Genomic DNA, 122432 nt, shown 5'->3' on the forward strand with positions numbered 1-122432 from the left:
TGGGGCAAAGACAGATCTGCTGCATCCCACAACTGTGGGAGATTTTGGGCATTGGCCCCAAAGCTTACATCTTCTATGTGAGCCAGTGCATTTGCCTAAGCTTCTAGGGGCTAACAGCAGAAGCAACCCATAAAAAAAATCTGAGCCCACCCTGGGAGATCTGGGTAATGACCCCACTATACCCTGCAGCACCAGTACTGTAACAATTCATTCTAAATTTCACTGGACTCTACCAGGGGACATAGGGAAAAACCTGCATGTATTCCACTTCTCTGGACTCATACCCTTCACAGAAAAATCTCCTGTCTACCTTGTAGTCACCCTGTGGACTAGAAGAGGTTTCAGTTCACATCCTCTAATCTTAGGTCTAGGGTTGTTGGTATTATAAGCCACAGTACCAGTTGTGCTATCCTGGCAGGACCTGAGGAAGGATCAATAGTCCTATAGTTACAGCCATTAGTGTCACAAGCCCCAGTATCAGCGGGTTTGTTAGTAGGACAAGGGGGCAGCCACCCTTTTCTCCCTCAGCACCAAGAACAAGCAAGCCCTTGGCTGTCACAGTTGCCAGGAAGACTGACACTGAACTCTCTGTGGGTCAGAGAAAACCCAAGAAAACCCTTATTCATCTCAAAGCCACACTTTTATCCCTATGAACTGCAGTAGATTAGAACACTGTGTCACTTATAGACACAGCTGACATTGATTAACCCAAAAGAAGTCACTCAGAGATTATACTCCTGGGCTCTCTTACAACCAAAGCCAAAATAACAAGCCAAGTGACATCCTGCATTCCAACTAAACCATAAACTCTTTTCCAATAAAACCTACTCCATAAAAAAGGGCAAATAAACCAAATGAGCAGAAGTCAACCTAGAGACATGGGGTATAAAGAAGCAAGGCAGCATGGCACCTCCAAAAAAACTCAATTATCCTCCAGAATTAGAACCTGAATTGAAGGAAATCTATGAAATGACAGATATAGAATTCAAAATAATGATTTTAAGGAAACTCAATGAGATGCAAGACAATACAGATAGACAGATTAAAGAAATGAGGCAGGGCCAGCGCCGTGGCTCACTTGGTTAATCCTCCACCTGTGGCGCCGGCATCCCATATGGGTACCAGGTTCTAGTCCCAGTTGCTCTTCTTCCAGTCCAGCTCTCTACTGTGGCCCAGGAAGGCAGTGGAGGATGGCCCAAGTGCTTGGGCCCCTGCACCCGCATGGGAGACCAGGAAGAAGCACCTGGCTCCTGGCTTCGGATCAGCGTAGCACCAGCTATAGCAGCCATTTGGAATTGGCAGCTATAGCAGCCATTGGAACCAATGGAAGGAACACCTTTCTCTCTCTCTCTCTCTCTCTCTCTCTCACTGTCTATAACTCTACCTGTCAAATAAATTTAAAAAAAATAGAAATGAGGCAATCAATGAGTAACATGAATGAAAATATTGCTAAGGAGATATAATTCATTAAAAAAACTAAATAGAAATATCAGAGATGAATTCTTCAATCAGTGAAATAAAAATATGATTGAGCACTTTAACAGCAAACTAGACCAAGTGGAAGAAAGAATTTCCAACTTTGAGGACAAGAATTTTGAAATAACCCCATCAGGCAAACATAAGAAGAAAAGAATTAAAAAGAATGAAGAAAGTCTATGAGAAATATGGGATACTATTTTCTTCCTGAAGGAGAAAAAAGAAAGAAAAAGATGTTGAGAATCTGCTAAATGAAATAATAGTTGATAATTTCCCAGGTCTTGAAGCATTCATGGATGTCAGGTACAAGAAGTTCAAAGGACTCCAAGAAGACCCAACTAAAAATGGTACTTCCCAAGGCATGTTGTCAAATTGTCAAAAGTTAAAGACAAGGAGAGAATCCTAAAGACAGAGGAAAGTACCAAGTTACATACAAAGGAAAATCAATTAGATAAACATCAGACTTCTCAGCAGGAACCCTAGAGGCCAGAAGACTCTGTGGAATGATATATTTAAGGTCTTAAAAGAGAAAAACTTCCAACCAAGAATGATATATCCAGTGAAGCTATTCTTTAAAAGTAAGGGAGAAATAAAGCATTTCCAGATAAGAAAAAACTGAGAGAGTTCACCAACACCAGAGCAGCCTTACAAGAAATTCTGAAGGGAGTCCTGCATTAGAAGTAAACATGAAACACATGTCGCCACCAAATTCACTGACTAAGCAGATACAGTCATTATCCAATCAACAAAATGATGGGTTTTAGTGTATATCTATCCATGTGAAAAAGATTGAAATCATACGTATGTTCTCAGACCATAAAGGAATAAAACTAGAAATCAACAACAAGAAGAACAGTACAACACTCATAAATACTTGGAAACTAAACAACATACTACTGAATGATCAATGGGTCATTGAATAAATTAAAAAGGAAATAAAAGATTTCTTGAAATTAATGAAATGAAAACACAACATATCAAAGCCTATGGGATACAGCAAAAGCAGTATTAAAATTGACTTTTATAGCATTAAATGCTTAAATTAAAAAAGAAATATGTCTGAAATTAAAGATCAAATTATGCATTTTGAACACTTAAAAATTAAGAACAAACCAAATCCAAAATCAGCAGGAGACAACAAATAATAGGGATCAGAGCAGAAATAAATGAAATTGATACTAAAATACACATACACAAGATCAACAAAACAAAAAGTTGGTTTTTTGAGAAAATGAACAAAATGATAAACCTCTAGCCAGACTAACAAAGAAAAAAAGAGAAAAACTCAAATAAATAAAACTAGAGATGAAAAAGGAGACATTAAAACCAACACAATTAAAATACAAAGGATGATAAGAAACTACTTTGAGGCACTATATGCTAATAAACTGGAAAACCTCAAAGAAATTGATAAATTCCTGGATTTATATAACCCACGAAGATTAATTCAAGAAGATATAGACAAACTAAAGAGAACAATAACAAGTAATGAAATTGAAGCAGTAATCAAGTCTTCCATCAAGGTAAGTCCAGGACTACTGAACGCTACAAAACATTCAAAGAAGTAACTGCAATTTGTGTTTCTGTGTGGGTACAAACTGATGAGGTCTTCACTAATTATATACTGAATTGATCTTCTATATATAAAGAGAATTGGAAATGAAAAAAAACAACCTGGTGTTAAATTGGAAATGGCATAGAAAATTAATTAATTTTTTTAAAAAACTAATATGTTGCATCTCTGTCTTTAATGTGCTGTACATTGTTATTTAATGCTATAATTAGTACTCCAATGGTAGTTTTTTCACTTTATGTTGCTATATGGGCAAACTCTTGAAATCTTTACCTAATATGTACTAAACTGATCTTCTGTATATAAAGAGAATTGAAAATGAATCTTGATGTGAATGGAAGGGGAAAGGGAGCGGGAAAGGGGAGGGTTGCGGGTGGGAGGGAAGTTATGGGAGGGGGGAAGCCATTGTAACCCATAAGCTGTACTTTGGAAATTTATATTCATTAAATAAAAGTTTAAAAAAATAAATAAATAAAATATTCCAACTTATTGAACAGGATGGAGCTCTGCCAAACTTTTTTTGTGAGGCCAATATTACCTTGATACCAAAACCAAAGACATGATACGAAAAGAAAACTGCACACCTACATCCTTAATGAACATAGATGTAAAGGTTCTCCACAAATTATTAGCAAATTGTATCCAAAACCACATATAAAAGATCATACATTGCAATAAAGTGGGATTTATCTCAGTAATTCAAGGGTGGTTCAACATTCTCAAATCAATAAACATCATATATCATATCAACAGAATAAAGAAACAAAAAGCATATGGTCAGGGCTGGTGCTGTTGGCATAGTGGGTTAAGCCACTGCCTGCATTGCCAACATCCCGTATGGGCACCAGTTCAAAGTCCTGATTTCTCCATTTCCAATCCAGATCTCTACTAATGCACCTGGAAAGGCAATGGAGGATGGCCCAAGTGCTTGGGCCCCTGCATCCTCATGAGAGACCTGGAGAAGACTCCTGGATCCTGGCTTCAGCCTAGTTCTGGTATAAAAACCAATACAGAGACCAATGGAGCAGAATAGAGAGCCCAGAAATTAATCGTATACATACAGCCAATCAATTTTTGATAAAAGTGCTTAGACCATTTAGTGGCATAAGGATAGTCTCTTCAACAAATGGTGCTGACAAAATTGTATGTATTTATGAAAAAGATGAAATTAGATCCATATCTCTCACCATATTCAAAAATCAACTAAAGATGGATGAGACTATGAAGTTGCTGGAAGAAAACATAGGGGAAACAGTCCCAGATATTGGTGTAAGTGTCAACTTCTTGGAAAGACCCCCAGAGTACAGGAAACAAAAGAAAAACTAAACAAGTGAGACTATATTAAACTCAGAAGTTTCTGCACAGCAAAGGAAATAATCGATAGAGTGATGAGACAGCCAACAGAATGGAAAAAAATATTGCAAACCACCAGTCTGACAAAAGATTAATATCCTGAATATATCAACAACTTTAAAAACTCAACAACCCCAAACCAACCAATCCAGTTGAGAAATGGGCAAAGGATATCAACAGACAGTTCTCAAAAGAAAAAATAAAAATGGTCAACAAATATATGAAAATCAGGGAAATGTAAATCAGAATGCAAAATCAGGGAAATGCAAAATAAGAATGAGGTATTACCTCACTCCTGTCAGACTGGCTAAAATCCAAAACACAGAGCTTCAAATGCTGGTGAGATATGAAGAAAGGGGAACATTTATATACTGGTGGTGGGCATGTAAATTAGTGCAGCCACTGTGGAAAACAGTGTGGAGATTTCTTAAAAATTAGAAATAGACTTGCCATATGATTCAACAATTGCATTACTGGGTATATACCCCCAAAATCAGAACTCAGTATATCAAAGAGACACCTGCACCACATATGCTCCCAGCAGCACTGTTCACAAGAGGCAAAATTTGGAATCAACCAAGGTGTCTATCATCTAATGAGTGGATAAATAAAATGTGGTACATATATACAATAGAATATTATTCAGCTATTGAGCGGCAAGATAGCGGAATAGGCAGGGAGCACACTATTAGTCTGGGGGAGAGACAGTTTAATATAAGTGGAGATACTGCAGGGTCAAGGAAGAGTAGGGGAAGAAACAGCAGAGGAAACTCTTCCGGAACTAGTGATTCACAGTGGACCTGCATGGAGAGCGTGGGAGCCCAAGTTCGGGACACCAGCGGCAGACTCAACACACCAGCGCTGGAACGCGAGGTGAGCCGAACCTCAATAGCCCGAGACACCAGCGGGCAAGCGGAAAGAGGAGGCTAGAGGGAACGAGGCTTGAAACTCCATGGGGAAAAGTTCACCAGGCTAACTAGAAGAGAGAGAGGAAAAAAATTAAAAAAAAGTGACCGATACGGACACAAGTTTCTCTCTCTCCGCTCACCTCTCAAAGGCAAGCAAGACAGAGCAGGCGCCATTTTGGACATACGTCATAAGCAGGGCGACCTCAGGTCTGCACCAGCCCTGAGCCTAGTAGAAAAACCTGACTCTGGGGGGAGGGGTGAAATAACAGGAGATTAGCATCTAACTTGGCAACCCAGTGGGAGACTGCAGGAGAATTGGAGCCCACACTGAGGGAAGCAGAGATTCCCTGTGTGGTCCTTGGGAAAGAGCTTCCAATCTCTGGCTCCTGTGGGTATATCATTTGCCTGCTAACTACCTCCAATTACATTCAGCTGTGCAGAATTACTTCCCTTTTGAATCAAAAAAAGAAAGACAGATTTACCACACCTAACCTGGGAGTGGCATCTTTGACACACCCTCAACCCTGAGGAACCAAACACAGCACTCAGTCCACACTCATCTCAAGCCTCTAAGGCTCCACCGAAAGCAGACAGTCCACTTAATATAGAGCCATAGTATAACAAGAAAAAACACCACAGTGAAGAAACCAAATATCTCCAACATGCCAAACAACAAACACAAAAACCGAGGTAACAAGAACAAGGAAGACACTATGACGCTCCCAAATGAAAAAGACACCCCAATTCAAGATTATGAAGATGATGAGATCGAAGCAATGCAAGAAGCGGACCTCAAAAAATTGATAAGAACATTAAGAAGTTCTCAAAAACAAATTCTTGAACTACAGAAATCCTTAATGGACAAGATAGAAAATCTCTCTCGTGAAAATGAAATATTAAGGAGGAATCAAAATGAAATGAAACAACTAGTGGAACAAGAAACTCTGATAGTGACGAGAAATCATGAAATGAAGAATTCAATAGATCAAATGACAAACACATTAGAGAGCCTTAAAAACAGAATGGGCAAAGCAGAAGAGAGAATATCAGACTTAGAAGACAGAGAACAGGAAAGGAAACAGGCAAACCAAAGAAAAAAAGAAGAAATTAGAAATCTAAAAAATATTGTCGGGAATCTACAGGATACTATTAAAAAACCCAACATTCGGGTTCTAGGAGTTCCTGAAGGCATGGAGAGGGAGAAAGGATTAGAAGGCCTTTTTAGTGGCATACTAGCAGAAAATTTCCCAGGTCTGGAGAAGGACAGAGGCATCTTAGTACAGGAAGCTCATAGAACCCCTAATAAACATGACCAAAAGAGATCCTCACCACGACACATTGTAATCAAACTCACCACAGTGAAACACAAAGAAAAGATCCTAAAATGTGCAAGAGAGAAACGCCAGATTACTCTCAGAGGATCTCCAATTAGACTCACAGCAGACTTCTCATCAGAAACCCTACAAGCTAGAAGGGAATGGCGAGACATAGCCCAGGTACTAAGAGAGAAAAACTGCCAGCCCAGAATACTATATCCTGCAAAGCTCTCATTTGTGAATGAAGGTGAAATTAAGACTTTTCATAGCAAACAGAAACTGAAAGAATTTGTTGCCACTCGTCCTGCCCTGCAAAAGATGCTTAAAGATGTGTTACACACAGAAACACAGAAACATGGTCACCAATATGAAAGAAGGTAAAGGAAGGAAACCTCACAGCAAAAGATCACAGGAAGCTCAATTTCTCTTTGACATAGAATTTAACTCTGATGCTCTGTTAAAGCAATGTGTTAAAGTAATCTATTATGTTCTCTTGATGTCTGTTAACTTCTAATTGTTCAAAAACAGCTGAATTTTTATTAAGAGCTAAGGGTTATTTAAATATGTGCTTATTTTCATGTTACCATTCTTAACAGCATACAATTTGTTCAGAATATTGTCATATAACCACCTAGGGCTGAGGGCAAAGCTGCCACTCAGATGGGCTTGAGGACAGAACAGAGAGCGCATCCAGCCCAAGATGATTTTGAAGCCTTAAAATCTAACAGAATTTGAGGCTGGCACTGTGGTGTGATATTTTGCTCCTCCACCTGTAGTGACAGCATCCCATATGGGCACCCGGTCGAGTCCCAACTGCCCCACTTACAATCCAGCTCTCTGCTAATGGCCAAAGAAGGCAGCAGAAGATGGCCCAGGTGCTTGGGTCCCTGCACCCACATGGAAGACTCAGAAGAAGCTCCTGGCTCCTGGCTTCAGATCAGCTCAGCTCCAGCTGTTGCGGCATTTGGTGAGTGAACCAGCAAATGGGAGACCTCTGTCTCTGTTTCCCCCTCTCTCTATCTGTAGCTCTGCCTCTCAAATAAATAAATAAATCATTTTAAAAATCTAATGAATTTATTCAACAAGGCTTGTGACTTATTTGGAACCTGTGACCCCTTTCTTCTTCCCGGTTCTCCTTTTCGGAATGAAAATATCTACCCCCACACCTGCCCCACCATTGTCCTCTGGAAGCAGGTAACTTATTATCTGATTTCACATGTTCATAGCTGAGTAGGAATTTTGTCCTGGGAAGGATCAAATTCCCAGCTCCTTCCATATATCCTTAGATGATATTTTGGATTTTGAGTTGATCTTGGAACGGGTTTAGATCTTGAGAGATGCTGGAATGGAGTGAATACATGAATACATTTTGCACGTGTTTTGGGGGCCAGGCTATGCGTTAAACTGGATTACTCCGAAATCCATGTGCTAAAGTTAACCCGGAGCGCTTCAGGATGTGATATTATTTAGAATATGGTCTTTATAGAGACAGGCAAGTAAAAATGAGGTCAGTAAAGTGACTCCTAACCCATGTGAGTAGTGTCCTGAGAAAAGGGAGAAATCTGTCCAGAGATACACACAGAGGGAGGACAATGTGAAGACACACGGGAGAAGCCCCCATCGAAAATGTGAGGAAAGAGGCCTAGAACAGACCATTCCTTCACAGCCCTCAATAGGGTGCTACGATACCTTGATTTTGGACTTCCAACCTCTGAAACTGTGAGACATATATATCTGTTGTTTAATCCACCTAGTCTGTGGTACCTCGACAGAGCATGCCTAGAAAATTAACATAACACTTTTTAATATTAACAATTTAACATAAAAACATATTAATATTTTCTTGCTTTTCTAAAATTACATTAACAAACAAAAATTGTATATATTTAAGGTATACATACTAGTATTTTGATATATATGGACATTGGAAAATGATTAACAAAATCAAATGAATTAGCATATCCATCACATAACCCTGTATGTGTGTGTGTGTGTGTGTGTAGGTAGTGAGAACATTTAAGATCTATAAATATATGCTTAGGAAATTTCAAGTGTACAATAAATGATTATTAACTCAATTTGCCATATTATACATTAGTTCTCCAGAACTTGTTCATCCCACACAACCAATGCATTTGTGCCCTTCTACCATCGTCTTCCAAAAGCATGTTAATGTTTACAGCAAGACATTTATATGGTATTTAAACATCCATTCAATGGTCATTGATCATATTTTTCTATAAGATATATAACAGAAAATATATTTAATAAGAGTAGAATATCTTAATAATCATGTACTTCCTTCCCAGATTCTGCACTTCTTTTCTTGATCATAAAGGAAAAAATGATTTTTATTTTCTTATCAAATTGATTTACAAGTATTTCTATGTTTATAACCAAATATGCTTTCACAGCACACCTTGGGTATATGTAAGTATGTCATTCTCATTGTTCATTTTTAACTTACAAAGCAAAAAAAGACAGAAGTACAGAAACTGTGGTAGACATTTGCTGATCTGGTGCTGCTTGTCACATACGTACTCAAAAAACCCTTCCTGATCCAGTACAGCAGGATCTGTATTTTTTTACTTTTTGTTATTTGTTACAAGACTGACAGGATTATTTAACGACATAGGAAAATAATGTGCTTTGAAACAAGATAATCACAATAGGGAGAAAATGACTCCACTTTTGACCAAAAAAATATTAAAACCACGAACACACACACATAAAACTTCTGTTTAGTGATTAAATCTTCCCTTTGTTGGAAGGGCCAGTGCTGTGGCATAGTAGGTAAATCCTTTGCCTGCAGCACCAGCGTCCCATATGGGCGCCGGTTCAAGTCCTGCTGCTCCTCTTCCAATCCAGCTCTCTGCTATGGCCTCAGAAAGCAGTGGAAGATGGCCCAAGTCCTTGGGCCCCTGAACCCATGTGGGAGACCTGGAGGCAGCTCCTGGCTCCTGGCTTCGGATAGGCACAGCTCTGACCATTGCAGCCAACTGGGGAGTGAACCAGCAGATGGAAAACCTCTTTCTTTCTCTGCCTCTCCGTCTCTCTTGGTGTAATTCTGACTTTCAAGTAAATAAATAAATCTTAAAAAATAATCTTGTCTTTGTTTCTGTGCATTTTTTGAAACATGATTATTTATTAAACCAAAAAGAAAAACAAGGTCCTGTTGAAATAGTCAAGTGTCGGGAATTAAGAAAGCAGGCGTCCTGCAGCCAAAGTGTAAAATCCAGGGGAGGCTGGTGCCGTGGCTCACTAGGCTAATCCTCCGCCTACAGGGCCGGCACACCACCGGGTTCTAGTCCCAGTCGGGGCGCCAGATTCTGTCCCGGTTGCTCCTCTTCCAGGCCAGCTCTCTGCTGTGGCCCGGGAAGGCAGTGGAGGATGGCCCAAGTCCTTGGGCCCTGCACCCGCATGGGAGACCAGGAGAAGCACCTGGCTCCTGCCTTCGGATCAGCGAGATGCGCCGGCCGCGGCGGCCATTGGAGGGTGAACCAACGGCAAAAAGGAAGACCTTTATCTCTGTCTCTCTCTCTCTATCCACTCTGCCTGTCAAAAAAAAAAAAAATCCTCTCTGAAAAAAACAATGCTTTGAGAGCATTTACAAAGAAAAAAATAACCAAAAATTGATTGTAATTTTATCTAATTAACAGACCTACTAATAAGTAATTTTAAGAATTTAAGAGAGCTCTGAATTTTGGAGCTAAAATATGGCTGTAATATGCAACACATCAAATCTTAAAAGAAACAAAAACTGACTTATTTAAAATGCACAATTCCACATTAAATAAAACTTGAGGACAAATAGATAGGACTATACCAAAACCAGACTTCCTATTAACTCACTCAAATTATTTTAATAGAAACTCCAGATAGAGAACACAACAGTGTCATCTCATTCATTCTGAGATTAGATTCAACTAAGTTCTCCAAAAAACAATACCAATTAAACAGCATCGCATTTCATCACGAGAGCTTTCGTAGCTAAAATGTGAACCTACTCTACAGGAGATCTCTGCTTAAATAGGCATTGTAGCTAGCTAAACAATACATACACAGACCACAAAGTAGATTAGAGACACTTTCCAGCTTTTAGCTTTGAATACTGTTTTACATTTGTTCCCAGTGCTTTTTTTTTGGAAAAAAGTACCTTTTTTATATGTTGTATGATTTAAACTAAGATGATCAAGTATGCTGCAAAAAAAAAAAAAATAGTACTGAAGAATTCCCAAGGTCTTTTTTTCAACCAGGAATGAGAGAGCTTGAATCAGCTCTTTGTTGTTAGTGCAGAGCAGACAGAACCTTCTTCACCTGCGATCCAGATTTTCCTATGGACTCCTTGAAGCCCATTATTTTCCATGAGCAGCAACAGCCTCAACAGGAGCTCTGGGAGTCACAGCTCAGGCACTCAGCTGCCTAACAGTGGCTCTATATGGCCTGAGAGAGCTAGGGCATCTGCTGTCTTCCTGATGCCAATGGCATGCCAGAACAGCAGAAGAAATAGCGACTTCCCTCCTCCCTCTCCTTCCCTACACCACCCAGTTCCCAGATGCTCCGATGGCATCAAGGTATCTTGAAATGAAACTATCTCTATAAAGGAGAGTAAATAGGATGACTAGAAGTGGCTCATTGGGAAGATTTTACATATAGGGTATGTAGTAATTCCCATCAGGGATCTTGTCCTTGCTACCCTGGATAAGCCTACTCTTAACATCCTGTCATATGTAGAGGCACAGAGAACAGTGGTACCCATCCCAAAGGGCATAGAGAACCCAGTCCAGATTTTCACAAAGGAAGACATGACCCTGCATTCCTGACAAGTGACAAATGACTGACAATGGATACCATTTTAATATTTGGTTTTTGTTTAAACATACAACCTTTTGGAGCATGTTCTTTGATAGCTGAGACTCCATGGGTGGCCCAAGGCCAATAAAGTAAAGCCTTTGCATATTGATGTTAACCAAGATTTGCATGAAACCTGACAAGGTACTTGTCTTCCAATATTTAGGGTTTAAGACCTTTAGTGTCTTCAACTGATAGAAAAAAAAAATACATTCAGAAAAGATGAGAGTAAATCACAGGTCTTGGCTGTTAGCCTTAGAGGAGTGGGGACTGCTGGGTAGAGCATTACAGTTCATGAGACAGGAACCTCCATGGTGTGTTCTTGGTCACTTCTGAAAGCTGAGTATTGCTTTTCTAAAAATGAACTCTTCCTCTGCCAAAGCACGTGCAAAATCTTTGTTCTTGGGTTTGTTCTCATCTAGACAGAGATGGGGGTGTCACAGCTGAGATAAGAGACAGTTACAGTATTGTGTCTATATTTTGGTTTTCTGATCCTCTCCCTGCAGCATATATTTCTGCTCCTCTTCTTCCCCCTCAAATATCTAGGAGGAACTTTCTCCCCACTGTCTCCATTATTTTCATCTCCCACTTACTCTCTCTTTGGTACACTCTAGTCTGGTTGCCACCTTAGACACAATACACACCCATACAGCTCTTGCTAAGGTCTTCAGTAACCTCTACATGGTTACTGAATTCTCCTTTCTATGTCCTATTTAGTGCCATCTATTTTACATAATTAAGGGCACAGCCAATTATTTAGAGAGTGGGACTTGATGGAAAGTCTCCTTGGAGTGACAAGGGCATGAAAAGAGTCCATCCCAGGACTCACATTTACAGAGAGTGCTATAAATTCACAAGGTAAAATTTTTCCATTTGACTCCTGTAAATCTCAATTTCCATCTATAAGTATAATGCCTTATATTTATTGAGTGGTACTTAATGATAGGCTTGAAATAAAGCTCAGGTTTGAAGAATAAATTTAAAGTGATAAAAGACTGACATACGGGCCGGCGCCGCGGCTCACTAGGCTAATCCTCTGCCTGCGGCGCCGGCACACCGGGTTCTAGTCCCAGTCGGGGCACCGATCCTGTCCCGGTTGCCCCTCTTCCAGGCCAGCTCTCTGCTGTGGCCAGGGAGTGCAGTGGAGGATGGCCCAAGTCCTTGGGCCCTGCACCCGCATGGGAGACCAGGAGAAGCACCTGGCTCCTGCCATCGGATCAGCGCGGTGCGCCGGCCACAGCGCGCTACCGCAGCGGCCACTTGGGGGGTGAACCAACGGCAAAAGGAAGACCTTTCTCTCTGTCTCTCTCTTCCTGTCCACTCTGCCTGTCAAAAAAAAAAAAGACTGACATATGGATGTTAAATTGCTCTGTAGAAAGAACATTTTGATAATATAAATATTTGGATAGAAATCAGGTTTGTATTCTCTAAACAAAGCTTTTGCCAGACTCTAATGAAATGCATATCTTGAGGAAGGAAGGAAGAAGTTATCCTATGCTTCCACTGGTTTCTTCTGCCTGGCACAAGAAGTTTACAACATGTCAATTATTGATATTACTGTTTCTGGCAGTCTCTGTTATTCTTCTGTTCACTCAGCCAGTCAACAAGCATTCATTACACTTCTGCAAAGTGCTAGTCTCCAGTGTAAGAAGTAGGTATCAACAATGAGCATTGCACAGTCTGCTTTACAGCTTCAGGTCTGGTAAGAAAATAGACTTTGCTCCACTTGCTTATGAATGAATATGTAGTTACAGAGATTTAGTAATACGATTTGTGGATCATATGAAAAAGGCTTCCTGGCCGGCGCTGTGGCTTAACAGGCTAATCCTCCGCCTTGCGGCGCAGGCACACTGGGTTCTAGTCCCGGTCAGGGCGCCGGATTCTGTCCCGGTTGCCCCTCTCCCAGGCCAGCTCTCTGCTATGGCCCGGGAAGGCAATGGAGGATGGCCCAAGTCCTTGGGCCCTGCACCCGCATGGGAGACCAGGAGAAGCACCTGGCTCCTGGCTTCGGATCAGCGAGATGCGCCGGCCGCAGCGGCCATTGGAGGGTGAACCAACGGCAAAAAAGGAAGACCTTTCTCTCTGTATCTCTCTCTCACTCTCCACTCTGCCTGTCAAAAAAAAAAAAAGAAAAGAAAAGAAAAAGGCTTCCTGAAGAAATGGGGTTTAAATGGGGGTAAGAGGGAAACCAGCAGGGTGTGACAACAAGGGCAAAAATGATAGCTCATTATGGGATTTCACCATGTAGAGGTTACTGAAGACCTTAGCAAGAGCTGTGTGTGTGTGTCTAAGGTGGCAACCAGACTGCAGTATCCTAAGGAGAGAGTGAGTGGGAGATGAAAATAATGGAGGTAAATAGTGGGGAAAAATCTCTTCCTAGATATTTGATGAGGAAGAGGAGGAGCAGAAATATATGCTGAATGGAGAGGATCAGAAAACAAAACTATAAACACAATACTGTAACTGTCTCTTATCTCAGCTGTGACACCCCCATCTCTGTCTAGATAAGAAAGAACTCAAGAACAAGGTTGTTGCCCCAGAGTGAGTGGTACTTGGACAAGAATCAAAACTGTACTCATACAGGAATATTCTCATGCTAAAATTTATATATATGCAGACTAATAAAAGTTCTATTGTTAATAACTATCCTTAGAACAAGGCAGTGGCTTTATGAAATAAAATACCACTCTCATTTACACTGAAATTTTACATGTTCCAATTCTCACTATACTTTTACAATAATATTTTCCAACACACTGGAGTAGCATTGCATAATTAAGCTGACCATATATTGTTTTATATTTATTATCTCTTCAAATTCCATTATATGAGCAAGTGTGCAAATGAGGGTATGAGCTTTCTACTACATGAGCTTTCTACTACAGTGGGTGATACAGACCCACTGTGTCTCACTGGCTAATTAAATTTAATATTAAAAGAGAAGGTTAACTCTTGCAAGCACTTGCAGATTTTCCTTGCTCTGGGAACAGTCCCTAAGTGAATAAAACAGCCACCTGCAACACTGTAGAAATTGAAAAGAATAATTTGGGGATGACATTATACAGGTTTACATTCTCCTTGAAGCCATTTTTATCAACACGGTTTTGTCTGCATCCATTTTCACGGTTATCAACTCTCTCCTGTTCACACTGATTGCACAAGGAAACACATGAACTATTTTATTTATAGGAAAAGATGACTCTGCACTGTGGCCAAATGACTCCTCTAATGTCTCAAAAATGAATATGTATATACATATATATGTGTGTACATATATGTGTGTGTGTATATATATATAATGAAGCTAACCCTACACCAACAAGGGGAGTCATCCTCATCCGAAAGCCATGAAGAGCCTAAGTCTAAGTATGAAACAAACTGATTGGTAGAAATTCATCCAACTATCAGTGCATGCAAAGTATTGTCCCTGCTGCAGTTTCTCTTAACTTGCTTCCCTATGGCTACTCTGTGTTTTCCCAAAAGGAAAGTGATTCGGAAACAGCAAGTCTAATAAACTCACAGAGGGGTCGCTGTTGATCCAATACCAGAACCACATCCTAAGAAAATGGATTGAGGTCAATCTGTGCACCCGATTGTGCTAAGTGAGACCCGCGGACTGGAAACAGGACAGGAAAAAAAAAAATGCTAAAGTCCTTTTGGAAGCACCAAATTACAAGATTCAGAATCAGCTGCTTCATCCGACAGACCGCTAGAAAATCCTATTTGCAAAACAGCTCCCACCAGCTTCCTGTATGTCTGAAGTGAGACTCAATTTTGGCAAGAAAATGCACTCCTGCCAGCTGTAAGGAAAAGGAATGATATCTCTCTGTCTCTATCAGAAAGACGAACTCCTAGATGAACGGACGGCGTGAGCTCAGTGCCACCCGCGCACAGCCGGCCCTGGTACATCACCCTCTCCCAGCCTGAGGAACCGCCGGTTTGTGGCGCCCAAGGAGGAGAGTATCCACACCTGCTGACTAGAGGCAGGCAGCCCGGGGCGGCGCCGAGACCCACCGCCCCTGTGGGCGCCCAGGACAATTAGGTCGCCGTAGTGAAAGCCCCCAGGAGCAGAGGGGACGGCGCCTGCGTGGGGCGTTTCTGGGTGCCCCTAGTGCCAGCGACGGAGAGAGTTGGGACGGGATGGAGCAGGAGGTGGGCAGAGCCCCTTCCCCCACTGCTGTTACCTGCAGAGGCTGAAGTGCGGCCACGAGCTCCCGCTGGATCCGCGCGTCCGCTCGCGAACGGACGGCAACCACCACCTTCCCCGGCAGCTAAGGCGAGCCCCTCTTTGGTTAGGGCACCCTGCGGACATCCCAACGCCAGAGTCCCGCCCGTGGCGATGGCTGGGTCTTCTCGGAACTCCACCTGGACGCTCAAGCAGCTCGCTGCCTTGCTCCTCTGCCTGCGCGTGAGTTGCCCCGCGCTGCAGAAACAGGTACCCTCGCCTGAGACTGAGCCCCACCCGGCGCTCTACCTGCCCGCTAAGGGAGCGCTCGACAATAGCAGTGCCAATGGCCCCAGCGTCCTGATTGCCAACCCTGGGCTGCAGGTGCCCCTGGGCCGCTCGCTTTGGCTCGACCCGCTCCGGGACCTGGTGATTCAAGTGCAACCCGGGGACCGATGCGAGGTGACGGTGCTGGACGCCTGGCCCCCGCTCCAGGGTACGCTCTCCCCGCGCCGCTTCCCCTGCGCCTTTGGTCCTCGAAGGGTCCAATACACTCACTTCGGCTCGCACAACCCCGGCCGCGCCAGGGTGCAGCTGCAGCTGCGCTACGACGCCCCGACTTACCCGCTGGTGGTGCCCTTCGCGCTGGCTGTGGACGTGGTTTTCTCCCAGCTGGAGCTGGTGACGCGCAACAAGCCTGTAGCAGGGAGCCAGCTGCGGGGCTGGAGCCACGCCATCGACAAGAGAGTGCTGGGCTTCTCCTGCCCGCCGTCCCGAGCCGCAGCCGCCCCCAGACGCCGGCTCACCCCTCTTCCTCGCGAAGGCGAGCCACTGCCTAGGTACGGGCACTTGGTGAACGCCATGGGGGCCCCTCTCTCCAGAGGCAAGGGTGTAGACTGCGAAACTTTTCTCCGGGCTGGGGTGCGCTACCAGCACACTGCCGCCTTCACCTCGCCCAACCGGGACTACGTGCCCATGATGGTGGAGCTGCTGGGGGCAGAGGACTGGGGCCCTGGGTCAGGAGAGGTGCTGGCCCTACAGTACTTCCAGATGCTGGTGGAGATCCGAAGGGGAGCAAACAACACGGCGCCCCGGCCCAGCCTCGAGGCCTTGATGATGATGGAGGTTGACCAGTGCATGTTAACAGCCCTGACTCCCGATGTGCTGGCTGCGGAGGACATGGAGTCAGACCCTGACCACCTGGTCTTCAACATTCTCAATTCTCCCCCCGCCCCAAAAGGGTACTCTGGCCAGCAGGGCTATGTGGTCAGCACTGACGACCCCCTGGGCCTTCCAGTCTCCTTCTTCACCCAGAGGGAGCTGCGGGAGCTGAAAATTGCCTATCAGCCCCCTACAGAGAATTCCCATGGGGAGCGTCTCTTCCAGCTGGAACTGGAGGTGAGGGGTGAAGATGGTGCCACCTCAGACCCCTTTGTCTTCTTGGTGGTGGTAAAGCCAATGAACCCCCTGGCCCCAGTGGCTAGCTATTCCCAGGGGCTACTGCTTTTTAAAGGTCAGCCAAGGCCTCTGTCCAGCACCCAAAACCTTCAGATCAGTGATAAAGATAATCTGGAAGAGGTGAAAATGGCTGCAGTGAGGGGCTTGAGTTATGGGCAGTTGGTGGTGCTTGGAGCACCTCCAGAATACAAATATTTCACACCAGTGGGCCTGGCAGCTGGGCGAGTAGTGTACCAGCATGATGGCAGCAACACTTACAGTGACAACATCATCTTCCAGATACAGGATGGGCACCAGCAGGTGGAATTCCTCTTCCCTATCACAATTATACCTGTGGATGATGAACCACCAGTGGTCAGTGCCAACACAGGACTCTCAGTGACCCCAGGGGAGGTGGTTCAGGTCTTCCCCTTTGTCCTGAGTGCCACAGATACCGATTCTGAGGACTCAGCCATCCACTTTGTACTGGACGACCAGTCTCTGGAAGGGAAAGAAGGGGAGAGAGAGCAGGGTGTGGCTGCTGGTTCCTCCTACTCAAGCCAACACGTGGGGGAAATGCTGCTGAGGCAGCCTGAGCCACCTCCGTCCCCGCTAGATAAGGACTGGCACTATGTGGCAAAGGAAAGGCTTTATGAGAAAGTGGTAACTGAGTGGCTACAGAGAGATATAATGGAAGGGAGACTCTTCTACCGCCATCTTGGTCCACACAGCCCTCAATCTGTAACAGCCTAGCTGGCTTTCCATGTACAGGATGACCAAGACCCACCCAATCTATCTAGCCAGTACTCCTTCACCATCAAAGTCCAACCAGTGGATATGCAGGGTCCAGAACTATATCCAGGAACTACCCTAGAAATGACTGTGAAAAACTGTGAACTCACTTGCTTCCAGGAGAAAGTCCTCCAATACACTGACCAGGACTCAGATGCCCAGAACTTGTGGTACACTCTGTTGACACCCCCTACTGACACAGATGGCAACCACCAAGTCTGGACTGGAGAAGTTGTGCTCACTGATTCTCCAGACACACCCATTGCGCATTTCACTCAGGCCCAGGTAAATCAACACAAGGTTGCCTACCAGCCTCCAGTGAAGAAGATGGGTCTTATTCCACAGGTTGTGCAGTTCACCTACCAGGTGGAGGATGCTACAGGCAATAGTGTTTCAGACACATTCACGTTATTCCTGCAGCCAGAGGTCAGCCAGCCTCCCAAAGTCACCAACAGGGGCTTTACTGTCCTGGAGGGAGATAGCTTTATCCTCAGCAGTGATGAGCTGAATGTTACAGATCCTGACACAGACATTGATCAAATTGTCTTCACATTAGTCTGGGGTCCTCAACATGGACACTTGCAATACTTTAAGAAGTGTATGGTCCCAGGGGAGTCTTTCAGGCAAGCTGATATTATTAATGGGAGTGTGTCTTACCAGCATGGCAGAGACGGGACTATTAGTGACACCTTCTATCTGGAGGTAAGTGATGGGGTACATCAAATACCCATCGCTGTCCAAATTTCTATACCTCCAACTCCAGCTAACAAAAGTCCTCAGATATCTATCACAGATATTCCACTTTTGCATATTTCCATAGATGTACTAGAAAATAGCACTTCTGAGATTACCATGGGTGTTATTCATGACAAAAAGAACACAAGTGACTTGATGTTGTCTTTCATTGTTGAGGACAGCCCCAAATTGGGCACTATCCTGGTGAATGGTGTACTCACAGAATGCTTCACCCAAGAGGACCTCATCAGTGGGGCAGTTGCCTATGTCCACACTGGAGGTGAAGTTGGTTTCCAAAAACAGCGTGATGCTTTCAGTCTAGTCCTCTCAAAGGACTCTTATCAATGGATAATAGGGGATAGCATAGTGGAGAAGGTTCAAGTGCAAGTAACTGTGCTGCCTGTGAACAATATGGCCCCCAAAGTCTTGGTAGGAGAGTCCTTCATTGTCTATGAAGGTGGAAAGAGCCCCTTAACCTTACAACACCTTAACATTGAAGATGTGGACACTCCTCAAGATGAAATCTTTTGCACAGTGGCTGTTCAGCCAGCCTCTGGCTACCTGGAAAGCATTGCACCAGCTCCTGGTTCAGAAGTGTCACATGTTGGTAACCCCATCAGTGCGTTCTCCATCAAAGATGTCCGAGAGGGACATATCAATTATGTACAGAGTGTCCACAGAGGGCTAGAACCACAAGCAGATAATTTCACCATTTATTGCTCTGATGGCATCAACTTCTCTCCAAATATCTTCTTCCCTATCATCATCTTGCCCACCAATGATGAGCATCCTAAACTTTTTGTCCAGGAGTTTGTGGTGTTAGAGGGGATGAGCTTGGTCATTGACATCTTACTGCTCAATGGATCAGATGCTGACCTGCCACCAAATAAGCTCCACTTTCAACTCACAGCCCTTCCTCAACATGGACGGATCATACAACAGCTGGCCACAGGCAACCAGCCCATCCACAGCTTCACCTTAGAGGAGATCCAGGAGGCCTCCACCATTGTGTATGAACATGATGACTCAGAGACCTCAGAGGACAGTTTTGAGGTCTGGCTGAGTGACGGCAAACATACCACCCACAGGAAGGTACCTATTGTGGTGATATTGGTGGATGATGAAGCCCCTCAGCTGACCATCAATTATGGGCTGCAAGTAGAGATTGGACACTCTGAGATCATCACAAATAAGATCCTAAAGGCTACAGACCTTGATTCCGATGATAAAAATCTCAGTTTTGTCCTCCATTCTATGCCCAAGGAAGGAATTCTACAACGACTGAGAAAACCTGGAGGAGAACTGAGGGATAACCTCACTCTGGGAATGAACTTTACCCAGGATGAGATTGACAAAGGCCTCATCTGTTACACCCACACAGGCCAAGAAGGAGTTGTTGATCTCATCAAGTTTGATGTGACTGATGGGGTGAACCCTTTGATAGACTGTTATTTCTACGTGACCACTGGCAACTTAGACTGGGTCTTCCCTGAGATGGTCAGGAGAAGGATCACCTTAACAGAAGACAGCAGAGTGACCCTCACTACTGATCTTCTCAACACCAGTGACATCAACAGCCCTGATGAAAAACTTCACTTTAGCATCACACGGGCTCCTACCTTGGGCCACTTGGAAAGCTCTGACCACCCTGGGGAGCCCATTGCCTCTTTCACTCAACCTCAATTGTCTGACAACAAAATATCCTATGTCTGCACTTCAAATGATGAGACAAAGATAGACAGCTTTGAGTTTCAAATGACTGATGGACACAACCCTGTGTTAAGAACCTTCAGGATCTCCATCACAGATGTGGATAATAAGAGACCTGTCTTGACTATTCATGAACTAACTCTGCAGGAAGGAGACAGCAAACTGATCACTCCCTTTGAGTTGATGGCAGAAGACCAGGATACCCCAGATGATCTTATTCTCTTCACCATCACCCAGGTCCCCATCCATGGCAGGATTTTGTATAAGGGAAGCATTCCTGTGACCATGTTCACCCAGAAGGACCTGAATGAGCATCTGATTAGCTGCTGGCACAATGGCAGTGAGACTACCAATGACAGTTTCTCCTTGACTGTAACAGATGGCACTCACACTGATTTCTACGTCTTCCCAGACACTGCCGTGGAAACACATAAACCTCAGGTTATGAGAATCCAGAAAAGCTTCCTTGACAATAGGCTCCCCCAGATGGCCATTAACAGGGGTGCCTCTGCCTTGCAGTGCCTTCACACTGGACACATGGGCTTCCTGGTTACCAGCAAGTCTCTGAAAGCAGAAGATCAGGACAGTCCACACAGGCTCCTGAAGTATAGGGTGATGAGAGGACCACAGCATGGCTTCATTACCAACATTGGCCTTGGGAATGCAAGCACTCAAGTGTTTACACAAGGTTAGTGCACATCTTTCCTGATGCCACTGTCTCTCCCCTTCAGTGGGTCACATCAATCAGCTCTTGTAAAATTGTCCTGACCTCAGATCATTTGAATATTTGAATAATATTCTGCTTCTAATAAAACACAGTGGAATGCAAAATTATTCTGAAAACAAAAAAAGCCATAAAGTCCATTTTCAGCTATGAGAGAGAGAGAGAGAGGAAGAGAGAGAGAGATCCTACCTGCTAGGTCACTTCCCAAATGATCCACAATGGCCAGGAAAATGGGTTTGACCAAAGCTGGGATCTGGAAACACTGCCCAGGTCTCCCACACAGGTGACAGAAACCTAATTACCTGAGCTACCATCTATGCCTCCCAGTGTCTGCATTCACAGGAAGCTGGAGTTGGGAGCCAGATCTGAGTATCAAACCCAGGTACTCTGATGTGGGACACAAGGATCTTAACCAGTGTCATAGACACTAGGCGAAATGCCTGCCCAACATTGCACATTTTTATTGTGCTATTCAAAGGTAATTTCTACATCTCATAAAAACATAAAATTAAGTTTGCCTAAGCATGAGATCATTTTTCTCTTATATTTAGAGTAACTAGTAGTGAACTAAAGGTGAGTCCCTCTGCTTTCCCAGGTGATGTGATTTCTGGTGGTTTGAGAGCTTCTCTTTACATTGTCTTACACTTTCTTTAAGTAGCTCTGTGCCTTATATATGAAGAAATGCACAAAGTGTCCCACACACAATACATGTAAACTGAGATACAGTCTCTGAGTAGACCATTAGAAGGTGCTTAAAAGTTTGGTTGCATTTTCAGGATTGCTTCTAAAGCAAATGAAATCATGTGTTTCTGTAAGGGAACAGGCACTTAGTCTAGTGGTTAGGAAGCCTGGGTCCTGATTATAGCCTGGTCCAGCCCAGCTGCAACCATTGTAGGTATTTGGGGAATGAACCAGCATGTGGGAGCACTCCGTTTGTCTGTCTATTTCTGTCTCAAGACCTCTAAAATAAATTTAAAAAAAAAATTTATAGAATTGTTCTTATAAACAAATACTCTCAATATTAACAGTTGCCAATAGAAAACATAATTATAGGGGCTGGCACTGTGGCGCAGTGAGTTAAAGCCTTGGCCTGAAGCTCCGGCATCCCATATGGGCACCAGTTCTAGTCCCGGCTGCTCCTCTTCCGATCCAGCTCTTTGCTATGGCCTGGGAAATCAGCAGAAGATGGCCCAAGACCTTGGACCCCTGGATCCACTTGGGAGACCTGGAAGAAGCTCCTGGCTCCTGGCTTCGGATCCGCACAGCTCCGGTCATTGCGGCCATCTGTGGAGTGAACCATCAGATGGAAGACCTCTTTGTCTCTACCTCTCTCTATAACACTGTCTTTCAAATAATTAAAATAAATCTAAAAAAAAGAAAGAAAAACATAATTATAAATCCGAGGACCAAATTATTAAAGCTACAAAGGAATAAACAATAGGTAAATATCACATTTTATTCTCATTTTCTTTTCTCTTAGGATGAGGCAGTTACTCTTGCCTAAGTTCATTCTGGCAAATAGTTAGCGAGTATCCACCATTTTGTCAAGCCCTACACTGATGCAGGAGACTTAAAACCAAGTAGCCCTGGCTCTCTGTAGAGTAACAGGATATTATAAGGCATCCATAGCTAGGGTGTTATTTGGTTGGGTTCATGTTCCAGAGAACATGAACACATTCTAGTACAGTTAGCAACTTTAATTCTAAAGTCTTATTTTGCCACTGTAACTTTAAGAAACAGGTGGATCATGTTCACTCCATCACTATTTAAAATTTTAGTTATTGTGGTTTCCCTGCCCTATTAAAACATAGCCATTAACTTCATCATTTTTATTGATCATTATGACTTCGTATGATGCTTGCTTTTTTTCTAAGCTGACATTGATGAGAGGCGGATCTATTACATCTTAAACAAGGGCAGTCAGACAACAAAAAACATCTTCTACTTCTCTGTTGAAGACAGTGGTAAGTCAATAGTAAAACGTTAAAGAGGATTCATGTTTAATTAAAGTCTATGTGAAACAGAAAGAAAACTAAATTTATGTAAAATTAAATTATTTATAAATTAAACTTATATAGTAATCAGAATCTGTATTGTCATCTATGATACTAACAAATGAATTATTTTTGTTTTATTAGATCCTTTCCCAAATGATTCTTGACAAATCAATTTTTAGGAGGACAAAGAGATGAGAAATTTGATGCATGACTCTGAAAGTGTTTTATCTGACCTTAATTGTGTGGGCCTCCTTCAAGCTTAATCTTCAGATTCCAAGAATCAACCTAGTGGTTTCTAAAATCCTGCAATGGCCAGCGCCGTGGCTCAACAGGCTAATCTTCTGCCTACAGCGCCAGCACACCAGATTCTAGTCCCTGTCAGGGTGCCAGATCCTGTCCCGGTTGCTCCTCTTCCAGTCCAGCTCTCTGCTGTGGCCCGAGAGTGCAGTGGAGGATGGCCCAAGTCCTTGGACCCTGCACCTGCATGAGAGACAGGGAAAGGCACCTGGCTCCTGGCTTCAGATCAGTGAGGTGTGCCGGCCACAGTGCGCTGGCCGGAGCAGCTACTGGGGAGTGAACCAATGGAAAAAAGGAAGACCTTTCTCTCTGTCTCTCTCTCTCACTGTCCACTCTGCCCGTCAAAAAAAAAAAAAAAAAAAAAAAAAAGTCCTGCAACAAATTAGAAAATCTGCCTTTAGATTTTGTCAGAATTTCGAGCTGCAGAACTGAATCTTAGGGCTTTGTGACCTTAGAATTGTAATCTTCTTGCACGAGGTGGAAAATATATTTCCTAGCACAGAAGACTTTCTAAAAGCTGCCTGTTTAAGCTGTTCCTATGTCTGTCTGCTGTATCTTCAAGAAAACAGAATGGGCAGTAAATGGTTAATGGAGGGCATTTTCTTTACACAACTGAGAATATGATAATTATGTGGTCAAAAAAATCATTTTTCAGTATGACAGCATAATAGTAGAAATTATGTCCGTGTGCTGCTTGCCACTCAATAACCTCTCAGTATAAATCATTACTCATTTCCAGTAAGTAACACGTGTTTGCTCTCTGAATCCTGTGTCATCAGTCAAGGACCATATTTATTGGAAAGCAGTCCTATAAGAGAGGCCAATCGCCTACTGGGTTTGAATCCCAACTTTCCCCATGTGACCTTGCACAAGTTGCTTTGTCCTCCCACTCATTCCTCCATCTATAAAATATCCTTCATATCTATGCTAAGAAGACTAAGTAAGGTAATATATGTAAAGCACTTGGCACTAAGTAGGTGTTCACTGACAGTTACCCTCTGCCTTTCTGATAAGACTGACCACTGTACAGTGAAAACCACTGATCCCTCCTCCCAGTTTTTTCAAAGTTTAAAACCAAATATTTCCTCCGTTTCTCAAGTCTTAGTAACAAAATTATCTCAGAATTATGAGCTTATGCATTTTAAGCTGATTAATGTAAACATGTCACACAAATGGTTTATAGTGAATATTTCTCTTTCTGCTTGAGGGAGGACTAATAATGCTCATAAAACAATGTACCTCCGACTCCAACACTAGGTTTTGTGAGCAACATCAAAACAAGTTACTGTCACGTGGATTTTACATAGCTACATAGCTACCATGTTTAGTGAATTCTATGAGCTAGGTAGTGCTTATGTTCCTTACTGCTTTTGATCGTCACTACAAAGCAAAAAGGCAAATGTTAAGATGCCCATTTTAAAATGAAGACACTGGGGCCGGAGCCATGGCTCACTTGGTTAATCCTCTACCTGAGGCGCCAGCATCCCATATGGGTGCCAGGTTCTAGCCCCGGTTGCTCCTGTTCCAGTCCAGCTCTCTGCTGTGGCCCAGGAAGGCAGTGGAGGATGGCCCAAGTGCTTGGGCCCCTGAACCTGCATGGGTGACCAGGAGGAAGCACGGGCTCCTGGCTTCAGATAGGCGCAGTTCTGTCCATAGTGGTCATTTGGGGGGTGAACCAATGGAAGGAAGACCTTTCTCTCTGTTTCTCTCTCACTGTCTATAACTCTACCTGTCAAATAAATAAAAAGGAAAAAATGAAGACGCTGAGGTTGAATAATTTGCTGAATTTGTAGGGGTAATGAGCAAGTGACATGGAATATAATTCAGGTGTTGGCAATCACTCTACACATTATGCTCCTCTACCTCTGCTTCGGGAAGATGAAACCATGCAAAAGGTCAGAGAACAGGTCAGACGAAACTTCATAACCCAATAAAATAGCAACTTGTAAATTAAAGAGATGAGAATAATCAAGCACAGATCCCAGAGAATTTGAGGGCAAGTTCGTTCAGTGTTGGATATTAAAGCACATATTCACATCCATAAGCTAATCAAATACTTATGGATTCATTCAGTGGATTTTTAAATTTCCATTTAAGTGCAAGTAAAGAGCTGAGATCCATGAATTCTGGCATGACTGTTCTTTGGAACAGCTGATGAAGGAATCACTTTAAATACTTGTATATTTGACATTTTTAAATTTTATGAAAATATGAATTATTTGTATCTTTACAGTAAACAATTTACTTCATTTGAAATATAGCCATTTTTAAAAGGTTTCCCAAATGGGGTATTTATTGGAAATTATAATTTAATCAATTAATGATTTCCTTTCCTAACATCACATAGCCCTAACAGAGGATACTACAGTCATTTGAGTTATTTTGAATGGACACACTTCTAGAAATACATTTTCGCACTATTGGGATTAAATAGAATTTTTTGTTGTTCTTGTTGTTGTTTGTAGTACCATTTTCAAGCCATTTAAAACAAGATCAAGCCCTACCACCAGAAATGTGCATTAGGCATATGGCACAGGTGAGCTCAGTTGTCTTAAGGGTAGAAGTACTAACAAGGTGACCCCAGAGCTAAAATTTTGCTAAAACCATAAAAGTTTCCCTTTATAGCCTCTAAAAATCAGACTCCCTGCATTCAAATCCCAGATCCGCCCCTTAGTAGTTGTGTATCTCTGAGAACTGTCTGTGCTATGGTTGATTGGTCCTCTGTGAATAGCAGCATGCACCCTCCTAAGGTCATTATGGGTCCCTCAGTGGTTTTCCATCGCTGCTGTAATGAATTGACACAAGTTAAGACTTAAAACAACACAGATCTGTCACTTTACAGTTCTGGAATTCAGAAGTTCAAAATGGTTCTCACTGGAATAAAATCGAGGTTTGGGCAAGACTGCATTTGTCTGCAAAGACTTTAAGGGGAGAATCCATTTCTTACACTTTCCAGCTTCCAGAGGCTGCCCAACGCTTCTATCTTTAAAGTTGAAGCAGGCAATACTTTCTCCTGCTAATCCGCTCTCACACTCACTTTCCTGCACCCCTCTTTTGCTGACACAAACTCTTATGATTACATTGGGCCCACTTCAGTAATCCAGGATAATCACCCCAGCTCAAGATCCTTAATTTAATCCCATCTGCAAATGCCCTTTTACCATGTAATAACTAATTCACAGATTCCAGCAGTCAAGATGTAGACACCTTTAGGTGCCCATTTTCCTGCCTAGTAGACGTATCAAAGTAATCAACATACACAAAGCATTTAGAAGAGTGCTGGATATGTAGCAAACACTTAATAAATGTTGTCTTTGAAACTGTCAGTTAGGATGCCAAATTGTGCATTTTTCTTCTTCTAGATAAAAGGGGACTTTATAGCTCCTTCTTCAACTCTATCATTAGATTACTTGATTGTATAAGGTGAACTTTAAAACTGTTAGGATGAATTGTCTGGACACTCTCTGGAACCCGTGGTTTCACACCTTTTTCCTTACCTATTTACAAATTGATTTCATATGTATTAGAAGTTCACCAAGGAGGCAAAGAAAGAAGAGGAAACAGCCCCATCCGCTATTCTAGTCTTTGGCACAACCTACTGAGCTAATGCACAGTGAATATCTTTCTATCTACTTCATAGCTTTTGTATCAATTCTATTTTTTTCTTTTGCTTTGCTGTAGTTAAAAGAAGTAACATATACCAAAAATATAATGGAATGTCGACCATGCATTGACTCCCCAAATGTGATTTCTCTTTTCTTTTTCCTGTCACAGTTATGACCTTGACTATACTTGTGTGCAGAATTTAACTGGCAATTAAAAGGGAAAATTTGACAATGTAAATAATTTATATATTTCATCAGTTTATAAAGTTTTGAATAATCCATACTAAGGCTATTTCAATGTAAGTTCTCAGTCTTCTTTTTTACATTGAAGGTAAATTTTATTATGTTCAAGGTTATCATGAAAGCTAACTGGTAGAATAGGGAATACATTTTAGATTTCTAAGCTCCAAGCTGCACAATAAAGTTAAGCAAATTGTCAGGTTCATTAATTGTTTTCTCTTGAGGTCATCAGACTGATAGATTCCCAGATTTGTATAGAAATTTTGCATATGTCTACCATATATCACATTCAATGAAACTTCTCTACTTATAAAATAATACTACTTTAAACTCATTTAGCACTTAATATTTTATAACATTTTTACATGAGTTATTTCATTTGATCCTTACCACAACCTGTGAGATAGAAATTATCTCAAATTTTAAGATAAGGAAATTAGTTTAAGAAATTAAGATGACCCAAACGGAACCAAGGCAATTCTTTCTAATAGGCCATACTACATACCTATATATATGTGAAATGATTTTAATTTTTCAATATACTATGGAATGCAACTTTCGTCTTAATATTATAAATAGATTATTTAATTTCTCTTAAATTATTTAGTGCTTAAAGTCAGACTGATCAATGCTATGTGTCCTTTTTTAATAGTTCCAATGCTCCAATTTGCTCTTCCTTTTTTTTTTTTTAATTTTATTTGAAGTATACAAATTTCATGCATTTCATATATACAGATTTAGGAACATAGTGATTCTTCCCACCCTATCCTCCCTCTCACCCACACTCCCACCCTTCTTCCTCGTGTCTCTCCTATTTCTACTTTTAATTTTTACAAAGACCTATTTTCAGGTCACTTTATACTGATAAGATTTGAATATCACATGATATTTGTCTTATGGTCCATAACAAAACCAGTGTTCTGCTTAGGTGAACAGTCTTCTCTTTTTTTAGGTTTTTATTTATTTATTTGAAAGTCAGAGTTACTCAGAGAGGAGAGGCAAAGAGAGAGAGAGGTCTATCTGCTGGTTCACTCCCCAACTAGTCACAATGGCTGGAGTTGCACCCATCCAAAGCCAGGCACCAGGAGCTTCTTCCAGATCGCCCAGAGGCTCAAGGACTTGAGCCATCTTCTGTGCTTTCCCAGGCCATAGCAGAGAGTTGTATGGAAGTGGAGCAGTGAGGACTCGAACCAGTGCCCATATGGGATGCCAGCACTGCAGGTGGATTTACCTGCTGATCAAGTGCTCTCTCTTACGCTTTCCTCCTCTCTCGTACCCTATTCCCCCTCCCCCTCCCCCCTGCCCTTTGGGCTTCCCCCACCCAACAATAAACCTTCCCTCTAAAAAAATAAAAAAGGGAGGAGAGAACTTCCACTTTGACTATGACCCTATCAGAATAAGATCAAAGTCAGCGAACTCTAAAGGCTTCCATAGCCCTGGCAACTCATGACTAGAGCCTAGGGAGATTACTGACGCCATGAACAGGAGTGTCAAATTGTTAAATCAGCAACAGGAGTCACTGTGTACTTACACCCCATGTGGGATCTGTCTCTAATGTGTCGTCTAAAGCCAAGTGATGCTATAACTAGTACTGAAACAGTATTTTTATACTTTGCGTTTCTGTGTGGGCACAAACTGATGAGGTCTTTACTAATTATATACTGAAGTGATCTTCTGTATATAAAGAGAATTGGAAATGAAAAAAAAATGGTGTTAAAATGGAAATGGCATAGAAAATTAATTAATTTGAAAAAAAAAACTATGTAGGATCTCTGTCTTTAATGTGCTGTACATTGCTATTTAATGCTATAATTAGTAATCCAATGGTAGTTTTTTCACTTTATGTTGCTATATGGGCAAAATGTTGAAATCTTTACCTAATATATACTAAACTGATCTTCTGTATACAAAGAGAATTGAAAATGAATCTTTACATGAATGGAAGGGGAAAGGGAGCGGGAAAGGGGAGGGTTGCGGGTGGGAGGGAAGTTATGGGAGGGGGGAAGCCATTGTAACCCATAAGCTATACTTTGGAAATTTATATTCATTAAATAAAAGTTTAAAAAAAAAAGATAATGGTGCTTGTTTGAGAACAAAGACAGACTAATCATAAGTCCAGTGAGCTTACCAATGCAGTTAAAGCAATGTCACACTTATTTAGAACTCTACATTCTTCACAATGCATCTAAGAATTCAAAAGCAAGGCAGAAATGTCTTTGAGTAGTCAAATTATCAGATCCATGGTGCAACATTTTCACACTTAACTCAAAGATCTTACTTGGAGTTTCTTTACTCTTATTTCCTAAACAGTTCTAATTTTCTGTCAAATAATTCTTCATATAATTTTTATTCAGTGCTAGGTACCAAGCACTCTTCAAAGTGCCTTACATAGTTGTAGGGAAAATCATCTAAGTTGAAAGCAAAGAGAGGGATAACATGCAGAAGAAATAGATATAAAGGAGCAAATACAGAATTCCAGTTCATGAAAATCCAGGGGCGATGTGGTGGTGCAACAGATGCTCAATGTACCCCTTGTGATATAGGAGAAGGCATAACCATTCTAAACCACAAGACATCCTATAGGCCTTTGAAGATGACACTATAAAAAGTCTGTATTTGTTAATATGGAAGGGAGTTCATAATGTCATTAAAGAAAGAAAACCAGTTAGAAAACAGTGTATAAACACATCAAGGAGATTATAGGAAAATGCATACATGAAGGGTCTTCCAAAAGTTCATGGAAATCTCCTATTAGGAAAAAGTGATACACAAATTTCAATTTTTTAATTAAAATTTACCTTTTCATTTCATTTTCCCAGAATGTTTTGAGGTATCCTCACATACAGATTCTATACATATATGGATATACATACATGAAAATGGCTTGAGAGTATATAACAAGACAGTACCATTGGTTTAAAATGGCAATGGTGGATGACATTTACTTTCACATTTTCTGGTATAAATGTTTCACAATAACCACCCATCACTAGAAAAAAAAAAGCAATTTCCATTTAAGAAAAAAGCATGCTTGAATACATCACAACCAACTTGGTTCGATAATATTGATTAATCTGACTAACCACATTATTCTGGCTTGTACATACTACAAAAATGTCCCCCTTCATAATGCAATGGGTTAAACAAAGGAACAAGCCAAGGGTGAATTCTTCTCAGGGAGGAAACATTCAGCACTTAAACTCATTGTTGGCTCATTCCTTTGTGAGTTCTTTCTGTTTGGAACCTTAAAACCTTTAGACCTGGTGGCCCTTGGACATCCGACAAACCAGACAGATCCAGGGACAACACAGCAGACAGGGGCACTGAGGCTGCTCACAGTGTCCACCTTCAGCAGAGCCAACCTGTAGAAGAATTAATTCAAATCTGTGAGATATAGGAGACAGAGAATTCAAAAAGTTCATGGAAAATGAAATTAGGGCCCAGCATTGTGGCATAGTGGGTAAAACTGCTGCCTGCGATGCCAGCATCCCACATGGACACCAGTTCAAGTCCCAGCTGCTCCACTTCCAATCCAGCTCCCTGCTAATGGTCTGAGAAAGTAGCAGAAGAAGGCTCAAGTGTTTGGATCCCTGCTACCCACATGGGAGACAGAGGAAGCTCCTGGCTCCTGTCTTCAGCCTGGCCTAGCACTGGCTGTGTGAACCAGTGGGTGGAAGATTCTCTCTCTCTCTCTCTCTCTCTTTCTCTCTCTCTCTCTCTTTCTCCCTCTCTTTGTAACTCTTTCAAAACAAATAAATAAATCTTTTTTTTAAAAAAAAAGAGAAAATCAAATTTAAATTTATTTTGATGCAATTTTTTAAAAATCCACACAGTGTTTTTTGTGATATGGATTTTCCATAAACTTTTTAAAGGCCTCTTATATGCATGGATTTTAAACCTCTTGTGCACCAGAATAAACTTATCTCTTAATTCAGTTTTCCACAACCTTTTGTGAAGTATGCTTATAGCTTCAGGGGGTTGTATTTGTTGATTATGTACTAAGCAAAATATTACATCCTCTGTTCTACCTTATGAGATATGTTAATCTTCACTGAGTGTCATTAATGGTGACATAATTGATTCCTGTCAGAAAAAAATGGGAAAGGTATTTTCTGTTTACATTTTTAAGAGTTACTTATTTGTTTGAAAGGCAGAGTTGCAGAGAGGGAGAGGCAGAGACAGCAAGACCGTGAGAAAGAGAGAGAGCTTCCACCTCCTACTACACTCCCCCATTGGCTACAATAGCCAGGGCTGGGCCAGGTCAAAGCCAGGAGCTTCAACCAGTCTCCTACATGGGTGCAGTGGCCCAAGTACTTGAGCCATCTTCTGCTGCTTTCCTGTAAGTGGAGCAGTCTGGACTTTGAACCAGCATCCATATGGGATGCCAGCACAACAGGTGGTAGCTTTACCCGCTATGTCACAGTGTTAGCCCAATCCTGTTTACTTTTTGATCACATTACAAGTCATCCAGAGTCACCACAGCTATATTTTTGTTACAGAGATCAGGCTTGAGCTCAATTGTTGCCTGTAATTTTTTACTAGAAATTAATTTTTTATGAAAGACAACTTTTTTTTAACGCTATCCAATACTGTTTTACGAGAGGTTTCAATTCATGGGAGAATGGTTAGAAATAGTACTGGAAACCACCTTAATGGACATACAATTAAAAGCAAAGTTTTGCTTTTAGCTTTATTAATTACATTTCCAACTGAGAGCATTAATTCTAAAACTGTGCATCCAAATCCCTGAACTAGAGAAATTTAAAAAATCTCAAAAAGCTTAAATGATCTGTAATTCTATCATCAGATAACTGCTATCAATATTTTTTAAAATAAAGCAAGTACATGCATATGGTTTTTAAATAGCAATAATTAAGCTGTGCATTGACATTTAATCTCTTTTCCAAAAGTGGAATTATTCTTTGTGTTTTTTACAAGAAAGAAATTATTCACACAATAGGATGCATAAATATATCATTTTACCTCACAAAACAGATTATTTCTGTGCTTGACTCTAAACTTTGCTTGCCCTAACTTAAAATGTGTGTGTGTAGATATTAGCCCAAACAGACCTACATTATCTTCAAGATTAAGTACTAAATCTACACATGCATGTCCTAGTAAACAGATTATTTATAAATAAATACGTATGTGTGTATGAACATAGGTATATATTTTTAATATAGGAGGCATGTATTAACATACAGCTCTCTAAAAAGAGCAAAACATTTTGATTCTTTTACGGTGGTGAGTTAATAGGTATTTATCTTCTCCAGAATGAAGTAAATGACTTTTTTATTTTTTATTTTAATTTTTAATTAGGTTTTTAATTAGGTTTTAACAGATTCAATGTGATTTGTAGATACATTTCTAGGAACATAATGATATCCTCTTCCTCCCTCCCTCTCTCTCTCCCTCCTTCTCTCTTACTCCCACTCTCTTTCCTCCCTCCTTTCTTTATGTCTTTTTTTTCTTAGTTTTTGTGATAACATATTTAAAATTAAATTACAGTAGAAATGGTTAATACTTCATCAAATAAGAAGTTTAAGAAGTAAAAAGCAAAAAGACCCTAGGATAGTGGAAATATAGACAATGACTATAAACAATAATTGAATAAAAAATGACCATTTCACACATATACAGTAAATTTTAATGTAATCACAAATCATTCAAATTATAGTAGTATAACACTTTTAACCTTTGGTTTGACAAAGACATAAAACAACATTTGATAGAAGTATATTTGCAGCAATAGTGATACATACAGATATTTATTTTTCTTTATTTTTGTTTATTAAATTTTAGCTACTACATATGAGGGAGAATATGCGATATTTGTCTCTGAGTTCAGCTTATTTCACTCAACATGGTGTTCTCCAGTTGCATCCATTTTGTTGCAAATGGTAGAATTGCGTTATTTTTTAGAGTTTAATATTCCATTGTGTATATATACCACATTTTCTTTATTCATTGATCTGATGATGGACAACTTGGTTGATTCCAAATTTTATCTATTGTGAACAGTACTGCTATAAACGTGGTGGTGCAGGTATCTCTTTGATACACTGAGTTCAAGTCTTTTGGGTATAGATAGGTAGTGGGATTGCTGGATCATATGGCAAGTCTATTTGTAGTTTTTTAAGAAACCTCAGTGCTGTTTTCCACAGTGGCTGCACTAACTCACATTCCCACCAACAGTGTCCCCTCTGTCCCCATCCTCGCCAGCATTTGTTACTCTGCATTTTGGATTTTAGCCATTCTGACAGAGTGACAAGCTATCTCAGTGTGGCTTTGGCTTGCACTTCCCCGATGGCTAGTGATGAGGAGCATTTTTCACATATTTGTTAGCCATGTGTATTTCTTCTCTCGAGAACCATTGAAGTGCTTTGTCCGTTGGTTGTTTTTTTTTTGTTTGTTTTGTTTTTTGGTTGTTGAGTCTTTTAAGTTGCTGATACATTCAAGATATTAATCCTTTGTCAGACAAGTGATTTGAAAATGCTTTTCCCATTCTGTTGAATGTCTCTTCACTCTATTAAACTTTTCTTTTGCTGTGCAAAAGCTACTGAGTTTGATAAGAATCTCATTTGTTTAGTTTTGCTTTTGTTGCCTGTGCTTTGGGGGTCTTGGCGAAGAAGTCATCCCACACATCAATGTCTTGAAGTATTTCCCCTATATTTTCTCCCAGCAACTTCATAATCTCAAGTCTTAAATTTAGGTCTTTGATCCATCTTGAGTTGATTTTTGTATATGGTAAGATATATGGATCTAATTTCATTCATATATATATATATATATATATATATATATACATCCAGTTTTGCGAGCATCATTTGTTGAAGAGAATAATTCAGGCTTTTTAAAAGTAAATTACAGAAATTAGGAATGAATGTGCATATATCCATTTGCACACTTTGCCTCAGCTTGTATTTATGAGAAACTGGGAAGAAACTAAATACTTGTAAGAAACACAGAGTAAATATCAAATCCTACAGATATTAACAGATGACCATGTAATGAAATATGCCCAGACACCTTGTGCCTCACCTGGCTGGATTTCTAGAAGCCCATGCCCCAGCAAAAGTGGAAAACTGGCAAGTCAGAAGCAGTGTGGGGGCCTGAGCTATGGCACAGGGGGTTAAAGCCCTGCCTGCAGTACCAGCATCCCATATGGGCACTGGTTTGAGTCCCGGCTGCTCCCCTTCCCATCCAGCTCTCTGCTGTGGCCTGGGAAAGCAGTAGAAGATGGCCCAAGTTCTTTGGCCTTGTACTCGCATGGGAGACCCAGCAGAAGCTCCTGGCTCCTGGCTTTGGATCAGCTCAGCTTCGGCCGTTGCAGTCATCTGGGTAGTGAACCAACAGATGGAAGACCTTTCTCTCTGTCTCTACCTCTCTCTGTAACTCTGTCTTTCAAATAAATAAAATAAATCTTAAAAAGAGAATAGAGGCCGGCGCCGTGGCTTAACAGGCTAATCCTCTGCCTTGCGGCGCCGGCACACCAGGTTCTAGTCCTGGTTAGGGCGCCAGAGTCTATCCCGGTTGCCCCTCTTCCAGGCCAGCTCTCTGCTATGGCCCAGGAAGGCAGTGGAGGATGGCCCAGGTCCTTGGGCCCTGCACCCGCATGGGAGACCAGGAGAAGCACCTGGCTCCTGGCTTCGGATCAGCGAGATGCGCTGGCCACAGCGGCCATTGAGGGGTGAACCAACGGCAAAAAGGAAGACCTTTCTCTCTGTCTCTCTCTCTCTTACTATCCACTCTGCCTGTCAAAAAAAAAAAAAAGAGAGAGAGAATAGAAAAGAAGCAGTGTGATTTCAGCTTCTTGATGAAGTTTCAAGCCAATAATGAGGGTCAGGGATGGACCAATCACATGATCGAGAAGACAGTGCTGTGCCGATCGGGGTCCTTATTAGAAACACAGGATGCAAATAGAATTCTCTGCTTCTGTTTTGTTTTTGACAATTGCTTGAGAAAGTAAATGTGAGACTGTTCAGTCACAGGGTGTGGCAGAAGCAGGAGGAAGCCTCTGACCTCCAGGTCCTTGTCAGTGATGCTGTTTGCAGTCCCGTTCTCTTTCTGCCTTTGCTTCTCCACCTCCTGTGCTCACTTTCTTCTTCATTGACCTTTCCTTTCTTAGTCCCAGCCTGGAGAACTAGCTCTGGGTGCTCGTTAGACTCATCTGCTTCCAATTTCGGTCCTCTGTCCAGCCCTGCACTATCCTCCACCTGTGACTTGATTTGCATTACTTAATCCTATTTATCACTTATTTTCCATTCTAAGAAACAATTTCTAGAAAACATAAAACCCTTTAATGTACTTATTAAAAGGGTTTGCATTGAGGTAAAAATTCTATTAAAATACTCTGTACCTCGTATAATAAGCCGTTTTCATCATCTCTGAAGATGAAAAAGTCCTATCTGACAAATGTTTTGAGGAATGTGTTAACTCATTCCCGGCTGTGTTGCTTTATAAAGAAAAGAGCTTCGGGGCCGGCGCCATGGCTCACTTGTTTAATCCTCCGCCTGCGGCCCCGGCATCCCTTATGGATGCAGGGTTCTAGTCCCAGTTGCTCCTCTTCCAGTGCAGCTCTCTGCTGTGGCCCAGGAAGGCAGTGGAGGATGGCCCAAGTGCTTGGGGTCTGCACCCGCATGGGAGACCAGGAGAAGCACCTGGCTTCTGGCTTCGGATTCTGGTGTAGCTCCAGCCATGGCGGCCATTTGGGGGGTGAACCAACGGAAGGAAGACCTTTCTCTGACTCGCTCTCTCTCACTGTGTATAATTCTGTCAAAAAAAAAAAAAAAAAAAGAAAGAAAGAAAGAAAAAAGAGCTTTGTTTGGCTTCACCGATTGAGAGGCAAATTAGCGCCCACCTCTGCTGAAAGCCTCTGCTGCATCACAGCATGGTGGCTGACACCTGATGGTGGTTGTGCTGTGCGTGAGAGAGGGAGAGGGGAGGCAAGAGAGCGGGAGGGGCCAGGCTCACTTGTTTATAAACAACCCTCTCAGGACCTAATCCGGTCCCACCACACCCGCCTCATTCCCAGCAGACAGCATTAATCCATTCACGATCTGGAGTCCCCCTAACCTAATCACTCTCCGCAAGGCCTCGATGTTTAGAGGGTCCACTATTTCCACATGTACATCCTGAGGATCAGCTCCCAGGACATGTACATTTGGGGTACAAACCGTGTCCACACAATAGCAGGTGTGCAATGTGCTATTTTTAGAGACAGAACAATGTGTTACATTTTCTTTTTAAAAAGCTAACAACTTTAGAAAACTCTGCTTAGAAAATAACTGCTACAAAAAGGAGGGAAATTAAATTATCTCTGAGACAGGCTTTAAAAAATGCTCTATTCTCACAATGAGTTTCCAGAAGCCAGACACTGTCTGTTTAATTATCAGGGAAGGCACTAAACCCTACTCATACTCAGGGCAGGCACTTTGTAAGGCTGGCAGCGTTACAGCTGGAGGCAGTCCTGCTCAGGAGAGCCAACTCTTACTCAAATGAAAAAGCCATGACAGATTGAAAATGGCCCGTGGTTTCTTCTTCCTCTGATGAAAGATAGGGGAATAAGTGCCAGTTGGCAAGGAATTGGAATTCTAGATAAAACTGCTGGAGCTAAATGATTATTTGAGGGGAGACTTTTAATAGATTTCTATTCTCTTTTTTAAATGTAGTTTGATTTAATATGCAATGTTAAAATAATAAATACTGCCAAGTATTAGATTCTCAGTTGCCAGAACTATTTGTGTAATGAATTAAGGACAGCGAAAGCCAATTAATTTTTCTCCTAAGCAATTTCTATTCAGTGGAATAAATCTATAGGTGTCCAACATATCTATAGATACAGTTCAGGGAGTAGTTAAACTTGAACAAAACAAAATCTTTATTTTTACTAACGTCCATCTGAAATATAAGAATTCCTTCAACTATGTATAAGTGTTTATAACAAATATTATTTCTTGCAGTACCTGTGACTTTGCAACCAATAAAAATATAAAGTTTCAAGAATTGTAGATATGTCAGGGCCCATGCTGTGGTGGAACAAGATTAAGCCCCTGCCTGCAATGCCAGCATCCCATATGGGGCCAGTTCAAGTCCCGGCTGCTCCACTTCCAATCCCGCTGCCTGCTAATGTGCCTGGGAAAACAGTAGAAGATGGCCCAAGTAAGTGACCTGAAGCTTAGATGTGAATGAATAGGAATAGGCCAGGTGGTAGAGCAGTGGAAAGAACAGGGCAAAGCCTTAAAGGCAGAGTAAATTTGGAGATGTGCTCGCCTTCACTGAGACAGCAAAGACCAGAGTGCAGAGGGTTTGGCAGGAGCTGAAGTCGTGAGCAGGTCGCAGGTCATCAAGAGTGTTTGGAAGGATATCAGTGGACTTCATCCTGAGGACAGTGAAGAAACAGTGGGAGGGAGGTTTAGATAGAGCGGTGACATGTTCTCTGTCTCAGCCCATTCAGGCTGCTGGAGCAAATGCCACCAACTAGGTCACAGTTCACAGGAAGCACCAGATCATGCACCAGCAGATTCAGGGTCTGGTGAAGAGGTCTTCTTCCCGTTCATAGGCGATGATTTCTCACTGTATCCTCACATTCTGAAAGGGAGCGCTCTCTCTCTCTCTCTCTCTCTCGCTCTCGCTCTCGCTCTCTCTTTAAGTCTTTATTTATTTATTTGAGAGGTAGAGTTACAAACAGTGAGAGACAGAGAGAGAGAGAGAGAAAGGTCTTCCTTCTGTTGATTCACTCCCCAAATGGCCACAACTGACGGAGCTGCGCTAATCTGAAGCCAGGAGCCAGGTGCTTCCTCCCGGTCTCCCAGGTGGGTACAGGGGCCCAAACACTTGGGCCATCCTCCACTGCCCTCCCAGGCCACAGCAGAGAGCTGGACTGGAAGAGGAGCAATCAGGACAGAATCCAGCGCTCACATGGAATGCCAGGGCCGCAGGCGGAGAATTAACCAAGTGATTAAGTCCCGGTGAACTTGGACTGGACCTCATTTGCAAAATGAAGAGGTTGGTCAGCTCATCTCTGAGGGCTTTTCCAGCCCTTAAATTCTGAGAGTGCTACTGACCACCCTGTGGAATATTCAGTGTGATCCCCATAGGCCCAAGTGGATTATTCATATGAAAAATTTCTGTCACCATTAATCTACTCCATGGAGAAAAAGAGGCTTGGGATTTGGAGGAACCATTATTACACAAACAAGTACATATGCGATTAATATGTCACTTGATTAATGTGAATGTATTGCAGAAACAATGTAATTGGGTATGACTAAGGAAAAGTAAAATGTGACTCATTTGCTTCGATGAACAGTCAAGAAAGATATGAATTGATTGAAGCATTTCTTATTGGACTCACTTTGTGAATGTGAATTTATAAAGAAAGCCTTGTTTTTCCTTATGCCTTGAATGCAAAGAATAGAAAGTTTGTAAATCCCTAAATAATTCCCTTCAAGATTATTTTATGTTCATATTATTGAATATAAATAATCTGCCACTCCTAGGACTTCATTTTTCTCTTAGTTTTTATTTTGGTCTGTTTTTTACATCACTTATTTGTATGACATGTGCATTATATATTTTATGGTTAAAAAAAGAAAGTTTTTTGGTTTTTAAGAAATTATTGTATATAATAATTGTACATATTTATGGGGTACAATGTAATGATCAAATCAGAGTAATGAGCATGCATATCTCTGTAAATATTTATCATTTCTTTATAGTGAAAACATTTAAAATCCTGCCTTCTGGATATTTGAAATATACAATGCAGTCTTGTTAGTGGCAGTCACCCCTCTGTGCAATAGAGCATTAGATCTTATTCCTCATAACTAACATATTGTACCCATTGATCAACCCCTCCCCATCTCCCTATTCCCCCTATTCTCAGGCTTGACAACCACTATTCTTTCCTCTACTTCTATTAAATCCATTTTTTGGATTCCACCTATATGTAAGATCATATGGTAGGGTCCTTCTGTGTCTGGATTGTTTCACTTAACATAATGTCCTATAGGCTCACCTATGTTATTTCCAATGATAGGATTTATCCTTTTTATAACTGATTAGTATCCCAGTGCAAACAAGAAGGTGTCTAAACATTCATGGGAAATTTGAATTGTCTCTTTTAAATGATTATTTTGTTTTTATTTACTTGAAAGGCAGAGTGACAGAGAAAGAAAAAAGAGAGATCTTCTATCTGCTAGTTAACTTTCCCAATGTCCACAATGGCCAGGACTGAGCCAGGCCAAAGCCAAGAGTCCAGAACTCCATTCAGGTCTCCCACATGGGTAGCAGGCATCCAAGCACTGAAGCCATCACCCACTACCTTCCAGGATGCATTAACAAGGAACTGGATCAGAAACGAAGCAGGAGCACCAGTATTGTGGCATACATCAGCATCCCATATGCACCAGTTAGAGTCCTGGCTGCTCCACTTCCAATTTATCTCTCTGCTAATGGCCTTGGAAAGGCAGCAAAAGATGACCCAATTGTTTGGGCCCCTGCCACCCACATGGGAGACCTAGAGGAAGCTCCTGGCTCCTGGATTGGTCTCGCCCATTCCTAGCTATTGTGGCCATTTGGGGAATGAAGCAGTGGATGGAAGGTTCTCTCTCTCTCTCTCTCTCTCTTTATAACTCTTCCTTTCAAATCAATAAATCTTAAAAAAAAAAAAAAAAAGCTAAGTAGCCAGGACTCAAACCAGCACTCCAATATGGCATGCAGGTACAATGGTATAAGCTGCCCTGCCACAATGCCCACCCCTGAATTATCTTTTGCTTTTCCAAAAATGTTTTGAAACCCTCTTATGTATATAGTGCACTTTCCTTGTCCATTCATCTGTCAGTGAACTGCTAGATATGATTCCATACCTTGCTTTAGTGTGAATAGTGTTACAGTGAACAGGGGAGTGCCAGTGTATCTTTGACATGCTGAGTTCCTTTCCTTTGCATAGATATCCAGTAGGGGGATTGCTGAATCTCGTAGCAGTTCTACTTTTAGTTTTGAGGGATGTTTCCACACTGTTCTCCACAATGACTATACGAATTTACATTACAAGCATTAGTATATGAGTTTGCCTTTCTACATAGTCTTGCCAGAATTTTCTATTTTCATTTAAATGATAGTCATCCTGACTGGAGTGAGATGATATCTCATTGTGGCATTGGTTTGCATTTCTCTGATGGTTAGTGATGTTGAGTACTTTTCACATAGCTGTCAATCCTGTGTATGTCTACTCAGATGTTTCAACCATTTTTAATTGGACTATTTGATTATTTTGCTATTGAATTGTTGCTGTTCCTTTTAGATTCTGGTTACTAACTCCTTGTCAGATATATAATCTGCAAATAGCTTTTCCCATTCTGTAGGTTGTCTCCTCACTGTTTCAATTGTTTTCTTTGCTGTGTGAGATCTTTTTAATTTGATATAATACCATCTGTCCATTTTGCTTTTGTTGAATTCTTGTCTAAAATATTTTTGCCCAGGTTGATGGCATGTGTTTTTTTCCCTAGTTGCCTCATAATTTTAGGTCTTACATTTAAGTCTAATAGTAAATCATTTTGAGTTCATTTATTATTTTTTTAATTTATATAAACAAAACAAATTTTATGTGTTTCATATGTACAGTTTTAAAAGCATAATGATACTTTCCACCATGCCCTTCCTCCCTCATTCACTCCTACCCTCCCTTCACTTTTTTTCTTATTTTTTATTTTTATGATACTTCTTTTATAATCAGAAGCTTAACCTTCCACTAGATAGAGAATCTTATAAGTAGTAAGTAGCAAAACCACTGCTCCTCAAGAATATAGATAAGATCTATAAACAATCATAAAATCTCAAAATGTCAATTTCGCTCATATGCATTAATTTTTTTGTACTCTGTATATCAGTTACCACAAATCAGAGAAAACACATTGTATATGTCTCTTTGGACAGGCTTATTTCACTAAACATAATGGTCTCCAGTTGCATCCATTTTGTTGGAAAAGATAGGATTTCATTGTTTTTTACAGCTAAGTAGTATTCCTTTGTGTAAATATACCATAATTTCTTTATCCAGCCATCAGTTAATGGACATCTGGGTTGATTCAATATCTTAGATATTGTGATTTGGGGCTGATATTGTGGTATAGCAGAGAAAGCTGCTGCCTGTGACACCAGCATCCCATAAGGGAGCCGGTTCAAGATCTGGCTGCTCCATTTCTGATCCAGCTCCCTGCTAATGCAGTGCATAGGCACCTGCCCAAGTGCATAGGCACCTGCCATCCATGTGGAAGACCCAGAAGAAGCTTCAGACTCCTGGCTTTGGCCTGGCCCAGCCCCAGCTATTGCAATCATTGTTGGAGTAAACCAAAGGATGGAAGATCTCTCTGTCCCTCCCTCTCTCTCTAACTTTGTCATTCATCTAAAACAAGTAATTCATAAATGAAAAAGAAATTGTGAGTTGAGCTACTATAAACGTGGGGGTACAGATAGCTCTTTCATTTGCTGGTTTCATTACATTTGGGCAAATTCCCAGGAGTGGTGTGGCTGGGTCATTTGGTAGATCTATTTCACATTTCTGAGGAATTTCAGTTGATTTTTTACATGGTGAGATAGGGATCTAGTTTCATTTTTTTAATTGTGGCTATCCAGTTCTCCCAACACTGCTTATTAAATAGACTGTCTTTTCTTCATTGTGTGTTCTTGACAGCTTTGTTGCAAATCAATTGACTCTAAACATATGGATTTCTGGGCTCTCTATTCTGTTCCATTGGTCTTTGAATATGTTTGTATGCCATATGTGCTATTTTGGTTACTATAGCTTTATATTATATTTTGAAGTCAGGCAGTGTGATGCCTTCAGTTGTGGATTTTTTTGGTCAATATTGCTTTGGCTATTTAGGGTATTAGTGGTTCCATTCAAAACTTCAGATATTTTTCTGTTTCTGGGAAGAATGACAATGAAATTTTGATAAACATCATATTGAATTGACAGATTACTTTGGATAGTATGAACATTTTAACAGTGACAATTCCTCCAATTTTTAACATAGGACACACAAATGATACATCACACTAACAACAAAATTACATATTTTAATGGCTTTATTAAACTATCACTATTCAATTCATCGATTTAATACAATTTAGTGATTTTATTATAGTCACAGGATTATGCAACCATCACCAAAATCTATTTTTAAAACATTTCATCTCCCCAAAAGAGAAACCCCACATTCATTAGCAGTCATTCCCATTATCCTACTTCACTCTGCACTGTAGGTCTTATCAATCATTAATCTAATTTTTGTCTTTTTGTATTTGCATGTTCTGGATCTTTCTTATCAATGTAATCTTGCAATATGTATGTGATCTTTTGTTTCTGGCTTCTGTCATTTGACATAGTAGTTTCAACTTTTATCCATGGTATAGCATATTTCACAACTTCATTCCTCTTAATGGCCAAATAATATTCCAGTGTATTGAGATACCAGTTTTTATATTGATTCATCAGTTAAGGGACATTTGAATTGTTTACACATATTGACTGTTATGAATAATGCTGTTATAGACATTTATAAATATCTTCTGGTGAATATTTTTGCATTTTTGTGTGAAAATTTTGTGTAGCTATATTTATTTTGGATATACACTTTGGAATGGAAACATTCCCTCAGTTCCAACAACTCAACACTTAATATCTGTCTTCACCTCAGCCTTGGGTAACCCTTTGGTTCAGTAGGAAAAGAATGATAAGTGACATTCATAAAAAAGCCATTGAATTTCTTTTAAAAACACTTTTAGACCTGGATGTTTTCTAAATATCCATAAATCACTTGTTTTCAAGTGTATAATTATTATGGGATGAGCGATTTTCAGTGCAATGCATTAAGGAAGTTCAATAACCTTTCCTAAGAGACTTCATTATTTGTTTTTCATAACTTTCATTCTTTTTAAAGATTTATTTATTCATTTGAAAGTCACAGTTTCACCAAGAAAGGGAGAGACAGAGAGAGTGTCTATCCACCTGTTCAGTCCCTAGATGGCCATAATGGCCAGTGCTGGCCAGGTTGAAGCCAGAAGCCAGGAGCTTCTTCCAAATCTCCTACTAGGGTAGCAGTGGCCCAAGCTCTTGGGCCATCTCCCTCTGCTTTTAAGCCCAAGCCATTAGCAGGGCGCTGGATCAGAAGTGGAGCAGCCAGGAAATGAACTGGATCCCATTTCAGATGTCAGCATTGCAGGTGGTGGCTTTACCCACTATACCACAACCTCAGCCCCTATAACCCTTATTCTAAATAATATTGGTCATTTTATGCAGGTGTTGTGTCCATGAGCAAGAGGATATAGCAAGTCTCAGTAAATCCTGCACATATTTCCTGAGCAGAGTTTTAGTTTTGTATTAATACATGTGCTTATCCCATAAAACAGAATACAAAATTCACGGGAAATTTTGAAAATATCTCTGAGATGTCAAAGCTCAGAGCCTCCAGCTATGTCCCAGGTCTCTGGTCCTTTCCCACCTCAGGAAGGGTTCGCTCTCAGATGCCCTGAGGGATGTATTAATTGAGAGGTGCTGATGTCACAAATTTTTAAAATACAGTTTTGATCTGAATTTAAAATAACTTAAGCAGCATTTCCTTAATGATGTCCTATGGAACCAGCTGTTAAAAGGTGTTGCATTTAAAGAAAAAAAAAACCTTGTGTTTAAATAACTTTGAGGTGTAACAGGCCTGATAAATTTTTACTCTCTTTAATTTAAAACTTCGCTGTTGCCAGTGAGTTTCTCATCTCTTGCTGAAAATGAAAGATCTAGAGCTAACTCACCACAATCATCAAATTGTGCCCTCCCTTGTTGGCCCTAAATCCTGAGGAGTATTTTGGCTAATTTACATCCTTGTCCTTTTATTTCAAAAGTTACATTGTTAATTGACCTAGAAATCACCCCCAGTGTTAATTTTAGAGCACCGAGAAGAGATTGAGGAAGGGTGCTCTCTGGTTTATCACACACTAATTTTATCAACCACTGAATACAGTTTTGTTCAGCTGTGGTGTTTTCTTCTCTCATTTTCCCATGCATAGTTGGGTTGGACTCAGTCCATTGACCTGGTTTATTTTCTAATAAAAGGGCTTTCTGCTAGCAGATACATTTTCTGTGATTAACTAGGCATGAAAGGGTAATATTTGTCTACATAATTTCACTTTTCATGCTTCAAATTTATCCTCCTTTGCAGCAGCCACAATTTTTCTTTTCCATGAAATCATTTCACAGGAAGAAAATGAATCCTAAGTAGAACATCGGTGTATGGTATAGCAGTGACATTTGGAAGGGATCTCTGACAGATTGCCACACAGACTGCAGGTCCTTTCCATGCCTCTGTTCCCCCTCACCTAGCCCCCTCCCAACTCACCTGCTTGCTTGGACCACTTGGTGTGGAATGGAAGGAAGGGCTCTGCTGTGACTGTTCCCATCGGCCGTTTGCTCCTCTGTGTTACTCGGATTCCTTCACTTAACTCCTGAGTAGCTCCAACATGCACTCACATTACAGTTCTCCACAAAATAGCCCTGTGTCATAGGAAGAACACAGGTTTGGAAGCACAATTTAAGAGTCATTGCACAATAAGTACATGAGAGATGAGTATTCCCTCTCCTTCGGCAGGAATTTTAAATGCCAAAGAAAATGGAGCCTCCAGATTAGTGGATATCATTGCTTTATTCATTCTTGTTTAGGAAGAACCCAATAAATACGAGGTCTTCAGAAGCCAGTGCTATGGCACAGTGGGTTAGCTCTGGTCTGCAGTGCTGGCATCCCATATGGGCACAGATTTGAGTCTGGCTGCTTCACTTCCTATCCAGCTCCCTGCTAGGATGCCTGGGAAAGCAGCAGAGGATGGTCCAAGTCCTTGGGCCCCTGCATCCACATGAGAGATCCAGAAGAAGCTTCTGGCTCCTAGCTTCGGATAGGCTCAGCTCTGGCCGTTGTAGCCATTTGGGGAGTGAACTGGCAGATGGAAGACCTCCCTCTGTTTCTACCTCTTTTTGTTACTCTGTCTTTCAAATAAATAAATCTTTAAAAAAATATATGAGGCTTTCAAAATTTCATAAAAATACATATTATGGAAAAACTATGCATTCATTTCAAAAATTTTTACACTAAAATAAGCATCTTTAATTCCATTTTTCCATCAACTTTTCCAGAGAATCCTTGTACATTATATAGCAAGATGTATAAGCCACACTTACTACAAAGCAGGTACAGCCAGATTAGAAGGGATTGGTTTTGTCCCGTTTTATCTCTTCATTTTATTGTTACTAATGATCATGTTCCCGTGAGTGTTTAGTGAATCTTTTTTATCTACTTTTCTTTTTAGGATTGCTCTATTCTAAGTGTACTTTACTTGAAAATATTTTATTAGCAGGTACATTTCAATCACTTTAAATAACTCTTTTCATTACACTCCAAGTTATTAATGTTAATTTGCACCCAGAAAGATTCCTTAGGTTGTTGTGGTAAATCTGGATTTAGATCAACAGTGATCCTAATGATGTTAGTTCAATACTAGTTTTCTTATTCAAGAATTCTTCCTACATACACTCCCTACTGAAAAGAGGTTTTTTTTTTCTTTTCAATTTTTTGATGCTTGAGTCATTCTGGTAATCAAAAGAAAAGTCCTGTACTTCCAGAATTACTTATTAGGCACGAGTGATCCTTGTGACAGCCTTTGTTGTATAATTCAATTACCTGGGAAATTTTATATGCACCTAAGTTTGAGTCTAATCCTCCTGTTGCTCTGATTTCATTTGTGGAGGGTAAGCCCTTGGCATTTGTATTTTAACTAACTCTCCAGGTCATTCTAATTTGTAGATTGGTTGGAAACTGATGAGAAACATTCTCAAAGCTAAGTCCTATATCAGCTTCCTTATAAGGTTTGTTCCCTTAGTGTCGGTGGGACTTGTGACTTGCTTCTAATGAATAGGCTGTGTCAAGGTGGTGGGACAACACAACTGTGATTAGTTTTATGTGTGTGCGTACGTCTATGTGTACTCACCTTGCTATCACACGCTGAACAGGGTCCATATTGAAAGAGTCACATAGTAGGGAAATGCAGGAATCTCACAGAAGCTAAGGGCAATAGTCATTAGTCAATAGTCATTAAGAAGCTGTTGGATCCCCAACTATACAGCCATGAGAAATTCAACTCTGCCGCCAATCTGAATGAGCTCAGGAGCAAATGCTTCCTTAATCAAACTTCCACAAAAGAAGGTAACCCTCATCTCAGTCTTTCAGGACCCTGAGCTGGAGGTCTAACCAAGCCAAATTGTTTCTATGCCTGACCCAATACAGCTGTGAGTTAACACAAGTTATTCATAGAAAATGTGTATTATGAAAAAACCATGCTTGGATATGCATAGATTTTTTTTTAAATTGCACCAAAATGAACTTACCTTTTTTAATGATTTATTTTATATTTGAAAAGCAGAGTTACAGAGAGAGAGAGATCGTCCATCCATTCGTTCACACTCCAAATGGCCACAATGATCAGGGCTGGGACAGGCCAAACCAGGGGCCAGCAACTCCATCCAGTCTCCCACGTGGGTGTCAGGAGACCAAGTATTTGGACCGTCTTCCATTGCCTTATGAGACATGTTAGCAGGGAGCTACCCAGCAGCGCAGCTGGGACTCGAATGGTTATGCCAGTAAGGAATGCTGCCATTGTAAGCAGCAGCTTAATCCACCACACCACAATGATGGCCCAAAATGAAGTTATCTTTTAATTCCACTCCTCGTGAAACTTTGAAGTCCCCTTATAAATGTCAGGTTTTTTTTTTTTCCCAGCTAACTTGAAACTGTGAGATTAAGCTACTGAGGTTGTGATAATTTTACACAGCAATAGAAAACTGGTACAGAAATCACTCTGTAGTAATTTATCGGGCTATCTGTGTTTCAGTTTTGCTCCCTTCCACTCATATCATAATAAAGTTAAGCTCTACTATTGGCTGGATTCTAGAATCAGTTGTTCAGATTTTTTCTCCAAATTCAAGTCACCATTAAAATCAGCTAGGCAGTATACATAGTTTTCATCCCAATCTACCCAAAGGAACTTAATTTGATTTATTCTTCTATTCCGTTTTATTTTCAAGATTCACCTACTATTGTTCATTATGGCTTTCAAAGCTCCTTATGTGTTATACTTTTTCTTTAAAGGCAGGAAAAAACCCTTTTGAATGAGTAGTTCATTTTTAAAGTAGTTATTTTTAAAGTTATGCCTTTAGGGTACATCAGGAAAACCAAATGAACAGGGAAAAAGTTGGAAGCCTTTAATATTTTTTTTTTTTTAGAAATAGGAGTATATAATTAAATTTGTATCAAGACAAAGCATAGCACTTAAAAATTAATGTTTTGAATTTTGCATCAACCTGAAATAGCAAATGCAGCACTTTTATTCAGTACTTCCCACATACAACAATGTAAGTAAAAGTAATTTTTAAAACGCAGATACTGAAAAAGGAGAAGTAAAATCATCTTTATTTGTAGACAACCTCCTTCAGTAAACTACAGACCACCACTAGAATCAATAAATGTGTGTGGTAGGCAGAGTTTGAGAGAGCCCTGTAATTCATGCCTCCTGATGTGACTTGACCTAACCATAGATCATGGCACAGGTAATGAGATGCAGTCCCTCGATTGTATTAAATGATCTTACTGTGGTGTGGGATGCCATTTCCATGATAAATCATGTTACGGAGTTGTCTCCATCTTTCTAGCAGACTTCTTCTAGAATTTCTTTTCACTGCTGGATTTCTTTTTTTTTTTTATTAAACTTTTATTTAATGAATATAAATTTCCAAAGTATAGCTTATGGGTTACAATGGCTTCCCCCCTCCCATAACTTCCCTCCCGCCCGCAGCCCTCCCCTTTCCCGCTCCCTTTCCCCTTCCATTCATGTAAAGATTCATTTTCAATTCTCGTTGTATACAGAAGATCAGTTTAGTATATATTAGGTAAAGATTTCAACATTTTGCCCATATAGCAACATAAAGTGAAAAAACTACCATTGGATTACTAATTATAGGAAGCCTTTAATATTAAGCACAAAGTGGTGAGATGCCATACACAACTGGGGACTTGTGCAGAAACACAAAACAGAAATCTTCTGAACTGTATGTTCTTCAGAGATTACAAAAATGTCACTCTAAATGTTATGCCTGAGCTAGTGCAAACATACATTGATCAAATTTGATGATCCTTTATTGCCCATGGCAGAGAGGCTCACGCCCTAAAGAACTCTTGACCCCAAAGCTCAAAGCAACAGGGTTTATAAAAGCAAAAATCATAATCAGAGGAATAGGGAATACACGGTTGCTAGTGTCAAGCTGACCTAAAGCATATGTGAAACTACTATCAATTACAATTTTTTTTTTTTTTGACAGGCAGAGTGGATAGTGAGAGAGAGAGAGAGACGGAGAGAAAGGTCTTCCTTTGCCTTTGGTTCACCCTCCAACGGCCGCCGCGGCCAGCGTGCTGCGGCTGGCGCACCGCGCTGATCTGAAGCCAGGTGCTTCTCCTGGTCTCCCATGCAGGTGCAGGGCCCAAGCACTTGGTCCATCCTCCACTGCACTCCCAGGCCACAGCAGAGAGCTGGCCTGGAAGAGGGGCAACCGGGACAGAATCCGGTGCTCCTACCAGGACTAGAACCCGGTGTGCTGGTGCCGCAAGTCGGAGGATTAGCCTAGTGAGCCGCAGTGCCGGCCCAATTACAATCTTAACAGTAGTCCAGGTACTGACCTAAATTATAAGTGGGACATAGACAAATTACAATCTTAACATTAATCCATGTGCAGACTATCTGTTTTAAGCTTGAGCTAGGGGATTTCTATGTTTTGCCAAGCGGGATGTCATGTGCTGTTATTGCCTTAGTTTTAGACCATAGTTAGTCTAAGACGATAGTCTCATGATGGGGGGTGCTTTCTCAAAATGGAGTCTCCAGTGCTCTAAAATGGAGTCCCTACTGTCAAGGTGTTACTTCACAAGAGCAGGTTCATTGAAATGAAAATGATAATGTTGAATTGCAGTACATAATTTCATTCAGCACATAACTGATTCATTTGAAAATGACCTATGCCGGGCTGGCGCCGTGGCTCACTTGGTTAATTCTCCACCTGCGGCGCCAACATCCCATATGGGCACAGGGTTCGAGCCCTGGTCTCTCCTCTTCCAGTCTAGCTCTCTGCTTTGGCCTGGGAAGGCAGTGGAGCATGACCCAAGTGCTTGGGCGCCTGCACCTTCGTGGGAGACCAGGAAGAAGCACCTGGCTCCTGGCTTCGGATCGGCATAGTTCTGCCGTAGCGGCCATTTAGGGGGTGAACTAACGGAAGGAAGACCTTTCTCTCTGTCTCTCTCTCTCACTAACTCTGTCAAATAAATAAAAATTTTTAAAAATTTAAAAAAAAAAAAAAAAGAAAATGACCTATGCCACAGCCTAAGAACTAATCATGGGACTCCAAACCCATAAGAATCGGTGGTATAAACGCCATCTTCATTGTTAAAATGATCATATTAAATGTTAGAAGCAACAGATAGACTGGTCTAAGTTTAAAAGGGATGATATAAATAACATTAAGTACCTGGTAAAAATAATAGAATTAAAAAGGAAGGAAGGACCAACATGGGAAGCAGTCCACACAGCAGTAAATAACTGTTATTCACAGTAAATAACACTCTGACCTCAAAATCAACCCATAAGTCTTCCTGGACAGGCTGAAAGGCCTGCGAGAGGATCTCAGGCATGGAAAGACAATACTCTGTGACAAAAAATATGCTACACAGAGGATCTCTGTGGGACCTCAGAGGAAAGAAAGGGTCATCAAAGAAGGAGGCACTCTTCTCTGAAGAGAGAAGAGAACATCCATTTTGCTTATGACTGTGCCCAAATACCGACGGAGTCTATGGTCACAAAAGGCTTCCATAGCCTTGGCATCCCATGGCAAGAGCCTCAGATGATCACTGACATCATAAAAAAAAGAGTGTTAATTGTTAAAGGAACAACAGTAGTCACTGTGCACTTGCTCCCCAGGTAGGACCTCTGTCCTTATTGAATTGCAATATGAGAATTGACTGCAAATTCCCTCCCCAAACTGTACTGTTATGTGTAGGTGTGGGGGCAAATTGTTGAAGTCTATGATTAGGTTAGAATTGGTCCTTTGCATATAAAGTCATACTAAAAATGATCCATAATGAAGAAGGAGATGGGAGAGGGAATGGGAGGTGGGATGGGAGCCGAGGGGAGGAGTATAGGGGAAAGAACCACTATATTCCTAAAGTTTTATCTATGAAAAAATGCATTCATTAAGTAAAAATTTAAAAAGGAAAAAAAAAAGAAAATGACCTATGCCATCTTTATCTCTCTCTTCCCATACTGGTGATACAGAATCCATGTTTGTAGTAGAATCCACTTCAAACTTTACAGCAAAATTCAACAAATATGAATCACATTCTTATACATTTTTTGGCTAGTGACATTCTGTTTGCTTTATTATTTATATTAAAATATAAAATTAAGTGTATTTTGTAAAATGAAAACTAGTAACCCCCAGGATTTAAGTAAAAAACCTAATCCTTAGCTCCAGAAAATACATAAATACATATCCTAACATTTTAAGCAATGCTTGCCTATGGATCATTTTTGACAACTCAGATTTTCCTTGGGAGGATCTTTGACTATTCAATATGTGATATATATAATAAATATGCTACATGTAATATTTTATTTATATATAAACACACTTAAGATTTTGTGTAATATTCCTAATATTTACAGCAATTCTAGATGTTGGGTCAGTTTTATAAACATAAGATTTTTTATATATTTCCATTACATTTTCTCCCAAGAACAATCTGAATTTAAATCTTTAAGAAAACTATGCCAACTTGAAAGTATTGAAACAGCACATCTCTCTAGGGAAGAGGAAAATCTCCCTCTACAAAGGGTTCCTATTAAAAAGGCTACATGAAAATGTTTATTACTAGATAAAAACAAGCAAGCAAAGCATAAAGACAAAGTCCAAATACATAAATAATGATTTTAATTAACTAAGACACGAGATTTTTTTTTTTTTTTAAGGGACAGGGTTTATTGAGGAACACCCTACAGACCAGAGTGAAGGGGCAGCCAAGGAAAAAGAGAAGGAGACTGAGAGAGAGAGAGGAGGGAGAAGAGAGACGAGAGGAGGAGAGAAGCCAAGGGAGGCCAAGAGAGCACAGGAGAGAAGGATCAAGAGCAGGGAGCAGAGCCAAGAGAGAAGAGTCAAGAGCCAAGAGAGCACGTGTGCAGGAACAGGCCCTTTTAAAACTTTGCCTGAGGGCAGGCAGGGAAGCAGGAGCAGCGAATCCCATTAGGATGGGGGTGGAGCCTGGCTCAGGTAGCTGGGCCATGCTGCCACCTGGCTAAAACTGCACCAATTTCCTAACATTCCCCCCTTTTGTTTTTTATAAAGCAGGGTTTATATGGGGTTACATTAGTCCCAAAAGTCCAGGAGGGGTAGAGGGATGATGATCTGTCTTTAGAGCTACTTCCTGCTGACATGGGGCGATGAGGTACTCTCCACGGCATGGGCGATGTCTCAAGTCGCTGTCTCCTGGGTGGGAGCCGAGTAAATCCTTGTAGCAGCATTTGGTTGACCGCCTGGTTGTTGAAGGCCTTCATTTGTTCCATTATAACCTGCTGTAAACACTTAGACACTGTAGTATAAAAGACAGGGTGAGAATAGTAACCAATGATCCTAAGAGTAGCATTAACCAGGTAATGAGAGGATTTTATAGAGGAGAGGAAATGGAGGGGTCTCTGGACCCTTGTGGGGACAGTTTGATGGATGTGGCTTAAACTGATTCCAGACAAGACTGGGAAAAAAGCCACTTAACTTTTACAGGTAGTGGGGTTTGTCTGTAGAGAAATTTTGAGCAATCATACAATGTTAAGTGGGGAAGAGGACCATCAGCACACACAAGTTGGGAGTAGAGCCATTGGTGGTAGAGTAGATGTTATGATTACACAGGAATGAGGCCCAGGAGTGGGCTAAACAAGGTCTAGAACAAAGGACAGAGTCATTATTAGAGGAGCTAAGAAAGGTGCTGTCTAAGCTACAGTTAAGTTCTTTGATTGAGAGGCAAATAGAACCTGACAGAAGGGGCTTGATAATAATCAGGTGGGCATTAAAGCCTTGTAAATTAAGAGGCCCAGACTTATCTATCTCTTCATAGGGTATATCCTAAGGGAGGTATGAACCGCCTAGGGGAAGGCACTCTGTTGACTTCCATTACCTAGCTGGCCTGAGAGGAGAGTTGGCCAGGTAAAGGCAGGTGGCATCTCTAACAGGAAATTTACAGTTTTGCCTGCAATGTTACTGACCCTACTTGGCCATCCCCTCAGCTGCAGTAGTCACTTTGGAAGTTGGGCTGAGTGAAGGGCTTTTCAGCTTAGAGCCAATAAGATCTGTGGCTCTGACCTGAAGTCCTTCGACTCCAGGGCAGGTCCATTTCCAGTGATCCAACTCTTGGCTGGCAGAGCTACCAAGGCTCTCCACAGCTGACTTCTGCTGAAGCCCAGACTTGCCACATTGAAAGCCACTGCAGTGGGCTGGCCTGTTGGGTCTCCTTGAGGGCAGATCACTGTACAGATCAGCCATTAATAGGCCTGCCACCCATTGCTTCTGATGCCGAGCTTTCTTTTCCTCCTGGTTTTTGTTAAAGCAGACCAGAGGATGCAAGTCAAGGGGGTGCCCAAGTCCCATCTCTAATCTTTTGGCCTAAACTAGAAGCCTACAGTCACAGGTGTGTTCTGTAGTTTTTCTAAGGTAGACAATGCCCATGAGGAAAATTATATTCTCACTTTAAGACTTTCTCTCCCTTTGTTCTGAAAGGCAGGTCTTTCCTGCTTACTGTTTACCTCGCTGATGGCTATGAAATTATAATTTAAGCTCTTATTTTGGCTATGCTATTACAGAAAAATGTTAGCCATCTTTTATAAGATCTAAAATCAAATTTTGCATTTTGGAGATTTTTTCATAATAGAATTAGTTTCCTACCTTGAAGAGAACAGAGAAATGAAAGAATAAGTCGGGCTTAGAATAGAGAAAAGGGGGTGTCAGTCCCAGATCGCTTCCTAACAATAGCAATATCACATGAAAACTTAGCAAACAGTTTCAACCGTTAGATAACAACTTAAGAAAACATTTACCAGAAGGTCCAATGCCTTCCATAAATATTAAGAATACATATATTTGGAAACATCTCTTAAATATTTAACATGGTATAGCTTGTTTAACCAGCAAATTCAAGCACAAACATATAAAATGTTTTTAGTTTCTTTCTACCAACAAGTTTAAAATATATGATACAGAGATTCAGGACACATGAATTAAAATATATCTTTGAATAATTTTAGCTATTTAAATTTATGGACAATCTTTTATCTATAAGCCAATTAAAAATAAAACTCAATAAATTTTCCAATGTAGACATACAATATGTACACATATATAACATAATAGACCAATATAGCAGTTTTAATAACTTTTTTTAAAAAAAATCTAACTTCTGTTTGTAAATTACCAATTGATTTGAATTGCTTTTTGTTTTAGTAACCTCAGCTAACCATACTTTCTCACAGTTGGTACCTTTAGTATATTATTGGCTTCATCTGTTTACAGAGTCATCCCAAAGTACTGAATACAATACATGTGGCTGGAAAAAGTTCATCAGAACCCATAGGAAGACAGCTAAACACAGAACCAACAATGCTTTAGTTTTATGAGCAACAAATCTGATATACCAAACTGTGGATGACAAAAGACTTTAAGTTGCCACATTGAAAATTATAAACTCATTAACCAACAAGAGACATTTGCTTACTGCACACAGTATTTTTGAAAGCACCTGTAGGATTTTACAAAGCATTTAATCCTTTAGGCCTCTGGGGCTTTCTCGTTAAGATAACCATCAAGACATGAGCTCTTGTGAGAGGCTTGTATCTAGAAGAGATTAATGTGCCTAAGAAAAAGTGGGGGTGGGGGAGATATTACAGTGGCTATTAGGGTTCTCCAGTAAAAGAGAAATAGGATAGATGGATGGATAGATAGATGATAGATGATGATGATAGATAGATAGGTAGGTAGATAGATAGATAGATAGATAGATATTAGCTCATACAATTTTAGGGGTTGGTAAAACCCAAATTGGTAGAAATTATGGAGAGCCAGTCAGGAGCTGATGTTGCAGTCTTGAGTCTGGCATCTGCAGAGCAGGCCAGCAGTTAGGAAACTCTGGCAAGTTTTCTACATGGCAATCTTGTGCAGCAGAATTGCTTCCATTGAGGAAACGTTAAGCTCTTCAACAGATCAGACCCATATTAATGAAGATAATCTACTCTACTGAGTTAGCTGATTTAAAATCCACAAATATCTTCCCAGCAACTTCTAGACCAGTATTTGACCAAGCATCCGAGCACCATCACCCAGCCTCATTGACACATCAAATTAGCCATCCCAGGGACTGCTCTTGTCAAAAAATGTCACCATTCTTGGTGCAGGTTTTTGGCCTCACGGTTAAGACACCAGTAAAGATGCCCACAAACCACATGCGAATAGCTGAATAAGATTCCCAACTCCAGCTCCTAATGGAGCTTCAGCTCCTAACTGAGCTTCCTGCCAGTGCAGACACCGGGCAGCAGTGGTGATGGCTCAAGTAATTGGATCCCTGTCACCCACATGGGAGACCCAGATTGAGTTCCCAGTTCCAAGCCTCAACCTGGCCCTGGCCTGGCTATCAACTGTTGCAGGCATTTGATGGTGTGAACCAGCACATATAATGAATTTAAAAAAAATAAATCATCGGCCAGCGCCGTAGCTCACTTGGCTAATCCTCTGCCTGCAGCGCCAGCACCCCGGGGTTCTAGTCCCAGTTGGGGTGCCGGATTCTGTCCCGGTTGCTCCTCTTCCAGTCCAGCTCTCTGCTGTGGCCTGGGAGGGCGGAGAATGGCCCAAGTGCTTGGGCCCTGCACCCACATGGGAGACCAGGAGGAAGTACCTGGCTCCTGGCTCCGGATCGGCGCAGCGCGCAGGCCATAACGACCATTTAGGGGGTGAACCAACGGAAGGAAGACCTTTCTCTCTCTCTCTCTCTCACTGTCTAATTCTGTCTGCCAAAAAAACCCTCATTCTAGAGGAAAATAGAGGTAACCTGAATAAAAATACAACCACGGTACATCAAAGCCTCTTTCTTTAAGGCTTAAGTAGTAGGGGAAACTTGGAAGAGTCAAGAAGCTGTTCTGTAGACCACTAATGTCTCTCCTCCACCCTAGGGTAGCTCTCCTCTCTCACTGATCACCTGATCAACCTCCCAGAGCACTGAGCCTCAGCTCCTGAGACAGGCTGCAGCCCCACCATTGTCCCCGCTGCAGCTTCACGCATTCAAGGAGCTTCATGTCTCCACATAATTCTTCAGTGAATTTCTTGTTTAATATCTGTAAGTTCAATGCCCATAAATTTGCTATGGTGGTGGGGGAACTGCAGGCCATATAAGGCCCCTAAAATCATTTGGTCTAGCCCTACTGAGGAAACTACAGGCAGAACTTGAAATTCAATTAATCTATAGCAGGTTCATTTTTAAATTGATAATTTTGTATGATCTGCGAATGATGCTATCTATAAACATCCAGATGAAACTTGGCAGGAAAAAGGTCCCTCACCCCTGACTTAAGAAATATTTCTCCCCTTCCCTAGCGATACTCACCTCTCAGAGATCATGCCATTCCCATGCCTTTGTTCAATGAGACATGTGGAAATGAAGCACTGCTTTAAGATTTTATCACAACCTTCAGAGGGTCCTCCGGGACTGAGTACTGAGAAATGGTAAAGGCAAAGTGTGAATTCAGAAACCTCTCTGTGGATGCTACTTATGAAATAATATTCCTTTTTATTTTGAGAAGATAGTGTGTACAAATACTAACTACCAGGGACAAGCATTTGGTGCAACGGTTAAGCCGCTGCTTGGGATGACCATATCCCATATTAGAGTACCTAGGAGACAGCAGGTGATGGCTGAGGTAGTTGGGTCCCTGCCACCCATGTAGGAGATCCAGATTGAGATCTGGGCTCCTCGCTTCAGACTGGCTCAGTCTTGGCTGTTGTGGGCATTTAGAGAGTGAATAGGTAGATGGCAGATCTTGATCTCTCTGTCCCTGTTTCTCTCCCCGTCTCTTTGCCTTTGAAATAATATTTTTAAAACAAAATAAAACAAATTCTAACCAGTCTTCTAGAAACTTGAAAGCCCTCATGTGTCTAGAAATACATAGAATGATGTATAAAGAACACAGGTATATTGGGGTTAGTGGCCTGGGAAAGCAGTAGAAGATGGCTCCACTGCTTGGGCCCCTGCACTTGTGTGGGAGACCTGGAAGAAGCTCCTGCCTTCAGAAGGACCCAGCCCTGGCTATTGTGGCCATCTGGGGACTGAACCAGTGGATGGAAGACCTCTCTCTCTGTCTGTAACTCTACCTCTCAAATAAATAAATAAATAAATCCTAAAAAAAAAAAAAGGCAAAATACACAAGGGGTATATACACACACACACAATACACACACACACGGGACAAGGTGACAAAAACAGGGGAAGAGGTGGAGGGAGGTCCTGGCCCACAGTACAGTGGCCTCCTGTACTCCGACTGTGGTCATGCCTCCTTGTACCACAGAAGAGTGAGTGTGAAGGAAAGACACAGGCAAAAATTGGAGTCACTGTGCTGTGTGATTTCCCTCATCACATTTCTTCCCATGTTTTAATGCTAACAATTGTCAGATCATAGTATCCAACTCAAATTATTCAGCAGCGTAATTCATAAGGTAGCACATAAAAATTTTTCAAAACTCCTTTCATCTTAATAAAGTGTATTTTAAATTATTTTAATTCTCATTTCTATTAATCATTACTGCAGGCGGTATCCCAGTGTTCTGCCACTGAACAGAATTCAGCTCCCAATTATTCTTTCATTTGTTTTATTTTTTCCACTCTATAGCATCATTCAAAATGAAGCCTAACAGACTCACGTCCATCCTCTTCAAGGGTCTATGGATTTATGAATCTGACAGTAGATTACTTTAGTGGATCCCACTGGGACCATTTACAGCTTGGGCTATAAAAAAGGCATTTTTATTTCTAGAGAAATGAATATTTTACCCAAAAGTTTTTAAGTTGAGTGGAAGCTTTTCATTTATCTAACAATTGTTGATTTGTGGTCTGGCAGGAGGGAACTGCTGGCCAAAGGAATGCTTCCCCTGGAAAGCAGAGCCCAGTTTATGTTCTTAGCCTGATAAGCGCTTGCCAAGAACTAAGCTAATGACATCTGTTGAGTCTCTGTCTGGTTTGAACGTTTTTGAAAAGAGTGGACTAACAATGAGGATTGCTACTACAGAGCTGCTCTGTGGTTTGGCTTCCAACCTTCCCTCCATAATTATTGTTTTATCAAAGTTCAAAAAGAACTCTCAGGGTGGGCCTTTGGCGTAGTGGTTAAGGGTTCACTTGGGACACCCACATCCCATATTGGAGTACGTGAGTTCAAGTCTCAACTCCATTCTAGATTCCAGATTCCTGCTAATGCACACCCTGGGAGGCAGGAGCTGATGGCTCCAGTACTTGGACTGTGCCACCCACCTGGGAGACTTCAATTGGTTTCCCAGATCCTGGCCTGGTTACTGTTGCAGGAATTTGGAGAGTGGACCACCAGATGAGAAATCTCAATCTCTCTTTACCATCTTTTCTTTTCTTTTCTTTTCTTTCTTTCTTTTTTTTTTTTTTTGAAAGGCAGAGTTGGACAGTGAGAAGAGAGAGAGAGAGAGAAAGGTCTTCCTTCCATTGGTTCACCCCCCAAATGGCCGCTATGGCCAGCACACTGTGCAGATCCAAAGCCAGGAGCCAGGTGCTTCCTCCTGGTCTCCCATGCGGGTGCAGGGCCCAAGCACTTGGGCCATCCTCCACTGCCCTCCTGGGCCACAGCAGAGAGCTGGACTGGAAGAGGAGCAACAGGGCAGAATGCGACACCCCAACCGGGATTAGAACCTGGGGTGCCGGCACTGCAGGTGGAGGATTAGCCAAGTGATCCGTGGTGCTGGCCTCCCATTTTTTCAAATAAATAAGTAAAAACTAGTTTTTCCCCTTTTTTCATTTTTATATTAATTTTAATTAATTTTTTAACAGGTTAACATGATTTGTATTTACAGGTCTAAGAACATAATGATATTCCCTTCTTATCTACCTCCTTCCCCACCACCCTTCTTCCTTTTACCTTTATTTTTTAGTTTTTGAGATAGTGTTTTAAATTTACATTACAATAAAAAGGCTTAATACTTCACTGAGTAAGAAGCTTAATGAGTAAAAAGCGAAAAGACCTCAGTTTAGTGGGAATATAGACAATGGTTGTAAACTATAATTGAATGGAAAAATGATCATTTCATTCATATACAGTTTTTTGTCAGTTATTCATTCATACTTTCTTTAAATGAAATAGAACCAATGACAATGCAACATTTAAATATTTCCTTTGTGGTTACAAGATAACAATTAAGTTCATTTAGAATTTGAACTATTTCCTCTCGACAGTTTATGCACAGAAATAATTTATGCAAATAGCAATGCAAATAATTATACACTACTTTTTTTACATTTATTACTTACCACAGATCAGAGAAAACAGATGGTATTTGTCTTTTGGATACTGGCTTATTTCATTAAGTATAATGTTTTCCAGTTGCATCATTTTGTTGCCAAAGACAGGACTTCATTCACTTTTATGGCTGAATAATATTCCATTGTGCTTTATCCAGTCATCAGTTGATGGACATCTGGGTAGATTCTATATCTTAACTATAGTGAATTGAGCTGCAATAACCATGAGGGTACAGATAACTCTTTCATATGTTGATTTCATTTCATACGGGTAAATTCTCAGGAGTGGGATGGCTGGGTCATATGGTAGATCTATTTTCAGCTTTCTTTTATTAAAATCTTATTTAAGGTACACAAATTTTATGTATTTCTTATATACAGATTTAGGAACATAATGATACGTCCCATGCTTCTTCCTCCTCCCTCTCTTATTTCCACTCTTAATTTTTACAAAGATCTATTTTCAGCTTACATTATACTCATCAGATTAACCCTACACTAAGTAAAAAGTTCAACAAATAGCATGCATAAAAAAAATTGTTCCTCAACAGTAGAGACAAGGGTTGCAAACAGTAATCAAATCTCTGAATGTCTATTTCCTCTAATACATTACATTTCAGGTACTCTATTAGTTATCAGAGATCAGGGAAAGCACATGGTTTCTGTCTTTTGGGGATTGGCTTGTTTCACTTAAGTATAATGATTTCCAGTTGCATTCATTTTGTTGCAAAAGACAGGATTTCATTCTTTTTCATGGCTGAGTAGTACTCCATAGTGTATTTCTTTACCCAGTCATCAGTTGATGGACATCTGTTTGATTCCATATCTTAGCTATTGTGAATTGAGCTGCAATAAACGTGGAATACAGAAAACTCTTTTGTGTGCTAATTTCATTTTGTTTTGGTAAATTCCCAGAAATGTGATGGATGAGTCCAATGGTAGATCTATTTTCAGATTTCTGAGGAATCTTTATACTGTCTTCCACAATTGCCACACCAGTTTACATTCCCACCAACAGTGGATTAGGGAAGCTTTTTCCTTACATCCTTACCAGCATTTATTGTTTTTTTTAATTTCTGTTTGAAAGCCATTCTAACTGGAGTGAGGTGAAACCTCAGTGTGGTTTTGATTTGCATTTCCCTGACAGCTAGTGATCCTGAGAATTTTTTCACATGTCTGTTGGCCATGTGAATTTTATCTTTTGAAAAATGCCTATTCAAGTCCTTTGCCCATTTCTTAACTGGATTATTTGTCTTGTTGTTGAATTTCTTGAGTTCTTTATAGATGCTAGATATTAATCCTTTTTCAGTTGCATAGTTTTCAAATTCTTTGTCCCATTCTGTTGGCTGCCTTTTGACTTTGTTAAGTGTTTCCTTTGCCATGCACAGCTTCTCAGCTTGATATAGTCCCGTTTGTCAAATTTTGCTTTATTGCCTGTGCTTCTGGGGTCTTTTCCAGGAAGTCTTTGCCTAAGCCAATGTCTTGCAGAGTTTCTCCGATGTTCTTCTCTAGTAATTTGATGGTATCTGGTCATAGATTTAGATCCTTGCTCTATTTTGAGTTGATTTTTGTATAAGGTATAAGGTATAAGGTATAAGGTAGGGTTCTTGTTTATGAGGGAACTCTCAAGCAGAAGTCATCCCCTACTCATTTAATAGTTTCTTGGTTGATCGCAGTGTTTAGCCAACCTCACAATAATCATTGAGCACATTTAGTTCTAAAATCTGACTTGCGATAAGAAATTGACTTTTCTGCCATGTGGCTCCCCTTTCCCAACATTTGTAAATGTTTGGAATCACCTTATATCTTCTTTGAGCACACTGTGTACAGCAGCTGGGATGGAGATGTGACCAATATATCTTTATTCCTAGAAGAATAATGATTCTGGCTTTACACCCACCAATTCAGAGCTGTCAATAAGTACACTGGGCCATATCTGGTGCAGGATACTTATCAGCAAGTATAGGGGCTTGGTGAATTAAGGGACCAGGCAGGCCTTCCTAAGGTGTACAGTGTTTTATGGCTTTCAGAAAATATTCCTTTTCACGTATCATATTATCTCATTTCTAATGCCAATTAAGTACAACATAAATGACAAATGTGACATAATTGATTTATATAGAACATGATAATATGCTGGACTGTGAAAAAATGTCAAGCTTTATTTATGTCTTGTAAAAAAGATGACTTTTGACCGGCGCCATAGCTCACTAGGCTAATCCTACACCTGCGGTGTCAGCACTCTGGATTCTAGTCCCTGTTGAGGCACTGGTTCTGTCCTGGTTGCTCCTCTTCCAGTCCAGCTCTCTGCTGTGGCCCAAGAGGGCAGTGGAGGATGGCCCAAGTGCTTGGGCCCTGCACCCGCATGGGAGACCAGGAGGAAGCACCTGGCTCCTGGCTTCGGATTGGTGCAGCTCTGGCCATGGCGGCCATTTGGGGGGTGAACCAACGGAAGAAAGACCTTTCTCTCTGTCTCTCTCTCTCTCACTAACTCTGCCTGTCAAAAAAAAAAAAAGATGGTTTTATAACAAAACTTTAAAGTTGGGTTCACAGGGGCTGATGTTGTGATGCTATAGGCTCTAACAACAGGTGGATTCAGGATTCAGATCATGGAGGACTTTTCATATTTTTTCATGTACTTATTTCCATTGTATTTAAAAGGCAGACAGACAAAGAGACAGACAGAGAGAAATTTTCCATCCACTGGTTCACTCCCCAAATGCCTGCAATGACCAGGGCTAAACCAGGCCAAAGTCAGGAGAACAGAACTCTATCTAGGTCTTCTATATGGTTGAGATGGATTCGGGCACTTGAGCTGTCATCTGCTGCCTCCCAGGATGTGCATTAACCAAAAGCTAGATCATAAGCAGAGGAGTTGAGATTTGAGCAAGGTACTCTGATAAGCTATGCAGGTGTCCCAGATCTTCCCTGGTACACCAAACACTTACACTAGGCTTTACACACTTTAATATTTATTTTCTAACTCTGATGACATAAAAGGATGCAGTTATTGAACCCCAGGTACTTCATTTGCCAAATATCACGTTTTCTCTGATATGTGGTTGTTAATATAGAATACAAAAAATAGAGAAATGAAATGATTACTTTGGAATATGGTTGTCATTTTTAGCTTTCATTTATAACCCTGTGGAACTGTGATCTTCCTGCTTTTTACTTGTTGAATATTATGATTAGTTGTGCATTAATACTGTGAATATAGAGTGGATTAAAATTATGTCTTTACAAAAATTGATGAAGAGAGGGGAGGGAAGGAGGATGAGGGTTGAGGGGAACAGGGGAATGAGAAAAGTGGGGTTGTCTTCTTGGAACTGTACTTATGGAGTTCATGAAATTTATTCTCTTTAAATTCATTTTAAATTGTTTTAAAGAAGGGATGTCAACAGCACTCCATGGACTGCCATTGCAAGTAGATACAAATACCACACACTGCACATTTGTCCCTGGATACAAGACCTCTGCCAGCAGCACCCATGAAAGCCAGATGGCTCCATGGCAACGCTCACCCAAATCTGGGGCCTTGCAGTATTTGCATTCTCTCATTGGATATATCTGAATCAAAGTCTGTAGGTGCTGGCAGAGCCTAGGAGACACGCTTGTGCCCTAGCTGTAAGGGAGGCTTCCAATGATGTTTCCTGGCTTCTTCCTAAAGGAGGCAGAACTCATCACATGTCAAATTCTGCAAACATAGAAGGGAGTTTACAAGCTGCTGTATCATCAGAAAATAAAGCCATGCTAACTAAATGGCCACGGTCAATATTGCTGGCCTGTGAAAGTCAGTGCACCTTCTTAAACACTGGCTGATGATCAAGGAGCAAAAATGGCACCACAAGGAACTAGAACCCATGTAGGCAGTTGGTCATGATGAACACTGGTTACTTTTAAAATGTGAACATGTGTATATTTATTTTGTTCTTGCTCTTCTCTCTTCCGGGAATATTCTTCTCTCTAGTCTCTACTCAGTCATCACCCCTTCAGAAAAGCCTTTCTTAACTGTCCCATATAAGATAGTCCCTTCTGACTCCCCCATTGCTCATTACACACCTATCTGGGTTAATTTTCTTCCCATCACTTACGTTGCATATTATTGGCTTTGCCCCAGCTGGGAAGCAAGCACCATGAGAACAGGCATCTTTGTGATGTCACTGCTCTATCCTTAACACGGAGAAAAGCGAACAGCATGTTAGTTGCTCAATAAACATTTATGGACTAATCAAATGGAACCATGGGTTTATTAATTATAATCTATCATCAAGCATTCTTCAGAAACCTAGAATATAACTTAGACCTACAGGAGAATTCCAGAGGACATTAGCATATTTTCTTATTGTTTAATTATCAACCTGAAGACACCAAAAGGACATCTGGAATATTTTTAGATTTTCAGAGTTATTCATTTTGTGTAATTTCACTTAGGTATTTTGACAATCAAAAATTTTTCCACTTTTAGATTACTATGTTTCCTATGTATGAAGACATTTGGATGCATGAAATATAATCAGTAAGTGTCTCTGCGTCCCCACACTTCGAGGAGCATAGATTGATGTTAGGAATTTTCTTTCCTCTCAAGTACATGATGGTTATATTAACAAAGTCATTTTTGATACCACTAGAGAAATATTAAACTTATTAATTGCTGTAAAAAGTCTGTAGCCAATTTATATTTTCTTTAAATATTTATTTATTTATTTATTTGAGAGGCTTGAGTTTATTTATTTGAGAGTCACAGAAAGGCAGAGAGAGAGAGAGAGAGAGAGAGAGAGAGAGAGAGGTCTTCCATCCACTGGTTCACTCCCAAATGGCTGCAATGGCCAGAGCTGGGTGGACCCAAAACCAGGAGCCAGGAGCTTCTTCTGGATCTCACACGTGGTTCAGGGGCCCAAGCACTTGAGCCATTCTCTACTGCTTTCCCGGGCCATTAGCAGAGAGCTGGATCAGAAGAGGAGCAGCTGGAACATGAATAGGCGCCTATATGGGATGCTGGTGCTGCAGGCAGAGGCTTAACCTACTATGCTACAGTGCTGGCCCCAGTCAATTTAGGTTTATAATCTGTTTTCTTTGCTTAGTATAGAGTTTAAAGAGTCCGTGGATTGGCTGAAGTTTAACATGAATCACCCTGAGTTGTATGGAAAAACTGATAAATGTGTGTATTTGGGTGGGTGTGTTTCCTACCATAGGCCCAAAGAAATCTGTAATTCCAAGAAGTTTTAGACTATCCAAATGTATAGATGGCCACACGCAACTGAGCAGAAGGTAAAATGTTTAAAGCAGAGTGTCAATAAGAAAGTTCCGTAATATCTACTTCTGATTGCTCTTAAAGTCTCAAGGGCCTTTGAATAGTGTAGAAAGTTGGTAGAATCATTTCATAGCAGAAAACAAGAGTATTCAACGGGAATCATAGGTATGAAGTGCCATTCACAATGGATCTTGGAAGAAGAAATGTAATTCAACTATTGTGGGCTTTGAATACAGAATTACTTCATCTTTTTAGTAGATGGAGCTAGAAAAATATCTAAAACTTTGTTCATGAACTTAAAGTAACTTTCTAAAGCAGTAAAACAATAAAAAATTACTGTCGAGTTATCGTTCACAGATTATTACTCTAAGACTCATGATTTTACTCATATTAGGGCTAAATCACAAATTATAATTCCTGCGTGTGACTATTCAACTAGATAATATCCTAAAAACTTTATTTTTCCTCCTGTAACATGCCATACTTGGAGGTGTTATAGAAAAACAAGTAATATGCAGCCTTTTATTTATTTATTTTTTAATTTATTTAATTTATTTATTTATTTAATGTATTTTATTTATTTATTTTATTTATTTATTTATTTATTTGAAAAGAGAGAGGTAGAGACAGAAAGAGAGCGGTCTTCCATCCTCTGGTTCACTCCCCAGATGGCCACAATGGCCGGAGCTGTGCCGATCCGAACCCAGGAGCCAGGAGATTCTTCCAGGTCTCCCACATGGGTGCAGGGGGCCAAGGACTTGAACCATCCTCTACTGCTATCCCAGGCCATAGCAGAGATCTGGATTGGAAGTGGAGCAGCCGGGACTAGAACCGGCACCCATATGGGATGCCCGTGCTTCAGGCCAAGGTTTGAACCCGCTGTGCCACAGCGTCAGCCCCATATGCAACTTTTTAGTAACTGATCTGATAGTGTGTAAAATGAGGCCCATATCTAAAACATGTTTGTAAAGGAAGCAGCTTATGTCAGAAAGCAAGAAAAGGAGGACCCAAGGGATGGTTGTGAATCCACTCTGGCTAGGCCGTCTCATGCCTTAGAAACAGCATGTCTGACTAAAGAACACACCCTGTACTCTGAGTCCCTGACTCTGCTGGCCCCACGTCTGCCTTCTCTCTCCACCTGAAGATGGCCTTGCCCTCTTTTCCTCAGATAAAATTCTCCCTGTCCCTTCAAATCCAGTCCCCATCCCCCCAGGAATTCCTCCCTTGTGTCCATCTTGCTCCATTTATTTCTACCCACAATCATACTTGTCTGGTGCTATAATTTAGGTTTCATGTGTGTAAGTCTTATCTTCTTGTTGCCTGGACCCTCTTAGAGAGCCATGTCCACAATAGGGAAATAAAAATGTATAGTTATTATCGCTACTAGTTAGAATGACCATTACATAAAGACAGCATTACTGCAACCTCTTTTGATGTTTGCTTACTTCGTGGTAAACTGGCAATTACAATGGTAGTTCCTTCAGGATTTTAGCATTATGTGCTAAGCCAGACTGAGGATCTAACAATGTTGTCTTTGACACAAGTTCACATTTATTTGGAATATATTAACATGTTTAACATAGAACAAGGGATAGGCATATTTGGGGGGTCAGCCTCTAGGGCATGACCACAACACCGGGATGGGGCTGGTGTTGTGGTGCAGTGAGTTAAGTTGCCACCTGCAATTCTGGCATCCTATTTTGGAGTGCTGGTCCACTTCTAATCTAGTATTCCTGCTAATGAGCCCAGGAAGAGGGCCTAAGTGCTAGGGTCCCTGCCACCCATGTGGGACACCTGGATGGAGTTCCTGGCACTTAACTTTGGCCTGGCTCAGACAGACCTGACTGTTGCTGTCTTTTGGAAATGAAGCAGCAAATGGTTGATTCACATTCTCTCTCTCTCCCCCCCCCCATTCTGCCTTTCAAATAAATATTAATAAACCTTTTTTTAAATTCACCAGAGAGCCATTAATCTGAATGGTTGCTATATATAGGGAAAGAGAAAGTTCCTTAAAGAGAACTACTCTATCACTACTTAGTTATTTGGACTTTCCATACTCACTTTTGGGTGTTTTTGGGTACTCTGCCGATGTAAGTACTTAGCACACTTTGGTATCTCTCGTCCAAAGCCTTATCAATTTGTTTCTTATTTCTCTAATTCTGGGCTTAATTTTATTTAGCAATATTTATTTATTTTTTGACAGGCAGAGTGGACAGCGAGAGAGAGAGAGACAGAGAGAAAGGTCTTCCATTGCCGTTGGTTCACCCTCCAATGGCCGGCGCACCGCGCTGATCCGATGGCAGGAGCCGGGTGCTTATCCTGGTCTCCCATGGGGTGCAGGGCCCAAACACTTGGGCCATCCTCCACTGCACTCCCGGGCCACAGCAGAGAGCTGGCCTGGAAGAGGGGCAACCGGGACAGAATTCGGTGCCCTGACCGGGACTAGAACCCGGGGTGCCGGCGCCGCAAAGCGGAGGATTAGCCTGTTGAGCCATGGCGCTGGCCAGCAATATTTATTAACACAGCTTTAAAATATATGTAGATGAACTTCACCTTCTTGGATTTGTCTAGAACTGGAAGCAAATTCTTCCCAGCCTCTTCCTCCTACTATGTTGGTTTATTGTACCTTTCCTTTAAATGTTTTGATACACAGACTATTTCCCATTTACTCCAGACCATGCTCAGTTTTCTCATTTCTCTAGCAGTGAATTCATACGGTGCCTAATAGCCATCATGTGCTTGCAGGAAGAATTAAACTGCCTTGGATGGCAGGGTACAGTGCCTGATGGGTCCATGTTGGAAGGGGGTAACACTTTCACATTTCTGAGCTTGCTCAAGGGCCAAGCATACTAAAATGATGGTAAAATAAATAATAAAGTTATTTTCAAGTATGGGGACAAAGAGTAGGAAGATTGCAAATGAACATTAAGTGTGACAACAAACTTCTCTGAAAATCAAAATGTTATAAAAAAGTGGAGTTCAGCCTACAAGTGGAGAATAGCCCAAAAAGGATGATGCTAGTCACAGGTTGAATGGACCCAGGTTCAAATTCTAGCTTTGCCCCATACGAGCTATGAGATTGTGAACGAACCAAGGAGCACCAGCGTCCCCAACTGTCAGTGTGATAATGGTGTGATGGGCTCCATGGCAATATTGTGAAGATCAATGAAGACACTGCTCCAAAAATATCCAGCACAAATTAGATGCTCAGTAAATGTTATTTTCCTCATGGTTTTACAAGCACAGGCTAGGGGCTGGTGCTGTGGCATAGTATGTTAAGCATCTGCTTGCAGTGCTGGCTTCCCACATGGGCACTAGTTTGAGTCCCAGCTGCTCCACTTCCAATCCAGCACCCTGTTTATGGCCTGAGATGGCAGTGGAAGATGGCCCAAGTGTTTGGGCCCCTGCACATACCTGGGGCCCCTGCACCTACCTGGCCACTGCAGCCATTTGAGGAGTGAACCAGTGGATGGAAGACCTCTCTCTCTCTCTCCCTCTGTCTGTAACTCTGCCTCTCAAGTAAATAAATAAATCTTTTTTTAAAAGCATAGGTTATATTGTTTCTTGTGACTTCATTTTCACTACTGGCTGGTTAGTATGTACCTTTTAAAAACATGCATCTAGTGGGTAAAGCTGCTGTCTGCAATTCCCGTATCTCATATGGGCGCCGGTTTGCATCCTGGTTGCTCCACTTCTTTTCCAACTCTGTGCTAATGGCCTGGGAAAACAGTGGAAGATGACTCAAGTACTTGGACCTCTGCTACCCATGTGGGAGACCTGGGAAAAGCCCCTGGCTCCTGGCTTTATTGAGGCCATCTGGGGAGTAAATCAGCAGATAGAAGATTCTCTCTCTCTCTCTCTCTCTCTCTCTCTCTCTCTCTCTCCTTCTCTCCTTCTCTCTCTGTAACTCTGACATTCAAACAACTAAATAAATCGAATGTGTGTGTATATTATATATATATATATATATAGTTTTTTCTGAGTGTTGGACTTAATCTTAGAAATGAGAGAAGCTGGGGGTTGGTGCTATGGTGCAGTGGGTTAATGCCCTGGCCTGAAACACCGGCATCTCATATGGGTGCTGGTTCTAGTCCCAGCTGCTCCACTTCTGATCCAGCTCTCTGCTGTGGAACTCCATCCTGGTCTCCAACATGGGTGGCAGGAGCCCAGGTACCTGGGCCACCTTCTGCTGCCTTTCTAGGTGCATTAGTAGGAATCTGGAGTGGAAACAGTGCAGCTGAAACTCTAACTAGCACTCCAATGTGGAATGCCAGCATTGCACTCAGCCACTTAACCTGCTGTGCCACAACACCAGCCCGAAGAGTCCGAGATCAGCATCCTTTTATTTTCAGCCATCATGCCACAGCTGAGGGGGTCCTGCTCTTTCTTCCAATACACATGTTTTACACAGCTCCAGTAAGGAGCCAAGATGACCATTCGCACAGAGGTCTGTGACTTGATGTAGACAGAGGAGACATCAGGGTCCTTATAGCCTTATCTGCTGCCCTCTACTGGGCTAATTTTAAACATCGGCATCGGAGTTAATTGCACCGTAGGAGGTACTGATATTGATAAAATAGTGACTACAATGTGGGCATTACTTTAAAGGAACTTTTAGACTAATGTGAGAGCAAACTGATAGACAAATAATGTAACAGGAGTGGTCTCAGATCAGAGGAAGAAATGGAGGGAAGATAGGGACAGAGGATGTGAGCAAGAGGCAGACGGCAAAGGATGCAGGTGTCGGTATGAACTGAACTCCAAACTGTGCAGCTCCAGCTCTTTGGAACCCTGGTGCATATGGCCCTTTATGAATGGGAGGCACCTGTGTGACTCCACATTAAATAAGGAGAATAGGACCTACGGTGGTGCTCTTGACATTATCTAGAAAAGCAAAATCTCCAGAAACATAATGCACACGTTGAGCGTTAATTTCCCATCAAATACTTTGGCTGACTTCCAATTTACTGCTGCCAATTACAGGAGGAAATAAACCAACAAATCAGCGTTTTCATCTAAACTGGGCTTGGATTTCTTTGGAGAAAGAATACTACATTGTGGATGAAGACGCTGAATTCATAGAGGTGACGCTCATACAGAGAGGATATCTTGGAGAAACATCTTTCATCAGTAAGTAATAAGATTGCCAAAGAATCACAAAACTGTAGGCTTAAAATAGATTATAGAAGAACAGATTGAAAGAAAAGCAATTACTGGTTTGGGACCAACTCTAAAAATCTATGACTGAAGTTGCACTGTGATTTTTGCTCTATGTAAGTTACAGGTCTAAGTATTTATCAACTTTTTAAAGATTTATTTATTTGGAAGGTAGAGAGAGAGAGAGATAGAAAGGAATCTCCCAAATGCCTACAACAGCCAGGACTCAGCCAAGCCAAAGCCAGGTGCCAGGAATTCCATCTTGTGGGTCTCCCACAAGAGTGGCAGGAACCCAAAAGCATCTTTTGCTGCCTGCCAGAAGCTGGATCTGAAGCGCAAGCACGGGGTTTCCAGGGCTCAAAGCAGCACTCCATTATAGGATGCTGGTGTCCCAGGCAGCAGCTTAACCCGCTGCATCACAAAGCCTGTCCCTATCAACTTTTAATGCTTCTTCTCCGGTTTTCCTCTTTTTTTGACAAGGTTATCTTCTTTTTCGCCTTTGCAACTCAAAGAACTTCAGGAAAATTAAGGCACAATCCTCAAGTCACTCAATGTGCTTTAAAATTGTTTCTGGGCATTTGATAGATTGTTATGATTTATTCTAGTATTCCCATTGAAGAATTATTTATGATTACATGATGCATTGTTTTTAGTTATAACTCTTTCTTTTGATTATATATAATTGTTTTTGCCTGATGTGAGGTTATAATTTCCTTGAGGATGTGCCATGTCTAATTATTCTGAGTTCTACAAGGACCTAATACAGATGATTTCTCCTTGGGTTAAACACATATGTAATGCCCACACAATACATCTCATTATTAATATTAATAATTATTATTGATCTAATAATGCACTAAGCTTTCATAGCATCTTTAGCTGCCAGAACTTGTGAGGACACTTTGCCTTTATTGTCATAAGCTATTGAGAAGACAGTTAGGATTATATTATCTTCATTTTACAAATGAGCATTCTGAGTTCCTCAGACATGCGAAACTCCACACAGAATGCAGCCAACTGGTCAGAACTCCTGGAGAGAATCCAGAAAGGAAATGGGCTGGGGAGAAAGCAGGCAATGAGGAAAAGGTAATTTTTCCAAGTCTCCTCTCCCAGTCTGAGGCCTCTGCAGGAGAAGTTCTCTTAGTCCATCTAAAGAGCACCCTGATTTCTGGGTGCCCTCAGCCCCAGTGTACACCCCCGGTCACATCATCACCATGGAGGAACTTGCTGGAGAGTGAAGTGCAGAGTAGACACTCAATGCTGATTAAATGTATTACAGTCAGCCCTTCTGTTCCAAAACAGGCTACCTAAACCCACATCAACACCACGGAAGTGAACCTCTGAAACATCTTGCTTGAATGTTCCAGGAAGTCCCCCTAATGCCCCCATCCCACCCCAGGCCAGGGCTAGTAGCCAAAGCACAGGATCTAGAAGGAAAAATGCCATTTATTTCATACAGATTTTTTTAAATTTACAAATAATAATTTACATATTTATGGAGTACAGTGTGATATTTCAATATATGTATACCTTGTGCCACTTTTTTTTTTTTTTAGTTTAAAAGAGCTACAATTTTTTTGTGTGATAATAGCTTTAAATTACTCTAGAATGGATCCTGGCACACAGTAGATGCTCAATAAGTGGTAACCACCATTACTGTTCCATGGCATCACCAAAGAATTGAAACAATTTGTTTAGTTAGCTGTTGGTCTCCCCACAATTGAAAAACCTCTTGAAGGAGTGGGGAGCTGTACCTAACTCCTTGCGACATCCTCAGCCCCTTGCACAGAGCTGATGTTCAGCAACTAAGGAGGGAGCCACGTGCCTGCTTCATTCCTATAGCAGTGCAACACAGCTCTGCCTACGCCTTGGCGAAGGGCATCGCTCACTCTTCCTTTTATTCTCCGCTTTCCACATGCGGTCAAACAACAGTGCTTCTGAGATACTGTGCCTTCACTCTCAATAACCAGACCACCATGAATGCAGCTTGCTTTAGCAGTTTTGCAAAGACAACAATAGCTCTCCTTTAGAGATTATTTTCAGGCTTTGCAGTGGCTATCTTTTGCAAGGTTTCAGATTATTTGAAAATGAGGGAAAGTATATTAATATCATTTATATAAAATCTTTCACCACAGCTGGTATCAGCTTATAATATTTTATTTCACACAAAAATAAAACCTGCAGAATCTAAGCCTCGTAATGAGATTTAAAGTGTTGAGATGTGGATATCATTAGCCCTTCACTGGCACATCTGGGGCTCTTGATAAACATCTGCTAATATAAATAAATGTATGATGGCTCTCTTTTCTGTCACTCATCCTTCCAGGCTTGTCTCTCAATTCTGTTCACTTCTGCTTACTTCCCCTCGTTTGGGCTAGAAGGATCATTTTTTAAAAGAAGCAATTTCTATGTTATCATTGATAGAAAGCACCTTGAAAGGAGAATATTATTTCAGTCCCTTGGCTTTTTATTTGTAACTTCCTGATTTTTACCCAGGCATTGGAACTAGAGATGGCACTGCAAAACAAGATAATGATTTTAAAGGAAAGACCCACAAACAGGTCCAGTTCCATCCTGGGCAGACTGCAGCTGCATGGAGGGTGAGAATTATACCTGACAGAGAATACGAGGCTTCCGAGACATTCCAGATCATCCTGGTGGGACCTGTCATGGCTGCCCTGGAGTTTCCGGAAATGGCAACAGTGGAAATTGTAGACCCTGTCGACGGTATGTGATCCCAATGTTGTGCTTTTTTAGCCAGTGCAGGTCTATTGGTCTGTTTCAGGCTTTCATACCTCCCTCAGGGTCTATAAGCCTCTAGATGCGTTCATACCCATTTAGGATTTAAAATGAAATGAAAGAGTTATTGTTCAGTTACTCTTGGGAATCTTTGTCAAAGTATATAGGGGGTGAAAATGAAAGACTCTTTATGGGACTCCGTTACCATGCAGAGGAGTCAGCACTGTACACTTTGTGCAGCCATAGCTGTGGAGCAGCTCTGCCCCCAGATGGCCAATCCTCAGAGCGCATTCCATGCCTACCTTCTTTTCATGGCCTCTGGGAGTCCCTGCAGCCTAACTCACCAGATTAGGTGGGGACTTAGGGATCCATTGTCCTGCAAGTGACTGCTGGGTAGCAGCCAACTCAATTAGTTTTAACATGTCTTACATGAAGCTTTGTTACCACAGTGTATCATATTCTTGAATTTATCAGTTCTTTCTATGTAGTCATTCATTCAGCAAATATTCAGAGAAATTAAGAAAAACAACACAAAACTCCAACCAGTTGTTTGCTACCTCTCTTTGTTGAAATAGATTATTCCCTAAAGAGAAATTTTGTACTCATCGTTGGATTTTACCTAATACACATGGATTATCACAGTAGTTGAACAAAATTCATATAGCACCTGAAAGTGTATAACTTGCAATCAGAGTGGCCCTTTTTAAAAAACATTTATTTATTTATTTATTTGAAAGAGAGAGAAGGGCCAGTGCTATGGCGTAGCAGGTAAAGCTGCTGCCGGCAGTGCCGACATCCCACATGGATGCCAGCTCAAGTCCCAGCTGCTCCACTTCCGATCCAGCTCTCTGCTATGGCCTGGGAAAGCAGTAGAAGATGGCCCAAGTCCTTGGGCCCCTGCATCCGCATGGGAGACCCAGAAGACGCTCCTGCTTCCTGGCTTCCAATTGGAGCAGCTCTCACCGTTGCAGATAATTAGGGAGTGAACCAGCCTATGGAAAAACTTTCTCTCTCTCTCTCTCTCACTTTCTCTCTCTCTCACTTTCTCTCTCTCTCTGCCTCTCCTTCTGTGTGTAACTCTGACTTTCAAATAAATAAATCTTTGAGAGAGAGAGAGAGAAATCTTCCATCTACTAATTCACTCCCAAATGGCTGAAACAGCCCAAGCTGGGCCAGGCTGAAGCCAGGAGCCAGGAGCTTTTTCCAGGCCTCCCATGTGGGTGCATGGGCCCAAAGACTTAGGCCATCTTCCACTGCTTTCGCAGGCGCATTAGCAGGGAGCTGCATCAGAAGTGGAGCATCAGGGACTTTAAAATGTATTGTTTTTAGGCTGGCGCCGTGGCTTAACAGGCTAATCCTCCACCTTGCGGCGCTGGCACATCGGGTTCTAGTCCCGGTCAGGGCGCCGGATTCTATCCCAGTTGCCCCTCTTCCAGGCTAGCTCTCTGCTGTGGCCTGGGAGTGCAGTGGAGGATGGCCCATGGAAGACCAGGAGAAGCACCTCGCTCCTGGCTTTGGATTAGCACGATGCGCCGGGCGCAGTGGCCATTGGAGGGTGAACCAACGGCAAAAAGGAAGACCTTTCTCTCTCTCTCTCTCACTATCCACTCTGCCTATCAAAAAAAAAAAAAAAAAAAAAGGCCCATGAGAGTCTCACAGGCATGGAAAGCCACGACACGGTGGCAAAAACAACCTGAATGAAAGATCCTGGTGAACAAGACCCCAGCAGAAGGAACAGGCCATCAAGGAGAGAGGCACCTTTCTCTGAAGGGAGGAAGGAACCTCCACTGTGACACGGCCTTGACTAAACAAGTTCAGAGTCGGTGAACTCAAGGGGCTTCCATAGCCTAGAGCTCATAGCAAGAGTCTTGGGTGATTGCTGACGTCATAAATAAGAGTGTCAATTGTTAAATCAACAACGGGAGTCACTGGGTACATGCTCACCATGTAGGATCTCTGTCCTTAATGTGTTTTACTATGAAACTTAAAAACACTACTAGTCGAACAATACCCTATACCTTGTGCGGTTGTGTGAGTGCAGCCTGTTGAAATCCTTGCTTAGTATATACTAAGTTGATCTTCTGTATATGAAGGTAATTGAAAATGAAACTTGATGAAGGGCGGGATGGGAGAGGAAGTGGGAGAGGGGAGGACCGCGGGAGGGAGGGAGGTGGGGGGCGGGGGGAAGCCACAACAATACAAAAGTTGCACTTTGTAAATTCACATTTATTAAATAAAGAAAAAAAAGAGAGAGACAGAGAGAGATCAGGAGATGGAGAGGAAGAGAGAGAGAGAGAGCGCACCACGTGTTCAGGAACAGGTCCTTTTAAAACTTTGCCAGAGGGCGGGCAGGGAAGCAGGAGCAGCGAATCCCATTAGGGTGGGGGTGGGGCTGACACTGGCCACCTCCAGGGGGCTGGAGCCTAGGATGGTGTCAGGGTGTAGATCGCGCCATAGATAAGACTGTGCCATTTTACTAACATTCCCCCCTTTTGTTTTTTATAAAGCAGGCATTGTAAGGGATTACATTAGTCCCAAAAGTCCAGGAGGGGTAGAGGGACGACAATCTGTCTTTAGAGCTACTTCCTGCTGACATGGGGCGATGAGGTACTCTTCCCTGGCATGGGGCGATGTCTCAGGCTGCTGTCTCCTGGGTGGGGAGCCGAGTATATTCCCGTAGCAGCATTTGGTTGACCACCTGGTTGCTGAGGGCCTTGGTTTGTTCCGTTATCACCTCCTGTAAACACTTAAGCAGACACAGTAGTATAAAAGTCAGGGTGAGAATGGCAGCCAATGATCCTAAGAGTGGCATTAACCAGATAATGAGAGGAAATGAGGGGGGATCTCTGGACCCTTGTGAAGAATGTTTGATGATTGCAAACACAAATATTTGAATCACACAATACATACTTGGTGAAGAGCCTTATAAAATATTAAAAAATTCCAGTAAAATTAAGAAATGAATAATATTCATAATATTTCAATGAATATTTTGATGTGTAGATGTATGTTTGTACACACCCATACATGTACAGGTGTGTACACGCATGTAACTCAGGAGATTTCAGTGGTAGTGTTATTTTAAAAATTGAGGGCAACATGAGAGTATTTCAGGCATGGAAAGCCAAGACACTCTGGCAAAAAAAAAAAAAAAAAAAATGAAATGACCTAAATGAAAGATCTCTGCGAGTGAGATCCCAGTGGAAAGAACGGGTCATCAAAGAAGGAGGTACCTTTCTCTGAAGGGAGGAGAGAGCTTCCACTTTGACTATGACCTTGTCTAAATATGAGTCAGTGAACTCAAAAGGCTTCCATAGCCTTGGCAACTCATGACAAGAGCCTAGGGTGATTACTGATGCCATGAACAAGAGTGTCAATTTGTTAAGTCAACAACAGGAGTCACTGTGCACTTACTCCTCATGTAGGATCTCTGTCCTTAATGTGCTGTACATCGTGATGTAATGCTATAACTAGTACTCAAACAGTATTTTCCACTTTGTGTTTCTGTGTGGGTGCAAACTGTTGAAAGCTTTACTTAATATATACTAAACTGATCTTCTGTATATAAAGATAATTGAAAATGAATCTTGATGTGAATGGAAGGGGAGAAGGAGTGGGAGAGGGGAGGGGTGTGAGTGGGAGGTGGGAGGGAAGTTATGAGGGGGAAAAAGCATTGTAATCGATAAGCTGTACTTTGGAAATTTATATTCATTAAATAAAAGTTAAAAAGATTGAGGGCAAGAACTGTGGCTTACTTTTCTTGATGTAAGTGGGCAGCACAATGCCTTACAAAGTGTCTACTCAATTTAGTGGTAAATAAATTATTCATTTAAGAAAACAGGAAAATATTATTCTTTATTAATGAATTAAATGTCATGCCTATTTAAAGTGTTTTTTAAAATGGAGAGCAAATGTAAATCTGGAGAAAAATATTTAATCTCTACTTGGAAGACCTACAATTTGACCTCAATTTAAAAAGAGAGAGAGATGAAGTTGCTGTAAGATTTTCCTTTGCATTCTCTTAGCCTTTTTTTTTTTTTTTTTTTTTTGACAGGCAGAGTGGATAGTGAGAGAGAGGGACAGAGAGAAAGGTCTTCCTTTTGCCGTTGGTTCACCCTCCAATGGCCGCTGCGGCCGGTGCATTGTGCTGATCCGAAGCCAGGAGCCAGGAGCTTCTCCTGGTCTCTCATGCGGGTGCAGGGCCCAAGCACTTGGGCCATCCTCCACTGCCTTCCCGGGCCATAGCAGAGAGCTGGCCTGGAAGAGGGGCAACTGGGACAGAATCCTGCGCCCCAACCGGGACTAGAACCCGGTGTGCCGGCGCCGCAAGGCGGAGGATTAATTAGCCTGTTAAGCCACGGCGCCGGCCTCCTCTTATCCTTCAAAGGGGTCTCCTAAACTTAATTCCAGTCTCATTTAAAAATACGTAATACTTCCTATTCTCACTATATGTCATACAGGAAATCATATTGGAAAGTGGAGGGGTCAAAGACTGCACATTTCTGGTCAGGTGCACTAAAATGTCACCAATCCAATGCAAATCTCGCTGAAACCTCCTCCCGTCTTTTCTAGAATCGACAGTTTATATTCCAGAGGCAGAATACAAAATAAAGGAGGACACTGGGGAACTTCTGATTCCTGTAAGGAGGTCTGGAGATGCCAGCCAGAAGCTAACGGTCATTTGCTCTACACATCAAGATAGGAGGCTCTGTGGGGTGCTTGGAGACAGGAAACGATCTTAGAACAGGGCTGGGATGATGCTGGAGCAGGCTGGGTGGCGAGCACAGCAGAGAGCAAGGGGCCGGACATCTAGGCCGCTCATCGCCCGTGTCCTGCTGCTCACTTCCTTGCTGACCCTGTGCAGGTGCCCTCACTCCTCTAAGTGGATGTCCTCAGCCAGGGATATTTTAATCAAAACTTGTGCAAGACATCTGTTCACACTACCTTACAATATTTCATGAGGGTCAAATGAGGCATTATAAGAGAAAAGAGATCATGTATACATGATACATGGAAAATATAAACAAGGGGTCCTTATTTTTAGCAGTCAGCATTGCCTATGGGTAACACTGCAACATAGTTTTATCTGCTTCTCAGTGTCTCTCCCTCCTCTGGCATATCTCACAACTACAAAGGTTCTCCAACCTGGGGTCCAGGTGTCCTCACACCCCAAACAAGGCCCCACTCTATGAGTGCCCCCTCACTTCCATGCAGTTGAACTTCAGCTGTCCCTGTCCCACCCCCTCAAGGCCATATTCTCCAACTCGTTAGTAACTATGTAATAGTCAAATATTGTGTGAATAAGTTAAGACCACCCACATGAGAACGAGGAAAGGCTACCTATTCAGAGCTTGCTGTAGCAAGGGCGGGGGGTCAGCCATCATCACCTGTACTTGGCAGAGACTCAAAGGCAGGCAGAAGGGTGAGAAAGCTTCACGGTGGAAAAAAAGGATGATATCAGGTGCACCCTGATTGGAGGCCCTTGGGAGCGCTGGAAGCAGGGTGACTCATCAAGAAAGCACATTTGGCTTTCTCTGGTTGGTCCTCGGAAGTAGGGGCAAAAACTAGAGAAAGTGGTAGTTATTGATTAGGAGTCTGAGCATCAGTAGCTGATTGCTGTAGAGGTATAGCTTGGATTCCTAGACTAATTCCAGCACATTGGAGGTCAGAGTTCTACTTTTATACCTGGTATATCCATTGCCCAGTCATGTATTGACTCTTGCAATCTACACACCTATTATCCACTGGGGAGAATTCCTCCAACTCCACATCCTCTTCTAAATAATGGTTTTTGTGTTTGTTTTTTATTCATCTGAAAGCCAGAGTCACAGAGAGAGAGGAGAAGAGAGAGAGAGAGAGAGACAGAGAGAGAGAGAGATAGTCCATTCTCTGGTTCACTCCCCAAATGGCTGCAACAGCTGGAACTGGGCCAGGCTAAAGCCAGGAGTCCGGAGCTTCTTCCAAGTCTCCCACATGGGTGCAATGGCCCAAGGACCTGGGCCATCCTCTGCTGCTTTCCCAGGCACACTAGCAGGGAGCTGGATCAAAAGTGGAGCAGCAGGTCTTGAACTGATGCCCATATGAGATGCCGGCATTTTAGGAAAAGGCTTAACCTGATATGCCACAATGCTGGCCCCAAAAATAGTTTTTCATATGATACCTTCATCATTGTCTGAGAATACCGATAATGGACACTTTAAGCAGGTAGCAAGAGCAGGCAGTAACTTGGTAGACAGATCCTCTACTGGTGCAGCCTTTAGATCCTCATCAAAGCACCGCATAAAAGAGGTTGCCTCCTTCACTCACCTATAACCACAGTTTGTATTTCTGAATTATTAACTATTAATAACATATAAGCCATTCTACTGTTCATATGGCTCATTTTCATTTTATTCATGAAAATAAATAATTGTTAAGCATTTATTCTAATGATCCTTCCAGAGAGACTTTACAATTTATATTATTTATTCATTTATTTGAGAGACAGAGCCAACAACTATTGTTCAGTACAAAAAAAAAATGCCTGAAATGTCCAGGATTGGCACAGGGCTGCAGCCTGTAGCCAAGAACTCAATCCAGATGGGCAGCAGGAGCCCAACTGCTTGAGCTGTCGCCACTGCCTCCCAGGGCCTGCATTGCCAGGAAGCAGGAGTCAGGAGCTGGAGCCAAGGACCAAACCCAGGTACTGCAAAGTGGGACACGAGCATCTTAACCCATGGCTTAGCTACTAGGCCAAACACCCACTCCTAGAGAGGTTTAAATAACCAAATGAACTGTCGTCCTCTGGGGCATTTCCATAGATGTAAGGAGTAGATCAAAACAAGTATCCCAATGACGCATGATGTGAGTATAGTTTTCACTGTTTCGTAATTCCAGAAAGAGGAATGCAAGAGTCAAGGCGCTACCATACATACAGGGACTTAGTTCTCCAGGGAAGGAATCTGACCCTGTTATAACCTTTGTTTTCTTCTTCTTCTTTTTTTATTTTTTTTTTTCCCAAGGAGAAACATGAAAACAGCCTTTTATGAGAGGAGTCCAGGGTCAAAGGTCAGGTGTCAAACAGCCTGAGTTGTTTGCCAGCTATTCTGGGAATGCCAGCTCTCACACCTGGGCAGCTTCTGGGAAACTGGATCCCACAGGGCACGGCCCTTCCATGTAGGAGGGAGGGACCCTCCACCTCACCCCCATTCCAGCTGACTCACAGCCAGACACTCTGAGCTTCTACTACATGTTGCTTGCCCTTCAAGAGGGAAGCTCTTTCCACAGGCAAAAGGAAACCTTTAGTGTCCCTTTTAGCTTGGCCATTTCCTATGAGCTACTCATGTCGGCTGTTTGCCACCTCGTTTCTCCCAATCACATCTGGATAACCTTAGCCCATTGTCTTCCACAGTCTGGATGTGGACTGAGAATATGCCTCTGGTATCAGACGCCCAGCTTGAAGCCCAGAGCAAAAAATAAACGCACTTTCTACAGGAGCTGATCTGTCCAGTCTCAGCCACAGCCCTTCCTTTCAGGCACTTACTCCCTGTAGGACTCAAGGTAGAGCCCCAGGGCCCACAGGGAAGAAGGAACTAGGCTCATTCTCCCATGGCTCAGCTGATGAAGAAGAGCGGTCCCACCTCACCTTGCTTTTTCTTCTTCTTCACTTTGCATTTCCCAAATGGAGGGAAACAAGCTTAAATATGAGTTTCTAAAACTGCACAAGACTAGTAGTATCTAGTATGCTTTCAAGATTGATCTTAAAGAACAAGCCAGGCTGGCGCCGCGGCTCACTTGGCTAATCCTCCGCCTGCGGCGCCGGCACACCAGGTTCTAGTCCCGGTTGGGGCACCGGATTCTGTCCTGGTTGCTCCTCTTCCAGTCCAGCTCTCTGCTGTGGTCCAGGAGTGCAGTGGAGGATGGCCCAAGTCTTTGGGCCCTGCACCCACATGGGAGACCAGAAGTAAGCACCTGGCTCCTGGCTTCAGATTGGCGCAGAGCGCCAGCCTTGGCAGCCATTTTGGGGGTGAACCAACGGAAAAGGAAGACCTTTCTCTCTGTCTCTCTCTATATATATATAAAACTCTGCTTGTCAAAAAAAAAAAAAAAAAAAAAGAACAAACCATAGTCTAGCCAAACCCAACACCCGTTAACACATTAAGACACCTTGAAGATGTGCTACAAGGGCTTGTCTTGTACTTGGTTTTGAATATATCAAGATAAATGATCTGCCATTGCCAAATGCTCTCTCCCCAGGGCAGGGCACATTAAGCAAATGGATTTCCCCTTTCTTTTTTTAAGAAAAAATCCTCTGTTTTTGTCATAGGCATGTTTGGGGTTGTGGAAGTTAGACCTTGCATCCCAAAATGGCTTGGAGCGTCATTTTTCTTCTTCCTGAAATACTAAGGAAATCATTTAGAATTTCTTTCTTTACGTGTAAAGATTTATTTACTTATTTGAAAGCCAGAGTTACAGAGAGACAGAGTCAAAGAGACAGAGAGAAAGGTCTTCCATCTGCTGGTTTACTCCCCAAATGGCCACAACTGCTGGAGCTAGGCCTATCCAAAGCCAGGAGCCAGGAGCTTCTTCTGGGTCCCACGTGGGTGCAGGAGCCCGAGGACCTGGGCCATCTTCTGCTTTCCCAGGCTATAGCAGAGAGCTGGATTAGAAGTGGAGCAGCCTGGACTTGAACCAGGGCCCATATGCAGGGCGTGTCTTTACCTGCTAAGCCACAACACTGGCCCCTAGAATTTCTGGGGGTAAACTCGGGCTATTGTTGATGACAGCTTGCCTTTGTTTCAAACTCCAGTCTTGAAATTCTAGGTTGGCAGTTATTTCTCCCAGCATTTTAAAGTTATTATTTACTGTCCTCTGGCTGCCATTGTTGTTAACAAGTGGGTCTTGAGCAGGCTTCTGGCCTGGTGGGTAAGATACTCCTCTCCCACATCAGAGTGCCTGGGTTTGATTCCTGGCTCTGGCTCCTGATTCCAACCTCTTACCAGTGCAGACCCTGGAAGGCAGTGAGGGTAGCTCAAGTAACTGGATTGTTGCCACCTACATGGGACTGGATTGCATTACTGGCTCAAACCCAGCCCTTGCCATTGCAGCCATTTGGGGAGTGAACCAGCAAATGGAGTTAGTTCTCTCTCTCTCTCTCTCTCTCTCTCTCTCTCTCTCTCTCTCTCTCTCTCTTTGTATTTCTCTCTCAAAAGAAAATTTTAAAAAAAGAATGTTCTTTGTCTAAAAGTTATCTTTGTAGTGATATCTTTTCTATGTGTTTAAGATCTCACATTTACCAAGTTATTTCAAAAATGTTTATGGAAAAAAACAGAATTAAGAGATGAGTTTATGGGCAGACATCTTGCAGAATGAGTAAGACACTGCTTACCAGAGTGCCTGGGATTGACTCCTGGCTACTCCCCATTTTAGCTTCGTGCTGATGTGTGCCCTGAAGGCAGCAGAGGATGGCTGAAGTACTTGAGTCCCTGTTGCCCCAGGGGAGATAGAGGTTGAGTTCCTGACTCCCAGCCTCAGCCTGGCCCAGCCCTGGCTGTTGCAGGCATTAGGGAATAAACAAATACACAGGAGATCTCTATCTTAAAAATTAATAGCTTAATTATTTTTTTAAAAGATAAGTTTATTTTGGTTCAAAAACTTTTTTGAAATCCATGCATGGTGTTCTCATTATATGTATTTGCATGCACTTTTTGAAGACCCCTGATATGACTCTGTGAAAGATCTAGGGGCTTCACTTGACAATGCTTTTTCTCCAAGGAGGATTTCTTTTGCTTCTTCCAAGATCCAGATGGTACAACTGATCCAGAAAGAGTCCTGCTGCCCTATGTCCCCAGGCATAATCAGAGTGTCAGCTGCCCAGAGGTGCCCAAGGCCCAAATGCCAGTCTTCCCCACCCCCAGGGGTGGTGTTATGCCTGCTTTCCTAGGGCAAGGCCCTTCTCTAGGCTATGGGGTTTGTGGTTTTGGACTTTGCAGGGAGGAGTTTGGGAATTTTTGTTTCGTTTTGCTTTGGGCTTTTATGGCCCTTGATGATTTTGTTTACTTCCTATGAGCACAGAAAAGCCAGAAAAAATATTTCTGGTTGTTTTCTGGTGTGAGAGCATCCCGGAGAACCTAGTTGGCCAAAATGCTAAAAACAGAAGTCACAAAGCCCCTTCTGGATAGAAACTCCTGTTGGCTGCAGCCCAGCCTCCCTGCCCCTTCCTCCACTCCATTCCCCTCCTCCTTTGGTTGTGGGCCCTCCCGAGGAGTTTTCCCTCTAACTCCTGAGGATTCTTTTTTCTTAAGATTTATTGTATTTATTTGAAAGTCAAAGTTACAGAGAGAGAGAGAGATCTTCATCTGCTTGTTCACTCTCCAAATGACCACAACAGCCAGGGCTGGGCCAGGCCAAAGCCAGGAACTTCATTCAGGTCTCCCATGTGGGTGCAGGGGCCTAAGCATGCTTGGGCCACCCTCCACTGCTTTTCCAGGCACATTAGCAGGGAGCTGGATTGGAAGTGGAGCAACCAGGACTTGAGCCAGTGCCCATATGGGATGCTGGCACTGCAGGCAGCAGCTTTAGACACTATACCACAATGCCAGTCCCTGCTGAGGATTCTTAACCTGCTACCAGTAAGATAGAGATTAAAAAAAAAAAAAAAAAAACTTCCATAAATACCAGTATTCTGTGTTCTTGACTATTGCCTATAAGTGATAAAATTGTTTCCCAAAGTAAATTTTCTAGAATCCAGCTCAAGAAATTCAGTAACAACAAAATAATCCAGTTAAGAAATGAGCAAAGGTCTTAAACAGGCACTTTTTCAAGAGAGGAAATTCAAATGCCAACAGACACAGGAAAAAATGCTCAGGACCACTAGCCATCAGAGAAATGCAAATCAAAACCACAATGAGGATTCACTTTACCCCAGTTAGAATGGCCCTCATACAGAAATCAACAAATAACAAATGCTGGTGAGGATGTGAAGGAAAAGGTACCCTAATCCACTGTTGGTGGGAACGTAAACTGGTACAGCCATTGTGGGAGATAGCATGGAGATACCTCAGAAATCTGAATTTAGACCTATTATATGACCCCGACATCCAGAGGCCAGGAGCCAGGAGCTTTTTCCAAGTCTCCCAGATGGGTGCAGGGGCCCAAGTACTTGGGCCATTTTCTGCTGCTTTCCCAGGCACATTAGCAGTGAGCTGGATTGGAAGTGGAACAGCCAGGACTTAAACCAGTGTCCATATGGGATGCTGGCACTGCAGGCAGAGGCTTAACTTTCTATGCCACAATGCCAGTCCCTGAGAGAGAGATTTAATACATATACTTACACTTAATAAAGATTGTATTAGACGCTGTGCACATCTAGTGTGTCTCTGCTTTTTAGCTAAATGTGCTGCTTCCTACCACCTGCTATACCAACATTCTGTACCCTTGATGACAAGGAAAAATAAAGTGATCTCATGCACACACACATACACACACACAGAAGTTCCCCCTGGCAAGTGTCTCTTATCCTGTGAGCCTTCCTGTTCTACTATCCGCTGGTCTCCCTCTGCCTTTAGCTGTGGAACACCAGTCTCTGGCAATCAGTGAGAGTGTTTGTGTCTAATCCCCAACCTCTTCTGGTTTGGCTTGAATTCAAAGAACTCTTTCCTGCACAGGTTGTCCTGGAGAAGGAATAAGGTCTCAAAGCGTGGACTCACAGTGGAACTTGGCTGGTTTCCCACCAAGTGACAGCCCACCTTCTCCTCGTCCATTTTGAGTAGTCTCTTCTGACTTCTGCCCTAGTACACACAATTTTTCTCATCATCTCTCCAGTTCAAACCTTTTTTGTGTGTGTGTCCCCAGAATGACAGAACAACCAATCTGTTACTTCCTAATAGTCCTAAAATTCACCCCTTTGAAAAACCATTTTGAAACATTTTGTGAGTCATTGACCTTCTGAGTAAAGCCTGTGATGGCAGTTCATAGACCACTTTGATTTTGCAGCAAGGAAAAACTCTGCATAGAGACATCGACTTATTCCAGGGTACTTCAGAAAGTTCATGGAAGGGGCCAGCATGTGGGGCTGCTGCCTGCAGTGCCAGCATCCATGGGCGTCGGTTTGAGTCCTGACTTCTCCACTTCTGATCCAGCTCTCTGCTATGGCCTGGGAAATCAATGGAAGATGGCCCAAGTCCTTGGGCCCCTGCACCTGTGTGGGAGACCTGGAGGAAGCTCATGGTTCCTGGCTTCAGATTGGTGCAGCTCCGGCCATTGCAGCCATCTGGGGAGTGAACCAGTGGATGGAAGACCTCTCTCTCTCTTTCTCTCTCTCTCTGCCTCTCCTCTGTCTCTGTGTAACTCTTTCAAATAAATAAATAAATCTTTTTAAAAAAAAGTTCATAGAAAACTGGAAATTAAAAATGTTTTGAGGACCAGCATTGTGGCAAGCAGTTTGTTTATTTATTTATTTATTTTTGACAGGCAGAGTGGACAGTGAGAGAGACAGAGAGAAAGGTCTTCCTTTTCCGTTGGTTCATCCCTCAATGGCTGTTGTGGCCGGCATACCGCGCTGATCCGAAGCCAGGAGCCAGGTGCTTCTCCTGGTCCAAGGACTTAGGCCATCTTCCACTGCCTTCCCTGGCCTTCCCGGGCCACAGCAGAGAGCTGGACTGGAAGAGGAGCAACCGGGACAGAATCTGGCGCCCCAACCGGGACTAGAACCCGGGGTGCCGGTGCCGCAGGCGGAGGATTAGCCTATTGAGCCGTGGCGCCGGCCATACAAGCAGTTTAAATTGCTATTTGCAATGCCAGCATTTCATGTCAGAGTGCCAGTTCGAGTCCCAGCTGCTCTGCTTCTGATCCAGCTTCCTACCAACAAACCTGGAAAATCAGTAGGTGATGGCCCAAGTACTGGGGTCCCTGCCATGCACAGGGGAGACCCTGATGGAGTTCCTGGATTCTGGCTTCAGCCTGGCCCAGCCCTGGTTATTACAGCCATTTGAAGAGTGAACAAATAGATGAGGTCAATTCTCTCTCTCTCGCTCTCGCTCTCTCCTTTCTTTTATCTTCCTCTTTTATTCTCTCTTTCCATCCTGCTCACTCACTCTGCCTAAGTATCTACTCCAAAGAAATACAAGCATGTGCTCACTCATGACAGGCCCTAGAATATGCATGGTGGCATTACACAGAACAGGTAAGGACTGGAAACAACTCCAGTCATCAGCTGTTAAGTCGGTAACCTAACAGTTTTGGTGTCTTCATATATAACAAAGAGGAGTGGTCAGCAACAACAGGGAACAAAATCAGGATACACAGATAATTCTCAAAGGCACTGTGCTATGTGAAAGAATCCAGGCACAAAAGACAAAGTACTGTGTGGTTCATCTTGGACAAAATTCTCCTAAAGGCAAATAGATCTAAAGTGAGAGGAAGCAGATCTGTGGTTTCCAGGGGCCATGCGACAGGCAAGCAGGTTGATTGAACAGGGCGCAGATCAACTTTTGAGGGGGGATAAAAATAATTTCTGTTATGATTGGTGGTGGTGACATGTATTTTTCAAAACTCCTAAAATTGTACATTTATAAATAGATTACTCTGATAAAATTTAAAATGGACCAAATATAAACTGAAATTCTCCAATCAGTCCTGAGCTCCCTGCAAAATAACAAATAATGTTGTGGCTTTATTGTAATGCTGGACAAGGAACTCTGGTCAGGGTGTGAGGGTCACAGTTATGCCATCACAGGGCAAGGCCAGGACAGTCTACACCTCTGTGGATTCCCCAGTCTGATTCTGTGCCCCTAGATTTTCCCACTTACAGCATGAAAGCATTGGGTTAAGCCAGACCCAGCATCCCATGATCCTTAAATTTATTGAGCCCCTTGGCCGGCGCCACGGCTCACTAGGCTAATCCTCCGCCTTGCGGCGCCGGCACACCGGGTTCTAGTCCTGGTCGGGGTACCGATCCTGTTCCGGTTGCCCCTCTTCCAGGCCAGCTCTCTGCTGTGGCCAGGGAATGCAGTGGAGGATGGCCCAAGTGCTTGGGCCCTGCACCCCATGGGAGACCAGGAGAAGCACCTGGCTCCTGTCATCGGATCAGCGCGGTGCGCCGGCCGCAGTGCGCCTACCGCGGCGGCCATTGGAGGGTGAACCAATGGCAAAAGGAAGACCTTTCTCTCTGTCTTTCTCTCCCTGTCCACTCTGCCTGTCAAAAAATAAAAAAATTAAAAAAAAATTTTAAGAAAAATAAATAAATAAATTTATTGAGCCCCTAATGTAAACAAGCCTCATTCAATGCGAAGATCTTTCCAAAAGTTTATGGAAAATAGAATTAAGGGTAAGTTTATTTTGGTGCAAAAAAGCCATGCACAAGCTTTTAAGAGTGCACTTTTTTTCAAGACACTTAATGTACCCTATTTAAAGACCACTAATATAAAAAAAAAACCAGTCTATTAATATTTGTGACTGTAAGAGTTGCATACCTTTCCTTTTCTTTTTTAAGATTTTACTCATTTATTTGAGAGGTAGAGTTATAGACAGAGAGAGGGAGAGACAGAAAGAGAGGTCTTCCATCTGCTGGTTCACTCCCCAAATGGTTGCAATGGCCAGAGCTGAGCTGATCTGAAGCTAGGAGCCAGGAGCTTCCTCTGGGTCTCCTACTTGGGTACAGGGGCCCAAGCACTTGGACCATCTTCTGCTGCCTTGCCAGACCATAAGAAGAGAGCTGGATCAGAAGAGGAGCAGACAGGACATGAACCAGTGCCTTTTGGGATGCCGGCGTTGTAGGTGGAGACTCAGCCTACTATGCTATATCACTGGCCCAGGAGATGTGTACCTTATAATTCAGATATCTGTTATCTAAAGATAGTTCAATGAGCCAGTAGGGAGCAGGCTTTCTATTTGGAATTCCAGTTCTTCTCATCTTTCCTGTTCCTTCTCTTATTCCTGCAGGTTCTGCCACGGGCACAACTCCTTCCACGATGTTCTCATTGTCTGACTATATCTCACGTGCAGAAGACCACACCAGCAAGCTCCACTTTGACAGAGATGAGACTGAGAAAACTTGCCGGGTCCTCATCACTGATGACTCCCTCTATGAAGCAGAGGAATCCTTCAGCGTTTCACTGAGCCTACCATTGGGAGGGCAACTGGGAGCGAAATTCCCTACCACCAAGGTGACTATCCTGGCTGATCATGAGGATGGTGAGTTCATTTCCTTCTTCCCAACTCTTGGCAATGGCTGAAAAAGGTGTTTTCCAAAAGCTGTGAGTACCTTTTCAAATACAGATATCACCAACACCAGAGACAAAACAGCAATGCGGGGAGGTTAAATATTTGTATATAACTTTGTTTCTAAAAAGAAAAAACAAGATTTAAGTCAAGCATCTGATTCCCAACCAGGTCCCCAGGAACCCTGGGCTTAGCCACCTGAGGATCCTTCCTCACAACAGGAAACATACAAGTCTTCAGCAGCACTAGGGTGCCCTGGCACTCCATGTGTAGGTGTGTGGGCCCCTCTTCCAGGCTACCTGGCAGAGAGTTTTGGTCCAATCCCTGAGGAGCCTAGCAGAAAAATTCAGCCAGAGAAGAGACTGACATCTTGTTCTTCAAAACCCGCCCTCTCCTCCCATGCACAATAAGAATTATGAAGCCCAGAATTATGTTCCTGTGTTTCAATGGCTCTTTCCAAAAGAACTTTAAAACATACACACATTGGCTGGCGCCGCGGCTCACTAGGCTAATCCTCCGCCTGCGGCACCGGCACCTTGGGTTCTAGTCCTGGTCGGGGCACTGGAGTCTCTCCTGGTTGCTCCTCTTCCAGTCCAGCTCTCTGCTGTGGCCCGGGAAGGCAGTGGAGGATGGCCCAAGTGCTTGGGCCCTGCACCCGCATGAGAGACCAGGAGGAGGCGCCTGGCTCCTGGCTTTGGATGAGCACAGCACATTGGCCACTTGGGGTGGGGGGGTGAACCAACGGAAAAAGGAATACCTTTCTCTCTGTCTCTCTCTTTCTCTCTCACTGTCTGCCTGTCAAAAAATAAAAAAATTAAAATACACACACACACATACACACACGCACACAGGGTCAGGTAATTTTATTGCTAGTCTTGAGCTAGATTAGTTGCTTCAACTCTCAACCATGCCTGTGTTGGGGTCTGAGTGGCTGGGAGTTGAAGTGCTCAGATCTAGGTGGAATTGGACTGGGCTGGCACTATAGATACAAAATTAATGTGACTGCTTTGCGGGTACAGTACAAAGCTTCCTTTGAACTGAGAGCTGTGCCAAGAGATAAAGGTAGATTGAGTAGAGCTTGAACAATGTATATTCTCTGCAGGTGTCCATGGCAAATTTATCCTCTATTATATTGTTCTGTTTGAAATTATGTCTTTAAAACAACTATAGAACAAAGGAAGTGAGTGAGAGTAAAGGGACTTGCTTGTTGTTTGGTCTTCTTAAATAACTTTTCAGTTTTTTAATCGCTATTTTATTTGAAAGGCAGAGAGATAGACACACAGCGATCTTTCACCTATTAGTTCACTCTTCCAGATGCCCACAATACCCAGGGATGGATCAAGCTGAAGCCAGGAGCAAGGAATACAATCTGAGTCTCCTATGTGGGTTTTAGGAACCCAAGCACTTGACCCATAACCTGCTGCTTCCCAAAGCATGCAGTAACAGGAAGCTAGATTGGAAGCGGAGGAGCTGGCACTTGAACCAGGCATTCTGATAAGGGAAATGGCATCCCAAGCAGCAGCATAACCACTGCACCAAATGCCAATCCCACCAAATAGCTCTGTTTGTAGATATTCCACCCTCTGGACAAAATCCCAGAAGTATATAATAGAAAAGCTTTGCTCCATTAAAAAGAAAGCAAGATTTCAAGGACTAAGTTCAGCTCCAAAACATATTTTCACATGCAACAGAAGCTAAGAATAAAACTGGACTCTGAAGTCAAGACTTGCTTCATTGTCTATTTTTGTTTTCAAAAATTTCTTCAATTAGAATTAAGATGGTGATTGTTTTTCTTAAAATAATGTATGTGAATTTTCAGTATACTCCTATATGAAAATGTATAATCTTATTATATTTTCCGCCAAAACAGAGAGATCATGGAGTGCCTACTGGGAATATGAATATTGATTATCAGCTTTACTAGGAAGAAATTGTTTTGGAAAGAGAAATACCACTCATTCTGTCTTATATATAAACATTCTACTGTATTCCCAACAGAGGAGAATAAGAATCTGAATAAATTTAAGTCTAGTTGAGATGTCTGCATGGTCACATGAAATTGATAAATTTGGCAAGTGGAGGAATAAGAAAACTGAAAGTGAAAAATAACCACATGGCATTATGTGGTTGACATTTGCATGACAGATTCAGCTTCTTCTAGTTTCAGGTTATGATAGGATGATGGCTGGAATCCTTGTCTCTTACTGAGAGGTCATTAAACAGTCACATGGACCAAGTGCTACAGACAGAGAAGGTATTACCAGGCAAAGTGGGAAGGAAGAGGAGGAAGTTATTTTACATAATTCTACACGTGTTATTCTACATGCACAACCTCACAGAGCTCTTTCCTTCTATAATCAATTCTTGTTTTTCTGTGGTGATGAAGAATTAATGTGAAAAGTTGAAATCCATAAACATATGGCTTCAAATTCCTTCTCCCCTTACCACATCTGTTCTTAAAGCCAGAATACAGTCTGAGTTACTTTTTATAATGGATCTGGTTGTTGGTTAAAGTAGACAAGTGAAGGAATTGGGAGAGGAAATCATGAGAATCAAAAATGGAAACAGAATGAGAAAGCTTGCATTAGAGCCTGGAGCCTTGGATTCTAAGCAAGGTGTGCGACTCTCTGGGTAAGCTTGGGCGTGTCATCTTGGGCTGTTATCCAGTCCGTGGAATAAGTGGGTTACATGGAGTGACTGTAGGAAAGCTTTCAATTCCAGAATTCTATGGTTCATGAAGTCATTTTAATAAGAGGCTGCTTGTTAATAACACCACTCATATCTATAAAATGACACATCTTATAGACTAAGTTTTCCATTAAAATGTTCTTTTGAACTTAAAAATCATTTGTTAAAAAGTTTTACTCTGGACAAGTATGTAGAGTCAATCACTTAAACATGAACTTGAGTAGTCATGCATGTTAGGCTACCAGTTTTTGTCTTCTATTTTCCCAAAGCTTGCCCCTAATAATTGATTTACTATTGATTGACACACACTAACCTTACCTACAAAGATGCTAGAAGATATAACTAAAGTAATATGTCTATACCTGTATAGTCTTTCATACTTTAATATTTTCTAAGCATATATTAAGATACCTTTTTGATAAGTAACTGCATTATAATTTTACATAATTAAAAGGAAATTTAAGTGAAAATTGTCTCGAAAAATACAGGAGAAAGTAAAGAATAAGGTTATACCACCTTCAATTATTCTTTTTTTTTTCTCAATGAGAAGTTTATTTCCTACAACCTCTTTTCCCAACACTGTTTTAGAATGGACTCAAAACTCAAATGTGTTTCATATACACAGATTTAGGTCATGGTTTCATTTTATTTACACACCTGCAGTCTGAGTGCATATTAATAAACCCGGGATCATATTGTTCACCCATAAACTTTGGAGAGATGCAAACAACATGCTATTTAACAAGCGAACAAAATCTGAAGTAAAAGGGGCTGATGCATTTTGCCAGTCCTCTCAGAGGCTGAACAAACTTTTACATAGGAATGAAAAATGTCCACAGTGAAAATTTACTATGGCCAATACCCAAGAAAACACTCTACATTTGCTCGATTTTTTTTTCAGAAAAATAGAAATGGCATTAAATTACCAGTTTCTTTATGAAGAAGTAGGTACGTAAAAATATTATAGGACAAAGAATGAAGCTTTTTTGCTCACTTATGAAGCAGCGAATTATTTTCCTCTGAGTTTTTGGAATCAAATGCTAGGAAATTGATGTGATGGTGCCTTTATTGGCCACACAAGAAAGACAGATACAGTAAAAGAGTAAAAAATGCAAGCAATTCCTTTGTGACCACTGTTTCCTCACTAACCCCTATACATCCTGGTAAACCACTTTGGTTACCTTTATCTCTCTCTTTGAACTCATTATTTATATTTCAAATAATAAAATTATATCTGTAAATCATGGTGGCCATTGAGACAACAGAAAGACACTAATAAAATCCCAAGAGGAAAAGCAAAACACCTGCATTGAATTCTATTGATGCAGCAGCATTAAATGACCAACAAAGCCACTGTGTGAACAAATTAGTAAAATGAGTTCTGGTGGACTGCTTAGTAGTACCTATATACAAGAAGGTAACTAAATAGAAGTCTTGATACCTACTTCTTGAAGAAATATTTTATCTTTGAACTTTATCCTATTTTTACTTAATCTTTACCTTAGTACCATGTGGTGTTAAATTTTCCCATGTTCAGAGAAGGGAAATTGGAGAAAGATTCCAATGCCAAATAAAAAGGAAGAAAATTAATGCAAAGTCCAGTCCATGATCCAATGTTAGTTTCCAATATTGTTTGAAATTATTTCAGTAGACTCTTCTCAGTAGTTTCTTCATTCAAGAAACATTCACAGTGGTCAGCCCTGTGCTTGGTATAGGACAACGAGGAAACCTTCTACCACTCCATCTTTATTAGACTAGATCATCCTTAAACCCATGAAGGTTTTTTTGGTGGGAAAAAAAAAAAGTATCATGCACAGGGTGCCACTGCTACGATGTAGCAGGTAAAGCCACTACCTGCAGTGCCAGCATCCCATATGGACACCAGTTCAAGTCCCAGCTGCTCTACTTCTAATCCAACTCTATGCTATGGCCTGGGAAAGCTGTAGAAGATGGCCAAAGTCCTTGGGCCCTTGTACCCATGTGTGAGACCTGAAAGAAGCTCCTTGCTCCTGGCTTTTAGTCAGCTCAGCTCCAGCCATTTGGGGAGTGAACCAGCAGATGGAAGACCTCTCACTCTCTCTCTCTCTCTCTCTCTTTCTTTTTCTCTGCCTTTGCCTCTATGAAACTCTGCCTTTTGAATAAAAAAAATGTACAGAAGATAGGAGATTATTAGCTCAGTGTAAACAGCTAGAATTGCTGCAAAATTTTGTGAGCCGGTCACTGCTCCTAATTACTGGAGCCAGGTAACTTGCATTCAGATTCTATAACATTTCTGGAAGAGCAAACACTTTGCTAAGCTTAAACTATAGCCTAGAATGCACATGTGTGATTATGCATGGGCATTTATGTGTAATTTTTTCATGAAGTCACACTGAAACATCATAATTTAATGAAAAAAATAGGCATCCTTTCCATAGCTTCCGAAATGATTTTGCTTGTGTTGTTCAATTCTTAGCACCCATGAGATCAGAGATGTTTCTTATTTTCATCACTTACAATGTTAATAATTAATAAAAATATGCCTTCAAAGCATTCTATTAGCATCATAAATAATACAAAGTTATTTCAAAATCAACATGTTTACATTAAGTTGTTCCTTTTCCAGAACTTAGCTCAGAAATATGTCATTCTACTGACATATGCTAAATTCACCAAGTATTTCTAGAGTGCAGACTCTTTATTTGCCATTTCTCATGTAAGAGCATCATCATCAGAGACAACTGAGAGCAATGATGAGCCAAACAGCAGCTGATTGCAGTCAATTCTCACCCCAGACGTCTGAGATCCCAGGAAGCTACTTCCTAAGCAGGAAATTGTTTGATGAGCATGGGATCTTTTTTAAAGATTTATTTCTTTCTTTGGAAGGCAGAGGTAGAGAGAGAGAGAGAAAAAGAGAGGTCTTTCATCCATAGATTCACTCCCCAAATGGCTGCAACAGCTAGAGCTAGGTCAGTCTGAAGCCAGGAGCCAGGAGCTTCTTTCCAATTTCCCACACAGGTGCAGGGGCCCAAGAACTTGAACCATCTTCTGCTGATTTTTCAGGTGCATCAGCAGGGACCTGGATTGGAAGTGGAGCAGCCAGGACTTGAACCAGCACCCATATGGGATGCCAGCACTGTGGGCAGCAGCTTTACCTGCTATGCCACAGTGCCGGCCCCTGAAACTATTTTTTTCACATCATACAAAGCAGCTGACTGTGCTACAGATGTAACCAGGCTCACCTAGCCCCCTCTGCTGAAGCTAAACTTGGTCGCATTCCATTAAAGCCTGACTCAATCAAGCAAGTGTCCCAAAACATCTCAATCCCCATGGTCACAATGAACAACATTTCAGACCAGATATTAGTCTGTAAAACATTGAGGTGGGACTTCTTCCCTCCTTCATGTTCCCTGTACTTAGCAACTCTCAGGTGAATGACTTCTGTGTGCAGCTGCTCCTACTTCAGTCCCTAGACTAGAGATAGTCACAGATTTTCCACTCATGATACTAATAGTTCTGTTGCACAATACCATTTTATTTTGACTTTGAGGAGCCAATGACAAAGATTTTTAGCTACCAAATAATTATAATATTTTGGAATACTTTTGTGAAATGATAATTGCCCTAACTCAATTTTTAAGCATTAAGCATTTATAAAAGTCTGCTTTTTAAACATTTATTCAACAGGCAGACTAAGAGAGCCAGAGGGAGACACACACATACACACACACAGAGAGAGAGAGAGAGAATCTTCCATTACCAGTTCACTTCCCAAATGACAGCCATAGCCAGGGTCAGGCCAAAGTCAGAAGCCTGGAATTCCATCTGGGTCTTCCACATGGCTGGCAGCCAAGTACGTGGGCCATCTTTCACTGCCTTCCCAACTACATTAGCAGGGAACTGGATCAGAGGTAGAACAGCCGGAACTCAAACCAGTGCTCATATGGGATGCCAGCATCACAGGCAGTGGCTTAACCCATTGCACCACAATGCTGGCCCCAAACCTTTATCAAATTCTAATGTGTGGTGTAATCCAGGCCATAATACAGCTGTCATTTTTTTAACTTTTATTTAATAAATATAAATTTCCAAAGTACAGCTTTTGGATTACAGTGGCTTTTTCCCCCCCATAACTTCCCTCCCACCTGCAACCGTCCCATCTCCCGCTCCCTCCCCCCTTCCATTCACATCAAGATTCATTTTCAATTCTCTTTATATACAGAAGATCATTAGCATATATTAAGTAAAGATTTCAATAGTTTGAACCCACACAGAAACACAAAGTGTAAAGTACTGTTTGAGTACTAGTTATAGCATTAATTCACATTGTACAACACATTAAGAACAGAGATCCTACATGGGGAGTAACTGCACAGTGACTCCTGTTGTTGACTTAACAATTTGACACTCTTGTTCATGGCATCAGTAATCACCCTAGGCTCTTGTCATGAGTTGCCAAGGCTATGGAAGCCTTTTGAGCTCGCCAACTCCAATCTTATTTAGACAAGGTCATAGTCAAAGTGGAAGTTCTCTCCTCCCTTCAGAGAAAGGTACCTCCTTCTTTAATGGCCCTTCTTTCCACTGGGATCTCACTTGCAGAGATCTTTCATTTAGGTGGTTTTTTTGTTTGTTTGTTTGTTTGTTTTTTGTTTGTTTTTGCCAGAGTGTCTTGGCTTTCCATGCCTAAAATACTCTCATGGGCTCTTCAGCCAGATCCAAATGCCTTAAGAGCTGATTCTGAGGCCAGAGTTCAGCTGTCATTTAGTTAGTAATAAAACATATGCCTTATAAAATTGGCTGTTCTTAAAAACATTGGGAAAAGTATATGCTCATTTTCCAGGCTTAGGATTTTTTGTGTGTAATTTGCCACAGCCTGGACACTTGTTAAATACCAAAAATATTCCCTTTATTTTGGACTATGCAATTTTCATCTTATAGAAAGCATATTTTCACTGAGGCCATATGGCCAATGATCTAAAGATGTATGAAAGGTGTTCAGGGGTAAATTTTAATTTTTCCATTTAGAAGTGGGATAAAGCATGTTATTCTCTTCAGCTAGACACTGGGAAATGTTTGCTCCCTTCAACAAATGATTCACCTGAAAAAATTACCTTTGTAAACACAGCTGCCCTGGAGTGATGCTGAGACAAGAGGGCGCACAGAGGAATAATGGTACCCAGGCCTCGGCCTTACCCTGCCATGGAGCATCAGCTCCCTGAGGGCTGAGGCCACAGTGTGTGCCCAGTACATGTTTGCCGAATGAATGCATGGCGCATTGATATTTGTTCATCTGGCTTCAGATGGTAACGTCTACTTGTCCTGTGTTAGAAGCAAGATGAAAATGGGGGCACAAAATCAGAAAAATATGCCTGTTCTCCACATAAACACCTTGTAATATGTCCCTGCTTATCTACTGAAGACTTTCTTCCTAATTTCTAGTATGTTATTTGAAAACTCTCATAACCTGTCACATAAGAGGATGGATGTCCAGCCTTGCAGAAGGCTGCAAGTTGTATCCTGAGGCAACAAGATTTGCAAAAAGGTGCATAAAATTTGCCTATAAAGATAGCTGGAAAACATTTAAGATTAAGATTTAAGAAACATTGCAAGGAAAAACTGTATATAAACAATGTGCCACTTGGTGAAATCAGCACACTGAATTTTTAATTTTTTTTAAATTTATTTTATTCAAGAGGCATACAGAAGAGGAAGAGGTGGGAGATCCCATCCACTGGTTCACCCCACACATGTCCAGGAGTCAGGAACTCAGTCCAAGTTTCCCATGTGGGTAGCAGGGACCCAGCCAACTTGAGCCATCCCCTGCAGCCTCCTAGGGCACGTATGAGCAGGAAACTGGAATCAGGAGCAGAACCAGGACTTAAACCCAGGTGCTCTGACATGGATGTGGACATCCCAAGCAGAAGCTCCACCGCTGCACCAAAAGCCCATCCCTGCACTTTTTCAAAATGTTGTAAACACTGTTGCTGTGGACCAAAGTAAACGTCAACTCATAAATATTTTAAAACCTTGGAAGACAAATCACTGTGCTATAAAAACTGAGGCAACCACTCCGAAGATACCATATCACTATGCTTTATAGGGCTAATATTATAATGCAATTGCTACAGGCTTTTAATGTAGCGAAAATCTTAATTTAATTTCTTATGTTCAAATTTGAAGTTGAAGACAGAAAATATTTTTCTAAGTCATTACCCAATATCTCAAGAACAAGGATCTTAGGAACGTGAAGGAGAAGAGAGCATCCCCAGAACGAAGGGACCTGTGGCCACCACCGCTTACAGCAATGATGACTGCGCGGCCAAGAGGGGTTTCCCAGCCACAGGGGTTGGCTGTGTGTGGTCTTTGCAGCCTCCATGGTATCTTAAGCTCTACCGCATTTAGTGAACAAAGACATTTAACCACAGACACTAACAATGATTTCTGTGGTCAGCTTGTTAACATTTAACAAACATGGTTACTTTCACATTGTTACATTAAATTTATTTTAGGTTTTATGCAGAGTCTTAAAGGAAATCGTCTGCATTGTTAGACTTGGTGAAACCACTGAAACCATGTGGAATGATTAAAGGGCATTTTCTATGAAGTTGCTCCTGTTGCTGCGGTCTGTACTCCCGACTCATCTGGATACTATTATAACTCAGAAAACATGAAGGTCAACCACTGGATTTTTGACTAGCTTCCCAAATGATACCCCTCTTTTCAGAAGAAGCACATCTTCTGGAGTGAAAATCTTCCACCCCTCATGCCATGTGTAGATAGCTAGTCTTGTGTCTGGAATTATTCCTCAAAATGCCTGCTCTGCTATCCACCAGACCCTGGTCTCTGCTTTTGGACTCAAGACTTTCTGTGGAAGCGAGAGAATCCCAGCCCTGTTAGATCACCCTCTTCCTCGATTTCATCTGCTCTGGACCCTCCAATTTCTATGATTTTCCTTTGCCAGAGGAAACCATTTTAGATTGATATATTCCTTGGACACCAGGCCTTGCCCAACTGGCTGATTCTCCATGGATAGATTAAGCTAAGATCTATCTCCACATCTCCTCCCCTAACCATAGTCCTCCAATACCACCTTAACAAATTATGGAGATGACATCCTGATACAGGAGTGTTCTCTGCACCAGGGAATCATTTAAGCCAGAGGGACCTCAAAGGTCATCTGTCCCAATGCCTTTATTTTACAAATGAGGAAAGCAAGGCATGAGAATTAAAGAGCTGTGTGCGCATGTCCACTCTAAGTCAAGACAAGGACAAGCTGAAAAGCCCATTATCTCTAGTTCCTAGTTCAATTCTGTTTCTCTTGCTCCATGTCCCATAGCCTCTCTGATAGCCAGTTACTTACCTTCCTCTTGAAAACTCCTGTTAGACTAGAATGTACTACTCAGAAGAAAGCCAATCCATCGTTAAATATATTTAATTAACAGAATGCCAAAATTGTATTCAAACAGCTACTTTCTGAGCAAGATGTCAGAATAGGAAGCTATAAACACTCCTTCCAAAAAAAAAAAAAAAACAAAAAAACACTCCTTCCTCTACAGACACACTAATTCAATAGCAAAATATCAACCAATTCCCTTTACAGAAAATCCAGCAACTAACTGAGAGGAATCTATACCCAGGGCAAGTACAAAATGAGCTACACCAAAATAGGTAAGGGAGTTCAAAATATTCTTTCACCAAAATCTATTGGCACAGTCATACAACTAGGAGGAAATCTCCGGCTCCCAGATCCTCTCTGTGGATGAACAGGAAGAACAGGAGCTCATATCAATGCTCTGTTTTTCCTGTGGCCTGCCCAGTAACTCTGGCTTCTGTCTAGCCTCTCTTTGAGCACTGACTATCTGATACGTTACAGATGTCTGGGGTCTGAAATAGCAAACTAGCACATGACATAGCCCAGCACAACAGGAGTGGGCAGGAAAAACCTGCTTTCACCTTCTACTTTGGGAAGGAAGGAAAAGATTTGGCCATGTATCAGGTTCTGGTATTTTGCTGGGGCCTGTCCAAGACCTTAGCTTCCATCTAACTGCCTCTAAGTGCTGATGTGACCCAGCATACTCTAGATGCAAGAGTCTACCTACAATGGACTGAATTTCTGTGTCCTCCAAAATTTTTCTGTTGAAATCCTAATCCCTGAAATAACAGTATTAGTAGATGGGCCTTTGGGAGGTGACCTACATATTACAAGACTATAATAATCAAAACAGTATAGTACTGGCATAAAAACAGACATATCAACCAATGGAACAGAAAGAAAACTCCAGAAATAAATCTATACTGACTCCTTCCCTCTCTCTCTCTAACTCTCCCTTTCAAATAAATAAATAAATAATTTAAAATAATACTATCCCCTATAACATAGCCAGTATGTTTTTTTAGCAAAAATTGTAAAGACCAGAGAGAATGAGATCATATATTTAAAGTGCTAAAAGAATCCACAAACTAAGAATACTATATCCAGCAAAACTATCCTTCAAGAAAAGAAAGACTCTCCCAGCAAACAAAAACTAAAGGAGTTCACCACCACTAGATCTGCTTTACAAGAATCATAAGGAAAGTTCTTCAGCTTGAAATGAAAAGAGAGTAAACAGCATTAAAAAAGTCTAAAACCCATTGTTAAAGGTAAATATATAGACAAATACAAAACAAGGTATTATTCTACTGTTGAGTAAATATTTTAAGTCTAGTATTAACATGAAAAAGCAAAAGTATTAAAAATAGTGGTAACTAAAAATATGTTAATGTATACACAACAAAAGTAGGCATAAATTGTCACATCAATATCATAAAGCGTTGTGAAAGACAGATGGAGTAAAAGCGTGGAGTTCCAGCTCAGAGACCATTGTGAGCAAAGATAGAAGCTCAAGCGTAAACTCAAGCATGCTATGTTGGGTGCATCATGAGCTCTTTGGTGCAACTGGGACACAGAGCACAGAGTGGACGACGGTATCAGATGATTCCAGGAAATAATGAACTCAGGTCAGCAATCTTGTATGCCATAGTAAAACTTTTAGAAAAACTTTCCTCAGCATCAAATACCTACTGATATATTCTGAGAAAATAATACTTACTAAATCTGACTTCTATCCTCTAAATTTTTTATTTTAATCCAGATATGCTTTTGTATTGCATTATGTCTACAAAGTCGTCACCTCTATCACTAATGTTCCATTTGATGGGGTCAGGGGATCGTTCCTGTATGCTGAAGCTGCTTCCTGATGTTTACCGTTTTTTGTCTCCAGATGTCTCAGTTCAAATGAAATGCATCCATCTCAAAACCCCTTTTGTCGCAGAGTATGTCTAGGGTAATAGCAACACCTTGTGTTTCAAATAGTCGGCTAAGACCACAGGCTACTTTTCAGAGCAAAGTGAAAGTAGATAGCTTGATTGCTTGGTCAGATCTTCATGTTCTCATTGTCAACGTGTTACTCCTTGTAGAAGATGCACATTTCCCTCCCATTCTCCCTGAAGCCTGGCGCACATCCTGATCCCTTTAGCACTGCCATCCAGGGAGCCACTTCCCTGCCCCTCAAGGGACCCTTTCTGGCATCTCAGCTCACAGGATCCCACCTCCCCACTGGGACTCCTGTCTCCCTGTGATCAGCAAAAGCCCTGAGAAAAGGCACCACAGTGGTCCTTGAATTCAGAACCCTGGCTTGACTGTCACTCAACAGAAAGAGACTTTTCTCCTGAAGAAAAACATCCCTACGTTTCCCACCCTCTTTTCTCAAATGGTAGCTTCTTCTATACCACAGACAGCTCTTACAACAGGAAAACGGAGACAATTCCAACTGATGGTATCTCATAGCACTTCCCACAGACAGCTCTTACAACAGGAAAACGGAGACAATTCCAACTGATGGTATCTCATAGCACTTCCTGGTGTCAAAGTCATGGCATGTGATTCTTTGTCTTGGCTTTTTGTGTGGTTTGGGTTTGTTCACCTGTGCTATACATGAAAGAGAATGTGGTGTCTGTCAAGTCCAGCAATGGTGAGAAACACTCAGGATCCCACTGTAGAGTATGTCTGGGAGGCAGAAGCATTCTGTTTGTGATTCCTTGTTTCCCTAGAACCTGCCCTGCACTTTGGTCATGCTGAGTATCATGTCGATGAGCATGCTGGCTATGTGGAGGTGTGTGTCTGGAGAAAAGGCACTGATCTTTCCCAAGCATCATCTGTTACCGAGAACTCCAGGAAGACAGGGAAGGATTCGGCAGAAGGTGAGAGAAGAGATCATTTATAGAAGAGATCACTGTCATGATGTGTAGTTGTGGTGGGGTCTAGACTGTCAAGTTGTAAGCATGCCTGGTCTTTGTTGATGGGATCTGGCTTAAAGTTCCTTCTACCTAAGCACACAGACAGTTTGTATAAGTAATGACTTCTGCTGTTTACAAGACAAATAGAATAGGCAGACAGGAGCCTTTTCTATTCATTCATCACCCACTTGTTTGTCAAGGACTTAAATTAATTTTCCAAAGCTCAGAATATCTATAGACACTTTAAGTTACTCATAAATGCTGTTTCAGATGAAAGTAATCCATGGTGGCTGAGCAAGTCCTAAGTCCTGGAAGACTCAAGCTTCAAAGTGTAGGAAGTTTTTTACTTTTGACTCAAGTATTTTCCTTGGCATCCTCGTATCCCACTAGTGTCTGTTTCCTGATATGGACGATGGAGGCCTACCTGGCAGCCAGGCCAGACAATCCTGGACATCACTTCCTCTCCTGAGGCTGTCACTTGCTTTAAAAAAAGGGACACCTCCCCTGGCACTGATACTTACGTTTTCTCATTCTCACCTGCATCTGGGATCTTTTGGGCTGGGCTCAAGCATAATTCAGGTCTAGTGTCATATACATCCAAAATCCATGAGACTCTTTCAACCTATAAGCAAAGTAAAAGCAAAGACTGTGAATTATACCCCACCACCCAAAGACCTTAGTAACTGATGAGGGGTAGAGAAAAATGCACACTTATTTATGAAAATGTGAACCCTGCTTCCTCATGTACCATAGAAAATAGACAGCTTGCACTTGGAAGAACTGACACATTATATGCTATCAGTGAATGTATCACAGTGCATTGTATATGAAACCAGAATTAATCATTACTAGTTTCTTTTCTCAGTTTCTTCCCTTTCTTATTTCAATTTTCAGAGAGGGTCATTTATGATATTTGTAGGAATATCATATAGATAATAGTGTGTTCTCCTTGTATTCTATCAAATGGCAGACAATCTCCATTTAGCCCATTACTGGTGCTATTAACTTTGATTACTGGTTAAGATAGTATCTTCCTACAATGAAGCTTCTCCATAAAGAAGTTACTTCTTTTCCTTTACAATTAATAAGCATTTTATGAAGAAATGCCTGGAAATGATGTAAATAGTCTGTTCCTCAGGTTATCTTATATTATTTATGTCACTCCGGGATTTCTATTTTATTCTACTGATTATCATTTATTGCTATCACTACATTTGATGACTTTTCAAATAAGAAGCAAAGAGCTTTATGGTCAGCCTGCAAAACACGCTCAAGAGCAAGGCAGAGAACTGCAGAAACTTTCTGGCTGGGTGTAAGTTATCAGATTAAATCAGATATCTGGCAAAGGTGGATAAGTGGATAAGGTTAAAAATTAAAAAAAAGGCAAATCCTTTTCTTTCAAATTGAAGCCACCTGCAGAGAGCCTTCGGTACAAAATCAGGGCCTCTGTGGCAGTGCTGGGAAGATGTGCTTGAGGCAGACATGGAGGGCACAGGGGAGGATGGCATATGAGCTTGGGATGAGGGAGCATTTGGCATTGGTAAGATATGGAAGTTGCCCTTTGGTGGGATCCAGTCATGATTCTAAAGTGCTGAGTGCAAGGGAGAATGCTGCAGACTTGATGGGACCTCTTATTTTTCTCTGAGGGGATAGTTATAACTGTGAATCCCAGTCTCACCAGTGTCTTTTCCCTTCCCACCAGCTGGAATAGATTACATTGGCATCAACAGAAATCTGGACTTTGCTCCAGGAGTGGGCATGCAGGCATTCCAAGTGACAATCCTTGACGACGTGGCACAGTCCATTTTGGAGGGTCTAGAGAGGTTTGAACTCCTTCTTCACATGCCTGTGGGTGCAGTGCTTGGAGAACCAAACAAAACCACCGTTTTCATTACTGACATCAACTGACTGAAAACAGGGTACTGATTGCACCTTTGAAAGACTTCAAGGAGGAGAAAACAGCCAGAACATGTCTCCTAACAACAGAATGAAACCCCATTGTTTTTCGATCTTGGCAACTCTGGGATATCAATAATATTGTCCTGTCACTGGTGTTATGTTCTGTTGATGTGTGCAAATATAGTTTATGTGACCGCATGGAGATAGATAATAAATAAATAGAGGATTGAGCCCACAAAGAATGAGACCCTGCTGTTGTTAGCCTTTCTCTATTCTGTTTCTCAGACTCATGAAACTCCTTGTCTCCGATTAGATCAATAATCTCTTTACTCATTGATGACAGACTTGAAGCACTTTTTGGCTATTTACATATATACATATGCGTGCATATATATACATATACATATATTCATCCTCTTTTGGATGAATGTGAAGACAATGCCCTAACTCAAATATGCAGATAAGCCTAAAGCTCCTTCTGGCCAATTGTTCAATTTTTCTCCCCAAGTCCAAGCCACTTAGATAGGGCAAGCCTGTTATTGACTCTCCCTTCTATCGTACTCTTTTGTAACTGCCCAATTCGTTCTTAAATTAACTATATATACAGTATATAGTATAGCATATACATATAGTTGTTTATATATAGATAGATAGCCATTGGTATGCCCCAATAGATACCATAAAAATCAATGTTTCCAAATTATTTTGAAAATCACACCTTTGTGCACCACCATTATCATTTAGGTCTTTCTGTTGCAAACTATTTAAATTTGGTTTTGGACATTATTTAACCTATTCTTAAGCATTCATCCCAAGTGTAGAGGAGGGGATGAGAAGGCTTTGTCTGTAACCTTGGCTGAGAAATCCTTATCTACCACAAGCCCAGGTTTTGCTTCCTTGATAAACTTCAGTTTCTCCAATCAGAGAAAAAATTTCCTAAGCCACCTCATAACTCTTAACCTTGCTTCTCCTTCTATAAAATGAGAAATTTGGACTCCATTTCTGTTAGGATTCTGTCTAGTTCTGACTCCTGTGAGTACAAATCTATTTTTTTAAACATTTTAGGCTTTTATTCAGTGAGATAAATCATAGGAAAGAGATAGCTTTATCTAAGAGAGAGTTAAATCTGGGTTCATACTGAGCACCAGGAACCAGCCTCGTGGAGGAGCATCTAGGCCAGGAAGCCTAGGGAGGGTGGCCCGAAGGCCACGCGCCTTGGAGGTGCAGGGCTGCAGCAAGCCCCCTCCTGGCAAGAGGCCAGGGAAGAAGAGAAGCACATGAGTACAAATCTATTAACAGAAATAATTCTCCCTCACCCTGCAAATTGCCCACCTAACAGGGTTAAAACTCAAGTAAATTCAACAAATATTTATCAAGATTCTTCTTCAGGTCAGGGAGAAATGGATCCTTCATAAATGCTAGAAAACAGTCACGGAAAAGCTACTGTGTGAACCCTGACAACTGTCATATACACCCAACAGGCCCACAGATGTCCTGGGCCAGTGGCCAAATGAAGCACTGCCATGAACATCCCACTGAATACCTGTGTGCCCAGGGGAAATTCACACTGCCATTATGGGGAAAGCCAGGGAAAGTTTTGTTTAGACCTGAAATGGATTGGATTAAGATGGCAGAGTAGGGAGGGAGCTTACTGCTCTAGTATAGCAGATAGTTTAAAAAACATGGAGAGAGTACAGTCTCAGGGAAGAGTTAGGGAGAAAACAGTGGAGGAAACTCCATACAGAATAGAAGGACACAGCAGACCTACTCATGGAGGATGTTGACATGTACACATCAGGACCCCAGCAGCCAAGTGCCCCTGTACTAGCTTTGGAGAGCAGTGAGACCAGACTGCAGCAGCCCAAGCCACTGGTGATGAAGCTGCAGGAAAAGCCTGGAAGGAATCGGGCTTGCAGCCCTGTGGGGCATTGTGTACTTTCCAAACCAGAGAAGAAAAGAGAGGACACATTTTTCTCTCCTCAATCACCCTTCAACGTTGTCCTGTAACAAGCCAATTGAGAGCAGGTACCGTTTTAGACATGTAACAGCTGCGCCAGCTTGTATCCAGCAACCAGCCAAGTGGAGACTCCAGAGTCCAGCAACGAGAACAGACTGGGGCTGGGTATGCATGACCGTGGGAGGCTTGTGTGCCAGGACTGTGGAAACACTGAGACGGCAGAGTTTTAAAAACATTGAGGCTGTGTGGGAAGCCTCAAGGTGTGGCTGAGACTTTGGGCAACCACTGTGGGAGGCTCCACACCCTCAGGGCTCCCTGGTTCCCTGGTGAGGGACTTTGCCAGGGAATCTGCTTACACCAAGGACTGTATAGACCCTTTGTGTGTCCCCTGCAGAAGTGCAGACAAATATTATACCCACTGGGGCTAGGGCCCAGGTACTGGTCTCCTTTGAGAAGAGGAAATGAGCTGAGTCTATACCAATAGAACAGAAAAATCTCCTGATTAAAAATAAATAAAAAAAAAAAGAGGAGATTTACCACATGGGTGTCACCTTAACACTGCCTTTACCCTAGAGCACTGAACAGAGCTCCCTGGCCACACCCACCATATACATCTAGGTATTTCCTGAAACCAGACACTGTACTAATCCACAGTCATAGTTAAAAAGATGAAAGCCACCACAGCAAATAAACAAAGAAGAAACCAACATGTTTCTCCACAAATGCTGGATAATAAAAGTACCAACTCAAGAAACAAGAATAAGTAACACAACATGATGTCCCTAAAAGAATACAACACTTTAATACTATAATGTGAAGATGAAGAGTTTGAAGAAATGCCAGAAATGGAATTCAAAAAATTGATCATAGAAGTAATCAGAAGCAAATGCATGAACTAATGACATCCATACATTACATGAAAGAAAATTTCTCCCACGAAATTGAGATATTAAAGAGAAAGCAAAATGAAATCTTAGAAATGGAGAATTAAATAGACCAAATAAAAAATGCAGTGGAAGGCCTTAACAATAGAATTGGTGAAGCAGAAGAAAAAATATCACAGGAAGTTATACAGTCAGACAAAAAACAAGAAGAGGAAATTAGAAAACTAAAAAACACTGTTGGGAATCTACAGGATACTATAAAAAGACCCAAGTTCTAGGAGTTCCTGAAGGCGTAGAAAGAGAGAAAGGATTAGAAGGCCTTTTTAGTGAAATATAACAGAAAACTTCCCTAAATTGAAAAAAGAAAGTGACATCTAAGTACAGGAAGCACATATAACTCCTAATAGACATGCCCAGAAAAGATCTTCACCACGACACATTGTAATCAAACTCTCCACAGTAAAACAGAAAGAAAAGATTATATGACGTGCATGAGAAAAAAATGCCAGATTACTTTCAGAGGATCTCCAATTAGACTTACAGTGGATTTCTCATCAGAAACCCTACAGGCTGGGAGAGAATGGTGTGATATAGTCCAACTCTTAAGAGAAAAAAACAGCCCAGAATACTGTACCCTTCAAAGCTTTCATTTACCAATGAAGGTGAAATAAAGACCTTCTATAACAAACAGAAATTGAAAGAATGTCACCACCTGGCCATCCTCAAAAAAGATGCTTAAGGATGTGCTGCACACAGAAACACAGAAACATGGTCATCACTGTGACAAAAGGTAAAGGAAGAACATTTCCCAGTAAAAGTACAAAGGAAATCCAAAGCAGAAAACAGGAATATTTATGGAAAAATGGCAGGGCCAAGTCATTACTTACCAATAGTCACCTTGAATGTAAATGGCCTAAAGTTTACAGTTAAAAGACACAGACAGGCTGAATGGATAAAAATAAAACCCATCTATTTGTTTCATAAGAAACACAACTCACCAACAAAGATGCACACAGACTGAAAATGAAAGAATGTACAAAGATATTCCATGCTAACAGAAACCAAAAATGAGCTGCTGCAGCCATCCTAATATCAGAAAAAAAAAAAAAAAGATTTTAACACAAAAACTGTTAAAAGAGACAAAGAAGGGCACTGTGTAATAATTAAGGAATCAATTCAACAGGAAGATATGACTATTATAAATGTATATGCACCTAATTACAGGGCACCTGGCTATTTAAAAGAAAGGTTTAAGATATCTAAAGGGAGACATAAACTCCAATCTCCAATACAATAGTAATGGGAGACTTCAAATCCCCACTTTCAGCAATGGACAGATCAATCAGACAGATACTCAGCAAGGAAACAACAGAGTTAATCAACACAATAGACCAAATAATCCTAGCAGATATATACAGAGCCTTCCACCCTACAGCCATAGAATACACATTTTTCTCACCAGTGCATGGAACTTCCCACATGCAGAAATATGAAGCAAGACCCCTAACTTACACCTTATGTCCCGTCCCGCGGGACATCAACTAGGGCCAAGCACCTAGAAGGAGGAATGAAAGGGACAGGAGACACAAGGAAGGCAGCAAGACAAGAGTTCTGATCAAGCTGCAAAGTTTATTTTTTACACAGGGGTTTATATACTTAGGGGAAGCAGTAGGGGTTGGAAAAGAGGAGCTGTTTCAGGATCTGTTCAGGGTTGAAGGTCAGGTGGCAGGACATAGTTATCGAAAGCAGGCACATGTTATCTTAACCACAGGATGTTCTTTAGTTATCACAGAATGTTTCAGCCCTCAGGGCAAGAGGCTATGCAGGCACCTTTCCACGCCTAGAGCTATGAGGAAGGGGGAGAGTGTCCCCAACAACCTTACACAAAAACCCATTCAAAATGCATTAAATATCTAAATCTACAACCTGATAACATCAGATTATTAGAGAACATTGAGGAAACTCTGCAAGACATTGGCACAGGCAAAGAGTTCCTGGAAAAGAACCCAGAAGCACAGGCAATCAAAGCCAAAATTCACAAATGAAATTAAATCAAATTGAGAAGCTTCTGTACTGCAAAAGAAACAGTCAGAAAAGTGAAAAGGCAACCAACAGATTGGGAGAAATTATTTGCAATCCATGCAACTGATAAAGGATTAATAACCAGGCTATATAAAGAGATCAAGAGGTCAGCGCCATGGCTCACTAGGCTAATCCTCTGCCTGCCGCGCCAGCACTGCCGGTTCTGTCCCAGTTGCTCCTCTTCCAGTCCAGCTCTCTGCTGTGGCCCGGGAAGGCAGTGGAGGATGGCCCAAGTGCTTGGGCCCTGCACCCCATGGGAGACCAGGAGGAAGCACCTGGCTCCTGGCTTCAGATTGATGTAGCGTGCTGGCCATGGAGGCCATTTTGGGGGTGAACCAACAGAAGGAAGATCTTTCTCTCTGCCTCTCTCTCATTGTCTAACTCTGCCTGTCAAAAAAAAAAAAAAAAAAAAAAGAGGGAGAGAGAGAGAGATCAAGAAACTCCACACCAACAAAACAAACAACCCAGTGAAGAAATGGGTGAAGAACTTACACAGATGTTTTTCAAAAGATGCAACCCAAATGGCCAACAAACACATACAAAAATGCTCAGGATCACTGGCTGGCAAGGAAATGCAAATCAAAACCACAATGAGGTTTCACCTCATCCCAGTTAGAATGGCTTTCATACAGAAATCAACAAACAGATGCTGGCAAGGATGTGGAGAAAAAGGTACCCTAATTCACTGTTGGTGGGAATGTGAACTGGTAAAGCCACTATGGAAGACAGTATGGAGATACCTCAGAAATCTGAATATAGCCCTACCATACTACCTAATCATCTCACTCCTGGGAATTTACACCAGGTAAATGAAATCAGTAAGCAAAAGATTTATCTGCACCTCCATGTTTATAGCAGCTCAATTCACAATAGCTAAGACATAGATAAAGAAGTTATGGGACATATACACTATGGAATACTATACAGCAGTAATATTTTGCAACAAAATAGATGAATCTTGAAAACATCATACTTAGTGAAATAAGCCCATCCCAAAGGGACAAATACCATATGTTCTCCCTGATCTGTGATAACTAACAAAGCACCTAAAAGGAAACCTGTAGAAGTGAAATCAACATTATGAAGGACTTGAACAGCCCTTATCTTGACTGTTGAGGAACATTTTTTTTTTTAATTTTTATTTTTCCTTGATATCATTGGTTGAACTCTTTACTTTACAAAGAATTAATCATATGTGTATAAAGGCAATTGAAAATAGATCCCAGTAAAAAAATAAGAGTGGGAATAAGAGAAGAGCTTTGCAGTTCAAGACATATTCCCACGGAGTTACCCTTAAGGGTAAAGCTAAAACCTTGCCATGGGATTCCAAATCCCATTAAGCTGGATGGTACTAATGCTATCTTATGTGTTAAACTGATCATATTAAGTGTGTAACTGGTCATATATTTAGGATTAAGTGTTAAAGGGATCCAAAATTAAGAACAAGTGTCTGGTAATAACATTAGATAAAATTAAAAAGGAGAGACTGTTCCAACACAGGAAGCAGTTCACAGAGCAGACTCATAGAATGACAAATACCCTAAACAGCACTCTGACCTCAGAATCAGCTCTTAAGGCATTCTGATCTGGCTGAAAAGCCCATAGGAGTATTTCAGGCATGGAAAGCTAAGACACTGTGGCAAAAAAAAAAAAAAAAATTAATTCTCTGTGAGTGAGACACCAGGGGAAAAAAAGGGACCATCAGAAGGATGTATTTTTCTCTGAAGAGAGGGGAGGACTTCAACTTTGCTTATTGCCCTGTGTAAATACTGACAGAGATTGTGGACTCAAAAAGCTTCCATAGCTTTGGAAGCTCATGTTGAGAAATGAAGAATGGAATGGGAAAGGGAGAAAGGGGTGTGATGGGAGTGGGGGTGGGAGGGAGGGTATGGGGGAAGAACCACTATATTCCTAAAGTTGTACTTATGAAATTTGGACACATTAAATAAAAGGTTTCTAAAAACAAAAACATCTCACCAACTCCCAGATAGTGGGTGGCAATAGGCTACCTTTTTGTAGATTATGAAGCCATTTATCCTGAGCATAGAGATTTGTAATAGAAAAACCCATTAAGTAGTTCTATTGTCAGCTCCCAGAAAGAACCAAAGGAGAGGCAAGTACAGCATGTCTGTCTTAAGGTGCAGCAGTCTTGAAGTGACAAAAGCAAAAGCATTAGTTATCTTTTTGCTTTTTTTGAAGAGGTATTTAAGATCTCAATTGGCTCACAGGAATAATCAGAAATGTCTTTTGAGTTCACTTGTGAAGACTTAAGAGGTAGAAGTTTTAATCCTAATTTCACCGAGGTAGTCATGCTCAGTAGCGCCTGGTAAGGTCCCTTCTATTTAAGCTGTAACTGATCTGAAGAGAATCTTTCTGTGAATTGCTTGCTCAGGAATTCCTAATGTTGGAGTTTGTTAAAAAACTCCTTAATTCCTTGGAACATCTTTTGTAGCTTCCATGTCCACCAGTGTATCTGTGTCAGGGCCTTTTGAAGCTTTATACAAAGGCTTGGAATCCAAATCCTGGGATCCATATTCCGTAGAATCCTGCCATCAGGGATTCCCAATGTTGGAGCTTCTGTTAAAAGCTCCTTAATTCCTTGGAGCATCTTTTGTAACTTCCATGTCCAACACAGTGTATCTGCGTCAGTGCTTTTTAAAGCTTCATACAAAAACTTGGAATGCAAATCCTGGAATCCATATTCCACAGAATCCTGTCATTCCCAGAAATGTCCCTAACTGCTTTTTAGTCTGTGGTGATCCTGTACATGGAATAGCTTCCCTTTCTCTTTTCTGAAAGAGCATGCTTTCTTGAGGTTAGAACATATCTCAGGTAATCTAACCTCTTGCTTAGAAACCTGAGCTTTTGTTTGGGAAATTTTGTACCCTCACTTTCCCAGGTTCTGGGTTTAGTGGGATGCAGAAGAAAGTATCCCTTAGGCCAAAGGACTTCCCTCCCGAGTCGGTCGGTGGCAGGTGTCACTTCGACCGGCAGTGACAGTTGCAGCTCACCTTTGTGTACAACACCGCCATCCTGTGGAGAGATGGAGTTCACAGCCTGCCAGGTTCACAGTTTCAAAGTGAGCCTATGGAAACCTGTAAGCGTGCCTGTAATTTGTCTGTAACTGCTTGAACAATTACCTGATCAAACCCTGAGTCCCAGACATGTCCAAATCAACAAGGACGCCCACATTTAATTTGTGAATGTGAATTCCTACTGTGAAGAAACTAAGCCCAGTCTACTTTTGAAGGAAGAAAGCACTGTGATGTCTGCAACACACAGATTGGCAGAACACATGCCATTAATTTCCACAAATTCAGGGAAAGAAGCTGGAAAGAAATAAGTGTGTAGGCATACGCAGAAAAAAAGACCTTTTTACAGCCAGAAAACATATGTACCAAAAAAAAAAAAAAACCAAATATATCAATTCACATCTAAGATTAAAGGGACTCCAAAATGAAAAGTAATTTATTATTTTATTATTTTGCAAAGCAGGGACAACCAGGTGGCCCCCACCTGCCTCCTAGATGGGAGTCAAAAAGTTAGCTAATTACCAAATGGTGCATAAGGGACAGACAGTAAGAACTCTGCCTTTTCCCAGTAAATCTGTTGTGCTGGTTCATTTTCTGTTGCTTTAATATGTATCAGAGGCTCAATAATTTATGAAGAAAAGAGGTTAATGGCTCACGGTTCTGGAGATGAGATGGGGTGACCAATTCCTATGTGGGTTACATGATGCAACACAAAGTAGCAGCTGGCACCACATAGTGGGAGCAGGTGCAAAAGTAATGAGTACTGTATGTGAAAGAGGTCACATGATGAGAGGGGAAGCAAGAGACAAGAGGGGCCAGACTTGTACTTTTTATGACAATTCATACTCAAGAATTAATTCATTTCTGTGAAAACTAATCCTCTCCTGGAGAACAGCATGAATCCTTTCATGAGGGCTGTCATGACCCAATCTCCTTCCATTGGCCCTGCTTCTTAAAGGACTATTAACTTTCCATGCTATTACCTTGGGGACCACTCTTCTTGTATGTGAACTTTTGGAGGGCACTCTCAAATAACCAAACCATAGCACCAGCATACATATCAATGAGAAATGAAAGCAAACTTCAGGAAAAGGATTCGCTTCTGAGGGCAGTTAGTAATGTCTGATCCAGGTAAGTCTTGCTGCTGAGCAACAGCACCACCTCAGCAGGGTCACCAACCTACATGAGACACAGAAGCTTACTTAAGAACTCAAGTCAAGGGGCCAGTGCCATGGCTCACTTGGTTAATCCTCCACCTGCATTGCCAGCATCCCATATGGACGCCGGATTCTAGTCCCGGTTGCTCCTCTTCCAGTCCAGCTCTCTGCCGTGGCCCAGGAAGGCAGTGGAGGATGGCCCAAGTGCTTGGGCCCCTGCACCCGCAAGGGAGACCAGGAAGAAGCACCTGGCTCCTGGCTTCGGATCGGTGTAGCTCTGGCCATAGTGGCCATTTGGGGGGGTGAACCAACAGAAGGAAGACCTTTCTATCTCTCTCACTTTCTAACTCTGTCAAGTAAATTAAAAAAAAAAAAGATCTCAAGTCAAGGATCTTAAAAGCAATGTGTATTCTTTGCTAGAACTCTCTGGGATTTTTTTTTAAACAAAGGAAGGGATAGAACTTCTAACATGTCTGATGAGTAGTGTGTGTGTGTGTGTGCGTGTGTGTTTTAATTATTTATTTGAAAAGCAGAGTGATAGACAGTGAGTCAAAGGGGGAGGGGGGGAGAGAGAGAGAGAGAGAGATCTTCCATCTGTTGGTCTATTTCCCAAAGGGCTGTGATGGCTGGGGCTTCTCCAGACTGAAGCAGAAGACTCTGGGTCTGCCATGTGGGTGCAGGAGCCCAAGAACTTGGGCCTTCTTCCACTGCTTTCCCAGACACATCAGCAGGGAATTGGATTGGAAGTGGAGCCATCAAGACTTGAACTTTTGTTAATAGGGAATGCTGGTATTGCAGGTGGTGGCTTAATCAACCACACCACAATGCTGGCCCTCTTAGGTGTTTTTTAGAAAGAGGCTGGTGTCACATAGGAGATGCAGATGGAGTTAGGATCCTGGCATTGGCCTGGCCTGGCTGTTGTACACAATTGAGGAGTACACCAGTGAATCTCTCTTTCTCTCTGTCACTTTGCCTTTCAAGTATATGAAAACAGATATGGGCCGGCGCCACGGCTCAATAGGCTAATCCTCCGCCTTGCGGCACCGGCACACCAGGTTCTGGTCACGGTCAGGGCGCCAGATCCTGTCCCGGTTGTCCCTCTTCCAGGCCAGCTCTCTGCTGTGGCCCGGGAGTGCAGTGGAGGATGGCCCAAGTGCTTGGGCCCTGCACCTTATGGGAGACCAGGATAAGCACCTGGCTCCTGCCTTCAGATCGGCACAGAGCGCCAGCCGCAGCGGCCATTGGAGGGTGAACCAACGGCAAAAGGAAGACCTTTCTCTCTGTCTGTCTCTCTCACTGTCCACTCTGCCTGTCAAAAAAAAAAAAAAAAAAAACAGATATGTGGGAGCTCCTGTTGATGTCCCTTCACCCTGAGCCTCCTGAGAAGGAGACCAGGCTCCCAACAGTCAGCACAGCTCTGGAGTTTCAACCAAGTTCTGCAGTGAGTTCAGTGTACAGGACACGAGTTGGTCTGGGATAACAAAGAAATTTCTATCATTATAAAGTATAATATTTAAATCCTAGTTCTTCAGTGAATGAGGAAGACTAGCAAAGAAAAGTTTACAGAACAGTCACATAGGTTAGACACATTAGGAGTTCACAATAATTAAAGGTGAACACAAGAAGTAATTTCTACTTAATCAACATTTCTGTTCCCAACTCACCTGTAACCTATTCATATATACAAGAACTCCCCTTGGGTTGTAGTCTTAGTTCATTTTGCGTGGCGCTAACAGACTGCCCGAGGCTGAGCACATCATAAAGAAAAGTGGTTTATTGTGGAGACCAAAGTGGAGATCAAGAGTGTGGTGCCGGCACCCTGAGGTACACCCACCTCCCAGGTTCCATCACAACAAGGTGGAGAAGAAAAGTGGCCACACAGAGAAGGAGCCAAGTCATGGGTGGCCTCATTTTATAACAACCCGGTCAGAAGAGAACTCCCCTCCAAGGGCGGTGCCCCCATGACCTAATCACTCCCCACGGGGCCTACATCTCAGATGTTCCACCCCCTCATGCGGCCACACTGGGACTAAGCTCCCAGCATGTGAACCTTGGGAGACCACATTCAGACCATACAAATACCTTCACTGTCAGAAAAGCAAATATGCTGTAATACGAGATATATATGCGTAATTACCAATTGTACAAGTGTGATTTGCAACATCTTTTTTGTCACTGTACTGTTTACCTTACCTAAACCACAAAGCCCCTAGTATGTTCTAAATTCTGATAGACTATTATACTAGAAATACAGGATTTGTGATATTAAATGTATCCTAGAGATAAGGCTCACACACTTTGAACGCTGTAGAATTTTAGACAACCACCTCCATCCTCAGATTTCTCCTAGCCTCACTACCCTGAAATAAAATCTGTCATCAGGGCTGGGAACCCCTTAGGATTCAAAGGAGCCCCAGTAATAACAAAAAGGCAAAGACAAGCTGCCAGCGCTCATATGGGATGCTGGTGCTGCAAACAGCGGTTTTACCCGCTATGCCATAGCACAGGCCCCACATTTGACCTTAACATTAGGTTCCAACAAAGATGAACATATTCTGGTAACAGCTATTTATCTCATTTTTACTCTTCATGTCTTCCTGCACTCCATTAGTTCGGACTTATCAGTTCATATACTGAGTCATCAATCACTTTACTTGTTTAAATAATCCTCTTTAATCCCTGTGTTTTCTGGCACTGTTTAGTCCCACACATGTACTACCCAAAAACAATTGGTTTTGAATTTAGTACCTCAGTGTTATTTAGGCTAAAAGGGGGGTAGAACAAGAGATGTTTCTTTTTTAACTCAAAATTTTTTCTAGGAAACCACAGTTCTATTTTGTTGTTTTAAAGTTGGGACTTAGAAACGTACCTAAGCAGAAGCAGGTGTTTGGGACACACATATCCCATATCAGAATGCTGGTTCTATCCCAGCTCATCTGCTTCCAATCCAGCCCCTTCTAATGCACCTGGGAAGCAGCAGATTTTGGTTCCTGCCATACACATGGGAAACCTGGATGGAGTTCCTGGTTCCTGGCTTCAGCCTGGCTCAGCCCCACTGTTGTAGCCATTTGGGGAGTGAACCAGTAGATGGAAGATCTCTGCCTCTCTCTCTTTCTGCCTTTCAAACACATAAATAAATTTTTCTTTTTTTTTTTTTTTTTGATAGAGATAGACAGTGAGAGAGACATAGAGAAAGGTCTTTCTTCCATTGGTTCACCCCCCAAATGGCTGCTGTGGCCAGCGCTGTGCTGATCCAAAGCCAGGAGCCAGGTGCTTCTTCCTGGTCTCCCATGCTGGTGCAGGGGCCCAAGCACTTGGGCCATCCTCCACTGCCTTCCCAGGCCACAGCAGAGAGCTGGACTGGAAGAGGAGCCCATATGGGATGCCGGTGCCACAGGCGGAGGATTAACCACGGCGCTGGCCACACATAAATAAATCTTAAAAAGAAAAGAAATAGACCTAAGTCAAAAAGTCATAAAAGAAAGATAAATTCAAATGCCAGCATTTATTAATATTCAAAGTACTCTATGCCTAGGAGTGGCTTCTATCAACTTCATGAAAGACTTAAAATATAGTGTTACTTCTTGTAGGATTTACTTTTTTTTTTTTTTTAAAGATTTATTTATTTATGTGAAAGTCAGAGTTACACAGAGAGAGGAGAGGCAGAGAGAGAGTGAGAGAGAGAGAGAGAGAGGTCTTCCTTCTGATGGCTCACTCCCTAGATGGCCGCAACAGCTGGAGCCCTGCTGATCCGAAGCCTGGAGCCAGGAGCATCTTCCGGGTTCCCACATGGGTGCAAGGGCCCAAAGACTTGGGCCATTTTCTACTGCTTTCCCAGGCCATAGCAGAGAGCTGGACAGGAAGTGGAGCAGCTGGATCTCGAACTGGCGCCCATATGGGATGTCAGCACTTCAGGCCAGGTAGTTAACTCACTGTGCCACAGCACCGGCCCCTGTTTACTTTCAAAGTATATAAAAAGGGACAAATTCAGTCTGAATATACCAAATGGTTTGCAAAAATTTTATATTTTTAATAGTTGCCAGCATTTTGTCAGATATACACTTACCAACACAAAAGCATGCTTAATCAACATTTTAATATTTCAGCCTTTGAAGTAATCTTAGTGATTTGAAAACATGTACAGAGGCCAGCACTGTGGCCGAGTAGACTGACCTTCCGCCTGCTGTGCCAGTATTCTATATGGGCGCCAGTTTGTATCTCAGCTGCCCCTCTTCTGATCCAGCTCTCTGCTATGGCCTGGGAAAGCAGTAGAAGATGGCCCAACTGCTTGGGCCCCTGCACCTGCGTGGGAGACTTAGAAGAAGCTCCTGGCTTTGGGTCAACCCAGCTCTAGCCATTGCGGCCATTTAGGAAGTGAACCAGTGGATGGAAGACCTCTCTCTGTCTGTAACTCTACCTCTCAAATAAATAAATAAAATCTTTAAAAAAGAAAAAAAAAAAAAAAAAAAAAAAAAACGAAAACAAGTACAAATTATAGTTGTAAGGGGCTGGCATTGTGGTGCAGTGGGTAAGCCACTGCCTGCAACAATGGTATCCCAGATGGGCACCAGTTCAAGTTCCAGCTGCTCTACTTCTGATCCAGCTCCCTGCTGATGGCCTAGGAAAAGTAGTGAAAGATGACTCAAGTGCTTGGGCCCCTGCTACCCACGTGGGAGATCTGGAAGAAGCTCCTAGCTTTAACCTGGCTCAGCCTTGACCATTGTGTGGCTATCTGGGGAGTGAACCAGCAGGATGAAGATCTCTGTCTCCCCCGCAATCTTTGCAACTCTAACTTTCTTTTCTTTCTTTCTTTTTTTTTTTTCTTGACAGGCAGAGTGGACAGTGAGAGAGAGAGACAGAAAGGTCTTCCTTTTTGCTGTTGGTTCACCCTCCAATGGCCACTGCCTGTCCAAAAAAAAAATTGATTTGAGCAATCACAATTTGTGTTGCTCTTTTACTCAAAATTCTTTGGGTTTTTAGGGCAGATGTAGTGGTATAGCAGGTTAAGTTACCACATCCTGCACCAGAGTACTTAGGATTAAGTGCTGCCTGCACTTCCAATCCAGCTTCCTGCTAATGTACCTGGGACACAGCAGGTGATAGCTCAAGACCAAGGTTCTTGCCACCTACATGGGAGATATGGATGGAGTACCCAGCTCCTAACTTTAACCTGGCCCAACCATAGCAGTTTTGGCATTTGAGTGAACTGGTGGATAGAAGATCCCTATTCCTCCCTCTGTTGCTCTTTCAAACAAATTAATCAAATAACTAAACATTAACATTTTTTTGTCACTCAGAATAAAATCATGGCATGCAAGTGCCTACAATATGTGGCTCCTGCACTTCTGCAGCCTCAAGGCACTCGTCCCCTAGTCCATCCCTTTTTATGCACAAAAGTCTGTCCTGCTGTTTCCAACTCCAGCCTCTGTTTTTGCATTCGTTGACTGGAAACTTTATCTGATTATTTAATGTAAGCTCACTCCCTGACTTCAATTCAGGTCTCTGCCTGGATGCAATCTCCTAAGAGAATGTACTGTCAAAAATAGTTCTTGCAGGGTCGGTACTGTGGCGTAGTACATAAAGCTGCTGCCTGCAGTGCTGGCATTTCATATAGGTACCAGTTTGTCCTGGCTGCTCCACTTCTTCTGATCCAGCTCTCCGCTATGGCTTGGGAAAGCAGTGGAAGATGGCCCAAGTGCTTGGGCCTGCACCCACATGGGCGACCCGGAGGAAATTCCTGGCTCCTGATCAGCCCAGCTCCAGCCGTTATGGCCACTTGGGAAGTGAACCAGCAGACAGAAGATCTCTCCCTCTGCCTCTGCCTCTAACTCTGCCTTTCAAATAGACAATTAAATACATATTTTTTAAAAACCAAACAGTTCTTAGGGCCACTGCCTGCAATGCTGACATCCTACATGGGCACTGGCCCCAACTGCTCCACTTCTGATCCAGCTCCCTGCTGGTGGTTGGGAAAAGCAAAAGATGGCCCAAGTGTTTGGGCCCCTGCCACCTCTGTGGGAGACCCAGCCGGAGCTCCTGGCTTCAGCCTGGTCCAGTGCTGTCCATTGCAGCCATCTGGGGAATGAACTAGCAGACAGAAAGATCTCTGTCTCCCTTTCTATGACTGCCCTTCAAATAAATAAATATTTATTTATTTATTTATTGACAAGCAGAGTTAGACAGTGAGAGAGAGAAAGGTTTTCTTTCCGTTGGTTCACCCCCCAAATGGCCGCTACAGCCAGCGCTGCGCCAATCCGAAGCCAGGAGCCAGGTGCTTCCTCCTGGTCTCCCATGCGGAGAGTGCTTGCAGGGGCCCAAACATTGGGCCATCCTCCACTGCCTTCCCAGGCCACAGCAGAGAGCTAGACTGGAAGAGGAGCAACTGGGACAGAACCGGCGCCCCAACCGGGACTAGAACCCGGGGTGCCGGCCAAATAAATCTTTTTTAAAAATAGTTCTTGCTATCCCTGATTATTCTGCAGTCCTTTAAATCCTGCTTTATTTTTCTTTGTTACATATACTGTTTCATGAAATTATGTATGTCAATGTTTCTCACTATGGCTGATTTTCCCTCCAGGGAACACCTAGTAACGTCTGGAGATAGCCTTGGTTGTCAACAGAGTATGGTGCTGACATGTACAATAAAAGCCAAGAATACTGTTAAACATCAAACGGTGCACAGGACAGGCCCCACAGTGAATTATCTGATCCAGTGTGCCTCCTAGGATGAATAGGACATTGGACTTACACATTTTATCAATTTCAATGATCTATGGTCACATAATAGACCCAGTTCAAAACTCGAGAGTCCTCATTTACAATGTTGAAAAGGTATTCCTATATATAGGAACAGATGGGAAATACAGTTCACAAAATTAGGAATATGGCTTTTTGGTCAATTTACCCTCCCTAATGTATAGGTACAAATCCTATAATGTAATTTTTTAAAATTTATTTTTATTTATTTGAAAGACAGTTACAGAGAGGCAAAGGCAAAGAGAGAGAGGTCTTCCATCAGCTGGTTCACTCCCCAAATGGCTACAATGGCCAGAGCTGGGCTGATCTGAAGCCAGGAGCTTCTACCAGGTCACCCACAAGGGTGCAGGGGCCTAAGGACTTGGGCCATCTTCTATTGCTTTCCCAGGCACATTAGCAGAGAGCTGGATCAGAACTGGAGCAGCCCGGTCTCAAATCAGTGCTCATATGGGATCCCAACACTGCAGGCGGCAGCTTTACCCGCTACGCCATAGCACCGGTCCCTATAATGCAATTCTTGTTTATGTGTTATCTATTCTAGGGTCAACAGTATATTGCCATAGAAAAAGGAGAATGATAACCAAGGAATGTTACTGTTACAAGAAGACAAGTCTAATCAATGAGATATGTTGAGCCCAGTTTCATGAAACTGGCCAGAGTGCTAATTTTTTTTTTTTAAAATGTATTTATTTACTTTAAAGTCGGAGTTACACAAAAAGGCAGAGAGAGAGAGAGAGAGAGGGAGGGAGGGAGGGAGGGAGAGAGAGAGGTCTTCCATCAGATGGTTCACTCCCCAGTTGGCTACAACGGCCGGAGCTGCGCCAATCTGAAGCCAAGAGCCAGGAGCTTCTTCCGGGTCTCCCACAAGGGTGCAGGGGCCCAAGAACTTGGGCCATCTTCTACTGTTTTCCCAGGCCATAACAGAGAGATGGATCAGAAGAGGAGCAGCCAGGACTAGAACCAGTGACCATATGAGATGCCAGCACTTCAGGCCAGGGCATTAACTCACTGCACCACAGCACCAGCCCCAGAGTGCTAATTCTTGAAATCAAAAGGGAATGCTTTATTAGGAAAGAAACTGGTGGACCATTCCCCTTTTTTATACTACAGTTTAAAGCTAACACCAAATACTTCATGTCATCTCTAGTACAAAGCTAAGACTCAAATTAAAAACTTTTACCATGTGGATTTTGATACTTGGTTAGCCACAGACCAAAAAGCAGGACTTCCTCTAGCTTAATACCCAGGATCAGACAGTTTCAGACTGTCCGCTGCTGCCCTCTGTCCTGTAACACATTCTAACAATAGTTCCAACATTTCCATCACAAACTACATATTGTATTTTGTGCTCTTCCTCAAAGCAGATGTTTTTCCCCTTCAGAGTTGGCAAGTGGAAGAGCCTACTATACCCACACAATTTATACCAACAGAGAGACAGAGAATGCAAAGAGAGGGTTTGGGAAAAGGAATCTGGAATATCATTGGTCCGGTTCACAATTTCTTTGTTGGGGGACAGATCTTAAAAAGCAGAAGAGTCCATCCCAAGTTTTCTCTCAAAATACAGGTGTGGGAGCGGATGCTGTGGCACAGCAGACTAAGCTGCTGCCTACAACACCAGCATACCATAACAGACTTCCAGTTCAAAAGTCCTGGCTGCTCATTTGGATACAATTCCCAGCTAATGTGCCTTTGGAAAGCAGATGATAGCTCAAGTACTCGGGTCTCTGCCAACCAGGTGGGAGACCCAGATGGAGTTCCAGACTCCTTGCTTCTTCCTGGCCCAGCCCCGGCTGTTGTGGTCCTTTACAGGGCGAACCAGCAGATGGACAATCTCGTGACTCTCCCTCTGTCATTCTACCTTCAAGTAAATAATCCTTTTTAAAAAATCACAAGATAATCATCCAAGATTGTCAGCAAGTCTAGTTCCTTAACTACCATTTGTATGCAACATTTATAAAGGGGAGAAAATGGCTTAAGCTCTATCAGTGCCTTGCATTCACTACAGTAATGTCACTCAGTCATTACTCATTTAATTGCCCACGAGCTTCGCATCCTCCCTTCTATAAATTTCAGTACGAAAAGCAATTCATGTTCAAGAGCTCTGTAACACTCCATTTAAAGGAAAGGAAAACAGTAACAGGTATACTTAAATATGCTAATTCAGAGCATCACAAACTTCAATATGCCAGCTTAGAAAGCTTAGGACAAGAATTATTGGCTCCACCCACAAAGATCCCCACTGTAAACTGGAATGTGATCTGTGAATTCATATTTCTAACAAGCTCCCAAGTAATGCCACTGTGACTGCTTCTAGAATCACACACGTTAGCCCTCTAATAACTGGGATTTTTTTTTAGATTTTTATTTATTTACTTGACAGGCAGAGTTACAGACAGTGAGAATCAGAAAGGTCTTCCTTCAGTTGGTTCACTCCCCAAATGGCCGCTACGGCCAGCGCTGCGCTGATCAGAAGCCAGGAGTCAGGGGCCCAAACATTGGGCCATCCTCCACTGCCCTCCTGGGCCACAGCAGAGAGCTGGACTGGAAGAGGAGCAACCAGGACTAGAACCCAGCACCCATATGGGATGCCAGCGCCACAGGCGGAAGATTAACCAAGTGAACCACGGCACCGGCCCCAGTAACTGGGATTTTTGAAAGACTTATTCATTTATGTGAAAGCAGCGTGACAGATGGGAGAGGTAGAGAAAAAGATCTTCCATCCACTGGTTAACCCCTCAAATGACCAGGAGCCCGAAACTCCATCCAGGTCTCCTCCCACACGGATGGCAGGGGCCCAACCACTTGGGCCATTATGCACTACTTTGCAGGCACATTAGCAGAGACCTGGATTGAAAGTGGAGCAGCCAGGACTCCAATTGGCACTACAATATAGGATGCCTACATTAGCAGTGGCAAGTAGTTAAATGCTTAACCCAATGCACAGTAACTCCAGCCCCATAATTGGGATAATGTGACTTAAATGCTAGTATATAAAAACTCAACTGAGAAATCCCTGACAAAACTGTTCATATCCAAAATAAAAATTCAACTTCAGACATACAATTCAATGGTTTTCTTTGCTTAGAGTAAAAAAGGGGGGGAAAATCCATTATTACCTTAATGATGTCATGTTATCTGACAGTATCTGCTGAATAGCTATTAAGGGGGCATTGGTAACAACAGCTGAGCCATCTGTTGGGACATGGCCATGCCATAACAGAGGTCTATTAGAGTCCCAGCTCTGTTCCCAAATTCTAGTTCCTGCTAACACACATTCTGGCAGACAGTAGTGATGGCCCCAAGTATTTGGGTTCCTACAGGACGTGCAAGACCAGAACACGGTCTAGACTCCTGGCTTGGGCCTGCCCAGCACAACTATTACATGCATTTGGAGAATCAACTATCAGAGGGAACATCCCTATGCCTGTCTGATTTTTAAATAAAAATTTTTCAAAAAATTTAAAGAGCTGTTAAGGCTTCACTTTATTTTACTTTGGCAAAACAGTCTAAAGTGCTGTGTTTTTCTTTTTTAAAGACTTACTTATTTACTTGAGAAGCAGTTACAGATAGAGAGGCAGAGACAGAGAGGTCTTCCCTCTGCTGGTTCACTCCCTAAATTATCGCTCAACAGCCGGAGCTGGGCCGATCCAAAGCCAGGAGCTTCTTCCAGGTCCCGCAAGCAGGCACAGGGGCCCAAGCACTTGGGCCATTTTCTACTGCTTTCCCAGGCTATCCGCAGGGAGCTGGATCGGGAAGTGGAACAGCAGGACTCAAACCATATGGGATGCCAGCTCTGCAGGCAGATGCTTAACCTACTATGCCACAGTGCGGGTCATAGTACTGCTTGTCAAACTTCACTATGCATCTGAAATCACCTTTTGGGGCTGCCACTGTGGCGTAGCAGGTAAAGCCTCGGCCTGCATTCCACAAAGGCACCAGTTTGCGATCTGGCTGCTCTACTTCCAATCCAGCTCTCTACTATGGCCTGGGAAAGCAGCAGAAGATGGCCCAAGTCCTTGGGCCCCTGCACCCACGTGGGAGACCTGGAAGAAGCTCTAGCTCCGGGCTTTGGATCAGCACAACTCCAGCTGTTGTGACCATCTGGGGAGTGAACCAGCGGATGGAAGACCTCTCTCTTTGTCTCTACCTCTCTCTGTACCTCTTTCAAATAAATAAATCTTTAAAAGAAAGAAAAAAGTTTGCTTAGAAAACTATCTTTTTTATCCCAGGTTTTTTTTTTTTTTTTTTTTTAAAGATGTGTTGTTGTCTGTCTGTTATTTTAAGTTGCATTTTCTTTTTTTCTTTTTTCTTTTGACAGGCAGAGTGGATAGTGAGAGAGAGAGAGACAGAGAGAAAGGTCTTCCTTTTTGCCGTTGGTTCACCCTCCAATGGCCGCTGCGGCCGGCACATCTCGCTGATCCGAAGCCAGGAGCCAGGTGCTTCTCCTGGACTCCCATGCGGGTGCAGGGCCCAAGGACTTGGGCCATCCTCCACTGCCT

General features: G+C 42.0%; 1 protein-coding gene across 1 annotated transcript; it reads left to right on the forward strand.

Annotated features, from left to right (window-relative positions):
* The first annotated feature begins 15816 nt into the window (after window positions 1-15816).
* On the forward strand, window positions 15817-102074 carry FREM3 (FRAS1 related extracellular matrix 3). The gene is given in 8 exon segments (XM_062198889.1): window positions 15817-21004; window positions 22915-23004; window positions 69114-69260; window positions 71784-72014; window positions 76599-76722; window positions 86944-87197; window positions 99981-100130; window positions 101869-102074. Coding segments are annotated over 8 exon segments (6390 nt in total).
* The last annotated feature ends 20358 nt before the right edge of the window (window positions 102075-122432 follow it).

This window comes from Lepus europaeus, chromosome 8 (genome assembly GCF_033115175.1).
Source record: "Lepus europaeus isolate LE1 chromosome 8, mLepTim1.pri, whole genome shotgun sequence".
Lineage (NCBI taxonomy): Eukaryota > Metazoa > Chordata > Mammalia > Lagomorpha > Leporidae > Lepus > Lepus europaeus.